Below are 121896 nucleotides of genomic sequence, written 5' to 3' on the forward strand. Positions count from 1 at the left end.
TTGCACCCACCAACTCAGGCTCAGTCTGCTGGGCAGAAGTGATCCCGAGCACAAAGCCAGGAGTAAGCCCTGAGCACCACTAGATGCGGCCCCCAAACAAAAACAAACAAAAAAAAACTAACCACAAAAAAAGGCACCCAGGCTTGAACTTCCTTTTGGTACTGAGTTTGTGGCTCTTCTCAGCCATGAGAACTCACAGAACCTCAACTTCCTTGTCTGCAATTTTTTTTTTTGGTGGGGGGAGGGTCACACCTAGGGATGCTCAGGGCTCATTCCTGGCTCTGCACTCAGGAATTATTCCTGATGGTGCTCCGGGTATCAGACGGGATGCTGGGGATGGAACCCCGAGGATTGAAGCCGCACGCAAGGTAAATGCCCTACCTGCTAGACTATCACTCCAGCTCCTTGTCTCCGTTTTATGCTGCCTGTTTTCTTCACAATATTGCTGTGGCATTCCAGCAGGATCGCGTAGGTAAAGTAATCGGGGAGATCCTCTTGGCAAGTGTCAGGAAAACACGTAGATAATCTGCAACAAAAACCATTAAGTGTCCACTTTCGTCCAACGTGGCTTTTATTCCTTCCTTTTATCTAATTTAATCAAAATAAATGACAGGTATAGGAGTTTTAGGAACCAGAGTTCTTTGTTTTTGTTTTTGCAGGGGAGGAAGGGGAGCTTCTCTCCAGTGCATATTTCTCTTGCCTAGATATAATTAATATCTTGGGGATATAATTAATTTGGCTTTTCTAGGCTTTAGGACTAAAGTTCTTTGTAGAATTCGGAGGGAGTTTTGATCCTTTCCAGCATTTGGATGCTAATGTAGAAAAGTTCAGCAAGGATGAATACTATAATATTCTAAATACATATGACTTTGTTTATAATATATAATATGTATTCATTAATAGTTACAGCTCATCACACGGGACCAGCCCTTTCAAAAGTGAGTAGGCAAGTGACAAACCAGCCCCTGTGATAGCTTGAGGAAAGATTTGGAGACCTAAGTATGTCCACCGAATGGGAGATTTCACAGGGAATGATTGTGGGGTGTGGACAAAGTCATCCTTTCCTCAGTGGCAGCCTCAAGACGGAGACTGTGTGCATGACATTTCAAACGCTCTTGTTCATCAGAACCCTTTCCCAGGTACAGCGACCATGAGGGGTAACACTTTCCCTTGAAACACTCACATTCTCTGGCTCCTGTATAAACCTACAGCTGTTTCAGGCAAGATGCTGAAAGTTGCTTATTGTTCCCGGATCAGTATCAGCTCAGAGCAAAATACATTCGGCTTCCCAGAATCAGTGACGGGACCCTGTATCAGGGAAATTGAAAATATTTCTTCCATTAGGTGCCAGACAACAGAGTCTGTTTTGCATGGGGGAGGGAAAAAGAGCAAGTCAACAGAGTTGCTCTAAAAAATAATTTAAAAAAAGAAAGAAAGAAAGAAAAGCTGTCCTTGAGATGACCAGCTCTGTGTCTGCCTTCTGCGCTCTCTCTGAATCAGAAAACGCGGGCTTGCAGGCACAGAGCCGAGCCCTCCAGGGACAGGAGAAAAGTGAGTGGATTGCTCCGTGTTGTCATCTAAAGGTCAGCATCGAGAAGAAATAAGAGCCTGGCTAACAAGTAGAGCCGATGCTTGCTAGACCGTGAATGCTGGCTGAATAAATCAGTGAATGGGATCATTTCAATGCCATGTTAGCTTCAAGGAGGGATTTCTCTTACAAAGCTCTGCCAGTCTGAGTTCAAGCTTTGCCCTTAGCTAACAGCATATGGTGGGAGGATTGTTGCCCAACCTGGGCTTCCCACGTAGTGGTGGAGAGCGGCCAATGCAGGTCCCAAGTTCTTTCCTATCCTCGCATTCAGGAGCCACCTCTAGAGACTGGCTTAGGGCTGAGCTTCGACTCTTCCGTTTCTCCTTGTTCAAGTCAGCTTGTTCAGGACTGACCACGCTGGAGACAGACCTATTCCAAATCCTTATATCAATATCATAATACGAGACTGACACCCAAGGACTGAAGAGGCAGGGCCAGGAAGATTGCAAGATGGCTCCACAGTTGGAAGCCGGCCTTATGAGCAGGGGGAGAATGCAGCTGCGATGGAGAAGGGATAACTGTGTCAATGATGATTGAGGGATCGCTCGGGATGGGAGATGTGTGCTTCAAAGGACCAAACATAATGGCCACTCAGTATCTGTATTGCAAACCATAATGCCCCCAAATAGAGAGAGAGTACGGGGGAAATTGTCTGCCCTAGAGGTGGGGGTGGGAGGGGAGGATGTACACTGGTGGAGGGATGGGTGTTTGATCATTGTATCACTGAAAGTTAAACACGAAGGCTTTGTAAGTGTAGCTCATGGTGATTCAATTTTAAAAAAGTCAAATCCTTATATCAAGTAACTGTGACTAAGTGGAATACAATGTAGTTGTGTTCTGGAGGAATAACTAGGAAGTAATTATAGAATCAGGAAAAAAAATCATAGAGATGGGGCTGGGCTGGAGTGAGTACAGTGAGTAGGAGACTTGCCTTGTATGCAGCCAACCCAGGTTCAATTCCTGGTACCACATCTGGTTCCCTGAACACCTCCAGGAGTGATCTCTGAGCACAGAGTCAGGAGTAAGCTCTGTGATAGGAGTGGCCCAAAAACAAAAAAGAAAAGAAGAGAAAAAAAAATGGAGATAGGAGGGCTGGAGCAATAGCACCGCGAGTAGGGTGTTGACCTTGCATGAGACCAACCCGGGTTCAATTCCCAGCATTCCATATGGTCCCCTGAGCACTGCCCGGAGTGATTCCTGAGTGCCGAGTCAGGAGTAACCCCTGTGCATTGTCCGGTGTGACCCAAAAAGAAAAAAATAAATAAAAACCAGAGATTCGCATTGGAAAGCAAAAGGAAACACCTTTCACCTTTTCCTCACTAATAGATCCCAATGATTAAATAAAATCTGTGTTTTAGAAAAAATAGAGATAGGGAACTGGAACATAGCTTGCTTGAGGGCTGGAATGTGTGCCTTGAATTGTGTGAGGCCCTGAGTTGTGTTGATCCCTGGCACTGCATGATCCACTGAGCTTGACCAAGTGTGGCCATGATGCTCCATGAGCACGTTCTACCTTCCAGCACTGGTGCCAGGTGCTATCACATCATCAGGCTGAGCACAGAACTAGTTGTCTGAGTATTGCTGTGAGTGGAACCCAGACCTATATGTAGGAAGGAAGGAAGGAAGGAAGGAAGGGAGGGAGGGAGGGAGGGAGGGAGGGAGGAAGGAAGGAAGGAAGGAAGGAAGGAAGGAAGGAAGGAAGGAAGGAAGGAAAGGAAGGCGGGAAGGGAGGGAAGGAGGGAGGGATGGAGGGAAGGAGGGGAGGGAGGGAGGGAGGGAAGGAGGGAGGGAAGGAGGGAAAAGAAGGAAGGAGAAAAGGAGGGAAGGAGGGAAGAGGAGGGAAGGAGAAAGGGAAGCAAAGAGAAAAAGAAGAGGCCAGAGCAACAGCACAGCAGAAAGGCACTTGAGACCTGGGTTGGATCCCAGGCATCCCATGTGGTCCCCCAAGCACCATCAGGAGTAATTCCTGAGTGCAGAGCCAGGAGAAACCCCTGACCATCGCTGAGCATGCCCTCCTCCCCAATAAAAGAGAGAAAGAACTAAAAGAAGGAAGGGAGGTAATGATAGCCCTCATCTTCCATGATCGATTTTAATCTCTCTGTCTTGATTTTGTTTTTATCAAAAAGATCATAGAGGGGCTGGAGCGACAGGGAGGGAAGGAAGTTAGCCGTATATGCAGTCAAACCAGGTTCAATCCCCAGCACCCCATATGGTCTCCTGAGCACTGCCAGGAGTAACTCCTGAGTACCATAAGGTGTGGCACCCAAAACGAATATATATATATATATAATAAATATATATATATAAGATATATATATAAAAGATCATAGAATAGCAACAAAATGTCAGTGTCCTTTCTGTCATTTGTTGTCCTATGCATGTGTTAGGTTTTCTTATCCTAGAGGGGACCCAGGGAGCAGGTGATAACTTCCAGGAAAACACTTTACACAGAACTGAGATGTCCTTAACTGAGAGGACTTTGGGTCTTTGGGCCCAAGGTCAGCCGAGACGGCCTGGCACACAGAACACAGATAACCCCTTCTCTCTTTATCTCCTAGTCCCAAACCTGAGGACCTTTCCTAGAAGAAGGAACCCTAGGATTTGCCATATTATAATGCCTGCAGCAAGTCAGTTGCTGCCCTGACAAAGTCCAACTTGCTGCTTTTTCTTATGAAATACTAGAGAGTATAAGTCTCTGCTCCTTCAGTGCTGAGCGCTTAAACTAGGGTGATAATGAAGATTGAGAGTTCACCGAAGTTTGAATAAAAATCCCAGGAAAATACGTGGGAGTTGGTTTTGTTTTTTTTTGGGTGGGGGGGACGCAGGGGTTGTGGGGGGTGGGAGGCAGGAATCGGATCCAGGTCTCGGGTATGCGAGGCGTGTGCTTTACCATTGAGCCACATCCCTGACCTCCCAAGATCAAATGTCTTAATTCAGAGTGAGACTCCGAAACATCTGCAGTGTCTTCATTTAACCTTTGGCCCAGGAGCTGAAGGGGCTTGCACAGAACAGTCCTTTGTTGTTGTTTCATGGCCGTGAGTGAGGCAGGGGATGAGGCCCAAGCTTCTCCCGTGGGATGCTGGTGGTCCACTGGCCTCTACAGCATAGTCATCTGGCATAAAGGGAATATGATTGGGCTGTTTTTGTTTTCTTGTTGTGTTCTTGCATTGTTTGGGCATCACTCCTGATGATGTTAGGTCCCTAGGGACCCTGAGGGAGATTCCAGAGTTAAAACTCTATAAATTAGTAACTCTCCCTTTCCTGCCCTCCTTATCTGTTACCTCCCTTAAGAACTCTTCCCTTATCCACCTCCGGAATGCAGGGCTGAGAATCAGAGGAAGCAAGGTGATAACCAAATGTCCAAGTTACCTGATGCCCACTAGTCACAATGCCTATGTACGTAAATGCTGATCTTTGAATCTATAGGCTAAGGAGTGATGTACCCTTAATTGGATTGGTTAGGAAAGCATATGTTGTTACAAATCTATTGGCTATGAAATGCGCGGGCTTTGCTGTAACGGCCAGTGAAGGCCTATATAAGATCCCCTTTGAAGAGGTTCGGGGTCTTGCCTCACCTAACTGACCTGCGTGTCTGTGTAGGCGGCTTGACCCTGGCTAGCCAGTCTTACAATAAACCTTGCTTGCTGTTTGCAGTCTCTGGAGTCTCTTTGTCGTTAAAGGGAGATCACGATCTGCGCCCTAACAATGATACTTGTATTGGGGTTGGACTGAGGCAGGAACACAGGGACCCATTAAAATAGGCGAGATTTCTCATGTGCCCTGACTGGCTTGGAAGTAGCTGAACATCTTTTTCCTTTAAGCTGCCGTCAGTAAAAAAAAAAAAAAAAAATCATAATTTTAGGTACATTGAAAGGGGGCGTTTTTCCTTTTCCCACAGATTCCCAGCCTGATCTTTGACATGTAGATTCCAGGCTCTGGCCCAGCCTCGTCTTTGGGATGCAAATTTCAGATGCCTGCTCAGTTTGTCTTTGGGATGTAGATTTCCGGTGCCAGCCCAGCCTTGTCTTTGGGATGCAAACTCAAATACCTGTAGCCCAAGAAAGGTTTCAGTTTCTGTTTTGTATCTCTTTCCTGAGGCCAAAATTCACTGGCCTGCAGATGCAAGGAAACAGCACATTCTTTGCCGGCCTCAATGTTCTTTCTGCAACTTCTTTTGGTGACCTCACTTTACCTTTAGAGCTCTGCACTGTAGCACTGTCCTCCTGTTGTTCATGATTTGCTCAGGCAGGCCCAGTAACATTGTGAGACTTCTTCTTACTGTCCCGTAACATTGTGAGCCTTATTGTTACTGTGTTTGTCATATCGGAATATGTCACGGGTAGCTTGCCAGGCTTTGCTGTGCCGGGGAGATACTCTCCGTAGCTTGCAGGGCTCTCCAAGAGGGGCGGAGGAATTGAACTAGGGTTGACTGGGTCAGCGGCGTGCAAGGCAAACACCCTACCCGCTGTGCTATCGATCCAGCCCTGAGAGATATGATGATCAAAAAAAGGAGACCTCAGGAAACTCTGCCTTTTGTCACAGGATCAGAATGAGTCCAGTGATCCTTCACGAAAATAATTTCTCTCGTGTTCCTTATCTCGATGCCTTTAACTGAACGAACGTTCATGCAACATACTTGGCGGTTACTCCTGGCTCTGCACTCTGGAATCACTCCTGGCGGTGCTCAGGGGACCATATGAGATGCTGGGGATTGAACTCGGGTCTGTCCCGTGCAAGGCAATCGCCCCACCTGCTATACTATGGCTTGGGCCTAGATTGGGGTTCTTTGTAAGGTACTTCGTGAATACAGAAAAGAGGAATGGCAATGGAGAGAAGAAGGTGAACGTCCCCCAGTGACACCTTTCCTTGCAGCCCCCCCAGACTGCATCACTGAGTTCACTATTCACAGTGTCCTCAGCCCGGCTAGGAAGCACAGGTGGCGCAGGCCAGTTCATCATGTTTTGCTGAATTGACGATCTGACCCGGAACCTCTCACCTTTTCTCAGCATCTCTCCCATCCCTGAGCTCCCTTCCAGTGAGATCACTTGCCTGATGGTTCACGCAGAGCCTAACCACAAGATTCTGCTTCTTCCTGCAGTTACTTTTTCTGGCTAACGTTTCGCTCCGAACACAGCTAAGGGAGTGGTGCATACGTGTACATAGGAACTTCGGAGTGTGAAGCCGAGGAAGCAGTAGTGATGTAGGCAGGTAGAAGGGGAAGGGGAAGGTCCCTCCCAAGGCAATGGCAAAAGCCAGCCCCGAAGAAAACAGGAACTAAGGCCTGATAAGAGCCTCACCTGGCTCCAGCGAGACACAAAGAAGCTCCTGCTGGAAGGCCAGGAAAGGAATTTCAAAGAAGACCATAACCATGCCCACCCCCTCTGGTAACCTCCTTAGCAACGGACTTTGACCTAGGTAGAAGCCCCACATGGGGGCAGGCTGGAGAAACCCTATAAAACCAGCTTGAACAAAGGCTGGAGCGACAGCACAGCGGTAGGGCGTTTGCCTTGCACGCAGCCAACATGGCTGACCCGAGTTCGATTCCTCCGCCCCTCTCCGAGAGCCCGACAATACTCGGAGAGAGTATCTCGCCCTCACGGCAGAGCCTGGCAAGCTCCCCGCGACGTATTCGATATGCCAGACACAGTAACAACAAAGTCTCCAATGGAGACGTTACTGGGCCCGCTCGAGCAAATCGATGAACAACGGGAGGACAGTGACAGTGACAGTGAACAAAGGAAGGGCGAGCATATGCTGCCTGAGCCCCATGCACTGCTTGAGCTCATGTGACCGAGCACATGAATCGCCTGAACACGTGTGTCACCCACATCTCCCCTCTCGAGATGTGTACTCTCATGCTTTTGTGTCTAATGCTAGGATGTGTGCGTAGGGGCTCTCTCCACCCTTGGAGAAGCCCATGTTCTTTCTTGAGTATGTTTCTCACTCTCTTCCCCTCCACACCTTTACATTCCTCCAAATAAAATTATTTATTTCACTGCTTGTCTACTCCTGAAATTCCTTTCTGCGAGACGAGACAAGAACCCAGTAATCCTGGGTCCCAGGTGGCAGGGGTGGTTGGGCAAAAAGTGACCGTCTTTCTCCTCCCCACTTAACGTAAGTCACCCGTGGGGCCCACCGACATCAGTAGGACTGCTCTGGTTTTGAATACGCAGCATCAGCTGACCTTTCAGGTGACCAGGACGGGTGGAACTCCGAGTATTTCAGAGTATTTCAACCCCTTCCTCTTGAAACTTGCTCTTCCGGGTTGATGAGGAATCAAGAGACCAAGGTATAGTTTTTAAGGTGGCATTTCCTATTTAGGACTTCCCAGCTCACTCCTGTCTTACCTCGTTTGATAAACTTTGGTTTGCTAAAGTCGTGAACCAAGAGTCCACAGCTAGCTGGGCTGAGCTGTTTCCGAAGCTCTTAAAGCCTTTATGACTCATCCCAAGAGTCCGTTAACTCCCCACCCCTCACCCAAGGCCAGCTACTCCTCTCACTCTGACTCCTGTGAACCCACTTATTTTCAAATTTGCTCAATAACCATGACATTCAAACCCAACCTGCTCCATTGCACAGAGGCTGAGAAAACAGTGAGAGTTGGAGGTTCCCAGGAGAGACAGACCACAGCACCACGGAGAGCTATTTCTTTGGGCAATGGGAGGTAAGAGTCACTAGTGAGAGCACTGTAGCACTGTCCTCCCATTGTTCATCGATTTGCTCGAGCGGGCACCAGTACCATCTCCATTGTGAGACTTGTTGTTACTGTGTTTGGCATATGGAATACGCCACGGGGAGCTTGCCAGGCTTTGCCATGTGGGCGAGATATTCTCCGTAGTTTGCCTGGCTTTCCGAGAGGGGCGGAAGAATGAAACCCAGGGTCGCCCGGGTCGGCCACGTGCAAGGCAAATGCTCTACCACTGTGCTATCGCTATTAAGAGATGACAGTAAATTTTAGGGATTGTGTCATGCTGCCTGATTGAGTTAAGGGAATATAGCCATCCCTAGCTGGCAATTTTTCAGGAAGTCACACCAGATTTTAATTGTATTCAGAGGTTCCCACATGATTAGGGCCACATGACTTCGGTGCCCTGGCTGAACTGTGATGGTAATAATGAGCTTTATGGCTTTCTGCCATACAGTAGTGAGTGATGCACAAGCTTATCCACCCTGTGCCACTTCCAGGCCCTGTTGCCGGAAGTTACAAAAGAAAAGTAAAAGACAAACCAATTTTCAGGAAAGGTTCAGGGCTTTCCTTCCTGGTTCTAATTGCCAGTGCAATTTTTTTTTTAAATGCAGTGAATGCAGCTGGATTTAAGAGAAATGTTTTGGAAAAAAGGACAGAAAGAAATCCTCAGCTAGGTGCAAAATCATATCCTCCTATCTTTCCATCAGGCCCCAGGCATTTCAGTTACACAACCATTTCTGAATTTGCAGCTTACGGACACTTATATCCAGAGTGCAGGCCCACAGAAATTTCCAGTACTTTGCAAATAAGAAACATTTGACAGATTCATTCAGCAAATATTTTTTGAGTGCTTGGAGCTGGAGAGGTAGAACGGGTAAGCAGCTTGCCTTGCGCACAGCTGACCTGGATCTGATCCCCAGCACCCCATATGCTCCCCAGAGCCCACCAGGAGTGATCAGACTCTGAGTAGACTCTGAGCTACTGGGTGTGATCACTGTCACTGTCACTGTCCTCCCGTTGTTCATCAATTTGCTCGAGCGGGCCCAGTAACGTCTCCATTGTGAGACCTGTTACTGTTTTTGGCATATCGTATACATCACAGGTAGCTTTGCCAGGCTCTCCGAGAGGGGCGGAAGAATCGAACCTGGGTCAGCCGCGTGCAAGGCAAGCGCCCTACCTGCTATGCTATCGCTTCAAAATCAATCAATCAATCAATAAGTGATGAAGAACTCAAATGTAGAAACAAATACAAAATACCCCAATAGGGCTGGATTGATAGTACATTGGGCACGGCATTTACTGTGCATGCAGCCAACACAGATTCAATGCTTGGCACTAACTGTGGTTCTCCAAGCCCTGCCAAAAGTGATCCCTGAGCAAAAGAGCCAGCTGAAAGCCCTGAGCAATCAGGTGTGTCTCCCCAAACAAACAAACAACTCTAATAACAACGGTTATAAGTGTTACTTGGAATATGTAAATTTTTGTCTTGAATTTTTTTTTTTGGTTTTAGTTTGGTTTGCGTTTTTGTTTTAGGCCACACCCAATGGTGCTCAAGGTTTACTCTTGGCAGTGCTCAGAGGACCATACTGTTGTTGAGGATGGAACCCGCGTCAGCATCATGCAAGGCTGTACTCTCCCTGCTGTACTATGTCTTCAGCCCTTGTCTTGAAAGTTATATTAACATCTTTATTGAGACATCATCCGTGTTCTTCCAAATCCGCTCTTTCAAAATATTCCTATAATTAAGTGCTTTTAGCATGTTCACAAAGCTGTACAATCATCACTAATTTCAGAATATTTCATCATATCGAAAAGAAATCTTGTATTCATGAGGAGTCTTCAATTACAATTAACATGAATCTTGCCAACTCTGAAATATATCAGCCATCATCAAAGGTACAATCTCTACTAATTTCGCTCACTTTTAAAGTATCAAACCCATAAACATGCTCAAGTTCCCCTTTGATAAACTGATTCCTGGAAATTTATTCCAAAAAACACAAAAAGTTGAAAAGAAGGGAGAAATCAAATGCTTTAGCATGGTTTATAAAACTGAAAAACTGGAAACAACATCTGTCCATTGAGGGAACTGGTTAACTAAATCATTGCATGTTAATGTACTGGAATGATACACATTCATTTTAAAGGACATCAAAGAAATGTCTGGTATATAGACGCAGACTATGAGGCCAGAGAGTATAGTGGGTAAGGCACTTGTCTTGCATATGCTACTGACCTGGTTTAATCCCTGGCACTGTGCTTGGTCCCCTAGCCCTACCAGGAGTGATCCTTGATCTTAGAAAACAAAAAGAGATAAAAGAGTTGGACTGGAGTGGTAGTTTAACTGGTAGGAACTTGCCTTCCTGCCTGGGGGCCGACCAGGGTTTGATCCCCAACATTCCATATCGTCCCCCTAGGAGTAAGCCCTGAAAACCATTGGGAGTGGCCCCCCCAAATTGCAGAATATGGAATGTATCTAGAACTATGCGAAACTTGTACATATGGATAAAGATGGGAAGGAAATGGAGGAAAATAAAAACAGTTGCTTCAACAGGATTTTGGAACTGTGCATTATTTTCATTCTTCTGGGATCCTCTTTAAGTAAAGTAAAGTAAAGGCCCTCCCGTTGACCCTCGATTTGCTCGAGCGGGCCCAGTAACGTCTCCATCGGAGACTTTGTTGTTACTGTGTCTGGCATATCGAATACTCTCGGTAGCTTGCCGGGCTCTCCGAGAGGGGCGGAGGAATCGAACTCGGGTCGGCCATGTTGGCCGCTTGTAAGGCGAACGCCCTACCCGCTGTGCTATCGCTCCAGCCCTGTCAAAACGTGATCCTTGCATTAAATTGGAATAGAAAAGTATGCATAAATCTACTCTTGCCAGTAAAACTTCAATTCATAGGGTGAGGTGGTAGTAGAACATGTGAGTCTTTTGTTTGCAGGGTGGGGTTTGGTTTTTTGACTACCCTCGGTGGTGTTCAGGAATTACTCCTGGCTCTGTGCTCAGGAATCACTCATGGTGATCTAGAGGGGACCATAAGGGGGAGCTGGTGATTGAAACCTACCTCCAGTCCCTAATGTATAATGTTTTTTTTTTTTGCTTTTTGGGCCACACCTGGCAATGCACAGGGGTCACTCCTGGCTCTGCACTCAGGAATTACTCTTGGGGGTGCTCGGGGGACCATATGGGATGCTGGGAATCGAACCCAGGTCGGCCGCGAGCAAGGCAAACGCCCTCCCCGCTGTACTATCACTCCAGCCCCTAATTTTTATCATGAAAGAAAGGCTGAGGAGTCACACCAACTTGGATTTGAATTTTGGCTCTGAAACATCTAAGCTACGATCTTGGGCAGTAACCTAAACTCTCTAAGGCTTATTTCCACAGCTCTTCCCAGGAGCCGAGAGTGACATGAACCTCACAGAGTCATCGTGAGAGTGGGAGGGAGTGTGATGCCACTGGCTCCACGCTATTTTTGCCGCCAAAGGAGTTGTGGTGAGCGATGGTGAAGGGACTGGTAAGCGCACGGCTGCGGTTGTCTACTGGAAGCCTTTAACAGTAATAGGACTTCAACGCTGAATACACAAGTAGACACTTTCCACCAGTTGCCATCTGACCATTGATTCAGCACAACGAGCGCCCCTTCCGCCTTACTATCCCCTCTGAGGTGGAGGGACCCAGGCAGCGGCACCAGCAGCATACTTACTGGTGTTCGAGGTGAAAACTTGATCAAAGAAAACCAAGTGCAGCCGAATCTGTGTGAGTCATGTTATTTATGAGTACAAGGCTACTAATACCCCATTGTGGTAATTGTTGATTTGATCCCGTCCCTAACAAAGAGCTAGTGTGGCACTCAGGGCAAGCCTGCTCTGTCCATTGTCTCATCTTCCCTGCTGGAGGGCTAAGGAGGCTCAGCCATCCTGCCCCTGTGGGCAATACATGCCCAGACTTCCCTTTCTCCTCAGAGCCTCCTGTAGCTCTCTGGACTTTTGCATCTGTTTGAACTCTCTCAACAGCAGCATAAAAACATCTTCCAGCACCATCCACCTTAACAAAACCCTTCGGAAGAGTCATTTGATCCCATACTCCTTCAGCTGTGGTCCATTTCTCTGCTGCTTTTGTAGGAGAATTTGGAAGAGAATAGCAGAACCCTGAGAATGATTGAGGGTGAGTGATGGGTGGATGTCAGATATATCGCTCATGCTGGTTGGGTATTTTAGTGGGGTGGAGGAGAAAGGAAGTGGTGAGGGATAAGCCTCCCAAATGGTGCTCAGAGGATCCAGGGGCCACTCCAGGTGATTCTCCGTTAGACGAGCCAGAGGGATAAACACTAGGATGCAGAGCGTCTACCTCCGCGCCCTCTCTGGGCTAGGTACCTTAAATCAAGGGAGTCTATTGAGCTATACTTGGCACCATTAACTGTATATATTTTTGTATATAATTTAGCCAGGTACAATGGGTTTGTGCATATACTCATGAACATTCAAGATAATGAGCCTCTCATTTATGAGTTCGCTCATAACTCTTTTTCAAAGTTCCTTTTCCATTCTCCCAACCACCGTACTTTCTGTACTAGATACTCATTTGCACTTTGCAGAATTCTCATAAATGTAGTTGTACAATATGTTCTATTTTGTTTTGTCTGACTTCTTCCAACAGCGTAATACTTTGGGGAGTTATCTATGGTTCAGTATGCATGAATAATAATTCATTTTTTTTTGCTGAGTATCATAGTCTATTCAATTGCTGGTGGTTACTTTTAATTCCAGGCAATTATACATAAACTTCTCTGAATATTCCTGTAAAGGACTTTATATAGGCCTATGCTTTTAAGGTAGTTTAAATTTTATTTTATTTTTTGCTTTTTGGGTCACACCTGGCGATGCACAGGGGTTACTCTTGGCTCTGCACTCAGGAATTACCCCTGGTGGTGCTCAGAGGACCATATGGGATGCCGGGAATCGCACCCCAGGTCAGCCGCGTGCAAGGCAAACGCCCTACACGCTGTGCTATCACTCCAGCCCTGGCAGTTTAAATTTTTAAGAGACCACAATATTGGGGTCAGACAGGTAGTTCAGAGGATGGAGTACTTTCCTTGGACACAGGTTTGATCCCCTGGATCCCATATGGTCCTCCAAGCACGGCTAGGAGTAATTCCTGAATGCAGAGCCAGGAGTGACCCCTGAGTATTGCCAGCTGAGGCAAAATCAAAAAACAACCACCCCTCCACAAAAACACATACACAATAATGTTTTCCAATTTCATATTCCCACCAGCATTTTGTAAGTTCAAAGTCTTCCACAAACCTTAGTATATAGTCAGATTTTACAGTTGTATAATTGTAAACTTTGTGGCTCTTCATTGTGGTTTTAATTTGCATTTCTACCCTAATGAAGCCGAGCATCGGTTCACGTGCTTTATTGTCATCCATAAGCTTGTTTGGTGAAGCATCTGTTCAAATATTTGGCCCATTTGAGCTTGAGTTGTTTTCTTATTGCTGAGTTTTAAGAGTGTTACAGATACCACAACTGTGTCATGTCACGGATAGCATGGGTAACATTTCAGGCTGAGTTATTTTCCTGCTGCTCTGAATTGAGAGTCTTTTATAACAGGGAGATGAAACTTTATGAAATACAATTTGCAAATATTTCCTCCCTCATCTCTCTGAGCTCTTCTCAGTGTCTTTTAAAAAGCAGATGTTCCAGAATAATGCTTCGGAGACCCTCTCATACTGTGGAAGGCTTCCTGCCTCCCTCCCACCTCTTTCTAGTCTCTTAATGAAATCTCTTATGAATTAAGAAAAGGCAAAATTTTAACTTTGGAAAATCCAGTTCATTAATAGCTTTTATGTACAATGCTTTGAGTTATCTAAGAAAGTTCTCCCAGATTCATTGTCATAAACGTTTCTATTTTCTACAAGTTTTATAGTTTTTTGTTTTTATGTTTAAGCCTATAATCCATTCCACTTAATCTTTGCTGATTGTGAGAGGTACAAAGAGAGAAAAAAATTTTGCCATGGATATCTGGTTGTTCTAGTACCTTTGGCTGAAAAAACGTTTTTTTTTACCTTTATAAAAAACTAATTGTCTTTATGTATTTAGAAGTATCTCTTTATTCTGTTTTTTTTTTTGTGTGTGATTATTTGTCTACCTATATTTCATTCTCATGATTACTGTACCTTTGAAATAGATCTTGTTGGGCTGAGACAGTACAGGGGTAGGGCACTTGCCATACATGTGGCAGACCTGGGTTCAGTCCCTGGCATCACTTTCTTTTTTTTTTCTTTTTGGGTCACACCCAGCAATGCTCAGGAGTTCCTCCTGGCTCTGCACTCAGGAATTACTCCTGGCGGTGCTCAGGAGACCATATGAGATGCTGGGGATTAAACCCGGGTCGGCCTCGTGCAAGGCACGCCCTACCCGCTGTGTTATCGCTCTGGCCCCCTTGGCATCACTTTCTATCTTCTGAATACCACCAGCAGTGATTTCTGAGTGCAGAACCAGGTAATAAGGCCAGTACCACTGGGTGTAGCCCTCATCCCCTCAGAGCAAATCTTGAATTAGGTGGTATTAACCATCGAACTTCATTAATTTTTAAAAGTTGTTTTTGCTTTTATAGGTCCTTTAATTTACACATGATTTTTTTTTCTTTTTGGATCACACCTGGCGATGCACAGGGGTTACTCCTGGCTCTGCACTCAGGAATCACCCCTGGAGTTGCTCAGGGGACCATATGGGATGCTGGGAATCGAACCCGGGTCAACCGTGTGCAAGGCAAACGCCCTATCCGCTGTGCTATTGTTCCAGCCCTCCACATGAATTTTAAAAATTAATTTTCCAATTACTACTCCCAAAAATCTGTTGAAATTGTAACTAAGGTTGTGTTAAATACAGGAATCAACCAGGAAGACTGGCATCTTAACAAGATTAGTTTATACTTATGTACATCTATTGAGGAAGGCATATATCTTCATTCATTTCTGTCTTTAATTTCTCTCTACAGTTGTCTTTTAGTTTTGTTTTGGGACCATACTTGGTAATGCTTAAGGGTTACTTCCAGTTCTAGGCTCAGTTCCTGACAGACAGTATTCAAGGATCATGCGATTCTGGGGATTGAAACCAGGGTACCTACATGCAAAGCATGCATCCAGTTCAGGTGGCCCCGGTGGCCAGTGCCCTGAGCAGCTCTGCGTGTTGGTGCTGAGCATTCCCTAGGATGGTGCCAGGCCTCACCTCTGCTGAGCACTGCTGTTTAAAAAAAACAGAACCGCATGATCCTTGAATACTGTCTGTCAGGAACTGAGCCTAGAACTGGAAGTAACCCTTAAAAAAACCTGTTAAAAAAAACCCCACTTACTAAAACTAACAATCAGGCAAAAAACAACTTACTTTGGGTTTAATTTTCTTCTTTTTTAAGTTTTTGAAAGTGCAGACAGATTTTTAACTTCAGGTCTTTCTTCTCTTCCAACATGGTCATGGTATCAGCTCCCTCCTGAATACTATTTTAGTATCTTTTCATCTCCTTTCTATAATGTTGTTGCAGGCAGAGAGATAAGGGGATCCCGGCAATGTATTAGGAAAATCATTGTCTGGAACCTAAACCAGCCCAAATAAATCTGAGACATAGGACCCACCTCAAAAACCCAGTTCGGGGCTGGAGCGATAGCACAGCGTGTAGGGTATTTGCCTTGCACGCAGCCGACCCGGGTTCGATTTCCAGCATCCCATATGGTCCCCCGAGCACTGCCAGGAGTAACTCCTGAGTGCATGAGCCAGGAATAACCCCTGTGCATCGCCGGGTGTGACCCAAAAAGCAAAAAAAAAAAAAAAAACCAGCTCTAGGAACACCATTGAGATGCAGAATTCCAGGCCTGGGTCAGCTGGATCCTGGGAGAAGAGGCTCCATTGCTGGAACAAAGGTCACTCCAAGAATATCCAAAGGTCATCAGCAGGTCCCAGCTCTCTCTCTCAGCACCCACCATGACAACAGAGTTGGGGGAGCAGTTTGGGAAAACTGCTTATGAATTAACCTGGAATAGGGGTGCATCGTTCACATCTTCTCCAGAGATGCACACTCACTTTACCCGATGAATGTGTGTGCCCGCATCTCCCCCTAAAATAATGTGAGCTGGGGCTGGAGCGATAGCACAGCAGGTAGGGCGTTTGCCTTGCACGTGGCAACCCAGGTTCAATTCCCAGCATCCCATATGGTCCCCCGAGCAACGCCAGGAGTAATTCCTGAGTGCAGAGCCAGGAGGAACCCCTGTGCATCGCCGGGTGCATCGCAGTGCATTGACCCAAAAAGTGAAAAAAAAGAAAAGAACAAAAAGGAAAAAGAATGTGAGCTATCCTCTCTCTCCCCCTCTCTCTTCTCTCTCTTTCTCTCCTCTCTTTCTCTCTTTCTTTCTCTCTCTCTCTCTCTCTCTCTCTCTCGCCCTCTTTCTCTCCCTTCCCTGAATTATTCTGCATTCTTGAGAAAGAGAGGAGCAAACAGTAATCATTTCATAATCCCATTCGTAGCATTTAGACAAGAAATTATCTTGTATTCTTGAAGAAAGATCTAGGTGACCACCGTTCCCCATCAAAATCTTGCTGTCCTGAGTTGGATGTCACTCAGTTACTTTACAGTCTGTCCTCACCATGTTAAGAGATAACCTTGGATTAAAAAAAAAGAAAAAAAGAACTGCTGAAAGAACCTGCCCTATGTATGGTATGCCTGTCTCTCCCTCCCTTTTATTCCCTATAACAACAGAGCAAAACTGAAATAGGAAAGCAAAAACATGACCGGAAGGTTACAGCTAACTGTCTATTTTGTTCACAATCTGCCCACACCTTAAGTAAACACTAGACATTACAACTGGCTGAAGGCATCCTACAGGAAGTAGGAAGGCCTAGAGAAAAACCTCAAACATCCGGCCTTCATCTTTCCTGAAAACGAACTTCACTCTGTGACTATCAATCTTTCCTCACAAAAAGTTAAAATTAAGACACGCTGACACATAGATAGCTACATGCATATTCTCATTTTCAAAATTGGTCTGTTTTCTCATAAACGCACAATTCACCTAGGAGAAAATAATGAAGTTTTCTCTGAGGAGACCCAAACTGGAAGCTTATTTGTACTGATATGCAAACAAGAAGACAGGAATAGGGCTGGACTTGAGTGTCTAGTTCTTTAGTTCTTTTTAAAAATCCCTTAGTGGGGTGGAGCGATAGTATAGTGGGTAGGGCACTTACCTTGCACCTTGCGTACAGTTGACCTGGGTTCAACCCCTGGCATCCCATACGGTCCCCAGAGCACCACCAGGAGAGATATCTGAGCACAGAGCCAGGAGTAACACCTGAGCACTGTCACCCCCTCAAATCCCTCCCCTAACCTTTAGCTATGTGGGGGAATACAATTATGGTTGGGTTGGGCTACTTAGAAAGCTTAGCTGAACTCTAACACATCATATCTGTGTGGTGTTCAAAAGCGACATCTCGACATCTCAAGAAACAAAAGAGCTCTGGTGAGATTATCATGAGCAAGGAGCGTGATTGCTCTCAAATACCAGCAGGAAGCAATTGAATGGAGCTGACTAGGTTGGCATTTGGAGTCGGAACTAGGCCAACTGAAGCTTTTAAGCGTCAGTTACCTTGTTTTGGGAGGGAGGGGACATAGTAAACCATTTTTCATTGCTTTGAAACAAAATTAAAGACTCCTGCAGGTAAATGTGTTCTACGCCCTGTGTAAAGTCATATTAACATTATTTCAGACTTGAGTTTCTCGGCCTCACAGGCCCTTTGTCATTTATCTTGCGTTGATTTTATTGTTAGTCTACTTCAAGACCTTTAAATTGCAATATTAGGGGCTGGAGCATAGCACAGCGGGTATGGTGTTTGCCTTATACGCGGCCGACCCAGGTTTGATTCCCAGCATCCCATATGGTCTCCCGAGCACCAGCAGGAGTGATTCCTGAGTGCAGGAGCCAGGAGTAACCCTTGTGAGTCACCCCCCAAAAAAGAAAGAAATCGCAATTATTACTAGTTTGCCTCAGAAATTCTTCTTAAATATTACCACGTTAGCACTGAATAATAATACCAAGGTAATACCAAGGACAACAAAAACTCCCCTTAACAAGTGCTCATTCTGTGACAAGGCCTATTCTAGACTGTTATCTAAGTTGACTACAGGGGCTAGAGCAGTAATGGGTGGGTGGTATACAGATGACCTGGGTTCTATTTTTAGCACTTGGTATGGTCCCTTGAGCCAGCCAGAAGTAAGACCTGAGCACCACCAGGTGTGGACTGAAACGCAAACAATAAGTTCACTGTAATAAAAATAACCCTATGCACTAAATATTAATATTGTTTGGAGCCCAGAGATATAAAAACAACTTGCCCCAAACCGCACAATTACAGGAAGAAGGAGAAGTGCACACACATGTGTCTTGGTTGCTTCTTCACTATTTCTTTTACCTCCTATAGGTAAAAATCTAAAATTTCTTTTTTTTGGTTATCTATTATCTTTCCACCCCTTTCCTACCTGTGAGCTCTCGAGGTTATTGCGGAATACTTTAGGATAAACTCATTTATTAATCTTTATTAACTGGCCACTTTAATCAGTCATTAACTTCAATCATGAATTAATGACCTCATTCAGTCATTAATGAAGCTTCTTTTTTTAAAGAATGAATTTTTTTATAATGGTAAAAGGTAAAGGTAAAGGCCCTCCCGTTGATCGTCGATTTGCTCGAGCGGGCCCAGTAACGTCTCCATTGGAGACTTTGTTGTTACTGTGTCTGGCATATCGAATACTCTCGGTAGCTTGCCGGGCTCTCCGAGAGGGGCGGAGGAATCGAACTCGGGTCGGCCATGTTGGCCGCTTGTAAGGCGAACGCCCTACCCGCTGTGCTATCGCTCCAGCGATATAATGAATTATAATGAATTATTTTTATTTATTTGTTTTTGCTTTTTGGGTCACACCTGGCAATGCGCAGGGTTTCTCCTGGCTCTGCACTCAGGAATTACTCCTGGTGGTGCTCAGGGGACCATATGGGATGCTGGGAATTGAACCTGGGTTGGCCTCATGCAAGGCAAATGCCCTACCCGCTGTGCTATTGCTCCAGCCTCATTAATGCAGCTTCTTGACCACCACGGGAGTTAGAGAAAGGCCCAGGTGCTGAGGGTATGGCCATTAGCACAAGTACAATAACCCCAGCCCTTAAAGAGCCTATATTGGAAAAGATGTAAACGCCAGAGACCCAGAACAATAGCACAGTGGGTAGGGCATTTGCCTTCGACACAACCAACCCAGGTTGGACCCCTGGCATCCTATATGGTCTCCCCGCCCCCACAGGCGCACTGCCAGGAGTAATTTCTGAGTACTAGAGCCAGGAGTCACTCCTGAGCATCGCCGGGTACTAAACCTCAATGAGAAGGAAGAAGGTAGTGATGGTTCAAATATAACAAGCGCTAGGAGAAAAAAATTAAGAGGGAGATAGAGCAGAGGGAAGTAAAGGCTGCATGTATAGTGCACCACAATTCCGTGTTAGGAAAGTCATATTTGAGCAAAGATGCAGGGATATGATGATAAGATAGATAGATGATAGTACTATTGTTCATGCAGAAATCTAGGTGTTCCTATGAAGATATATTGCAGATGTCGCAAATATATCTGTTTTCAATAAAGCAGACCACCTGCCATGTATGTGTGGATGGTGGTGGTGGTGGTGACTATGTTCTGGCTGTGTTTCTTGAACAACTTTGGCTGATCCTTAGGATTAAGTGTACTCCCTGTAGAGGGGACACGAGAGGGGACATGTGGTGGAGACTGCTGGACACAGATGAGGCGCCCACTAGCCTGGCATTTGAATGCAAGTGAGGGAACCAGCCCACTGCCCACCTGCCTTCTCTGGGACTCTCAGGCCCTTCCTAGATTCACTTGCTTTACTTCTGGTCATCGGTTCCAAGCCCTAACTGGGGTTCTTGTAATCTGCCCTTTCATCGCACCTTACTATCTATCACCTTTACTATCAGCTCACCTTGGGGGTGACTGTGGCATTTGAAAACTGTTTCCACACTTTATTTTGAATGCCTTCACAGATGCTGTCCTGTGGGCAAGGAAAGGATGAAGTGTCCACCTTACCTTATAGATGAAAAAAATGAAGGTTCGGGGTCAATTAACATTAACGTGCATGGGATCAGAGTTAATAATTCGTAGAGCTTGATCTAGGCCACTAGTGCCTTCTAGATCTCCAACAATTAAATTTTTTTGGTCCCAGGAGACTTTTTTTTTTGTCCCAGGGGTCAGCTTGAAAGGTGGAAACAGATACTCTGGCAGATAGGAGCCTCAACTTCTGATCTGCTCCCTGGGCATAGTCAAGTATGTCACTTCCACCAATTTTTTTAAGAAAAACAGTGATGCATTTAAAATTTTATTTTTCAGTGTCCACACAGAATTAAACCCAGGGTCGCACGTATGTGAGGCAAGTAATTGCTCTCCTGCTTCGCTATATCCCACGCCCCCTGTGCATTTATTAAAAAAGTAATTCATTTTATATATATATATGGGGCTGGAGCGATAGCACAGTGGGTAGGGCATTCGCCTTACAAGCGGCCAACTTGGCCGACCCGAGTTCGATTCCTCCGCCCCTCTCGGAGAGCCCGGCAAGCTACCGAGAGTATTCGATATGCCAGACACAGTAACAACAAAGTCTCCAATGGAGACGTTACTGGGCCCGCTCGAGCAAATCGACGATCAACGGGAGGGCCTTTACCTTTTACCTTACCTATATGGGGCTGGAGTGATAGCACACATATGTATCATATATATTGGGCTGGAGTGATAGCACACATATGTATCATATATATATACGGGGCTGGAGTGATAGCACACATATGTATCATATATATGGGGCTGGAGTGATAGCACACATATGTATCATATATATGGGGCTGGAGTGATAGCACACATATGTATCATATATATGGGGCTGGAGTGATAGCACACATATGTATCATATATATGGGGCTGGAGTGATAGCACACATATGTATCATATATATGGGGCTGGAGTGATAGCACACATATGTATCATATATATGGGGCTGGAGTGATAGCACACATATGTATCATATATATGGGGCTGGAGTGATAGCACACATATGTATCATATATACATGGGGCTGGAGTGATAGCACACATATGTATCATATATATACGGGGCTGGAGTGGTAGCACACATATGTATCATATATAAATATGGGGCTGGAGTGATAGCACACATATGTATCATATATAAATATGGGGCTGGAGTGATAGCACACATATGTCCCGTCGCATCCGTCCAGGGCTCGGCCAAGGGAGGCGACAGACGCGCCCCCTTCCCCGTCCAGAAGGGCGCTCCTTCGAGCTCCGTTTCCAAGAGCACGTGAGCAAACGGAGTGGAAAGGCCCTAAACACAGGGAGACGCGTCCAGGCGGCGAAACCCGGCGCAAAACTCTGAGCTTGGGCGCGATCCGGTTTTGTTTTTGTTCGTGTTTTTCGCGCGACCCTTCCTAAGGCCCCGGCGCTCGCCGCTTCCCAGGGCAGAAGCTGCGATTCGCAGCCGCTCCAGTTCCCTCCTGTCCCACGCAGTGCCCGGAGGAGCGAAGGAGGAGGGTGGGGCTGGGGAAGGGAGACGGAAACGCGTCACTCCCCACGGAACCCGAGCTGGTCAGCCTCGGCCACCCCGCGATGGCCCGCGAAGCCCCGTCCACCCTAAGGCGCTCCTGGACGCGGCCGAGTTGCCGCGAGCCGGAAGCGCCTCTTACGGCCGCGCCCACCACGCCGCCGGAAGTGCGGCCGCGCAGGCGGCCGCCCGCTGCATCCTGGGAGTTGTAGTCCGAGCGGGATGCGCGCAGGCGCGGCCAGGCGGGACGCGGAGGGCAGGCGCAGAGCCTGCTGGGAATTGTAGTTTCTGGCCGCGTCCTCGCTCCTTCCCCCGCCCCCGCCCCTGCCGAGCCCCCTCCTGAGAAATTCGCGGAAAATGGGGACTCTTCCAGGTCCAGAAGGCCCCCTGCGAGGCGCGCCTGCGCTGGTCGGCCCCCGCATCGCCGCCGATCAGGGGGGAGCGTGGGAGTGCAGCGCACACCCGAGTCCGGCTTGCACACCACCGGGGGCCAAACTAGGGGGTCGTGCAGCTGCGCGCGCGGCGGAGGTGCGGGGAACGCGGGCGGGGTCACTGGGGACTTTTCCACGTCCAGACCCAAGGAGGCTCCCGGCGCTGGTGCACGCGGCGACCTCCTGCGCGCAGGCTGGGTGTCCTGTCCAGCGTCGCTGGGAGGTGGACGGAGAGAGCCCCCAAGTGGACAGGACGGGGTGGGGGCCCAGCACCCATCAGCGGGTCCCAGCAGCGGTGCAGAGTCCTGGAGAAGAGGATGCAAAGCCAGCAAGGACCTCTCAGGGGAGCCTCCCACGAAAGCTGGCGGCCTCTTCGGGGAGATGCGACGCCCCTCGGTGTGCGACTTGCATGCGGATGAATTAAATGAGGGCACAGCCTGGAGAAGATGCAACGAAACGAAAACTTGGACTTTCGGGTTCGCACCTGGCGATGCTCACGGTTAACTCCCGACTCCGCACTCAGGCATCGCTCCTGGCGGTGCCAGGGGGACCGTGTGGGGTGCCAGGGGGACCATGTGGGGTGCCAGGGGGACCATGTGGGGTGCCAGGGGGACCATGTGGGGTGCCAGGGGACCATGTGGGGTGCCAGGGGGACCATGTGGGGTGCCAGGGGGACCATGTGGGGTGCCAGGGGTCAAACCCGGATCGCAGCGTGCAAGGCAAACGCCCTACCCGCTGTGCTATCGCTTTGGCCCCCTTAAACTCGTTTTCATTTGAATGAGCAGTTCCTTTTCCCTTTTGCACTGTTAGGTGTTTTCTGCGTCGTTTAACTGAGCTAAATATTCCTACTTGGTACAAAATAACCAAAAATAATTTCGAAACATGATAGCAATTTTTAAAAACACCCTGATAAGCTACTGCAAAGTCTTGTCCTGTGCCTTTTGGCCCTCCTCCCATCCTTTCTCCCTTCTCTTTTCCTCCCCCTTCCTTTCTTCCATTTCTTTCCTTCATTTCTTTTCTCCTTTCTGAATGAAGAACACTATGGGGAGGTGGGGAACTTTTACGAATAAATGTATCCCGTATGCAGCCCTATTTCTAGACACACACACACACACACACACACACACACACACCCCACTTTACAGGATTTTTTTATATCTATGTCTGATCATGTTTACAGGCATGTATGTTTACATGCATTGTATGGTTTTCAGATGTCAGGCATTCTGCATCATTCTATAATGTGCTTTGTACATTGCACCTTTTTTTTTTTTAAGTTTATCAGAAAATATGTGATTCTAAATCATTCCTTGGTGCTTGGGTGTAAAACCTGCCAAGCTGGTGTTCAGGGGACTACCTGGAGCTCCTGCCAATTTGAGTGAGTCCTGCTGTAGGGGACCAATAAACAGTGCTCCCCTCCCTGCCCGACGCATCAGCGCTCAAGGTCTGGCCGAAGTGATAGTACAAATATTGCACATTTGACACTGTCAAAACAAACGAACAAACACTGTCCTCCCTTGCTGTAGCGGGCCAGGAACATCTTCATTTTGAGACTTGTTGTTACTGCGTTGCTTTGCTGTGCAGGCGAGATGGTCTCTCCGAGAGGGGCGGAGGAATCGAACCCGGCTCAGTTGGGCTGGCTGAGCGCAAGGCAAACACACTACAGCTGTGCCATCACCCCAGCCCAACACATTTGACATTTTTAAAAAATTAAAATGTGACTGTTGTAACAGAGGACACATTCAGGAAACTGCTACATGCATCTCCCTCTCGGTGTTTCTATATCTTGCTCACATTCAATTAGTTTTGCCTGTGCTTAAACTTTATAAAAGCATATAATACATACTGTTTTAAGAGCTGCTTCTTCTTACCACCCAGTATTTGTGCTTTTCTTGCAAGTAATTGTATGTAGCTATAATTACTTATTTTTCACTGATGTATATTATTTGTTATACCAATATACAGAATCCATTTAATCATTTCACTCTTGATGGATATTTGGGTTTCTAGCTTTTGTTTATTTTGAATAAAACGATGTGATTCTTTTATTTATCTTCTTTTTTTTTCCTTTTTGGGTCACACCCGGCGATGCTCAGGGGTTACTCCTGGCTCATGCACTCAGTAATCACTCCTGGCGGTGCTCGGGGGACCATATGGGATGCTGGGAATCGAACCTGTATCCCCATGTTGACTGCGCGCAAGGCAAACGCCCTCCCCGCTGTGCTATCGCTCCAGTCCCTTATTTATCTTCTGATAAATATAAGCACTTATTTCTGTTTGTAAATACCCAATAGTGAAATTTCTGAATCATAATCTATAAACCTAATGCAGCTCTACTTGACGTTGTTTTTATATGGAAGTTACTAACCACTGTATCACTGTCCTCCCGTTGTTCATCGATTTGCTCGAGCAGGCCCAGTAACGTTTCCATTTTGAGGCTTGTTGTTACTGTGTTTGGCATATTGAATACGTCACCGGTAGCTTGCCAGGCTTTGCCGTGCGGGTGAAATACTCTCGGTAGCTTGCCGGGCTCTCTGAGAGGGGCAGAGGAATCAAACCCGACTTGGCCGGGGCTGGCTGTGTGCAAGGCAAACGCCCTACTGCTGTGCTATCGCTCCAGCCCAAGGTTACTAATATTTCTGAAAGTAATTTCCATATGCTTTGCACTAAGTGGGAAGTTCTTCACAGAATTTTTTCTTTTTCATGCTGGTTTGTTATATTTTATTTCTAAGGTAACAGAAATTTTTAAAAAATATTCCTATGAATTTCCAATAGACTTGTAATAGGACATTTGGGTAATGGCTAACCGAACCATCTTAAACCAGAAATCACATTTGGTCTTCTTTTGTCTAACCTATACATGTTAATGTCTCCTAATATTTTCTCCATGAATTTCTTCTCTTGTTACTCTTTGTTCGTTCCCTAGACAACCCCAGACACACTTTTGGATTTTGTTAACTATTGACTCCAATGACTCTCACATGGTTTTTGTTTTTCTTATATATCTTTCTGCTTTCAGATCGACTGTTTCTACATTTCTGTAGTTTTAGCAGATTGACATTTTCACACCTGTGTTCCTCTCGGTGATTGGCCCCAGGCATGAAAAGTGGCCATCAAGCCATTAATGTAGGAAACCTTCAAGTTTGTCTTTGAGGGGGAGCTCCTGCTGTGGTGAGACTGGGGGCGGGGTGCAGACTTCATAGCTTGGTGAGCCTCTTGGGACTGCTGTGTTTGGGGCTGGTGGTACTGGCAGTGCCTGTGAGTTTGGGGGTGTCCTAAAATGCCAGGTACCAAACCTGGGTCCTTACGTGTGTGAGCCATGCACTGTTCTCCTTTGAACTATTTCCCCACCCCCTAAGTTTCTGTCTCTCCCTTTTTTGTTTTAGCATAAACCTAAAATAACAAAACAAAACAAAGTCCCAGAAAGATGATGGACAGTGAGCCTGCCAGGTATAAGCTGATGGAGTTGATTCTGTCATCTCTTCTGCTCCCCAGTGGCGTGGGCAGGAATGCTCACACCAGCAGGGGAGTTGGTGAAGGGGGACTATAGTCAGCCGTGACTGTCACTAGGTCTTCAGACACTGCAATATCACCTTTATAGTTGCTAATAAACACCTGTGTACAAACCCTGAAAAAAATAAAAATTTAACCTCCAGCTTCAAGGCTATAGGAAAATGTTTTAAATATACCAAACATGAGGCTAGGGAGATCGTTCAAACCAGTAGTTTTACATGTGGGAGCTCCTGGTTCCAATTCCTGCATCGCAAGCACCCCCAGAGTCTCTGGTTGTAGCCCCAGATCAAACAAAAACAAAAAATATATCAAGTGAAGTAGGCAGAGAGATGTAGAACCTAGCAGTGAGTTCTCAGGAAGTAATAAAATTAAGGTGTGATTTAAAAAAATTTTATTTTATTTTGGGCTGGAGCGATAGCACAGCGGGTAGGGCGTTCGCCTTACAAGCCTTACATGTTGGCCGACCCGAGTTCGATTCCTCCGCCCCTCTCGGAGAGCCCGGCAAGCTACCGAGAGTATTCGATATGCCAGACACAGTAACAACAAAGTCTCCAATGGAGACGTTACTGGGCCTGCTCGAGCAAATCGACAAAGCTTTCATGATTGGATTTTAGTCATACAGTATTCCAACACCTATCTCTCCACCAGTGTCCATTTCCCAACACCAGTGTCCCCAGATTCTTTCTCTCCCATTAACCCTCACCTCTCTCTCTCTCTCTCTCTCTCTCTCTCTCTCTCTCTCTCTCTCTCTCTCTCTTTCCAGCCCTAATGTAGCTCCCCAAAGCACCAAAGCCTTGGTGGACGTAGCAACTGGCTGAGAAGACTAATTGGCACCAGCACTGGCCCACAGAAAGCTGGACCCACTCCACAGGAAGCTCCAGCAGGATCTAGAGGGTTGTGATAAGGACTTGAAGGACGACACCACAAATTCCAAGTTCTTCCACTTGACAACACATTGCAACAGACTCTTATCTGCATAGAACACTCCAAGCAAGTCTTGGAATTTTGGGAAACCTCCACATAACCATCTTTGCAAAGGCAAAGATCATCTGGCATCTGTCGTCTATTTTCTATGGTATACACGTTCTCACTTAGCTCAGTCTGACACCCTCCAATTCCGTCCTAATTGAGGCAACCGGCATGGTTGCATCCTTTCTCCTAGAGGAGAACTATGCCATTGGATACAGGTGCCACAGCTTCATTGTCCTCTCATCTGCTGGGCACTTGGGTTGTTTCTAGATCTTGGTTGTCATAAATAGTGCTGCAGTGAACGTAGGTGTGCATTTGTCCTTTCAGACTAATGTTTTTGAGTTCTTGGATGCGTGACCAGGATTAGAATTGCTGGATAGTCTAGAAATTTTGTTTGTAATTTTTTCAGAAGTCTTATAATCATTTTCCAGACAGGCTATATTAGGCAACATTTGCACCAACAGTGAATGAGAGTTCCTTTATCACGACATCCCTACCAGAATTGACTGTATCAGGACAATTCTGATATCATTGCTGGTGTGAGCTGATGCCTCACTGATGATAAAATATGTTTTTTTGTCTGTTGGACATCTTTAATTCACTTTCGAGGAAGTGTCTGTTTATCTCCTCTCCCCCTCCCTTTTTTTAAATGTATGAGTACTGCTATTTATTCAGCCACTTATTAGCTTATTGAATTGGGCATGAAATCAACCTTACTTTTTAAAAAATTTTTTATAATTTTACTTATTGAATCACTGTGAGAGCAGTTACAAAAATTTCAGGCTTAAGTCTCGCTCATACAATGAAACACCCATACCTTCACCAGTGCCCCTTCTCCACCCCCCAAAACCCCTGTATACCCCCGTCCCACACCCACCCCCTACCAGTGGGGCAGATGAATTCCACATTACTTTCTCTCTACTTTGATTAAATTCAATATTTTGACACCAGATCCACCATTATTAGTAAAGGCCCTCCCGTTGATCATCGATTTGCTTGAGCGGGCCCAGTAACGTCTCCATTGGAGACTTTGTTGTTACTGTGTCTGGCATATCGAATATGTCACGGGTAGCTTGCCAGGCTCTGCCAAGCGGGCGAGATACTCTCGGTAGCTTGCCGGGCTCTCCGAGAGGGGCGGAGGACTCGAACTCGGGTCGGCCATGTTGGCTGCGTGCAAGGCAAATGCCCTACCGCTGTGCTATTGCCACCATTATTATTTGGCATTTTACCCCAACACTCAGATCTGCTGAAAAGGCAACAGTAGACGATTTATTTTCTATTGCTGGTTATGAATAACATATGATGTCATGTAGCTGCAGTAGTGGCCGCGCAATTTTGAAATTCCGAAATTTTAACAATTAAATCTGGAGGAATTTCTGCCCAAATCCTGCTGGGTTCCGAGATTTGTTTCTGAGTCTCTGGGATCATGGCCATTAAGCAGCTTGATCAGGAGCCAGAAAGGCCATTTGTGGGCGGCGACTTGGAGTTTCATTGGGACCGGGGGTGGGGGGAAGGGCTGGCTCCACCTCTATCTCATGAGGCCCTGCGTGTCTTGTCACTGTGGGCCCAAACTTGTCCAGTGGCCTCTGGAGGATGGTGGCCACCAGGTCACCTGAGGGAACAGGCCAAGGCACAAAACCTGTTCCACCTGGGGTGGCCCAGCACCAGTAACCTACTGCAGGGAATGGACGCATGTTCTGTCAAAAGCCGCTGGGTTCTGTGATTTGTTTCTGAGTGTCTGGGATCATGGCCGTTAAATGGCTTGATCAGGAGCCAGACGGGCCATTTGTGGGCAACAACTCAGGGTCTCATTGGGGTGGGGAGGAAAGGGTCAGCTCCACATCCATCCCGTGAGGCCCCATGTGTCTCGTCACTGCAGGCCCAAACCTGACTGTCCAGTGTCCTCTGGCAGATGGCATCCACCGAGCCACCAAGGGGGAGCAGAAGGAGGGACAGCACCCTTTTCCCCCTGGGGTGGCCCGGCGATAGTAATCTACTGCATGGTCTGGATGCATTTCTGCCAAAAGTCGCTGGGTTTCGAGATTTGTTTCTGAGTCTCTGGGTTAATGGCCGTTAAGCAGCTTGATCAGGAGCCAGAGAGGCTATTTGTGGGTGGCGACTTGGGGTCTCATTGAGATGGGGAGGAAAGGGCCTGCTCCACTCCCATCCCATGAAGGCCCCACGTGTCTGGTCACTGCGGACCCAAACCTGAATGTCCAGTGGCCTCTGAAGGATTGCAGCCACAGGGCCGCCAGGGGGAACAGGCCAAGGCACAAAACCTATTCCCACCTGGGGTGGCCCAGCACCTATAACCTACTTCAGGGACTGAACGCATTTTTTCCAAAAGCTGTTGGGTTTCAAGATTTCTTTCTGAGTCTCTGGAATCACGGCTGTTAAGCAGTTCGATCAGAAAACAGAAAGACCATGCCTCCAATGATATAGCTGAGCTGGAGGTGGTTTGTGGGTGTGTCTCCCACATACCTAACTTGTGGCCGTTTACTTTCTTGGTAAACTCTGCCCCAAGATTTTGGGGTCTGGCCAAAGGCACAGCAGCAATTTTGGGGTATCTGGAAGTCTGAAGCCGCCATCAGGCTGCTGAAGCACTCGCCTCACAGGTACAGATTGACCTGCTGGCGGCACCATACCCCCAATCTTCCTCTTTTTTGATGGCCTTATTTACAGTTATTATCTCTTAAGAAAAGGTGAAACTTTGAACGTTTGACTAGGCTTTGCCCCATGTCAAACCCATGTTCATCAACAAAAGGATTCAGGAGCCAGAGGGTTCATCAACAAAAGGATTCAGGTCAGAAGTACAGATACAAAATCACAGGGACCTCTAAGAACATTTTCTATTTTCTCAAAATGAAAAAAAAAATTAATGGAATATCTCATTGCTGTCATTAAAGTCCCTTCCACTACCGAATAGAAAAATTACATTTAATATGAAATGTGTGATCACTTCAGTATTTGATATGACAAGAGCAAGAGTATCTCTAAATATGAGTGTTCAGGATACATCTGTCACTGTCACTGTCACTGTTCTCCTGTTGTTCATCAATTTGCTCAAGCGGGCCCAGTAACGTCTCCATTTTGAGTCTTGTTTTTACTGTGTTTGGCATATTGAATATGTCACCGGTAGCTTGCCAGACTTTGTCGTGCAGGCGAGATACTCTCGGTAGCTTGCTGGGGTCTCCGAGAAGGGCAGAGGAATCGAACCCGGCTCAGCCGGGCTGGCTGCATGCAAGGCAAACGCCCTACCAGCTTCTGAAATCTAAAAGCAAAATAAAATCTCACAAATAACAAGGGAAATGTTGCCTTAACCATAGAGGAACTCCAGCTCAAACAACAGCAAGTTGTTCATCCGAAATCGTGGAAGTCAGCTGGAAGCAGCGCCACAATTTTCAATGATTAAAGGAAAAGACTCCTGCGCAATCTGTGTCCAGGGAAACTAGGAAGTAGAAATAAAAACATTCTCAGATGAAAGCACACTAAGAGCATTTGTCATTAACAGGCCTCCTGTCAAAGAATGATGAAAAGAAGTTCTCCAGGGAGAAAGAAAATAACGGAAGAGCGCTTGGGACTTCAAAGAGAAAGTGAGTCAAAATCGGGTTTAACATCACAGAAAAAACTTCCCATGATTTTCTGAAATCATTGTTGATGGTTGAAGCAAAAGTTGTTAACAGTGTCTGGTACATGTTACAGAGGAAATACTTTGAATAATTATACACATTTATTTGTTTCCTTGTTGGAGGGGGCACACCCAGCTATGCTCAAGGGCTTGCTCAGGGACTGTATGTGGTGTTGGGGATTAAACCTGGCTTTGCCACAAGCAAGACAGGAGCCCAACCCACTATACTATTGTTCCAACCCCCAATGTTAATTTTTTAACTATTTAAAACATTTTTGAACATTTTATATTAAAAGAAGGGTAGGAGGATGTATATGGAATAAGTTTTCAGTGCTTCACTTGAAATAATTAAAGGATACCACTATGCTGTTGTAAATTATGTATGTAGGCTGTAATGTCTCAAACAACCACTGATGGAATAATATGTCAATATACTCAAACAAAAGGAATTGGGACTGAAGAGATAGTCCAGTTCTAGGGTGCTAGTCTCGCCAAGGCCAACCCAGGTACAATCTATGGCACTAAATTATCTCCTGTGCTCTGCCAGGAATGATCCTTGAGTGCAGGGTCAGAAGACCCAAACCAAAGAAATAAATGAATTAGAACAGTAGAAAATCAATAAGATGGAATCCTAATGAGATTACTTGAATATCTTAAAGGCGGAAAGAAACCAAGGAAGAAAATAAACAATGTAAATATAAAATGGCAGACTTAAGTTCCAATATTTAAAGACTGTTTTAAAGTATCGGAAGTACTTGCAATAGCAGTTAGGCAAGAAAAAGATATTAAGGGCATCCAGATAGGAAAGGAAGAAATCAAGCTCTCACTATTTGCAGATGATATGATACTATATTTAGAGAACCCTAAAACTTCTACCAAGAAACTCATAGAAACAATAGACTTGTACAATAAAGTTGCAGGCTATAAAATCAGTACCCAAAAGTCCATGGCTTTCCTAAACGTAAATAATGAGAGAGAAGAAAGTGACATGGAAAAAGCAATCCCATTCACAATCAAGCTTCAGAAAATCAAATATCTTGGAATCAGCTTAACTAAGGAGGTAAAGGACCTGTACAAAGAAAATTATAAAATGCTATTTCATGAAATGAAAGAAAACACGAGGAAATGGAAACATATCCCTGCTCATGGATTGGGAGAATTAACATTGTCAAATGGCAATCTCCCCAAAGCATTACACAGATTAAATGCGATTTCTTTAGGTTACTGTCGCCAGGCCACCCCAGGGGCGAAAGGGTGCTGTCGCTCCACCTGCTACCCCTTGGTGGCTTGGTGGCTGCCATCCTCCAGAGGCCCTTGGACAGTCAGGTTTGGGCCTGCAGTGACGCGACACGCGGGGCCTCATGGGATAGTGTTGGAGTAGGCCCTTTCCACCCCATCCCAACGAGTCCCCAAGTCACCGCCCACGAATGCCCTCTCCCTCCTGATCATGTTGCTTAATGGCCATGATCCCAGAGACTCAGAAACAAATCTTGGAACCCAGTGGCTTTTGGCAGAAATGTGTCCGGATCCCGCAGCAGTTTACTGTTGCCAGGCCATTCCAGGGGGGAAAGGATGCTGTCCCTCCTCCTGCTACCCCTAGGCGGCTTGGTGGACACCATCCCCCAGAGGCCACTGGACAGTCCGGTTTGGGCCCTCAGTGATGAGACACGCCGGGCCTCACAGGATAGAGGTGGAGCCGGCCCTTTCCTCCCCATCCCAATGGGACCCTGAGTCGCCAACCACGAATGGTCTTTCTGGCTCCTGATCAAGCTGCTTACTGGCCATGATCCAAGAGACTCAGGAACAAATCTCGGAACCCAGCAGGTCTTGGTAGAAATCCCTCCAGATTTAATTGTTAAAATTTCGGAATTTCAAAATTGCGCGGCCACTACTGCAGTTACATGACATCATATGTTATTCATAACCAGCAATAGAAAACAAATTGTCTACTGTTGCCTTTTCAGCAGATCTGAGTGTTGGGGTAAAATGCCAAATAATAATGGTGGGTCTGGTGTCAAAATATTGAATGTAATCAAAGTAGAGAGAGAGTAATGTGGAAATCATCTGTCCCACCAGGTAGGGGGAGGGTGTGAGATGGGGGTATACTGGGGTTTTTGGAGGGTGGAGAATGGGCACTGGTGAAGGTACAGGTGTTTCATTGTATGACCAAGACTTAAACCTGAAAGCTTTGTAACTGCTCTCATGGTGATTCAATAAATAAAATTATAAAAAATAAAAAAAAGTAAGGTTGAGTTCATGCCCAATTCAATAAGCTAATCAGTGGCTGAATAAATAGCAGTACTCCTACATAAAAAAAAGGATACCCATGAAATTCTTCAAAGAAATGGATCAAACACTCCTGAAATTCATATGGAACAACAAAACCCCCCTCACAAATAGCTAAGGCAATGCTGGGAGGAAAGATGGGAGGCATTACATTCTACAACCTCAAACTTTAATACCAAGTGGTAATAATGAAAACAGCATGGCATTGGTACAAAGGCAGAGCTGCAGAACAATGGAAAGGGTTGAATATCCTTACAGGCACCCCCAATATATATGATCATCTAATCTTTGATAAGGAAGCAAGAAATGTGAAGCGGAGCAAGGAAATACTCTTTAACAAATGATGCTGGCAAAACTGGATAGCTACCTGCAAAAAAATGGGCCCAGACCTCTACCTAATATTATGCACAAAAGTCAGATCAAAATGGATTAAAGACCTCAGCATAAGATCAGAATCCATAAGGTACGCTGAATACAAGGTCAGCAAAACCCTCCATGACATTGAAGCTTAAAGGTATCTTCAAAGATGACATGCCACTGACCAATCAAGTGGAAACAGAGATAAACAAATGGGACTATCTTAAACTAAGAAGCTTCTGTACCTCTAAAGAAACAGTGACCAGAATACAAAGACAATCTACGGAATGGGAAAGGATATTCGCCCAATACCCATCCGACAAGGGATTGATATCAAGGATATACAAAGCACTGGTTGAACTCCACAAGAAGAAAACATCCAGCCCCATCAAAAAATGGGGCCAACAGAAACTTTCTCCCTGAAGAAATCTGAATGGCCAAAAGGCACATAAAAATGCTGTTTATCACTAATCATCAGGGAGATGTAGAGCAAAACAATAATGAGAAAGCATCTTATACCACAGAGACTGGCTGACATCCAAAAGAACAAAAGCAACCGGTGTTGGCATGGTTGTGGGGAGAAAGGGACTCTCCTTCCACTGCTGGTGGGAATGCTGACCAGTTCAGACCTTTTGGAAAACAGTATGGATGATTCTCAAAAAATTAGAAATTGAGGTCCCATTTGACCCAGCAATATCACTCTTGGGAATATATCCCGGAGACGCAAAAAAGTACAGTAGAAATGACATCTGCATTTCTATGTTCATTGCTGCACTGTTCACAATAGCTAAAATCTGGGAGAAACCCGAGTGCCCGAGAACAGATGACTGGTTAAAGAAACTTTGGTACATCTACACAATGGAATACTATGCAGCTGTTAGAAAAAATGAAACCATGAAATTTGCATATAGGTGAATCAACATGGAGAGTATCATGTTAAGTGAAATGAGTAAAAAAAGAGGGATAGACAAAGGACCGCACTCGTTTGTGGAATATAAAGTAACAGAATGGGAGACTAACACCCAAGGATAGTAGAGATAAGGACCAGGAGGATTGCTCCACGGCTTGGAAGCCAGCTTCACATGCTGGGGGAAAAGGCAGCTCAGATAGAGAAGGGACCACCAAGTGAAGGTTGCTTGGAGGGTCTGCTTGGGATGGGAGATGCGTACTGAAAGTAGACTATTGACTGAGCATGATGGCCACTTAATACCTGCATTGCAAACCACAACATCCTAAAGGAGAAAGAGGGTAAAAGGGAATGTGCCTGCCACAGAAGCGGGGATGGGGGTGGGGATGGGGTGGGGGTGGTGGGAATGATACTGGGAACATTGGTAGTGGAGAATGGGCACTGGTGGAGGGATGGGTACTGATCATTGTATGACTGAAATATAAGCACGAAAGTTTGTAAGTCTGTAACTATATCTCACAGTAGCAATGTAGCACTTGTATCACTGTCCTCCCGGCTGGAGCAGGCCCAGTAACATCTCCATTCGTCCCTGTCCCGTGCTAGTGTAGCCCAATGGCGTCTGCTCGTTCTAGGAACACAAAGAGCCTCAAACTGATCGGTCAGGGTCTTGACAAAGAAATCTGACCATCTTGTAGGTGGGCGGCTATGCAATCTTTTGACATTTCACGGAATCCAGTTGATAACAGTTCTAGTCCAGCGGTCGTCTCCAAATCTCATTACGTGTCCAGCCTATCTGATTTTCGACGCCTTGGCAAATGAGACAGCGTCCCTGATTCATGACCACTGATGGAGGTCAGAACTCCAGACTCTTAAACTCCACAAGAAGAAATCACCCAACCCCATCAAAAAATGGGGTGAGGAAATGAACAGAAACTTTCGCAAAGAAGAAATTCGAATGGCAAAAAGGCACATGAGAAAATGCTCTACATCACTAATCATCAGAGAGATGCAGATCAAAACCACAATGAGATATCATTTCACACCACAGAGACTGGCCGACATCCACAAGAACAAAAGCAACCGATGCTGGCGCGGATGTGGCGAGAAAGGGACCCTCCTTCACTGCTGGTGGGAAGGCAGGCTGGTCCAACCCTTTTGGAAAACAGTATGGACGACTCTCAAAAAATTAGAATTTGATCTGCCATTTGACCCAGCTATAGCACTCCTGGGAATATATCCCAGAGAGGCAAAAAGGTATAGTCGAAGTGACATCTCCAATTGTTTGTTCATTGCAGCACTCTTTACAACAGCCAGAATCTGGAAAAAACCTGAGTGCCCGAGAACAGATGACTGGTTAAAGAAACTTTGGTACATTTACACAATGGAGCACTATGTAGCTGTTAGAAAAGATGAAGTTATGAAATTTACATACAAGTGGTACTACATGGAAAGTATCATGTTAAGCGAAATGAGTCAGAAAGAGCGGGATAGACACAGAAAGATTGCATTCATCTGGGGAACATAAAGCAACAAAACGGGAGACTAACACCCAGGAATGGCTGAGATTAGTACCAGGAATTTTGCTCCATGAACGGAAGGCCAGCCACACGTTCTAGGTGAAAAGAAGCTCAGATAGAGAAGAGATCACCAAATGAAGGGTGTTGTGAGGACCCTCCCAGGGTGGGAGAAGCATGCTAAAAGTAGTCTATAGACCAAACATGATTGCCACTCAATGCCTCTCTTGCAAAACACAGTACCCAAAAGAAGAGAGAGAGAACAAGGGGGAATACCCTGCCACAGTGGCAGGATGGGATGGGGGGGGATGAGGGGGGGGATGCTGGGACCCATGGGGATGGATGACGGGCACTGGTGGAGGGATGGGCACTTGATCATTGTATAACTGAAACCCAAGCACAAAATTTGTAAGCCTATAACTGTACCTCATGGTGTTTCACTAATAAAAAAAGAAAAAAAAAAAAAGAACTCCAGACTCTCTCATTTGAGTGACGCTGGTTACTCCAAGCATAGCTCTTTCGATTCCTCTTTGGAAGACCTGAATAGCGTTCTCATCCTGTTTTCATAGGGCCCAGGTCTCTGAGGCGTATGCTAATGCAGGAAGAACAGTGGAATCGAAGAGATGTGCCCAGAGCCAGAGGTTCTTCATCCTCTTAGCTATTTCTTCGAAGCTCTTGAAGGCGTTCAAAGCCGCTTTCTTCCTCCTGCACAACTCAGGTGCCAGGTCATTTGTCATGTTAACTTCTCAACCCCGGTACACATAACTGTTGCATTTGAAGATGTTCATTCCATTGAGAGCGAATGGAACATCAGCAATGAGACTGTTTCTCATAAACATTGTCTTCATGAGATTCAGCTGTAGTCTGACGTTTCCACACTCACGGTTGAAGTTGGCCAGCATTTGTGCCACTTGGCTAATGTTTGGTGTTATTAGAATGATGTCATCAGCAAAGCGGAGGTGGTGTAGTTGCCGACTGTCTATCTTCACTACCATTCCTTCCCATTCTCGTTGCTGCATGACATTCTCGAGGGTGGCACTGAAGAGTTTTGGTGAAATGGTATCGCCCTGCCCTCTCTTGACATGGATGATCACTTCTTTGTGGAATGGTGAGATCCTGGTAGTGAATCCATAATACAGTTCACGGAGGATCCTGATGTATTGAGTTTGAACACCCTACTTGGCTAGGGCTTTGATGACTGCTTCCATCTCAACAGAATCAAAGGCCTTCTTTAAATCAATGAACATTAGACAGAGCATTATATTTTAAAAAAACTGTTACAAATATTTAAAAAAACTGTTTTAAGATATGTGATATAAAAAGGACAGAGGGACCGGAGCGATAGTATAGTGGGTAGGGCATTTGCCTTGCACGTGGCCGACCTGGGATCTATCACCAGCATCCTATATGGTCCCCCAAGCACTGCCAGGAGTAATTCCTGAGTGCAAAACTAGGAGTAACCCCTGAGCATCGCTGGGACAACAACAACAACAAAAAACAAGGACAGGGATTATCAGCTTTTATTAGCTTTGCCCCCTCTCCCCTTATAGTTTTGTTTGGGGCAACAGCTGGCGATGCTCGGGCACTTAAGCATTACTTCTGGTGGTGCTCATGGGACTGTATGAGGTGCTGGGGATGGAACCAGATCCACCATGTGCGAGTCAAGCGCCATAGCCACTGTACTATCCCCACCCCCCAATTTTTCTTTAAAGGAAGAAAAGGCACTTCAACCACAGATTGTTTACAAGAAACTCACTTCAAACGTGATCTAGGTAAGTCGAAAGAATGAGGCATGGAGAGATAGTGCAGTGGGTAGAGCTCCTGCCTTGCACACAGCTGGTGCAGCTGTGATCCCTAGCACCCTTCTATGGTCCTTAAGCACCTCCAGGAGTTATCCCTCAGAGCAGAGTCAGGAGTAAGCCCTGAGCACTGCAGGGTGTGGCCAAAAACAAAACAACGAAAGAAAGCAAACAAACAAACAAAAATGAACCTGTTCCTCAATCTTCCATCTTTTTTTTTTTGTAATGATTTTTTTTTTTATTGAATGAAACTTGCTTCGGAAAATGTGAGAGGGAGAGAAAGAGAAAATGTGTTCAAGAGAGAACAAGGGGTGAGAGAGCAATAGTTCAGTGAATGAGGCGTTTGCCTTGCACGCAGCTGACTCTGGTTCAATTTCCAGCATCCTATTAGGTCCCCTGAGCACCACCAGGAGTGATTCCTGAGTGTAGAGCCAGGAATAACCTCCTGAGCATCACCAGGTATGACCCAAAAAGCAAAAAAAAAAAAAAGTCAATTAACAGTGCTGTACAGGGACTTCTCTAATGAATTTAAGAGAGAGAGAGAGAGGGAGAGAGAGAGAGAGAGAGAGAGAGAGAGAGAGAGAGAGAGAGAGAGAGAGAGAACGGGGGTCTCCAGAGTATAAATAAGCAAGCAAAGAAATACAAAGCAAGCAAGCAGAATACAAGTTCAAGAGAGAACCCGGACTTGAAGAACAAGCCTCCATCATCTATTTATCTGATCTAAGTGACAGACAGGAGAATGATATGGTATTTTTCTAAATCAATAAAAAAAAAATTCTAGGGGATGAGTGACAGCATAGTGGGTAGGGCGTTTGCCTTGCACGTGGCTGACCCGGGTTCGATTCCCAGCATCCCATATGGTTCCCTGAGCACCGCCAAGAGTAATGCTGAGTGCATGAGCCAGGAGTGACCCCTGTGCATTGCCGGGTGTGACCCAAAAAATGCAAAAAAAAAAAAAGTAAAAAAAAAATTCTAGACCATGGGATTGGTTCTTTAGCATCTTCTTTGTTTTATGCTACATTGGTTTAATTTTCAGATGAGCTTTTTTTTGAGGGGGGGGGGATAGGAGAGGATCACACTCTACTGTACCCAGGGTCTAATCTTGGTATAGTCACTCCCAGCAGTGTTCAAGGAATCACCAAGTTCTGGGATCAAACCTGGGACTTCCTACTGTGAAGCATTCACCTCTCTGAGTCAGGGCATCTCCTTGGCTGGAGATGAGGCCTTAGGCTCCTCATGAAATTGCTTACCTTTGGATCGTCCTGGAACTTCTTTCTACGTCTATTTGTCAATACATCATGTTTACTATTTATTGGAAATCAAGTGAAAACATTCACGATGCACTTTTTTTCGGGTTCATTTTAAGCAACTTGTGATAAGACTCAATAGTTCATGGAAACTTGTACTTCCTTTCCACTGTAACTGGCACCAAGACTAGATGCTGCAAGGGTCAGCTTGGCTTTAAATGTAGCCTACCCTATGATATACACTTGTTTCTCTTTATTTGATTTCATTATTCTTTCGGCTTTTCGGGTCACACTCGGTGATGCACAGGGGTTACTCCTGGCTTTGCACTTAGGAATTATTCCTGGCAGTGCTCAGAGAACAATATGGGATTCTGGGAATCGAACCCCAGTCGGCCATGTGCAAGGCAAACGCCCTACCCACTGTGCTCTAGCTCCAGCTCCTTTGTTTCATTTTTTAATTGGTGCCCAGGATTGAACCCAAAGCCTCACACATACCAGGCAAGGGCTCACCACTGAGCTACACCCCCGGCCCTAAGTGCTGGTTTCTGACACCACAGGTCTGTCAAAGCCTGGCCCACTGGCTTGTCACTTGTACTTTGTTTTCCCATCAAGTGAGAAGGAAGAACGGTGAACTCACATGAAGCCAGTCTAGCTGTCACACTGTGACACTGGGGCGCTTCCTTTCTTCCTGGGCATTTTGTTGTCTGTGGCACACCCCTTGGATTCTCCCTCTGTGGCACAAGAGATTCTACGGTTAGAAGCATGATCGCGTGTTTGTAAATCCAAGTGACAACTCAAGGAACAAATTGCCCATTGTTCAAGTTCAGGCTCAGAAGACAAGACCACAGTGACAGGAGTCACAAGGCCAAAAGAGGGTCGGTCTTGGCGTTTGACCTCTGTCAGGACGGATTAGTCCCACTAGGCAGATCCCACAGAGCGAAGCAGCACAAAAGCCAAATTCACGGTATGTCAGGTGCTGCTGAGAATCCTGGGAGACTACTTGGACACATCAGGGTGCCTCTACTGCTACAAAACTTGCTGGAGAATTGGACCATTAAGTCCTGCGTCAAGGGAGAAAAAGAGATATTGAGAGCAAAAAAGTGTGAAACCCCTGGGAGGGCATCAGGGTGAAGGGACTTGCCCGTCCTTCTGTTATTCTGGCTGGGCTCTTCTGGAATCTGCAAGAAGCAGGCTATCCCCGAATACATCACTGATGTCTTTAGGACGGGCTGGGTGGGGCTTTTGGTGGATGTAATAGGCTTTCCTCTCACTCAAGCATGGTGAGGACTTTGATCTGAAGGGCTCTGTGTCCCAGAGTGTTTTGGGAAGAGAAATGGGTTCTTGGTTTAGGGAAAACAGTGGGACCCTGGGAATGGGGTCTGGGGAAAACGGGGGGACCTTGGGAGTGGGGGCCGAGGGAAGCGGAGTAACCTTGGGAGTAGGGTCTGGGGAAAATGGGGGGACCCTGGTAATGGGGCCCAGGGAAAGCAGCAGGCCATTTAGTACCTGCCTACAGCTGAGCTTTGGTGCAGAGCCGGCTTGGTCCTCTTCCCTCTAAAAGAAAGCGCATTCCCAGGACTGGGACTCAGCCCTGGAGAGAACAAACTTTACGGGCTCCCCGGTGAAAACAGGCAATTGCAGGGGCCCTTGACAGAGAAGCATGTGGGGTGCAGTTAGCTAAGGGGAGCCGCGGCCACTGCTAGGAGCAGCCTCTGGCCACAGAGATGAGTTCAGAGAACCCGGGAAGGGCGGGAAGACTGTCAGGGCCGGACCCCCTGAGAGAGAGAGCAAGAGCGAGAGCAGAGCAGCAGAGCTGTGGCTAAGAGATGCAGCATCCTCGGCCACTGCTTCCAGAGAAAGGCTGCTGGGAACAGCCCCGGGAGCAGCACTCTGGGCTGGAGAGACACAGTAGGTCGGTCACTTGCTCTGCGTGCAGCCAACCTGGGTTTGATCCACGGCACCACCTTGGTCCCCTGAGTCCCACCAGGAGTGATCCCTGAGCACAGAGCCAGGAGTAGGCCCTGAACACAGCTAGCTATGACTCAAAAAGCAACAATAAAAGACATTACATTCCTCCCATGGCTGTTCATCTTTTTCCTGCTTGAGTCCGCTGTGACCCAGAGACTCCAGGGAAGAACCAGGTGGTCTGTAAGTGGTTTAAAAAAAAAAAAGAGTGCAGAGCCCACAAATTCACAGTATAGCCCCTCATAGTCCGGACCCTGAAGCTGAGAATTGTCATAAAATCACCAGAATTTGGTGGGATGAGTCCCATGGTGCCCCACGAGCTGTCTCTATTTACTTTAACGACAACAACAACAACCACAGAACAGGTCAGGGGCACGAGCAATAGCACAGTGGTTAGGGCATTTGCCTTGTACACAGTTGACCCGGGTTCAATCCCTGGCATCCCGTATGGTCCGTGAACATTCCTGAGTGATTCAGCAATGCTTCCTGAGCGTTAAGGAGTGATTCCTGAATACAGAGCCAGAAGTAAGTCCTGAGCATGGCTGGGTGTGACCCCAAACTAAAAACAAACAAAAAAACCCAAACGAACAACTGCCCCCCGCCCCCAGGTCAGCCAGTGTTCCCAAATGACTTTTTAAAAAAGAGGCCACACCTGATAGTGCTGGGGTTGGGGGTTGGGGCTGGAGTGAGGGGATGGAACTCGGGTTTGACCACAGGAACTCTTCAGCTCTTCTGCTTGAGCTGCCAACCGGGCTCTCCTCTCCTTCCTTATGCTCCTGAGTCACCTATCCTTTTGCATTCTTTTTTGACAAGCAAAGAGGCAGAGATCAGGAGACGGGCCAAGTGTCCCCCATGCTAAGGCAGCTCGGGGAATTTTCTTTGCCTCACATTACTCCTAGTGAAAGCAAAGAGCCTCTTATGACGTAGGATCTGTTTGTCGTCTGATTTCTGTAGCTCTCATCTCTGTAGCATGAACACCGAATACAAAACGTGGCAAAGAAATGATATTTGTTGAGTGAAACTTTTAACTTCCCCAGAATTACCTTCAGATTTAGGGCTAAGTCAGCTAACCTGTGCCATCATCCAGGCCCTCTCTAGATCAATGAGCAAAGCGGCTCTCCTGGGTTTAAATGTTGGCTTAAAAATTGGTTTTTGGCACTCCTGGGAATATACCCCAGAGAGGCAAAAATGCATAGTCGAAGTGACATCTGCACTTGTTTGTTCATTGCAGCACTCTTTACAATAGCCAGAAACTGGAAGAAACCTGAATGCCCAAGAACAGATGACTGGTTAAAGAAACTCTGGTACCTCTACACAATGGAGTACTATGTAGCTGTTAGAAAAGATGAAGTCATGAAATTTACATACAAGTGGTACAATATGGAAAGTATCATGCTAAGCGAAATGAGTCAGAAAGAGAGGGATAGACATAGAAAGATTGCATTCATCTGGGGGATATAAAGTAACAAAGTATGAGATTAATACCCAAGAATAGCTGAGATCAGCACCAGGAGGATTACTCCATAACTTAGAGGCCAGCCGGGTATCCTAGAGGAAAGGGCAGTTCAGATAGAGAAGGGAGCACCAAATAAAGGATGTTTGGAGGATCCTCCCAGGAGGGGAGATGCATGTCGAAAGTAGACTATGGACTGAACATGTTTGCCACTCAATGCCTCTTTTGCAGACCACAACACCCAAAAGGAGAGAGAGAACACAGGGGATTGCCCTGCCACAGAGACGGGGGGATGGGGGGATGGGGGTGGGAGGGATATTATCCATGGTGGTGGAAAATGGGCACTGGTGGAGGGATGGGTATCTGATCATTGTATAATTGAAAGCAAAGCACAAAAAATTGTAAATCTACAACTTAAAAAAAAAATAAAATAAAATAAAGGGAAAAAAAATTGGTTTTTGGGGCTGGAGTGATAGCACAGCGGGTAGGGCGTTTGCCTTGCATGCAGCCAACATGGCCGACCCAGGTTCGATTCCCAGCATCCCATATAGTCCCCCGAGCACTGCAAGGAGTGATTCCTGGGTGCATGAGCCAGGAGTGACCCCTGAGTATCGCCGGGTGTGACCCAAAAAGCAAAAAAAAAAAAAAATTGGTTTTTAATATGTGTCATCAACTTTGTTTAAAATTAGTGGCTGATTGTAAGGGCATGAATATGTTTATTATAGTGTTCTTCGTCTACCTGATTTCTCATGGTCCCATTGAATAAATCAAACCACTGTTCTGGTTCAACTGCTTCTGCCTTTAAATTCTGCCTAATGCACCAAGGGTTGGTTGGGTTGCATCCCATTGCATCCCATACTGTCCCCTGAACTCTGCCAGGGGTCTCTCCTGAGCACAGAGGCAGAAATAAACCCTGAGCCCAAGTGAGTGTGGTGCCAAATAAAAATCAGTCAGCAGTGAGATCTGGAGTCACGGTTGTCCAAAATAATGAGGTGTGGACACATGCATTTGCTAGTGTAAATGTATTTGACCCTGATTCTGTTGATCAAAGCTGGCTTCTCAAGTTTTCTATACTTCCTCTATTTCCGTTCACTTTATCACTTTTGTTTTTGTGCCACACCTGGCGGTGCTCAGGGAATCTTATGAGGTGCTGGGGATCGAACCCAGGCCAACTATGTGCTCTACCTGCTGTACTGTTGCTCAAGCCTTTTTTGTGCAGAATGGCCTGGGCCACACAAATCTATGTTCTGAGTTTAATCCTGGCAGGGTCTGAGGGATCACATATTTCTGGGGATACCCTACAATGGTTGCCTGTAAGCAAAGGTCTTATCCATTGTACTCAACTCTCAAGGCACTTTAAAAAATCCTTCTGAGCCATGGAGCAAATGGCTTGGAGGCCAACCACACATGCTAGGGGAAAGGGGAGCTCAGATAGAGAAGAGAACACCAAATAAAGGTGTTGGGAGGATCCTCCCAGGATGGGAGAAGCATGCGGAAAGTAGACTATAGACTAAGCATGATTGTCACCCATCGCCTCTTTTGCAAACCACAACACCCAATAAGAGAGAGAGAACAAAAGGGAATGCCCTGCCACAGAGGCAGAATGGGGTGGGGGGGATGGGGGTGGGAGGGATACTGGGATCCATGGTGGTGGGAAATGGGCACCGGTGGAGGGATGGGTACTTGATCATTGTATAACTGAAACCCAAGCACAAAACTGTGTAAGTCTGTAACTGTACCTCATGATGTCTCACTATTAAAAAATTAAAAAAAAATTCCTTCTGGGGGGTTGTAGCAATAGCACAGCGGGTAGGGCGTTTGCCTTGCACGCGGCCAACCCGGGTTCAATTCCCAGCATCCCATATCATCCCCTGAGCACTGCCAGTGGTGATTTCTGAGTGCAGAGCCAGGAATAACCTCTGTGCATCACTGGGGGGTGACCCAAAAAGAAAAAAAAAATCCATCTGGTATTTCTCTAGGAAAATGTATGTTTAATGTACCCCTGCCCAGTTAGGACAGAGACGGTAATAACAGTTCGAAATGATCAGTCTGAACAAAAGAACTGAATGCTAAAAATAGGTAAAGGAATATACAGAAAATAACATGCTATTTATAGAACTGTTTTAGCCTTTTCCACTTAATCATATACGCTGGAACACCTTACCTCTCAGCTGAGAGCTTCTTTATACAGTGGAGCAGGGGCTGGTTTTCACCCTAAAAATGCTTTTGTGATGAAATATTGTGCACAATCGTGTGGTAGCTCTTAGTAAATAGAGATATTTGCAAATTCTCAGTGCATAGTGTAATAGCAGAAACAACAACAAAAGAGATGAACTTGGTGGTAATTTTTATTTTGAAATTAAAAAAGAATCAGCAATTCTTAAAAAAATGATCTCACAACAACACAGCTCAAGATAATTACATGCCTCGTTTACGTAGAAAATTGAGTCTAAACCAACAACCGTCACTTATAAACACGAGCTTCTATCTGTAAGGAAAAGAAACCCAACACCAGTGACATATGGTGGTGGGGTGACGTGAGGTGACCAAGCAAGACCTCGAGGCAGCTGAGCGCCAACTCTCTGGCCTTCTGCTCCCCGAGCACCAAAGGATGGGGCAGAGCAGATGATCTTCTGATCTGTGTGCTGCAGTTCTTGCACTTGGATAACGTACTGCATTGTAACAGCATCATTTCCTTCGGATTGTAAACTTACAGAGAAGAACTTCACAGGCTCAGCATTGAGAGAACGGGTGCGTCCCGTCTCCGAGCCTCTCTGGGACATGTCCACATCTGAACTTCCTGATTTGGCTGTCGTGGGAGTCCGGCCTGGGGACATCTTCCTCGTACCAGTCCAGATGCAGAAATGTGCGAGCAGATGGTGGTCCCGTCCAAGGATTGTGCAGTGCTGGTGCTCTCACCCTTCCCTCTGCATTACCCGCGTTGTACTTTCATCCCTTCCTATAGAAAGTCTCCAGTTCATGCTGCTATTGGCTCAAATAACAGTGGAGGGGTTGAGGTCCTGACCTAACAGTTCTCTAGATATTGTGCTGGTGTGTAACTCATATGTTGGTGCAGGGGCAAGAGAGGCTCCGTATGCTGGTGGATCGGCTGCATGTTTCAGCACCTTATTGGGGCCACTCTGTCCCTCTCTGTTGAGCTTAGGAACCTCAGGAGATCAACTCAGTTTGCCCACACCGTATCAAGTAAACCAATCGAATTTCTTTTTCAATACTAAACATGATTTTTCACAACAGAGACATGCTCAAGACACATACCATGAAGTCATGGGCTCAGGTAAGTGATCTAAATACATAATTAACATTTCCAAATTCCAAATCTAGTGTCAGTGTCTTTAGGCCATTAGCGGTGCCCATGGATGCCCTAGCTCTAAGAGAAAGCATTCCACATCACTGGTTCTGTGATTTGATAATGACAAGAATGCAAACTCTTTTTTTTTGGGATTTATTTATTTATATTTAAATTAAAAAAAGGAACCATCATGAAACACACAGTTACACAGTTGTTCATGATCAGGTTTCAGCCATAGAGTGTTCCATCACCCATCCCTTCACCAGTGTATGTTTCCTACCATCAAAAGATACTGTATTTTTTTTTAATTTTATTTTTTTTATTATTAGTGAAAAAGCATGAGGTACAGTTGTAGATTTACAAATTTTTGTGCTTGGATTTCGGTCATACCATGATCAAATACCCATCCCTCCTCCAGTGCCCATTTTCCACCACCAGGATAATATCCCTCCCCCCCAGCCACTGTGGCAGGGCATTCCCTTTTGTTCTCTCTCTCCTTTTGGGTATTGTGATCAGCAATAGAGGCAAGAGAATGCAAACTCTTAACCGTCACATCAATGTCTTTGAAATTCATTACTGTAGATGTCAACTTTTTCATAATCACTTGAAAATTCATAGCAAAACCTCCCTAAAATTTGTTAGTTATGAGAACTGCTAATTTCCAATTATTTCATCTCATAGGGATTGTACCATTTTGAATTTCCAATTATTTCATCTCATAGAGATTGTACCATTTTTATTTATTCCTGTGAAAATTCAATTTCAACTACCTGATTTTGAGTTTGAGGTAGTATTACAGTAGTTTTATTGCTATGAAAATTGCATGATTCAAAGTACCATCTGGAGTATTAGATCAGATTTAAATGGGAGAGGAATGAAAATACAGTATCCATCAAACCGTTTTCCTACCTTGGTGTATAGATAAACCCAAAAGCTCTTATTCTTTTCTTCAGTGATAAAAATACAGTTCTTTTGTGAGCATAGACATAATACATGGAATCTGCTTCTTTGCGTGGAAAGTTCTGTCCAAGGAATAGGACTCAAATTCTGTTGCTACCTTTTGGTTGACCCGAGTAAGAATGTGCATGAACTCAAGTTTGTCAGCGTACCGCTTCAATATCTCACAAAGTGACTGAATGAACCAGGATCCATCCTTTGAATTGCGCCAAGAATAGTAACCTATAAGGCAAAAACACAACCGAATACCATGGATACCTATTGTTTTATAAATGAGCGTGTAACTAAATTTCCACAGCATTGTTACCCATAAGAGGAAAAAAAAAAATCAATGACTCATTTGGTTTCTGGGGCAATGAGGCCACAGGGGGACAGTGGGCTATGTAAGCTCTGATGTCACCGAAGAATGAGCCAGAGGCTGGCCTCACCACTGCATTCCTCACAGTCTCCTTTCTGAAGATCCGCTCAACCGGGAAGAGTAAGTACAAAAAAGAGAGCCTCGGGTGACAGCAGGCAGGAGAGACAGTATGGGGGTAAGGAGCAGGCCTTGTACTGAAGATCCGTGGTATGCAAATGGTGCCCCAATGCTGCCAGGGGTCATTTGAGCAGGGTCAAGAACAGCCCCTGAGCACTGCTTATGCGATACCAAACTGTCTCCCTATACCCCAAAAGAGATGCAAGAGCACAGGTAAAGGGGGAAAAAAACGCATCATTAAAAGTGGCTGAGGGTCCAAAGTGATACAGGGGGGAGGGCACTGTCTTGCACACGTGGTCCCCAAAGCAAAAGCAAAAGGGCCAAAAACATCTATCAACGATTCCAGAGGCAGGTAAAGCTCTAATTTGGCCTGAAACTGCAAGACAATATTCTCTTTGGTATTAAGTTCAGGACTGAATGGTACTTTAAGGTTCTGTATATTACATGTAGCCCCGTAGCACTGTCCTCCCATTGTTCATTGGTTTACTCGAGCAGGCACCAGTAACGTCTACAAATTGTGAGACTTGTTGTTACTGTTTTTGGCATATCCATTACATCACGGGCAGCTTGCCAGGCTTTGCCATGCGGGGCAGAGGAATTGAACCCGGGTCGGCCATGTGCAAGGCAAACGCCCTACCGCTCTGCTATCGCTCCAGCCCTATGTAAATAAGCATTATTCTAGCCAAAATAAAGACAACTTTTAGAGACTTCTCTATGGTTAAGGTAGACTAGAATGCAGAAAAATTAACTGCTTTTCAGGGATATCCCAATCTGGAAAATACGCTTCATTGCTTAAAATCTACTAACAATGACAGGTATTTTCTTACCAGGTGCTGTGGAATACGCATACAAGAAGTCAGCTTCCACTGGTATCTTCTGACACGTCATGTCATCCTCAGAACCACTGTCAGTCTCTATTCCACAGTCGAGTTCTGTACCTCGGCAGGCCTAGGGATTAGAAGGTAAATATTTTGAGAAAATATGAGGGCCTGAGAGAGTATAGTTTTGGGGCCACATCCGGTTGTGCTCAGGGACTAACTCCTGGCTCTGCACTCAGAGATCACTCACGGAAGGCGCAGGGCACCATATGGGTGCCAGGGATTGAATGGGAGTCAGCTGCATACAAGGGAAGCACTTAAATACTCCTTTACTATCTCTCTGATGGCACAACTCATATATAGAACTATCTAAGCATTTTGGGCCCCACCCCGCCATGCTCAGGGGTTACTGACTCCTGGCTCTGCATTCAAGAATTACTCCTGGCAGTGCTTGGGGGGACCATGTGGGATGCCGGGGAACAAATCTGGTCAGGATGCAAGGCAAACAGCCTACTGCTGTACTACAACTCCAGCCCAGACTATTGTTTATGTAAGTCTAAAATTAAAATATATTCATCTCTCAAAGTAGTAGCTTAAACGAACAAATAAGCTACGGCTTGGCAGCAGGAAATATACAAAATCCTTTAGATAATCTATAACTGACTAAAATAATTCCTGATTAATTCTCGTTAACAAAAATACTTGTAACTTATTACCTGAATAATGAAAATTTTGGGTTTTCCAGTTAGACTTCTGCAACAATCCCCTTTGAAGAAACCTGCTAAGATCTTCAGCTCAATAGGTTTATCTGTTCCAAAAATGGTTCCTTCTTCACCATGGCTTAGAAACACACAAATAAAACTGCTCCTTTTGCTATGATCTTCTAAAGAAGCTAGAAAGACACACAAGAAAATAAGCACACAAAATCTCCACATTATGTGACAATTTTATATATATGGTTGGGAATAAGTTGAAGAAAAGCGAGTACAATTAAGAGATCATTTAAACCTAACCTCACAATCACAACCATCCTGTTATTCGTCGATTGCCTCGAGCAGGCCCCAGTAACGTCTCCTTTATCTTACCCCTGAGATTTTTTAAAAAAGTGCCATATTCAAGGCTCTTTCAGAGTTAGGAGAATGAGACCCTTCATTGTTACTGGTATTTGGCATATTGGGTACGCTACGGGGAGTTTGCCAGACTCTGCCGTGTGGGCAGGTCACATTCGGTAGCCTGCCAGGTTGTGCAAAGTGAGAATGAGATGATAAGAAAAACCTAACCAAGGCAGACAAATCAATGCAAATTATTTTAGGAACAAACTGTGCAAACATACTGACTTAGACAGCATAACTATGGTCAGTATAGTTCCACAGTTCTCATGCTTTCTTCTTATGTATCAATTATAGTTAGTTCATAATATGGAGTTGGACAATGAAGGCCATTCATTTTGTTCTTTCTTACCACTGTACAGCAATTTCTTAATTTCCTCACAGGTCAGATCATTTTTGATCCTGACTTCGTATTTCAAGTTAGTAAACGTTTCCTTGAGTCTTGCTGCATCTACATCTGTACCGGTCCGAGTCGACATGCCTTGGGACAGAAACATTATTTTTAATGGCAGTTAGAGAAGGAGTAACAGCTCTGAAATGAAATAAACTCTTTAGCGAGTCGCACAACCCACAACAAAGACTTCCTCTCAAATGCAAGATAAGTTTGGATATTGTGATCCTGGGCGACACAAAGTCTCTTTAATTTCTAAGTATAGAAGACATTTCATAACAGAAGCTCTATCAGTGCTTTCAGAGATGCTGAGATGGTGGAAAACAGAAACAAATGCCTAAGAAGGCCCAACAGAATAAATTGCCATTCATTTACTTAATTTTGCTCGAGCGGGCCCAGTAACGTCTCCATTGGAGACTTTGTTGTTACTGTGTCTGGCATATCGAATACTCTCGGTAGCTTGCCGGGCTCTCTGAGAGGGGCGGAGGAATCGAACTCGGGTCGGCCATGTTGGCCGCTTGTAAGGTGAACGCCCTACCCGCTGTGCTATAAGATACTATCATTATTAAAATTTCTGTAAACAAAAATTTTACCTCATGATCATGGCAACTTAAAAAATACGACTAGAACTATACGTTCCTCCTTTAGGAAAAAAAAACCAACATAATACATACTTTTACACATAGAGAAGTACTGCATTTTCCAGCAATTTAAAGACAAATCACTACTTTCATTCTTTTTAATTTTGGGGGGAAGAGGACTCCATTCAACAGTGCTCAGGACTTATTCCTGGCTCTGTGCTCAGGGATCACTCATGGTGGTGCTTGGGGGACTGTGTGCAGTGCTGGGGATCAAACCCAGGATGACGGCATGCCAGACAAGCACCTTACCCACTGGACTCTGGCTCTTTCATACTATCTATTTTCAGGGGGGAAAAAACAAACCCCAAAACATCCCTTTCAGTAAAGCCTCATGCCTGGCTTCACTGCACAGCTGAGGGGCATAGAGCACTGAGGACTCTTGGGTGGCCTTTAACCCCTTAGAGGATCTTCTAATTAATGCGTAGGCCGATTGTATGATGAACTAAGATTTAAAAATGTTAGAACTGTGCACGTTTAATACCTATGGACAGAAAAATGACCAGATGTCTCTCTCTTCTCTCTCTGGAGACTGCAATTACAAGTGATTTAAATCCCCCCCCCGCCCCGCCCAATCTGTAATCTCTGCAATTTCTCTTATGGATGTGTATTATTGTAGGAAATGAAAATAAACTCAAGGCTCTGGGGGGAAGGCTCATGAGAGACAGCAAGCAGCTGGCCGGACACTGCCTGAGAAGCCAAGGGGCGCATAGATGACCAAAGCCAGGTCACTGGTTTGTGTAATTTCCGGGGTCTGAGTGGAATATGCATCCTTAACTGGGGGTGGAAATAAAAAGGTCACAAGTGGAAAATTCTACAGGCATTTATGGCTAGTAATGTGAAGCAGAATAATCTAATGGTTACGGCCATCTGAGTCGACAGAGGAAAAGATCCAGCCACCCATTTTCAACTTCTCTTTCCTTACTCTTTCACTGAAGCAAACCGTGCTTCTGTTTGAGTGTAATCTTGGCTTCTTCTTTCAGCTTTGTTTCTTTCTGTTTGTACGCAGGGCTTATTCTTGCCTCTGTGCTCAGGGATCACTCCAGGCAGAGCTCAGGGGACCATACGGGGTGCTGGGGATGGAACCTGGGTTGGCCATGTGCAAGGCAAACACCCTTCCTGCTGTCTCTAGGACTTCTTTCAGTCACTGGGCCACAGGTGGCAGTGCTCAGGGGTTATTCCTGGCTGTGTTCAGGCGTCACTTTTCAGGGGACCATGAAGCATAGTGATGAAACCTATGCAAACCTCTGCCTTTCCCCTAGACTACTGCTCTGGTCACCCCTAGGCTAGGATTTTAGCCTTTAGAATCTCATAGCCACTTTTCAAGTTTGTTCTCATGATGAAACGAGACAATACATGTATATACCCTGTACAATTCTGAGAAGGGGAAAATCCTACTGTTCATTATTTGTCGAGCACCTCCACCAGAATAAAGGAGGGAGAAAGAGCAAAAGCAAAGGTTACAACAAACTAGTCCCGCGGAGCAGAGGGGGCCCAAACCCACAGAGGGGAAGGGCGAGGGGCGCATGCCACCTCCACCTCACCGCTATTCCCCACTAGAGTGTCAGCAGTAGCACAAATCAAACCGATGATTTTCATATCCTGCCAAGCCTAAGTGATACGAATAGTTGAAAAGCAGTACCGATTACGCAATGATACATACCTTCGCCTTTGAAGTTCTTATTATTAATTATTAAACACACGCCCATTTCAGGATAATTCATTTTGTAACTATTGTCCAACGATATTCCAGAGTCCACTGACTTGCTGCCATGTATGATCTTTCTGTTGGGAAGGCAAAGGTAGAGAAGACTCAGGTGCTTATCATCAGTGCGCTGACCCAACTTCGAAGCAACAGCACACGCCACTGTTTTGGCCTTTTCCTCCCTTCAGAGGCACAGGCTGGGGATGGGACCGGGCCGCTGCTTTCGGCTGAAGGCGGTTGGTCCTTTATCAGGTTGTTTTTTTTTTGCCTTTTTGGGGTCACACCTGGTGATGCACAGGGGTTACTCCTGGCTCTGCACTCAGCAGTCACTCCCGGCGGTGCTCAGGGGACCATATGGGATGCTGGGAATCGAACCTGGGTCGGTCGTGTGCAAGGCAAACGCCTGCCCGCTGTGCTATCTCTCCAGCCTCTTTTTTTCCTTTTTGGGTCACACCCAGAGATGCTCAGGGGCTACTCCTGGCTCTGCAGTCAGAAATTACTCTTGGAGGTGCTATCATACGGGATGCCGGGGATTGAACCTGGGTCAGCCGCGTGCAAGGTGAACGCCCTAACTGCTGTATTATCGCACCGGCCCCCTTTGTCAGGTTCTTAATCTGCATTTTATCCATTCCTCTGAACTTTATTAATACTTTCATCGAATGCATTTTATACTTGTGCAGAAGTACTTTACTAAAACCTAGACAACTAGGTTTCCATCAACTTTTTTTTTCTTTCTCTTTTTGGGTCACACCCAGCGATGCTCGGGGGTTACTCCTGGCTCATGCCCTCAGGAATTACTCCTGGTGGTGCTCCGGGGACCATACAGGATGCTGGGAATGGAACCAGGGTCGGCCATGTTGCCTGCGTGCAAGGCAAACGCCGTATCCTCTGTACGCCCTATGGCTCCAGCCCCTCCATCATCGCCTGGCTATGCTCAGGGATCACTCCTGCTGGGGCTGGGGCACAGACATGTGCTGTATTCAGTCTCTGGCTGAGTGAGGAGAGCTAAGGAGTCAGGTGGAGAGGAGGGGAGACCTGGGTCACTGGTGTAGGTTTGGAGCTGCAGAACCATCTGGAAAGGTGACTCCTGGGGGGGCGGCTTTGTTTTTTTGTTTGGTTTCTGGTGCTCAGGGCTTACTCCTTGCCCAATGCTTTGGGGCCACTCTCAGCAGTGCTTGTTGGACTATATGGGGTGCCGGGGGTCGAAGTGAGTCAGCTCACTCACAAAGCAAGTGTCCTACCTGCTGTACTATGGCTCCAGCCTTAGCAGGATGGATTGTTCGAAACGGGGGTCAGTGCCGCACCAGCCCGTCCCCCGTTTGGAAGACCAGCTGCAGGGAAGGAAGACTAGCAATCAAGCCACACAGCGGAGAAGGCAGGTGTTGACCCCTATCTCTTCTCTGCTCCTCAGTGGACAGAATGACACACGCCTGCCCCCCTCTAATAAATCAGATTCCAATGAAATACTCACTCTTCTGAATTCTTTACGGATTTTGCGTCTACTGAGATTTCAGAGTTCTCCATGGGTACTTTTAACTAGAATATAAAGAGAGGTTGATAAAACAACAACTAAAACAACAACTAAAACAACAACAAAACTCAACCTAATAGCCACAATAAAGCCATAGTGTGTCATTAATTATTCCTATGATTGTGTCGCCAAATTAATAGTTCATACGGGCATTTTCACGGGGGATTGCCACAGCTCCGCACTTCACCCGTGAAAGGCTGTCCAAGGTTTCTGTGGGTCAAACTGAGTACAACAATCCACTGTGAAATTATGTATAATGGAGTTCATCTTTTTCTCTCTTTCTTAAGCTGATCTAGAAGTACAGAAGCAGCACAGTTCGGAGGAAGGGCCTGAGGCTAAGGCGCCCCTTGGCCCACACGGTGCTGACATTCCCTGGGTCATCTGGTGTCCACTGTGCTGCATGCAAGGCAAGTGCCTTAACCTACTATCACTTTGGCCCTGGGATGAAAAAAAAAAATCTTGACTTTCTCCAGCCTCCAGAATCTCTGGCTAGCTCAAAACTCCAATCAAAATACAACCATAAGGGTCAGAGTGCTAATACAGTTGGTAGGGCGCTTGCCTTGCAAGTGGCTGGCCCAGGTTCAAGCCCCGGGACCACATACAATCCCCTCATCACCACCAGGAGTGATCCTTGAGCACTGAGCCAGGAGTGAGCCCCCAGCACCGCCAGATGTAACCCCCCAACCCCCCCACAAAAAAAAAAAAACCCAAAAGTGATTTACAAAATAAGGCTGTTCTATGACCATTAAAGTAGAAGCTCTTTTTGATTGCTCAGTTCATGCTTTCCTGCCTTTTCCTGGTTTCTTTTCTTTTTCGGTTTATTCATACAACACATTAGGCACAGGGAAATGTCAAATGTCCCTGAATCATAAGCATCAGGGACCCTGCCTCCAACTCTACAGGCAGACCGTAAGTCAAGGCATTCAGTCTGTGGCTGCGAAACAAGATGGTGGTTAATTTGACTAAGAAAACCGCATGGTGAACGATCACTGCAGTTGGTGGTCAGGGATGGACACAGAGTGAGCCGGGTGCCAAGAAGTGCCTTATACTGTACTGTCGCTCCAGCTGTATTTGCTAGCTTTTAAACATTCCCCCCCCCAACCATTTAAATCAATTTTAACCCAAAAGTTCCAGATAGGCTATTCTTAATACAAGCAATTATTTATAATTATTAGTGATATCAAACATGAGATAGACAATTTGTTTCGTAAAGAGGTTAAGAAATACCACGAATTCTTTTAGGACAGGATTTAGGCTGTTTTTTTTTTTTTGGGGGGGGGGGGAACGACACATACCTGGTGGTGCTCAAGGGTTACTCCTGGCGGGCTGGAGATGGAACCTGGCTGGCCACGGGCAAGGCAAGCACCCGACCTGCTATACTCTTGGTACCTAGGACAGGGTTTGAAATCAAGGGCCTTATTTGAGAAGGATATTCCAGGAACAAGGACTATGCTTTGTTTCCTTCACTGTTAATATCTGTATTAAAAAAATATATATATATATAATCAAAGTAAATCCCCACGGCATCAGACACATATACACTTGCTAACTGTCTCCATTTGCTCTTTCCTTATGAGAACTCAATTCCACACTCCCGGGAGCAGAGCTCTGGCCATCAAAGGGCTTCCGAGAGTGTTACCTCTACAGCATTACCTCACCCCCATTAGCTAATGCCGGCCCAAGACAAGTCACTCTGGAGAGGGTGAGCTCATCTTGGAAGGAGAAAATGGTTTCTCCCAAAGGAAACTGCCTTATATGATAAAAGGAACATTTTTATTTGACGAAACATCAACCGGAAAAATCAATGCAAAGAAACTGAAATAGCACGACAGGTACTGACTCTAATAGAAAAAAACCTATATATCTGTATATACACATAAATACTTTGAATTACAGAATTTTTATTTTTTTTCTTCTTTTTTAAAAAAATTTTTTTTTATTAGTGAAACACCATGAGGTACAGTTGTAAATTTGCAATTTTTTGTGCTTGGGTTTGATTATACAATGATCAGATACCCATCCCTCCACCAGTGCCCATTTTCCACCACCATGGATAATATCCCTCCCACCCCCATCCCCCCATCCCCCCTGTCTCTGTGGCAGGGCAATCCCCTGTGTTCTCTCTCTCCTTTTGGGTGTTGTGGTCTGCAAAAGAGGCATTGAGTGGCAAACATGTTCAGTCCATAGTCTACTTTCGACATGCATCTCCCCTCCTGGGAGGATCCTCCAAACACCCTTTATTTGGTGCTCCCTTCTCTATCTGAACTGCCCTTTCCTCTAGAATGCCCGACTGACCACTAAGCTATGGAGTAATCCTCCTGGTGCTGATGTCAGCTATTCTTGGGTATTAATCTCATATTTTGTTACTTTATATCCCCCAGATGAATGCAATCTTTCTATGTCTATCCCTCTCTTTCTGATTCATTTCGCTTAACATGATACTTTCCATGTTGTACCACTTGTATGTAAATTTCATGACTTCGTCTTTTCTAACAGCTACATAGTACTCCATTGTGTAGATGTACCAAAGTTTCTTTAACCAGTCATCTGTTCTTGGGCATTCAGGTTTCTTCCAGTTTCTGGCTATTGTAAAGAGTGTTGCAACGAACAAACAAGTGCAGATGTCTCTTCCACTATACATTTTTTAGGCCCCCACTTTTTTCATTTTTAATTTTAATTTTTTTTATTATTATTAGTGAAACACCATGAGGTACAGTTGTAGATTTACAATTTTTTGTGCTTAGGTTTGATTATACAATGATCAGATACCCATCCCTCCACCAGTGCCATTTTCCACCACCATGGATAATATCCCCCCCACTCCCATCCCCCACCCCCCCCGCCTCTGTGGCAGGGCAATCCCCTGTGTTCTCTCTCTCCTTTTGGGTGTTGTGGTCTGCAAAAGAGGCATTGAGTGGCAAACATGTTCAGTCCATAGTCCACTTTCGACATGCATCTCCCCTCCTGGGAGGATCCTCCAAACACCCTTTATTTGGTGCTCCCTTCTCTATCTGAGCTGCCCTTTCCTCTAGAATGCCCGACTGACCACTAAGCTATGGAGTAATCCTCCTGGTGCTGATCTCAGCTATTCTTGGGTATTAATCTCATACTTTGTTACTTTATATCCCCCAGATGAATGCAATCTTTCTATGTCTATCCCTCTCTTTCTGACTCATTTCGCTTAGCATGATACTTTCCATGTTGTACCACTTGTATGTAAATTTCATGACTTCATCTTTTCTAAGAGCTACATAGTACTCCATTGTGTAGATGTACCAAAGTTTCTTTAACCAGTCATCTGTTCTCAGGCACTCAGGTTTCTTCCAGTTTCTGGCTATTGTAAAGAGTGCTGCAATGAACAAACAAGTGCAGATGTCACTTCGACTACACATTTTTGCCTCTCTGGGGTATATTCCCAGGAGTGGTATTGCTGGGTCAAATGGGAGCTCAATTTCTAAAGAATTTTTATTTTTAAAATTAAATTACTGTAAGAGACAATGTACAGCTGTTTGTGATTTTCAGTTGTTCGATATTTGGGCACCCCATCTCTTCAGCAGTGTCTACTTCCCTTCACCAATGTCCACAGTTTCCCTCTCATTCCCTAGCTCGCCTCTATGGCAGATAACTTTTCTTTTTTTCCGCTTAGGCACTGGGTTTTGCAGTACTGTCACAGAGGGGGTATCATGCATGTCACTTTACCTCCTTTCAGGACCCAGTTCTACGACAACTATATTTCTAATGCCACTGAGGGATTTGCTTCTAAATGTGAAATAATTGGTTTGTTGTGAAACATCCATGTGAAGTAGACATTGGTAAGATATTTCTGTTTCTTGGCCTTTTAAAGGAAAGGCAAAGCTTTCCCAGTATTACTCTGGTAATAAAGAACTTGAAAAATATAAAGGCTGTATAGAGAGGTCAAAGTCTCAAATTTCCCATTCCCAGATTTAGAAATTGAAGCTGGAAGAGAATATACTTATCACAGGAATTCAGACATACAGATCATTCCACTGTAGCATACTGAAAGTTTTATTGCAATTGTTTCCCAGCGGGTTGTTCAGTATCTTTGGGGACACATTAAAAAAAAAAAAAAAGACCAGATTGCATACTCTCACTGGGTGTGCTAAAGTCGATCTTTAAACATCTATTTTGTGTTAAGGCGAAGATACATGAACAGCAAGTCAAATTAATCTCTAAGCTCAAGAACAGTTAATTATATAGTCCTCAGCTCTAAGAAACACTGAGGGGGGCTGGAGCGACAGCACAGCGGGTAGGGCGTTTGCCTTGCATGTGACCGACCCGGATGGTCCCCCAAGCACCGCCAGGAGTAATTCCTGAGTGCAGAGCCAGGAGTAACCCCTGAGCATCGCCGGGTGTGACCCAAGAAGAAAAAAAAAACACTAAGAATAAACTAACTTCAGCTGTACAAGGCGAACAAATAAAACCATTCTTTCCTTTGGGCCATGTGACACAGAGTCTAGAGTCCTTACCTATGCCTTAGCCCCAGGCCAGAAAGAAAATAATAGTTACAATGGGGTCTGTCTTCTTCTGTACCTGCAATCCTAATTTGGCTTTTTTTTTTTTTGAGAGACAATAAAGGGAAGTTCTTTCAGATCTAAGTACTCTGCATAAAATAACTGTAGACCAAGGAATTGTGGATACCTCATAAAAATCATGTATAAATCTACTAGGTCTCCTCCTACAAAATCAGATTCAGGTTCCCCATTAAGAAAATCCTGCCATAGGTCTGGAATTGCTGAAGTCAGTAATAGTACTCATTTGTCATGGGCTCCATGGTAATTTTTGGAGCGGGACTGTGTATGGACCTGTACTAGGCGTTAAATGTCTGAAGGAAGACAAGGGACAAAGCGTTGCCCACCCCAGGCTTACTGTTCACTGTCCTAAGGCCAGTCAGTGTAGAATACTTCTCAGGTAACATTGTTACTACACACAGGAGCAGCTGAAGGCAGGAACAAACCAGGAAGAGAAATCACTAACATTAGAACATACTACAGAGATTTTAACTTACAAATTAGACCACAGATCCTTCATTTGATCCTGACAACATCAGGATCCTGTGAAATATGAAAATGATGCCTAATGGATACACGGGTCTCCACGTCTGGTTGTCTGACAAGTTATGTACTCCATTCCAGTACAAAACAGCATCCTAACATTTTAAGAATTCCCCAGTTTTTTCAGTGCCCCTCCCAATCCCAACACCCTTAACCCCCTTGCCCGGTGCTGTTCATCTTAGAGATAAATCTTCGAGAACTACTGATGGAACTCAGGCCAGCTTGTGCAAGGCAGGCATTCTACTCAATGTGCCATGACTCCAGTCCAGTGTTAATTTTTATGGGGGGGGGGGTGAGGAAACCCAAAAACAAAAAAGGAAAAGAAATCCTACTTTGGATATGTAGGGAATCAAGCAGTAGACCAAGTTCAAAACAGTTAAAGGCACCGCCAATAGTCAAATGTGAATCCTTAAACTGCCACACCCAGTGGTACTCAGAGCTTGTTCAGTCTTCCCTCTGAGCCTCTGAGCTCAGGGACTGAGACCACTCCTGGAGGGGTTGGGGAGGGGTATAACTTGGGTGGGCCAAGTGCAAGGCAAGCACCCCATGGGCTGCACATTTCAGACTGTACACTAGGCCTTTTTCTGCATGACAGCAAATTAGGTACAATGCTCCAATTCCTTTAAGGTGAACAGGTTTTATGACCACAATCCAATTGCTCATTCCCAATAATTGAAGCTTTACACTTCATTCTTCCAGAGTGGGACTGCAACACTTTTAAAGTGGCGGAGCCCATCTGAACTTGGGGTGGTCCTCTTGCTTAGAACCCTCTCTCCTTACAGTCTCCCAGTTACACTGTATTTCAATCCCACCATCCCTTTCTCATACTGTGCCCAAAGACAGGTTTTTTTCCCTCCTGCCTATACAGCCCATTATTATTAACAGGTATAATACTGTATGGACTCTTACTTTAGACAGGTCTTGGGTATGGGGGAATACAATTAAGTAATAAGAGAAACAGTTTCTCAAGGAAGATGCTTAGAATAAGAGGGAAGATAGTTAAGAAACTAAGGCAGGGGCTGGAGAGATAGCACAGCGGGTAGGGTGTTTGCCTTGCATGCAGCCAACCGGGGTTCGATTCCCAGCATCCCATATGGTCCCCTGAGCACCGCCAGGAGTAACCCCTGTGCATCGCCAGGTGTGACGCAAAAAGCAAAAAAAACCCCAAAAAACAAAACCCCCCAAAAAACCCAAAAAACAAAAAAACTAAGGCAAAGGATGTGATATGCAAAAGGACACAGGAAGTCTCCATGAAGGCCATGGGACCTGACTGGGGTGTTACTGGCTGGGTATTAAGGTCACAAAGGCAAGAGAAGTAGCAGTAAGGCAAAAGATAGGGCAGAGATAAGCTGGGGTGCCAAGCAAGGAAGTGGAGTCACCTTGTGACCAAGGTGCTTAGCCCGAAGGCAAGGAAAGTGCTTGTTAGACTGAAAATTGTCTTTGGCGTCTGGGCCACACCCTGTGGCGTCCTGGGCTTTGTGTTCCGATCTGCCGCCCTCCCCCACCCCCCAAGGGCTGCTACTGCTGGGGAAAAACCGGGCTCGTGGTAGCAAAGCCTTAACACCAGTCCTCTCAGCCTAGGGTCTTATTTTGTGAAAATGCCCCAAGGGGCAGATGGAAGACCTGGAAGCAAGGCGGATATTCATTCAAGCGGCTGCCTGAGCCCAGGGTTCGAGATCCTGGTTTGGCGTAGAGCAGGCGAGAAGGATGACGTTCTCAGGGTCCAAGGGGGGATGTTGGCATAGGCAGCAGGGCGGCAGCGGGGGGAGAGAGAGACAGAGGTGAGCTGAGCCCGACTTCTGCTTTCTGGGCTGGGCACCCGCCCCTGGATGCGGAACGAGCCCGAGGCAGCTGCTCAGCAGCCAACAGCTATAGCAGGCGAAGGGGCTTCGGGCAGTACCGTGCAGGTCCCCCCGGCTCCCGCCGTCCCCGCTCCCGCTCGCCCCTGCATCCTGGGTGAGGCCTCGGGGCTGCCCCAAGCCGGGGCTCTGCATCCTCGCCCTTCGGCCACGCCGCCGCGGCCAAACAAAGACTCTGCAGGCCGGAGAGGGACCGGGCGCCGAGCTAGGGGGCATGGACGCAGCGGGCCCGGTTTGCGACGCCGCAATCGGAAGGAGGGAGGACGACACTCACCGGACCTGCACGCGGCGGGATGCTCGCACCTGGGCTGCCCGCTCCGAAATGCAGCGGGGGCAGCGGCCTGGCGCGGTGACGCAAACCGCGCTCCCTCGGAGCCCCGCCCCCGCCCTGCGGATTGGCGCGGAGACGCGAGCCACGCCCCCATTAGCCCCGCCTCCGCCCTGCGGATTGGCGCGGAGACGCGAGCCACGCCCCCTCCCAGCCCCGCCTCCGCCCGCGGATTGGCGCGGAGACGCGAGCCACGCCCCCTCCTCCCAGCCCCGCTTCCAAAGGCCTCCGCGGCCCGCGGGGGAAGCCCCGCCCCCACGCCCCCACGCCCCGCCCAGGACACTCCCCTCACCCCGCGGACTTCCGCCTCCGCGTGGCGCTCTAGCCCCCGGCGCGCCCGCTCGCTCCCCGACACCCCGGGCCCGGCGACTTCCGGTCCTCCCGCCCCGGCGCCGGATTCGAAGACGTCGGCCGCGCGGTCCGCGTGGGTAAGGCGGCCCGCGGCTCCCGGGGGTGCGGGGGCGCAGCTGGGGGGACCGGAGCGGACGCCAGCCGCACTGGTGATCACCGCCACCCCCCTGCGACCCGAGACCGGCCGCGTCCCGCAGCTGACCTGGCGCCCGCAGCCGCGCCCAGCCGGCGTTTGCAAGGACGCTGCCCGCGTTGGAGACCACAGCCCCGGGGCCACGTTTCGATGAGGCCCACCCGGGAACCCTTGTCCAGAATCGACACTGACCAGCCCCTCCTGCAGCGCCTTTCGGCCGGCCTTCGCGCAGCTGGTGCAGGGGCTTCGGCCGGCCGGGGAGCAGCGGGCTTGCCCATCAGGCCTGTCCACCCGGCAGATTGGGTCTCGAGAGGCCCCGCGGGGTGCTGGTGACCAGGCATGGGCCTCCTGACTTCAGTCGGGGTTTCTGTGCGTTGCTTCACCTGCTAGATAAGGCCATTTAGTTATCCAGAGGTTTTTCTGTGCTCTTGAGATGTTTTTGCAATGTTTTCGCCCCCCCCCCCCACCCCCCCACCCCGGGGCGGTGGCTTGGGGTTGCTCCTGCCTCTGAGCTCAGGGGTCACTGCAGGCAGGTGGGGCTCGGAGGACCATAAGGGGTGCCTGGTATTAGGGAGAGAGCACATCCAGCACACTTGATGGTCTTTGGAGTCTGGCCAGGAGTCCTCTCTGAGCGCAGAGCCAGCTGTGGCCACCCCCCCCTCCCCACCCCGCCCCAGTTAGTTCTGTATCAAACCTGGTGAAACATTGTGGTACAGTGTGAAATAGCGAATAGGAGTCATCGACCTATTGATTTAAACGTTCTCTTTGGAACTTGGAAACACCACCCAGGAGTTCCTGGTGTCTGCAGGAAAGAAGTTTTGATACACACTGTTATAAAGCTGGATTCCACCCTAGCATTTCTTTCTTTTTTTTTTTTGAAATAAATAGATTTTATTTGGAGGATTTTTGGGTATGGAGGGAGAAAGAGAGTGAGAGACAGTAACGTACTCAAGAGAGAACACGGGCTTCTCCAAGGGCAGAGAGAGAACCCCTACACACATCCTAGCATTAGACAGAAAAGCATGAAAGTACACATCTCAAGAGGGGAGATGCGGGCGACACATGTGCTCAGGCACCACATGTGCTCGGCCACGTGGGCAGAAACAGCACATGGGCTTGGGCAGCATATGCGCCCACCCTAGCATTTCTAATAATTAATGGTGATGTTCTCCCCAGGGGCAGGGATGATGCATCTTACAATTATAAATTAGAATGCCACGTGCTCTCCTCTTCTCCAGTTCTTTGTCATTCGACCCTCCTGCTTTTAGTCAAGCCCCAGCTGTCTTCTTGCTTTCTGCCCAGCTGTTCAGATTTTCCGACCGTGCAAATAACATGAAGGCATAATATGCAAAAGTTCTTTTCCTCTTGACAGTTATTTCCTCTGTCCAGGGAGCCTTAAATTTGTTTCCCGTGGTGACTGACTTTTTTTGTATGGCATCCCACGGTCATTTCAGTCTTTTAAAAAATAAAAAAAATTATTTTGTCAGTGTCACTAGGTATGAACATCTAGTTGATTATTTCTAGTCACTTAATTAGATAATCAGATATGAATTGTGGCTCTAGTATTTTGTGTTTATTGCTTCATCAGATAATTCATGGACTTTATTAAAAGTGAATACATTTCACAGAAGAAGGTCAGTTTCTTGGGATGGAAAGATGGTACAGCCAGTAAGGCACTTGCTGTACATGTGGCTGACCTAAGTTCCATTCCCGGCACCCCAGAAGGTCCCTGGAGCCAGCCAGGAGTCATCCCTGAGTCCATAGCTGGGTGTGACCTAAAACACCAAAAAAGAAAGTTTTTAGCTAAACATAGGGTCTTTTATCTGTGAAGAAGATTAAGGTAAACTTAGAATCTGTCTAGCACTTAGGAGTTTATCTTGTAAAAGATTAAAGCAGGTTTAAAAAAAATGCTCCATCTCTCTAATGAAATTATATTTATTTACTAGGTATTCGTATGTTAAAGTTTATTTGCCATCCCTAGAGTTATATTTGTTTCTTGTTATGCATGTGTTGTGTGTATATATTTTTTCCTTTTCTGGTGGTACTCAGGCCCACGCCCATTTGTTGCTGATGGGGTGCTTTTTGGGTTCTCCATGCTTAGTACTGAAGGTTTATAATTAATTCATGTAAATAACTCATTCTAAGAGAATAATACTTTTTTGAGCTAGTACGGTTGACATCTCTCAATAATAATGACTTTTTTTCTAACACTTTTCACATTTTCATGCTGTTCCTACCCTTTCAGTATTTTAGGATGATTCTAATTTCCTTTCAGGAAATAATGTCATTTACCAATAAGTTTTGTGTTGCAAACTTTTCTGCTGAAACTTAAAAATATCAGTTTTTTGGGTCCAGGTGCTCAAAAGGTGTTGGCAAAGGTGAATAGGAATCTTACCTTAATTGCATATGTAATTTTACTTAAATGATCTGTTTTACTTAAATGATATGAATTTTACTTAAGTGAAATGAATTTTACTTAAATGATATGATTTACTTGATCACTTGACATCCCGTTACTCAAGTAAATTATAATCCCAAATTGGAAAAGTGTTGCTAGAACCTTTGCGTAGCCTGACTCACATGGAAGTACATCATGGACACAAAGACATTTACTAGGTATAAAACTAACAGACATCGGTTAAGATTTTAGCTGTACCTTCTAAAAATTATGTTTATGATTACTGTAAGTGTCCAGAGCAAGCCTTATAGGAGTTCCTATGCATATAACTGTGTTATCTTAGCTATAATTGTGTTGGTAGATAAACTTGCAAAAGGAGGTAAGAGCTGAACATTGGTGCCTAGATGTGAACTTAACACTAAGAAATTGGGGCCGAGGTGATAGTACAGTGAGTAGGGCATTGGCCTTGCGCACAACTGACCTGGCTTCAATCCTCAGCATTTCGTATGGTCCCCTCAAGCACTCCAGGAGTATTTCCTGAGTGTGGAGACAGGAATTACCCCTGAAATCGCTGGGTGTGACCCCAAAAGCCAAAACAAACAAAAAGAAGTAATAGTATGTGACAGTCAAAACAGTGGCAAGCTGGGCCAGGTGGCACTTGATGCAATTAAGTGGTCATTATAAAACTATATTGTACCAAGCACTTACAAAGGAACTTGGTATTTCATAAAACACTTAACATTCATCAAGCTCTATGATAAGATTTAAGATAAATATTTATTATTCCCCTTTGCAGCTCAGTAAGACTTAGGTAGCTCCGTTTCCCTCTCCTCAATCAGAGAGCACTTTTGAGATGCAACAGTCAGAATCTAGAAGGTATGACTGACAGCCCTGTTCTTGTTTAACAGAAAAACTTAGTGTAAAACAAAATGCAAAGCAGAGAAGTTAGCATTAGTAAATGCATTGAAATATAGTTTATGAGACCAGATGTAATGAAAGAAATTGATGTCTTTTTCATTTGTTTCAGGAGGAAAGATAGAAATCTTACAAGATAGGATCTTTTCTTCCCATACTTCTGATCTGTAGCACTGTCCTCCCATTGTTCCTTGATTTGCTCGAGCAGGCCCAGTAACATCTCCATTGTGATACTTACCTGGCAGCGGAGACACCATGATCACTTCTGAACTAATGAAAAGAAAGTGGGAAACAAAACTGAAGCAAATTGAAGAACTGGCATCTCATTATGAGAGGAAACCATTGCCTTCAGTATATAAGCCAAGACTGTCCAGGCCAGAAGAACCACCGAACATTTGGAAACTATTTCATCGACAAACGGAAGCTTTTAAATTTGTTAGAAGCTGTAAAGAGGTACTTTCTCATGTATTTTTCCCCTGGAGCTGTAGTGATAGCACAGCGGGTAGGGCGTTTGCCTTGTATGCGGCTGACTCCAGTTCGAATCCCAGCATCCTCTATGTTCCCCTGAGCACTGCCAAGAGTAATTCCTGAGTGCAGAGCCAGGAGTAACCCCTGTGCATTGCCGAGTGTGACCCAGAAAGCAAAAAAAGAAGAAAACTACCCAGAATATGAGGAAATAAACGAATAGCATATAACATCTTATGGGAAAAATTTGGGAAAGAAGAACTGAATCAAAAAATTAATTTTATTAAAAAATGGGGAAGTGGTCAGAGCAGTAGGACAGCAGGTAGGAAACTTACCTTGCATGACCCGGGTCTGAGCCCTGGCATCCCATAGGGTCCCCTGAATACCACAAGGATTAATTTTGAGTGTAGAGCCTGGAGTAACCTCTGAGCATGGCTGGATGTGGCCAGAAAAACAATTTTTAGAAATTTTAATTTTGTGTTTGGGCCTCATTCAGCTGTGCTCAGGGATCACTTCTGGCAGAACTCAAGGGACCATATGGAGTGTTGGGATCCAACCCAGGTCACCTGTGCAAGGCAGGTGCCTTATCCATTGTATTGTTACTCCAGCCCCTTGAGAACTAAATTTAAACAGTGGCAGTATATGACATAAATGTATTCTGATTCTGTGTTGTGCTGCCATGTGAAAACTCAAAATGCTAGTCTGTATTTTAGGGGGAGGACTCCACTAAAAAGCTCACTCATATCAAAATAGGATACCTAGGAAAATTTTTTACATTTATTTTGTGTAGGCCTTGTTCAGATATTAAAAATTTATTGAGAGCACCTAATCTTGAATTTTAAAAATATTTGAGTGTGATTTCTGTGCTTATGGATCATCGGTCTCAGAATTTTTAGTAGGATCAAGTAACTTTCTACATCTCACTCGTGAAAGTGAAAGTTTAGTTTCTTTGTAGCCTCAACAGCTACCTGTAGCTAATAGATACGAAAACAGAAACCAAAACCAAAACGAAAAAATAAAATTAGTATTCCTTTATTAGAAAAATTAATGGGAACAGACATATCAAGTATAAGATCAGTTCACCATAAAAAATTGTTTTGTTAAAAGAAAAGGCGGTTTGTAATTATTACTAAAGTTAAGTATTTTAAAAACCTAAGCTTTTAATATACAAGTACTTGATAAAAAGTTATTGCCCACCTAAGTTTTTATTTGTGCTAGAGAATTTATTAATTTTAGCACAAATGATTATGATAATCTTTAGGTGCTTTTATTAATTTCATTTTTTGTTTTTTGTTTTTTTGGAACTTAATTTTTTTTTTAAATTTTATTAGTGAAACACCATGAGGTACAGTTGTAGACTTACAAATTTTGTGCTTGGGGGGCTGGAGCAATAGCATAGGGGGTAGGGTGTTTGCTTTGCACATGGCAGACCCGGGTTCAATTCCCAGCATCCCATATGGTCCCCTGAGCACTGCCAGGGGTAATTCCTGAGCACAGAGCCAGGAGTAACCCCTGTGCATTGCCAGGTGTGACCCAAAAAGAAAAAAAAAAATTTCTGCTTGGCTTTCAGTTATACAATGATCAAATACCCATCCCTCCACCAGTGCCCATTTTCCACCACCACGGGTCTCAGTATCCCTCTCACCCCCCTATCCCCCACTCCACCCTGCCTCTGTGGCAGGGCATTCCCCTTTGTCCTCTCTTTCCTTTTGGGTGTTGTGGTTTGCAAAAGAGGCATTGAGTGGCAATCATGTTCGGTCTATAGTCTACTTTCAGCATGCTTCTCCCATCCTGGGAGGATCCTCCCAACACCCTTTACTTGGTGCTCCTTTCTCTATCTGAGCTTCCTTTTCCCCTAGCATGTGTGGCTGGCCTCAAAGCCATGGAGCAAAATTCCTGGTACTAATCTCGGCCATTCTTGGTGTTAGTCTCCTATTTTGTTATTTTATGTTCCCCAGATGAATGCAATCTTTCTATGTCTATTCCTCTCTTTCTGACTCATTTCGCACCTGTTGGTGGTATTCAGGCCTTACTCCTTGGCAGTGCTCTGGGACCATATGAGATGCTGGGATCAAACCTGAAAGGCCGCTTGCAAGGCAAACGCCCTACCTGCCATACTGTCTCTTGGCCCATTTCTTGATAGTTTTAAAGAATAAGTTTAAGTTTATGAATTAGCAAAAGACTAATAGGAAATCAAACGAGAGATATTGAAACGTGATATTCTTTTTTCTCTTTATATCTAGATAGTCTATGTCTGGATCAAGAATTACTTGTGCATGAGTGACTACGAAATGGTTAACTAAAAATGACTGTATTGTTATTAGTCATTAGTCATAGCTTGTGATTGTTTTTCTTGTTTTTGAAACATGTTTAAATTCCAGTTTTTGAAAATTTGATGGCAATATTCTTCATGAGTATTTTATAGTTACAGTTGAATTTAAGTTTGCACTTTAATTATCTCTTTGAATATCTTTTTTTTTTAAATTTTATAAAGGATGTTCATGTATTTGCTTTGGAATACAAAGTGGGTAATGGACAACGTATTTACCTTGTAACAACTTACACTCAACTTTGGTTTTACTATAAATTCAGGTAAGTAGTTAGTAAAGTACAGTGTATTATTAAATTATATTTCCTGTCAAATAATTAAAAATTTTTTTCAGTTCACACCCAGCGATGCTCAGAACTTACTCCTGGCTCTGCACTCAGAAATTACTCCTGGCAGTGCTTGGGGGATCACATGGGATGCTGGGGATCAAACCTGAGTTGGCCGTGTATAAGGCAGACCTGGGCTGTACTATCACTCCAGGCCTTCCTCGCAAATAATTTTTATAAAATTAACTCACACAGAATTGACTGGTGTAATTCTTGATGACACAATTAGTCATCTTACTATTAGAATTTAATTCTGGAGTTCCCTTGTTACAGTAGTAGTGAGTTATCCCTTGGTGCTAGGAGAAAATAACCATGCGTATATGTGCGATGTGAGCTCCTGGTGACTGTACCAATGTGACACGGTTTCCCTTGTCACTTTTTCTGTTCACATTACCTTGATCTTTTGATTGTAGGGGATGCCATCACTTAGTACAAGTTACCATGTTGACTTGTCAAGTCAGCTCTGTTCTGGCCCCGGTTAGTTCTGCTTGTTGATGTCAGTGGTCTGTAACTGCCAGCGTGAGCACTGAAGTTCAATGAAGATAGGGGAGTCAAATATGCCTTTAAGCTGATCCTTCCTAACAAAAAATTTAGAATTGCTATATAATGCATGGACTCCCCAGACTATGTGGTACTGGATGCCAGTTTGGTAAATCAAGTTAGTTTTTCCTCTTATGGTGGCATTAAAAAACAAACATGAAAGTGTTAGAAAGTATCAGAATCATTTGTGAGTAACAGAAGTGGACCATATTTTCTAGTTACGTAATGTTAGAAAATGTGCTTGCAACATCTTATTTGATGGAAATTCTTGTTACTGTAAGCCATAAGGCTATGGTGAGGTTGTTCACTTTATCATTATGTCATAGTTAAATATTTTTTACAGTTAACAGTAATCTTAAGATGTAAGATCGACTTCTGTGGTTTGAATAATATAAGATATAAATCTAACAATCTTGAATCATTCAACTCAGAAAAAATCTCTTACACTGCTATGAAGTAATTCCTGAAAATGCTGTGTGCAAGCTTTATTTTGACTTGGAATTTAACAAACTTGCCAATCCAGAAGCTGATGGAAAAAAGATGGTTGCATTACTCATTGAGGTAAATAAGTCAGGTTTTTCTCCTTATACCTATATTTTCTCTTCACTTATTCCCTAAGTGATACAAGGAGAACCTATACGTTAAATAATGTTTTGACTCTCCTTTTTCTTACTATTCTCTTTGATTTTTACATGTAATTAGCACATTCTCTAAATAAATTTCTCTAAATTGATTTTGCCTCACACCCAAAATAAAATTTTGTGTTATTATAGAACATGTTTACTTTGTAGGTAGAAATTGTTAAGCTTATTTTACATACTATAATGATTATATTAATATTAAAATATACTCTAATTATATTAAAATTAGTTTTATTTATTGGTTAATTGTGTGTGTGTGTGTGTGTGTGTGTGTGTGTGTTTGGGCCATACTTGGTGGTGCTCAGGTCTTATTCCTGGCTCTGCGCTCAGGGGTCGCCTCTTGGGGTGTTGTGGGGACTGCATGGGGTGGGCTAGGTATTGAACCTGGCTTGGCTCTATGCAAGGCAAGTGCCCTGTCTGCTGTACTATCCCTGTGGTGTGCTGTTTATTGGTTACTTTGTATGTAACTTTGTATGTAACAAATGTACAAGTATTTTTCCTTTCGGTTTCTTGTGGGTGGCATAAATTAGTCTGGTTCTTAATATAATAGATAATAAATAACTGATTAATTCATGACTTAACTGATAATTTTACTAAGGCACTTTTGCCAATTAGAATAAATTTTAAAGCACTTTATAAAACTTTACAGGTAACATTGTTTACATTGTTTTAAGCTGCTGGATTTTATAACTTACATATTCAAATAACTTGGGAAGATAATTTAGGGCATTATGATTACTAGCATGTTATCTACAGTAATTAAATTTATTCTGTGTAAGTCCTCTAGTGCCAAACGAAGAACTAGACTTTATTCATTTTTTAATAAATTTTCAGTCTTTGGAAAGATTCTAACCGCTTTGCCTAGGCACAAGCAATACATTGGTTAGATCAAAAGACAAGGTGTTCTGCCTTTATGGAATTTAGAATTTAATAGAAGATAATAAATTATAGCTATTATAATAAAGACCTAAACTTAAAATTGCCTAACCAAGATCACTATAACTATCACCCCGTTGTTCATCGATTTGCTCGAGCAGGCGCCAGTAACGTCTCCATTCAGCCCTTCCCTGTGCTAGTGTAGCCCAGTGGCATATTGGCGGCTCTTTCAGGGTCAGGGGAATGAGGACCATCATTGTCACTGTCTTTGGCATATCGAGTACGCCGCAGATAGCTTGCCAGGCTCTGCAGTGTGGGGCGGGCAGGATACTCTCGGTAGCTTGCCGGGCTCTCCGAGCGGGATGGAGGCTTTTGGAGAGGACTCTGGTCACCTTTACAGATGTTCCCAGTCAGGCCTGTATGCGGGCCAGAAGTCTCTGTAGCCTGCCGGGTTCTCTGAGAGTGGGAACTAGAGAATAAGAGGTCATGCTGCCACGTGCTTCCGGGAGCTTGGTTTTAGCGTCCCTGGATCCTGGCCGTTGATGGGGTTACACGACAGTTGGTGGGTGTACCTGCCTAGCTCCTGGAAGATGGGGGATCTGGTGGAGGAGGCCCAGTCCTGAACCGAGCAGGCTTGGAGATCTCAGCTCCGGATCCCGCACACCTGGGTTCCTCTGCCTGTGCCTTCATGCGTGAGGCTCATCCGAGCATGTGGAGAGTGGTCTCAGCATGGCTGTGGCTGGGTCCTGGAGGTCTCCAGCTGCCGGGGCTCTGCTCGGGGTGGAGAGGGAAACTCAGCCCGCCCTTCTCCAGGGGGTCCCCGTGAGGACTGCCAGGTGCGGGGCAGGAGACTCTGTGTTCTCCTCCGGGAGATAACCAAGATAAAGTTACTATTTCTTTAATGTAATGTCTGAATATACTCCATTTTGTTAGGGGTGAGGCTTGTTACTTTACTACCTAACATGTTGCCTTTATTTATGTTATGAACTCATCAATGAGTCTGCATTCTAGTCAGTAGAAAATGGGGCAAAGGAGAGTATGACCCGTAACTCTTTTTTTTTTTTGCTCTTTGGGTCATACCCAGTGATGCTCAGGGGTTACTCCTGGTTCTGCACTCAGAGATTATCCCTGGCAGTGCTCAGGAGACCATATGGGATGCTGGGAATCAAACCCGGGTCAGCCATGTGCAAGGCAAATGCCCTACCCGCTGTGCTATTACTCCAGCCCCTGCATAACTCTTTTTTTTTAAGTTTTTAATTTTTCATTAAAAATTTTTTATACAGTTGTTCACAGTAATTTATTCTGTCCCAGCACTAATCCCACCACCATTATTTTGAATTTTCCCACCACCACCTAAGCCTGCCCCAAAGGCAGATCCTAAATTTATTTTGTATTACTTGTTATTTGCTCGAGCGGGCCCAGTAACGTCTCCATTGGAGACTTTGTTGTTACTGTGTCTGGCATATCGAATACGTCACGGGGAGCTTGCCAGGCTCTGCCGTGCAGGCGAGATACTCTCGGTAGCTTGCCGGGCTCTCCGAGAAGGGCGGAGGAATCGAATTCGGGTCGGACATGTTGGCTGCGTGCAAGGCAAACGCCCTACCGCTGTGCTATCGCTCCAGCTTGTTATTAATAATCTGCTAAAAAATGATCCCAAAAATTTCCTTGGAGAAAAGTGTAGGATGATCATTGTACCTCACCCTGGAGACATTAAGCTTTTTGCAAAAGAAATTACTAACATGTTGTTACAGGTTGAGCCTTGTGTGCTCATTTCTTTTTTTACTGGGATTGGTTGCCTTCTCCTTTACACCCCATCAAATGTGTGTGCTACTCCTGATACATCAGTGGCTCAGAGAATGAGATGTCACGTGATCACATTTGTGACTGCGTGCTCCAGGACTTCTAAAATTTTATTTATTTTTTTTGCTTTTTGGGTCACACCTGGCGATGCACAGGGGTTACTCCTGGCTCTGCACTCAGGAGTTACTCCTGGCGGTGCTCAGGGGACCATCTGGGATGCTGGGAATCGAACCCGGATCGGCCGCATGCAAGGCAAATGCCCAACCCGCTGTGCTATCTCTCCAGCCCCAATTCCAAGATTTTAAATAGGGTGAGATAGCTGCAGTTAAATTTTTAACTGGATGGTGACTTTGGGGTCTGGAGGCCTCGCTGCAGCTTTTTGCTCTCTTCTGAGATTTATGTGTGAGTCTCTGACCCTGAACTCTTATGTGGCTTCCGCTCGTACCCCATGTGGAAGAACTTAGTTATTCGTCTACATCTCACTGCAGGAGCGTCTGGGACATGTCTTCATTCTTGATTGCCTGGGATATAGAGTGAATGATCAGATTTTTATTTCTGCTGAAAAAGGGGACGGCAAATGGCAAGCAATAGTCTGGATAATATAGAAGAAAGATGTTAAGAGAGAAAACTGTAGCTCTGTAGAAGGTATGATACACAGCGACAGAACATTCAGGAGGACTTTCATATAGCTAGGGTAACTAAGAGACCCTTCCCCCAGAGTGCAATTTGCCCGAGGAGGAGCGGGATCAGAGAGCTGGGGAGGGGCAGCACTGCATGTCAAAGTGACGTTGATACTGTTGCTTCGTGACTCCGAGGTGTCCAAGTGCTTGGCCGTTCACAAACATTTCCTCTCAGGGTAGTCACGCATGCAGTTCCTAGTGACTTGGTTTCGCAAATGAGAAGACAGGCTTTAAGGAGAAATGACTTGTCATTTGAATGGCTAGCGCTTTTAAGCAAGTACATGTTTCGGTTTCTGTGCTAATGACTTTTTTCTTAATTATTCTTTTTTTCTTTTCTTTTTCTTTTTTCTCTTTGGGTCACACCCAGCCTATGCTCAGGGGTTACTCCTGGCTCTGCACTCAGGAATCACTCCTGGCGGTGCTCGGGGGACCATATGGGATGCTGGGGATCGAACCCGGGTCGGCCGCATGCAAGGCAAACGCCCTCCCCGCTGTGCTGTTGCTCCAGCCCCTTATTTATTCTTTGTAAACCCCCGCCCCCATTGTAGGCTCATTTATTATTTCTGTTTTTGAATGCCAGCAATGGAATGTCAGCATTTGGATTTGACCAAAGGTTAGAGCCAACAAATGGCAAAGCAGAATTTAAACCTAGGACGTTTTTTTCCCCTCTCATTCTTTTGGATCCTGGCTCAGGAGTCACTCCTGGCTCTGTTCTCAGGATCTGCTCCTGGCAGGGCTTGGGGAAGCACATGTGATGCCGGGGACCAAACCTGAGTTGGCTCTGTGCCAGGCAGGCGCCTTACCCTTTGTTCTCTCTCTTTGACCCAAACCTGGAACTTTTGGACTCCTAATCTTGTGCTCTGAAGCCTGTGTTTGCATAACTATTTCAATAGCAGTGTCATCTAGCCTTGCAGATTTTCTGGAGGTAGATTTGTGTTTAGTACGCATAAGGAACTTTTAGTAAGTAAAAGTATAAAAAATGGAATCAGTGAATCTTTTAACTCGTAGGTGATACTTGGAAGAGTTTTACAAAAATGTATTGTGATTTTAGAGATTGATTTATAAGGTAAATTGTTTCACTTCCGAGGAGCCTTTATCCTGAGAGCCAATAATGTTTTTTCTTTTTAAAGACAACACGTCCTCATTTAAATGTGATAACCTACTCGATATGTAAGTAATTTGCAGACTTCTTATGTAATCTTATAGCAAATAAAAATAAAAATGATTTAGACTTATACAAAGATATTAAAATTTTTCTCAGGAAAATTTAAAACAAAATTTGTATTTACATTTTACTTGTGTTTTTAGCATGTTTGTAAAGCGCTTCAAGAGTTATACAGAGTTAATTGTTCAGCAGCAGATGTTTGCAATTTGGATTCTAGCACTGATGAAAAATTTAGCCGCCATTTAATATTTCAGCTCCATAATGTGGCATTTAAAGATAATATCCATGTAGGTAAGTACATTACTTTTTAAAAAATTAATGGGAGGGGCTGGAGTGATAGCACAGCGAGTAGGGCGTTTGCCTTGCACACGCTGGACCCGGGTTCAATTCCCAGCATCCCATATGGTCCCCCGAGCACTGCCAGAGGTGACTCCTGAGTGCAGAGCCAGGAGTAACCCCTGTGAGTTGCTGGGTGTGACCCAAAAGGCAAAAAAAAAAAAAAAGTTAATGGACTATATTCTAAGCTTATTTTCCTTTTCTGTAAAAAAATTGCATTTATCAGGTTTTATTTGTATGTAAAGTAAAATAATTTTATTAAAGTAAAATAGTTTTACTTAGAAAAGTGTAAGAGAGATACTACACATTGTCAGTTGTGATGTAGGCAGCAGAGAATACACCAAAGTTATCAGGTTATACCTAAAACTTGTTGTTAATCCAAAACCTAAAAAAAGCATTTTTCACGTTTTCAGGATTTGCTCTTAGCTATAGACCAGTCACCGTCCGTATAGCTTAACCTCCTCAGGTCACCCTTGGGTCAGTGCCTCTTGCGGTGTGTTGGGATGTCCATGGGTGTCGTGAGCATGGTTTCTACTGCAACAGTCCTTTCAGAAGCTCTTGAACTAATTTAGGAAATGCCTGTGTGAGTCTTAACCGTGAAGTCTCAGATCTGGATAGTTTCGCTTTCGGCGCGTGAGGACTGGCACTTGGGTTCCAGACCACATACAAGACTTGTTTATTGTTCTAGGCTGAGCGTCCAGGCCGTGGCGTTTGGGAGTATAAGCTGGAGAGTTCCTCCAGAGTCTTTGTTCTGGGAGTTAAGATGCAGTCTCTTGGAAGGGGAAGCAAGTAGCAGAGTGGAAACCCCCAACCAAGTGCCAAGTAGAAACCCAACTGCTGGTGCTCATCCAAGTGTGGGGAGGGCAAGTATTTCCTCCATCCGAATAGACAAATGTCTGACACTCAGGTCACCCATTTCTGAACCATGGCTGTTGGACAGTTTCAAGGGCACTTCAGGGACATGGTCACTGAAGCACAGGTGAGAAAGTCAGAATCTGGCGCTGAGTGACGGGGGCGCGGGGTTGCACCGGCTTAAACGGCTGGGCGTGTTGACACTCTCACGTCTGCTCTCTGGCTTCATTGGACCTTCCTTCTTCCTGAGTTGCTGGGAATTGTGGGATATATCCTGGCCTCTGTCACCTTGGTGATCACCCACTCGCATGGCTTCAGTTTTCTCTGTCTTGATGACTTTGATTTCCCAGCCCAGACCCATGTAATCACTGCCTAGCAAACATTCCACGATCATTTCGAATTCTGTGACTCATACGCTGTAATTCCTCATCCTCCCTCCAAACCTTCTTCTCTAGTCGTGTGTGTAGATTAGTGGGTGGAATTCCTACCCATTCAGGGAGGTTTTAATGTCATCTTTGACTCTCCCTCCCGGCTTGTGTGGTCTGATTATACCACTGGTACGGACCTCTCAAGGAATGTCCATCGCCTTCAGGAAGAAGTGCAGGTGTCCTAACTTACAAGCAGACCCACTGTGCTCATTCCTCATCATTCATGTCTCAGCCCTTCACATTGGAGACAAGGGCTGGAGAGAGAGGACAGTGGGTAAGGTGCTTGCCTGGCACACAGTGAACCCGACTCGATCCTCGGCATTCCAAATGACCCCCTGCCATTACTGAAGAAATTCCTTAAGTGCAGAGCAAGGAGTAGCCCTTGTGCACTGCATGGTGTGGACCTCCCAAACTCTACTCCCAGCCCCCATTCCCCTCCGCCCCACCCCCAGATACACGTTAGAGACAGTCTCTGGGTCTTTGTACTTTTTGATGCTGCTGCAGGCTGAAGAGAAATATCTGTTTGTCTGATATGCTGAGATAGACTTGGTGTAGCTCATGTTATGTGGGAAATTACTTCTGTTGTGTCACATACAGAACCCTAATGGTTAGGCTAGTGTTTCCCCTGGATTACAAAATGCCCAGGCCTGTGGTCAAATGTTCACCACTTCCGGTACTGATTTCCTGTGTTTTGGTCTTCTCTGTTCCACTCAGTGTTTCTTTGGAGCAGGCCCTGTGTCTTGCTATGGTATTTCCCAAGCTTAGCAGGTAACGCCATCTTTAGCAATAAGACTGTGCAGCGGGAGCAGTAATAGATGCAATCAGGCCTGTAGTAAACACCTACTGACGGAATGGTTATTGAGTGGACGCAGCTGCCGAGATGTGGGGGCAGAGTCCTGGGCAGGCATCACTTTGATTCCTGTGCAGTCCCTTAGTCTTCTCCGCAGCTCTTAGCAACAAGGCCCCCAGTTGAGATTTGTTGCCAAGGAAGAAGAGAGATTTGGCGTTTTCTGCTGTAGACGTCTTTTGAGAGCGGATGGCATTTAATCACGTTCCATCATAAAGATCGGGTGAAAAAGGCATTACGGTTAGAGCAGCATAAAGACGCATTTGGGGACAGTTGGTGAGAGTACAGGAGGCTTGGTGCTGGCCTCGCATGCAGCTGAGCCCTGTTTCTTCTCTAGCTCTGGTACGGTCCCTGCTTCCAAGGGGTCACTCCTGAGCACCGGGAGAGGAGTGGTCCTTGAGCACCACTGGGTGTGGCCCCAAACCTATTTTTTTTGCCCACCCCCCAAAAATAGGGGAGATGAGTTTGTGGCAAGTTTAGTGAGCAGTGCGAAGACTGCCGTGGCCGGGGTGAGTGACATGATCAAACCTGTTACCTGGGCTTGAAAGTTTGAGGCTCCTTTCTCTAAAATCATGGTTATGGTGGACTCAAGGATGCAGGATTAGCAAATAGATCAAATTTCTTTTAGATAGCACAGCGGGTAGGGCGTTCGCCTTACAAGCGGCCAACATGGGCGACCCGAGTTCGATTCCTCCGCCCCTTTCGGAGAGCCCGGCAAGCTACCGAGAGTATTGGATATGCCAGACACAGTAACAACAAAGTCTCCAATGGAGACGTTACTGGGCCCGCTCGAGCAAATCGACGATCAACGGGAGGGCCTTTACTTTTACCTTTCCATCAATGCTTAAATTTCTGTTTTATTAATTTTACTTCTTTTATTGTTGTGAAGTCTGGGGTTTCACATGCTTGGGGTACCTGCACATTTCAGCTGTGATTGTTCAGGACTGTACCCTTTAGTCATGCTAATCACATGTGTGCTCTCAGGGGTCCCCTGCCGTGGCCATGGTGCTTCCACAACCTTCAGAAGTGCTCACCAGGGCCACACGCCTCCGTGTGCTCTTCGTGCATACTGGTTGCAGTATGAAATGGCTTGTAATGCTGGGGTCCCACCAGTGCCAGAACTACACAGTGATGTCGCCAGGGTCATGGTTGGCAGCTCAGGTCGTGCTTGCGACCTTCCTCTGGCAGTGCAGATGTTCTCAACCACTAGGCTATTCCCTCTGCCGCATCACTTGGGAACACATTTGGGACCAGACCTGGCGGAGCTTGGAGCTCTTGACTGTGCTCAGGGGTTCTGAGGATTGGCAGTCATATGCAAAGCAAGCACCCTACTCGTTGGAATTTTCTAGTTCTTATTGTCAGCCTCTCAGTAGGGGGCATTAGAGTGAATTGTATACAGTTACTGAAATGGACACATTTGATCTGTCTCAAAATACTCTCCGGCCAACTTGCCTTACCCACTCCCTAAAATTCCTGTGATTGGTTCTTTTGAGTTATTCCCATCCGATAAAATACTCCTTGTACTCACGAGGAAGTGAGTCCTGAGAGGGGCAGCAAGTGAACAGCAGAATAGTTTGCCGAGCCCTTGAGCTAGTCATCTCCCTGATTATACTGTTTCTCTCCACCAGGCTACTTCCTGCCACAGGTCAGAGGCCTCACGCTTCTAGCTCTGCAGCCATGTGTCACTCTCTTGCTGCTGAGTGCCACAGAGATGCGGTTTCACATTGCCAGTGCACTAACATCTTCAGTTTTTGTTTGTAATGCTTTACTGTCTTTTGATGATTTATCACTTCTTCAGTTCATTATTTACCGTAGCTCCTTCCTTCAGAAGCTAATTGGGTCTGCTTATCATTACAAGAACTTTTGCTTTTACTTTCACTGCGATGTTTAGTGTTTTATAATACAGTGGCTTGCCCTTTGTTTCTTGGGAGGGGAGGGTTCCCCAGTGGTCTGGGCGCCTGGGAGCCACCATTCCTGGTGATTCTTGGCTGTCTGACACTTTGGTGCGTGGACCCTGCCTTCAGGTGCTGCTCAGGCGTGGTGGTGCTGGGGGACCACCAGGGACACATTGAGGTGTCCAGGGATTGAACTCAGGGTGTTGTAGTGGTACTTCTGATGTAAGCCATTCTCACGGGGGTGAGGTGGCATCTCGTGGTCTCAGTTTACGTTTCTGGGGTCATCAGTGGTGCTGAGGATTTCTCATACATCTGTCAGATGTCTGTATGTTCTCTTGGTTTTTATTTATTGTTTTTTAGGACACACCCAAGCTGTTCTCAGGGCTTCCTGCTGGCTCTGTGCAGAGGGGCCCATATGCAGGGCTCGGGATCGAACTGCCGTTGGTTGCAGTCAAGGTGATTGCCTTCACCTGTATACTTTCTCTCTGGCTCCCTGTCTGCTTAAGAGAATTGTATTTTGAAATTTTTCCCTATGTAGCGTTGCTTTTGTTTTTGTTGTTGCGTGATTTTTTTTACATACTATGGGTGTTAACCTCCATTAGATGGTGTACAACTATATTCTCCCACTTAGAAGTCTTTTTATTCTGTTATATATATTTTTTACTGTATAAGATTTTTCAGTTTAGAACTGGAGAGATAGTACAGGGGTTAAGGCATTTGTCTTGTATGTGTCTGATTTAATCAGTTCCCAGCTCTGCATATGGGTCCCTGAGTGCTGAGTACAGTGCCAGGAGTAAACCTGATCATCATTGCTGGGTTTGGCCCAACCCCCCCAAAAAGTTTTTCAGTTTAATGTACTTCTAACAATAGTTCGAAAATAGCACTCATAGTTAATTACACTTGCTCTAACACTTAAATCTTTCAAAACATCTCCTATGCTACTGTCAGGGAATATTTATTTAACCTGTGTGTTCCGTGTGCTTTATAGCTTTGGGTCTTAACTCTAAGTCTTTATCCCATTTTGAATTTATAAACCTTTTGTTTTGTTTTGGGGCCGAGCCCAGGTGTGCTCAGGGGATCATTCCTGCTGGTGCTCCCCAAACCATCACGATGCTGGGGATTGAATGTAGATCCGCTACATGCGAAGAAACTGCTTTACCTCCTCTACTATCTTTCTGGTCCCCATTTGAACTGATTTTTGTAAAACGGGATCATCTTCTATTTTGTTTTGGGCCATAACAGGTGGCTCTCGGATGTCACTCCCTGTAATGCTTGGGAAACTATGTGATGCTGGAAATTGATCCAGGATTTGTATATACAAGGCAAGCACTTGAACCCCTGTCAATCTCTCTGACCCTGTGACTGGAGTTACAGAATACTTGAGTTTTACATTTTTTTGTATGTGGCAACCTGGTTTTCCTAGCACCATGTATTGAAGGAGAGTCTTAGATTCTTTCTTTCTTTTTTTTTTTAAATTTTTATAATCTTTAATATGTTTACATCAGAAGAAAGCCCAAACATTCTACAGATTCAATTCATCTTTCCAATATCTGTGACATTTTTTGAAGACAGATCTAAGTCAGTTAGATTTATTTATTTACTTATTTTTATTAGTGAATCACCGTGGGGTACAGTTACAGACTTACAAACTTTCATGTTTGCATTGCAGTCAAACAGCGATCGTTTCCACCTCCCTTCACCAGTCCCTATTCTCCCCCACCGATGTTCCCAGCATCCCTCCCGCCACCCCCGTCCCCCACCACCCCACCACCCCACCCCGCCACCCCGCCTCAGCGACAGCCCTTTTATTCTCTCTCCTTTTGGGTGTTGTGGTTTACAATAGAGGTATTGAGCGGCTGTCGTGTTTGGTCTAGAGTCTACTTTCGGCATGCATCTTTCAACCCGAACGGGTCCTACCTACATCCTTTGCTTGGTGCTCCCTTCTCTACCTGAGCTGCCTTTTCCCCCAGCATGTGAGGCCGGTTTCCAAGCCCTGGAGCAGACTCCTGGTCCTTCTCTCTACTACTCCTGGGTGTTAAGTTTATATGCTGTTACTTTATATTCCACAGATGAGTGCAGTCTTTCTTTGCCTGGCCCTCTCTGACTCATTTCACTTAACATGATATTTAGATTCTTTGACATAAATTAAATGGTGATTTTTTTCCCCCTGGCTTTTTAATTTTCTGCCATTGGCCCATATGTCTAGTTTTATTCCAATACTGTAGTTTTAATTAGTGTTGTTTTGTAGGATAGTTTGATGTTAGTGATATGATGCCTCCATTCTCCTTCTTATCTCTCAGTATTACCATAGCTATTCATAATTTTTTTGGCGATTTCATGTAAACTTCTGTTCTATTTCTTTTTAAAATTATGTTGGAATTTTCCTTCAAATTGCATAAATCAATATATTCCTTTTAGAAAAAATGGACATTTTGGCTATATTAATTCTCCCATCCATATAATGGATTGTTCTTCTGCCTTTTAAAAAATTCTTCTTTTTTGAGTTTTTTGGGCCACACTGGCAGTGTTCAGGGATTGCACCAGACTCTGTGTCAAGGATCAACCTTGGAGGGGCTGGGGGACCTATGTGCTATGGGAATCGAGGCTTGGTGGACACATGCCACGCAAGCACCCTACCTGCTGTACTCTCTCTGGCCTTGTTTTTTCTACCCTTTAATGTCTTTTTCTGAGTCTTTTAACAGTACTGTGTAATTTTCATTAAAGCTGTCTTTTGCAACCTTCATTAAGCTTATTTGGATAGAATAGAAATGCTTTAGATTACTTTCTTATTTTTTTTCTTTCATTTGCATATGCAAAGGAACCTTTTTAGGATTTTGGCTCACATCACTGTACTCAGGGGTTACTCTTGGCTCTGTACTCACTTCTTATTAGCTTGGGGGACTACACGAGGTGCTGGAGATCGAACCCAAGTTGGCCCCTTGTAAGGCAAGTCCCTATCCACTGTACTATTGCTCCAGCGCCAGAATTTTTTTTTTTTGTAATCAGCCACTTGGCTTTAGGTAAAAAGAATTTTGAATTTAGAGTATATATATCATAAATTTAGGGCTTAATCTGTCTTGTAAATACAGTGAGAAATGTAGACTATAATAGTTTTAGAGATTGAAATTTCTCAGTATTGCATGTCTTAGTATTTTTCTATATGATACAACCTAGCCAAAATATTACTTGATTTCATGGTATAAATAGTTATGAAAGTTTCAAGATGTTCCAGATTGCTTTGACAACTTTTCTTTTTTGGGGAGAGGGGTGGTCCTACAGCTGATGCTGTCCAGGTTTTACTCCTGGCTGTCTGCTCCACTGTCACTTGTGGCAGAACCTGTGTGTGTGTGGGGGGGGGGGGGACCATATGGGGTCCTGGGGCCTGAACCTGGGTCAGCCACATTAGAGGAAAGCTCCTTAGCCATTATACTGTCTCTCCAGTCCATGTTTTAACAACTTTTCTTGGTAAAGATAGAACTTCGAATATTTAGGCACTAGGAAAAATGTTGAAATTCAGTTTGTGTACTTAGTTGCTTCAGTGTGAACCTTAGTTATGAGGCCATAATAATGACTGGTCTGTGATGAGTTATAGAGAGAGGCAGAGGTTGGGCCCAGGAATGGAGGACTGTGACTGTCAAGGTCTTTTGTTTTGTTGAGGGGCCTCGCCTGGCAAGGCTTGTGAACTACGTAGTAGCAGGGATTGATTCCAAGATTCCTGTACGCAAAGCGTGTACCTGACCCTTTGGGCATCTCCCTGATCCCAGATGTTCGGGTTCTTAAGGTACATGGTAGCAAACGAGGGCAAGTTAGCTGTTGAGAAATTTGCCAGCATTGCATGCAGAAGATAGTAGAGCAGATTTTTTTTTTTTTGGTGGTGGTGGTTTTGTGTAGTGACTTTTAATTTATTAGATTTTCTTTTTATAATTTGAAGTAGGGGTTTGGGCCACACCCAGGCATGCTCAGGGATTCATATACAACGCTGGGGATTGATCCTGGGTTGGATGCGTGCAGGGCAAACGCCTTACTCACTATACTATCTCCCTCGCTTTAATGATTGTGGAGAAAGATGCTATTCAGTTTGCATTAATGAAAGTGGTGTTTTTTGGGTGACACATTAGGTTTAGGCCCCTACTGGCAAACTGACATGTTTTCCGAAACTACATTTCCTTCTAAAATTTCCATGTTTACAAGGAATGCGAAGTTCCTGCGGCAATGGAATCGAAAAACGTATAGAATTGCACAGGGGGAGGAAGAAGCAGAGGAGGCATGCTGCAATTTTTAATGAGTTTTCAAACTGGAAATTAAAAACAAAAGTAGCCTTTCTGTGTAGAATTGTCACGTGTAGACTTGTGCCTAGATCTTAGGGAGATCTTCTCATGGAGAAGGAGAATTGGTAAATTATATTTTCTTTCCCTAGGAAATTTCGTGAGAAAAATTTTGCAGCCTGCTTTTCGGTTAATTGCCAGTGAAGATGATGATAGAACTCAAGAGACAGCAGGCCATGGATGTGTCCAGTTTTCTGAGCCACCAGTTAAGCACGGACTTTCTTCCCCAGATCAGGAGAGAGGAAAGGGCTGTACCCTGAATTCAGAGAAGCCGGAGAGGCTGGGGTCGGCAGAGCAAAGCGACCGTGACCTTTCCTTTTTAGTTGTGAAGAGTGACACTGGAGAAAAGCATCTTTTTGTCGATCTGGGTCAGTAGCATTTTCTGCTCTCTACTAGACCATCCTTGTGTGCTGCTGTGACTGATCAGCCAGCACTCTGACTCATCACTGTTGATAGGGTTCTTGCCACCCCCAGTGCTCCCCTGAGTCAGTGAAGTCTCTAACCGAAGGCCATCATGAGCTTCAGAGCCAGGAAATAACCAGGTTTCCCCGCAGAGATCTGGAGAACTCCCTAGATAAGGCTGTCTCCGGGCCCCGCGGAGCCGCGCTTGCGAACTCAGCAGCTCTGAGAGATTTGATAGCTCAAGGGGCAGGGAGTGAGGTTCAAAGTGTAGACCAGGCCAGGAGTCAGGAAGGGATGCTGCTCTCCTGAGTGTCTTTCTAGCATCCTGACAACCCAGTTTTAGAACTTGGAATTAAAATAGATAAGCGAGTATATTGGTTTGAGTATGAACACTTAGGAGAGCTGTGAGTAGCAGGGCATTCTTCAGAAGTTTTTTTTTTTTAATCAGAAGGTTTTTGTAAGCAGAATAGTCTTTCCTAGTTGGAGTGGCATGTAATAAACCAGGGAAGGGGATGGAGAGATAGTACAGTGGGTAGGGCTCGATCCCCGACCCTTTATTTTCCCATGAGCACTGTCAGGTGTAATCCCTGAGCACAGAGCCAGGAGTAAGCCATGGTGGTGATGAGTGAACTAGGGTTTACCCCATGCAAAACTCCTGTACCGAATTTCTGCCTCCCCAGCCCCCTGCTTTTTTTTTTTTCTTCCAACTTTTCTATTTTTTTATTTTTGGTTTTGTTCCATACACGGCAGTGCTCAAGGCTTACTCCTGGCTCTGACTGCAGGGCTCACTCCCTGTAGGGCTCGGGGGACCATGTATGGCACTGGGCATGGCACCCAGGTTGGCTGCATGCAAGACAGGAGCCCTATCCACTGCTATACTATCACCCTGGCCCCTCAACTTTGCTATTGGTTTTGGTGCCAAACTGGCAGTACTCAGGGCTTACTCCTGGCCCTGTGCTCAGTGATCGCTCCTGGCAGGCTCATGGGACCATATGGGGTGCTGAGGATCGAAACCAGGTCCACCACTTGGTAAGGCAAACACCCTGCCTGCTACTATTGCTTTAGTCCCTTCTTAGTGCCGTGTATGGAACTAAACCCACTTCTCTTTATTTTATTTATTTATTTATTGAAATAAATAGATTTTATTTGGAGGTTTTGGAGAGGAAGAGAGTGAGAGAGTAACATACTCAAGAGAGAACACGGGCTTCTCCAAGGGCAGAGAGAGAGCCCCTGCACAGATCCAAGCATTAGACAGAAAAGCTTGAAAGTACACATCTCAAGAGGGGAGATGCGGGCGACACATGTGCTCAGCCCACACGTGCTCAGCCACGTGGGCACAAGCAGCACAAGGGCTCAGGCAGCATATGCGCCCACTTCTCTTTTTAAAGGAAAGTTTGTTTGTTCCAAAATAATTTAGTTTGCTATTTTTGGATATAGCATTCCTCCATGGCAATTTCATTTTACGTGTTGCTTTTATTTATAGCTATATATAGAAAATAATCGTGTATCACATAAGGCAAAAATTTACTATTGGCTTATTATAAGGCTAATCACCAAAAAGATGCACTCATATTTTTATTGGTTTTTGGTGCAGGGGTTTATACAAGAAATAGAAACTTTCGACTCTACAAGTCATCAAAAATAGGAAAACAAGCGGCTTTGGAAATCGCTGAAGATAACAAATTTTTTCCTGGACAACTGAAAAATGTTTCTGATGAAAATCAGTATTTCCTCTCCTCATTGGTCAGCAATGTCAGGTATCAGAATCAAGCCACTGTGCATTCACGCATATTTATGAAGCATTTGAATGACATTGTATTGTTCTAAATGTGAGTGTATAAATCATTCCTTGAGAAAAAGCATATCCTTGGGATGAAGACTTAGTATCGCAGGTAAGGTCCTTGCCATGCATGCCGCCGAGCCCAGTTCAATCTCTGTCATGCATATGGTCCAGCACACCCCAGTATACCCCTGCATATGGTCCAGGGGTATGTTCCAGCAGACCCCTGCATGTGGTCCAGGAGTGACCTCCTGAGCATGGTCATGTGTGGCCTCAACCCCCACACTCCAAAATAAAAAGCATCCTCAAGGTTATAGGTGAACTGTGCTTTCCCTCATGAAAAATATTAAGTTAATTACTTGTTGATTGGGGAGCCACACCCAGCAGTGCACAGGGATTGCTCTTGGTTGTGTTCTTGGCGGGGCTCTGGGATCATACAGGGAAAGGAGCGACCCTGGCTGTGTGCAAGGCAAGTGCCCTGTCTGCTGTAATATCTCCAGCCCCGGTAGAAGTTATTTTCTTTCTTTTGCTTTTTGGGTCACACCTGGCGATGTGCAGGGGTTACTCCTGGCTCTGCACTCAGGAGTTACTCCTGGCGGTGCTCAGGGGGCCATATGGGATGCTGGGAATCGAACCCGGGTCGGCCGCGTGCAAGGCAAATGCCCTACCCGCTGTGCTATCTCTCCAGCCCCTAGAAGTTGTTTTCTAACCATGTCTTTCTTCCTGTCCTTTCATCATCATCATCATCATTTTTCAGTAAGAACTACATGGATGGGAGATTGCTCAGGGGCCCTTCCCAGTGAAACTAGGCTCCCTGGGTTGGACCTGATGGGTCTGGCAAAATGGTTCTGGGTTTCCAGGGCCACTTCCGTGGTGTTTGGGATATCAGATTCAGGTGCTTGAACATGCCAGGCTTGTGCTCCGCTCCTTGGAACCTCCACTTAATATAGTTAACATATTTTCAAACATTTTTATGAGAATGATACATTTTTATATTCCTCTTGGAAATATAATGGACTGGAGCGATAGCACAGTGGGTAAGGCATTTGCCTTGTACACGACCAACCTGGCCGACCCAGGTTCGATTCTTTCGCCCCTCTCGGAGAGCCCAGCAAGCTACCGAGAGTATCTTGCCCGCATGGCAGAGCCTGGCAAGCAACCCATGACGTATTTGATGTGCCAAACACAGTAACAGCAAAGTCTCACAATGGAGACGTTACTAGGCCTGCTCGAGCAAATCGATGAACAATGGGAGGACAGTGACAGTGAAAATATAATTGTTATTGATATCTCATTTCCTTTTATATTTGAAATTTATGTAAACTGCTTCATGCAAAAATATTTTTTGAAATCATAATTTTAGGTTATGTTACCTTTCATCTAACAATATTACATTATTAATATTGCCAAGTCAATTATGTGCCAATTGTTAATTATAGTAAAGTAAGTAAAGGCCCTCCCATTGATCATCGATTTGCTCGAGCGGGCCCAGTAACGTCTCCATTGGAGACTTTGTTGTTACTGTGTCTGGCATATCGAATACTCTCGGTAGCTTGCCGGGCTCTCCGAGAGGGGCGGAGGAATCGAACTTGGGTTGGCCATGTTGGCCGCTTGTAAGGCGAACGCCTTACCGCTGTGCTATCGCTCCAGCCCATGTTAATTATAAAAATTATATATTTAATATAAAGTATATATGATTATATAAATTTGTATACCATATGTAGTGCCTGTCAGATTTCCCATTTTATTGACACACTTTGTTGTCTGTCTGGTGAACATTTAGGAACTTATGTTTCAGTCATTCTTAGAAGAGTGAAAGCTCTCTGTGAACCTCCATTCCTCCTCATCTTTGGCCGGCAATTTTTGGTCAGACTGAGTTATCTTGCTAGGTTACTTCCCTTGCCTTCCCTCTGTACAGTTTAAGAAGAAATTTCACAGAAATCAATTTAATATTTAAAATAATTACTGTAGGGGCTGCAGAGAGAGTACAGTGGGTAGGGCACTTGTCTTGCATACTTGGGTCTCCTGCTTGTTAAAATCAATTTCTTTTGTAGTTTTATTAGTAATTTCATAGTAATAGAGAGTTCTTCCACTAGAAATGGTTACTTTGTTGTCTTCTGTATCGACATATTTTCTTTCTTGAATAAAGACTGAATTCCTAGTGATTAAGAATCTAATTTCCAGTTTATTCTAATCCACTGTTACCTTTGTTTTTACCCTCCGATCCCTTCTTTAATCACAGTTTAAAATCATTTTGTAATATTTCTAATGCAGTGTCTGGGAAATTTAATTAAATTCTACTCTGCAGCATCAGTTCTAAGATCCTCTGTATTTCTCTATAGTTGAGGACAGTGTTTTAGATAGTTATGAGCCTACTTTTTAGTTTTGCTATGATTTTTGGTGCTGGGGACTGAACCAAGGGCTGCCTGTGTGGGAAACCTGTGTTCTACTCTGAGCTATCTCCCCAGCTGGACCTGCTCCCCTTCTCCTTCTTTCTCACGTGGATAGGTTGGTGTTTATATGCAAATAGCGTCTAAATATCTGGCAACAATTAGCTGTTGAATAACCTACTTGGAACTGTTTGAATTTCAGTTTCCTTTCTGTAGCCATGCTTTAATTCTAATACGCTACTTTTTGTGCATGTTCTTTTCAGATTCTCAGATACTTTACGAATTCTTACATGTGAAGCATCATGTCAGAATAAACAAAAAGGAGTGGAGTGTTTTAGTGGTGCCAGCACTTCAGGTAATTTAAAAAAACAATTTCTTAGGAAAATGGAAGGGTGTAAAACCTAATCTGTTTTGCCTTAAGGATCTTTATTTCCTTTTTTTTTTTTTTGTGGGGGCCAACACCCAGCTGTGCTCAGGGCTTGCTCCTGGCTCTGTGCTCAAGCATCATTCCTGGTGGGGCTTGAGGCACCATATGTGGTGCGTGGGATCGAATCCGGGTCAGCTGTGTGAGGGGCAAGCACCCTATCTACTGCATATCTCTCTGGCCCTGTGTAAGAAATGTAATTTTTATTTTATTTTATTCATTTTTAAATTTTTTTATTGAAACACTGTGAGAGCAGTTACAAAGTTTTCGGTTTAAGTTTCGGTCATACAATGATGAAACACCTGACCCTTCACCAGTGCACATTTTCCACCACCAAAAACCCCAATATCCCCCCCACCCCCATTCACTGTCACTGTCTTCCCATTGTTCATCAGTTTGCTCTAGCGGGACCAGTAACTTCTCTATTGTGAGACTTGTTACTGTGTTTGGCATATCAGATATGTCACGGGGAGCTTGCCAGACTTTGCCGTGTGGACAAGATACTCTTAGTAGCTTGCTGGGCTCTCTGAGAGGGGCAGAGGAATTGAACCCTGGTTGGCCCTGTCGGCCACGTGCAACGCGAACGCCCTACCCACTGTGCTATTGCCCCAGCCCACACTAAACATTACTCATAGCCATTAACATAAAAACACTCTTTGGAGATAGTCCATTTTATAAGATTACATATACAAGTAAATTATTTGAAAAACGCTGCAAATTTTTTTTATTGATTTATCATTGCTTTGTAGTCTCAGAGTTCCAGGGCTTTCTTACTTCTTCAGCCTACCCCCCCTTTCTTCTGGTAGCCACCAGAATTTTCAGAGTCTAGTTGTTTCTTGCCTTTTGGTTTGCTTTAGTAATTAATAGTATCTAAGTGAAGCACTCTGGCAACTTTCTTTCACATCCTTGTTTCACTTAGCAGAATTACTTCAAGTTCCATCCATTTTTTCCCAATAGGCATAATTTTATAATTTTTAATAGCAGAGTAGTATTCTATTGAATACTAGATAAACCACAGCTGCTTTATCTAGTTGAAAGTTTACTTTATCTAGTAAATCCCATTTTTGGCTGTTGTGAATAATGCAGCAGTAAACAAAAAGATGGGAATAGTAGACTTTCAAATCAGTGTTTTTATCTTCATTGGACAAATGCCTGACCCTGGTGTTACTGGCTTATATAAAAGTTCCATTTTTATTTTTCCTAAATTTGAATTTTTTTTGGGTCACATCTGGCGATGCACAGGGGTTGCTTCTGGCTCTGCACTCAGGAATTACTCCTGGTGGTGCTCAGGGGACCATATGGGATGCTGGGAATCGAACCCGGGTTGGCCGCATGCAAGGCAAATACCCTACCCGCTGTGCTATAGCTCCAGCCCCAAAATTTGGATTTTTTTACAAGTCCAATATGGAAAGTGCCCAACTTATGTCTAGAGAAAAACTAGACTCAAATTATATGTGCAGTTTGATCACACGTTTATTAAAAGGCATGTATAAGATTTTCTGAAGTTTATTATCTTCTGGTTGAACAGTTATTTTAGGCATCACTTTGTATTTCATTTCTACTTAATGTTTTTTCCAAAACTTCTCTGGTTATAAGTGAATATGTGTTACTGTGAGACTGGATTATCATTAAATATCAAATAACATTAAAATTATTCTAAACTTTTACAAACTCTGGATACCCAATGTCATTGGCTTGTCAGTACTGTCCAGCTGGAGACCCAGGAAGGATATGCTTGTGGGGAGGATGGGTCAGATCTGGGGGCCATTACGGGGTTATGTCCCCCAGGAACCGGGGGGTGCCTCGAAGGCTGTTTGAAGGGACCCCTTAATGGTTTCAGATTTGGGCTGGGGCTTCTGAGGAGTAGCTTAGATTTTTATTTGGGAATAGCCAGGGTCAGTTCTACAGGAGCAGTAGGAAACATCGAGGGCGGCGTTTTTTGGGTTTTGGGTTTTTTCTGTGGTTTGGTGAATAGACAGATTTTGTCTGCGTTCAGATGGGGTTACAGAGTGGTCTTGTTTGGCTCTTGAGCCATGGGGTCAGAGTGGCCTAATCTGACACTGAAGTTTTGAGAAATAGTTTACGATGAACCCAGCACCAGGGCTGAGTTGTGCTGCTGCACCAACATCAAGGCCTTGTTGAGCCAGACCGGATCCTGGATTAAAGTCTGCTTTTCTCTGAGATGGAGATGGAAGGAAACAGAAATGATTGGAAATGCTTTTTATGAAAATCTGTTAACATTTAGCTTCATTGGGGTATGCATTTGATCTGCTTCCCTGTGTGGTAACAAGAATCTAGAGGGCAAATTACCAGAAAAAGAAAAGAAAAGTTGTTGCAGAACCTAGAATTGCACTAAACCAAAATTTAACTCAGGGGCTAGAGTGATAGTACAGTGGGTAGGGGGCTTGTTTGATTTCTGGCACCCTATATCATTCCCTGAACCCTGTCAGGGAGTGATCCCAGAGTGCAGAGCCAGAAGGAAGTCCTGAGCACCGCCAGGTGTGGCGAAAATACAAAACAAAAATTTAAGTCAGAATTTAACTCAGCTTTTAACCTAATTTTCCTCTTTTGCAGTGGAAACTATTGAAGGTTTTCAGTGTTCACCCTACCCTGAAGTTGATCAATTTGTTCTTTCTTTGGTTACTAAAAATGGCATTAAAGGAGGTAAAGATAATCCTTTTCTACTTGTTAGATAATAGATACATTAGGTTAGGTAATAGTACATTGGAAACACTGTTTGCCTTTTAGGAATTCGGCGTTGGAACTACTTCTTCCCAGAAGAATTATTGGTTTATGATATTTGTAAATACCGTTGGTGTGAAAACATTGGCAGAGCCCACAAAAGCAATAATATCATGTAAGTAATGTTTATTAACAAATTTGCATGCTTAACCAACATATTTTAAGTGTTAATAGTTTTTTAAATAAAGTTGAGAATATAAAAATGATTATAATAGGTTTATTTATAATTCAGTTAATACCTAGTTTATTGGTTTTGTTTGAATATATTATTACCTTGCTTCTAGCAGAGGTGGATTTATGTTTTATTTGATAAGGTGATCCCTTGCTAGTATAATCGAGATGAAGTAGGTTTGAAAGGCGCCAGGGAAGTGAGAGTCAGGAGACAGGTGAAGGATGAACAGATTTGTCTGTCCTTCACCTACTGCCATTGGCTCTTAACACTACATGTGATCTGAATAAATCACAAATCACAAATCATCCTGTTATTCGTCGATTGCCTCGAGCAGGCCCCAGTAAGGTCTCTTTCATCCTAGCCCTGAGATTATATTCAAGGCTCTTTAGGAGAATGAGACCCATCATTGTTACTGGTATTTGGCATATTGGGTACCCCACGGGGAGTTTGCCAGACACTGCCATGTGGGCAGGCTACATTCGATAGCCTGCAAGTTTGTCCAAAATAGGAATGAGATAATAAGATGTCATAATAAGATGTCGCGCAGCCGCACAGTTCCGGGAGCTGGTTTTTATAGTCTCTGAGTCTTGGCCGCTGATGGGATTACACGGCACCAGGGGGCCAGTTGGTGGGTGTGACCCCCGCCTACTAGAATTTGGAGGATCTGGATGGAGGATGCTCGGCCCCAATCCGTGTAGGCTTGGAGATCTCGGCCCCGGAACTCGCGTGGCTTTGTCCCTCTGCCAGTACCTTCATGGCCCGGCTCAAAGGTCTGGAGCACATCCTTTGTATGTGGGAATCCTGGGTTTGATCTCCAGTATTTCGTGGTCCTCAGAGCACTATGGGAGTGGCTTTTGAGGCTCCTGATTGGGGGTGGCATGGAGAACTGTCAGGGGTGGCCCCTAACAAGACAGTGATTAAAAAAAGTGCCCCTGGCAAAAGGAAAGGATGAAGTAAAATTGTAAACAGAACTTAAAAAATAAAGGAAAAAAATAAAGGAATAGGAGTTTGAGAGAGTACAGGAAATAAGGCAAATGCTATGACCCTGGTTTGACCAGCTACGACCCTGACACCATGTGCACATACGGTCCCTTGAACACTGGCAGGAATCACCCTGGAGCATGTCCACAACCCCCCTCCGCCCCCCACAGCTCCCCCACTTAAGGGATTTGTTTAGGGTTGAATAGAAACCCAATAGTTACCAGTTATGCTGGAAGTTTTGTTTTGCTTTAGTTGAGTGTCAGACCTAAATTTGAGAGTTCTTAATATTCATCATATTTAGCACATGTGTCAGACATAAAAAAAATTACTGTGTTTTTGCTGTAAAGTGGGGAAACATGTTGGGTGGCTATACTTTTTTTGGTAAAAGAATTCAGTCAAAAAGAACTTCAAAAACTTTATGGTCAGTACACATAACTGTAACAGAAAAACATAAAGGAAAAGATAACGCACAATCCGAGAACCAGTGAAAACTGTGACCTTGGTGCATCATTTAAAAATGTGTATGTACACATAATTTTAATTAAAAAAAATTTTTTTTTTTGGGCCACACTCAGAGGTACTCAGGAGTGATCCTTGAGGGGCTTAGGGGGTACATGTGATGCCAGGGATCAAATTTCAGCTGTGTGCAAGGCAATTGCCTTAGCCACTATCCTATCTCTCCAGCCCTGTGTGTACACATTTTAAAGACTATAAACACTAAAAAGACCACCGTTATGTATGATCTTTCAGGTCAGTAAACTTTAGAAGTTGGGTCTGGGGGCAAGGTGCTTCTCTTGCATGCAGCTGACCCAGGTTCAGTTTCCAGCGCCCCATTTGGTCTGCTGAGCCCTGCCAGGAGCAGTCCTTGAGCACAGCCGGGAGAAAGCCTTCAGCATCTCTTGGGTGTGGCCGAAGAGCAGAAAAACACAAACAAATTTCACAAGTTGACCGAATGGGGGCTGGAGTGATAGCACAGCGGGTAGGACGTTTGCCTTGCACACGGCCAACCCGGGTTTGATTCCCAGCATCCCTTATGGTCCCTCGAGAACCGGCAGGAGTAATTCCTGAGTGCATGAGCCAGGAGTAACCCCTGAGCATCGCCGGGTGTGACCCCCCAACCCCCCCCAAAAAAAAAAAATCAAAAAAAAAAAAAGTTGACTGAATGTTAGAAGTTTCCTGTGGCATAACTCCAGTTCCTTCCTCTCCTCTGGTCCTGGGAAAGCAACTATCGAACTGTCACTGTCACTGTCCTCCCGTTGTTCGTCGATTTGCTCGAGCGGGCCCAGTAACGTCTCCATTGGAGACTTTGTTGTTACTGTGTCTGGCATATCGAATACTCTCGGTAGCTTGCCGGGCTCTCCGAGAGGGGCGGAGGAATCGAACTCGGGTCGGCCATATTGGCTGCGTGCCAGGCAAACGCCCTGCCGCTGTGCTATCGCTCCAGCCCATTGAACTAGATTTCATATTTCTTCTTTCGCCTCCCTCCACATACATTTACACATATTTATATTCCTGAAGCTTTATTTTACATATTTTTTTAAGCTTTTGAGTTACTTTTTTGGTCCACTGTATAGGATTCTTTCATATTACACGTGTAGCTATTTTTAAATTTTACATTGTAATATGCAGTCTTTGCCATTTACCTGTTTGATATTCTACAGTGGACACTGGCTATGATCGAGCTACAATCGTACTTGTACATGATTTCCTAGAGTACAAGAGTTTCTGTGCACTAGGAAATATGTGCTAGCATATTTGTACCTATGTCAAAGAACACGCACCTCTAATTTTACTAGACATTTCTCACATAGGCTAATTATAAAAGTCCCATCAGCAACATTTTGAGACATCTGCTGTTCCATGCACTCCAGAGACAGCATGAGCACTTGGCTGTTGGGAAGTTTTAATCATGTTTTGCTGATCTAGCAGGTACAAAATAATGTTGTGATTTTCACTGGAATCTCCCTGATTATGGATTTATTTGAAGATATGCTTGTCGAAGTATGCAAATGAGAGACTTTCCCAGTGTCAAGCTTGCCAGTCATTTTAGACACAAGGCATACAAAGTTCCATGGAAGCAAGGCCCTTGACACCTGTCACAGCCTTCTGGATCCTTCTTCATCGTTCTCAGGTGCACAGTCACCACGCAGCAGGGTGGCCCAAGCCTGTGAAATCAGCTTCCTGCATAGTTGCTGAGATGTGAGGCACTGCCAGGATGCCAGGCCTCCCTCAGCCAGACAGGTTTAGTTCCACTTGCAGAAACTCGGAGTCTGCAAATCTGAATTCTACAGATGTAGGTGGACCCTCAGTGAATACCACTGTTCAGAAATTCTCAAACCTCCTGAAGCTTTGTGGCTTGTTTTGTTTTGGATTGTTGGGTCCTCGCTGGTGGCACTCAGGGCGACTTGTGTGATGCCAGGGCTCAAACCTGGCCTGGCCATTTGCAAGGCAAGCACTCTATGCTCTGTTCTATCTCTCTGGCTTGTTTGAGAATTTATGTTTTGGTTTCGATGCTGGTGATCAAACCAGGGTCTGATACATCTGAAGCCAAGCACTCTTAACACGGAGCCCAGCCACCAGATTAACTGTTGAGTGTGTGTATCCCTTTTCTACTCACTAGCTTTAAACAGTAAGTGTACGTTCTCAAAGCATAGTACTTTGGATACATGTTGAAGATTAAGTATTTTAATCTCATCCAGTTTTGCATGGGGGCCCCAAGTGGTGCTCACATAGCCTGGGGGCTCCTCTGTCCAGTTGAATGCTGGGCTCAAGGGTGCAGAGCCATGGGCCATGAGGCCACCCGGTGTTCTGGGGGCCTCAAGGGCCACCCTGGCAATGTGGTGCCATGTGGTGCCAGGTATCAAATCCCGGCTGTGCCCTAACTGCTGAAATATCTCCCCACCCCCTTCTGCTTTTTCTTAAATATAATTACTTAAATGGATGTGACCTGAGCTTGCCCAGCCTCTGAAACTTTGGCATCAGGATGGACATGGTCCCGTCATGTCTCATTCACATTGATGTTCCTGGTCCATTTTATCAAAACCACCTAAAACCCAGTTCTGCAAAGATAGGCTGTCACTGAAGCAGATAAAGGGCTACTTAGAATTAAACCATGAACTGTAAGCTAGAGGTCTGTGGGGCGCATGACAAATGTTTAGTACCAGTGTCTCCCTAGAAAGATTCAAACAGCCTACAATTTCTAGAAGCACACGCTACTGTACAGCAAGGGAATTGTAGCAATATTTCTTAGTGTTTATAGGATTGTTAAGGTCTTTTGTACCTTATCTTAATTTTTTTTTGTTTTGGATTTTGGGCCACATCTGGTAGTGCTCAGGGCTTACTCCTGGCTCTACTCTCAGTGGACTGTATGCGGTACCAGGCTCCCTGGGTGGGCCACGTACAAGGCCAGTTGTATAACTGGCGGCACTAGCTCTGGCCCCTTCTATAACTTTTAAAACTTGCCTAATTTGGTACATTCTTATTTAGCACTTTTCTATTTTACTAAAAGTTTGTAATCCTGAATTTTTGGTTAGTGCTATATTTGAAGTTAAATCTTCACTTTGTCTTTAATGACATATAAATAACATTTTTATCTTGCAAGAATTCTTTAGACTTTACATTTTATTTTATTATTATTTTATTAGTGAAACACCATGAGGCACAGTTGTAGAATTACAAACTTTTTGCTTGGTTTTCAGTTATACAATGATCGAGTACCCATCCCTCCACCAGTGCCCATTCTCCACCACCACTGATCCCAGTAGCCCTCCTCTCCCCCCTCACCCCCCAACTCTGTGACAGGGCATTCACTTTTGCTCTCTTTCCTTTAGGGTGTTGTAGTTTGCAATAGAGGTACTGAGTAGCCATCGTGTTCGGTCTGTAGTCTACTTTCACCACGAATCTCACATCCTGAGCAAGTCCTCCAAACATCCTTTACTTGGTATTCCTTTCTCTATCTGAGCTGCGTTTTCCCCCAGCATGTGCTGCCGGCTTCCAAGCCATGGAGCAGACCTCCTGGTACTTATCTCAACTACTCTTGGGTGTTCGACTCCCATTCTGTTACTTTATATTCCCCAGATGAGTGCAGCCTTTCTATGTCTGTCACTCTCTTTCTGACTCATTTCACTTAGCATGATACTTTCCATGTAGAACCACTTGTATGTAAATTTCATGACTTCATTTTTTTCTAACAGCTGCATAGTACTCCATTGTGTAGATGTACCAAAGTTTTTTTAACCAGTCATCTGTTCTCGGGCACTCAGGTTTTTTCAAAATTTTGGCTATTGTAAACAGTGCAGCAAGTGAACATAGAAGTACAGATGTTATTTCGACTGTACTTTTTTGCCTCTCTGGGATATAGTCCCAGGAGTGGTATAGCTGGGTCAAATGGGAGCTCAATTTCTAATTTTTTGAGAATTGTCCATACTGTTTTCCAAAAGGGCTGAACCAGTCAGCATTCCCACCAGCAGTGAAGGAAGTTTCCTTTCTCGCCACATCCATGCCAACACCAGTTACTTTTGTTCTTTTGGATGTGGGCCAGTCTCTGTGGTGTGAGATGATACCTCAGTTTTGTTCTGATCTGCATCTCCCTGATGATTAGTGATGTAGAGCATTTTCTCATGTGCCTTTTTGCCATTCGGATTTCTTCTTTGAGAAAGTTTCTGTTCATTTCATCACCCCATTTTCTTGTGGAACTTCTTTTATTATATTTATTTTTTATTAGTGAAATACCATGAGGTACAGTTATAGACTTACAAATTTTTGTGCTTGGGTTTCAGTTATACAATGATCAAGTACCCATCCCTCCACTAGCGCCCATCCTCCACCACCACGGGTCCTAGCATCCCTCCCACCCCCCATCCCCCCATCCCTCCCTGCCTCTGTGGCTGGGCATTCCCTTTTTTTCCTCTCGCTCTCTCTCCTTTTGGGTCTTGTGGTTTGCAAGAGAGGCATTGAATGGCAGTCATGTTAGGTCTATAGTCTACTTTCAGCATGCTTCTCCCACCCTGGGAGGATCCTCCCAACACCCTTTATTTGGTGCTCCCTTCTCTGTCTGAGCTTCCCTTTCCCCTAGCACGTGTGGCTGGCCTCCAGGTCATGGAGCAAAATTCCTGGTACTAATCTCGGCCGCTCCTGGGTGTTAGTCTCCCATTTTGTTGCTTTATGTTCCCCAGATGAATGCAATCTTTCTGTGTCTATCCCGCTCTTTCTGACTCATTTCGCTTAACATGATACTTTCCATGTAGTACCACTTGTATGTAAATTTCATGACTTCATCTTTTCTAACAGCTACATAGTACTCCATTGTGTAGATGTACCAAAGTTTCTTAAACCAGTCATCAGTTCTTGGGCATTCAGGTTTCTTCCAGTTTCTGGCTACTGTAAAGAGTGCTGCAATGAACAAACAAGTGCAGATGTCACTTCGACTATACATTTTTGCCTCTCTGGGTGGTATTGCTGGGTCAAATGTCATCACACCATTTTTTGATGGATGTTTTCTTCTTGTGGAGTTCAACCAGTGCTTTGTATATCCTTGATATCAACCCCTTATCAGATGATTATTGAGCGAATATCCTTTCCCATTCTGTAGACTGTCTTTGTATTTTGGTTACTTTCTTTTGAGGTGCAGAAGCTTCTTAGTTTAAGATAGTTCCATTTGTCTATCTCTCTTTTTACTTGACCAGTGACATGTCATGTTTGAAGATATTGTTAGCTTCAGTGTCGTGAAGGGTTTTGCCAATCTTGTCTTCAGTGTACCTTATGGATTCCGGTCTGATGTTGAGGTCTTTAATTCATTTTGATCTTACTTTTGTACATGGTGTTAGGTAGAGATCTGAGCCCACTTTTTTGCATGTAGCTGTCCAGTTTTGCCAGCACAATTTCTTAAAAGAGGCTTTCCTTGCTCCACTTCACATTTCTTGCTCCCTTATCAAAGATTAGATGATCATATATTTTGGGGGAGAGGTGTCAGTATATTCAACCCTGTTTCATTGGTCTGCAGCTCTGCCTTTGTTCCAGTACCATGCTGTTTTAATTATTACTGCTTTGTAGTAGAAATTGAGGTTGGGGAGGTTGATTCCTCCCGTTTTCTTTTTTGTAGGGGCTTATTTTTCCATATGAATTTCAGGAGTGTTTGCTTCATTTCTTTGAAGAATGTCATGGGTATTGTTATAGGGATCCCATTGAATTTGTACAGTGCTTTGTGGAGTATTGCCATTTTGACAATGTTAATTCTCCCCATCCATGTGCAGGGGATATCTTTCCATTTCCTCGTGTCCTTTTTTATTTTCTGAAGTAGCATTTTGTAGTTTTCTTTGTACAGGTCTTTTACGTCCTTAGTTAAGCTGATTCCTAGGTACTTGATTTTCTGGGGCACGATTGTGAACGGAATTGTTTTCTTCCTGTCACTTTCTTCTCTCTCATTATTTGCATATAGGAAAGCCATGGACTTTTGCGTATTGATTTTATAGCCTGCAACTTTACTATACAAGTCTATTGTTTCTAGGAGTTTTCTTGGTAGAAGTTTTAAGGTTCTCTAGACTTTACATTTTAAAAGTTTTGTCTCGGGGCTGGAGAGATAGCACAGCGGATAGGGCATTTGCCTTGCATGCGGCCGACCCGGGTTCAATTCCCAGCATCCCATATAGTCCCCTGAACACCGCCAGGAGTAACTCCTGAGTGCAGAGCCAGGAGTAACCCCTGTGCATCGCCAGGTGTGACCCAAAAAGCAAAAATAATAAAAATAAAATAAAATAAAAAAGTTGTCTCTTTTAAGCTTTTGTCCATTACATTCATTAGTTTTTGTTTTCTGAACTTATTTGTTCAGAATTCTTTTGTCAGTTCTTTTATGTTTGTAAGATTCTACCTGTCCCTCTAAAGATCAAGTTAGCTGTTAACATATGTATTAAACATTTTGATATTTAATTTCCATCTTAGTTCTAATTTGTATGGTTTTTCCTTGGTTTCCATTGGTTTAGAAATGTTTGTAATATTGTGATTTGGGTTTCTATTAGCTGTATTTTTATTTTGAAACATTTTATAACCAGTGTGTTGTGTAAATTGTACAGCATAATTATAAACTTGATGATTCACATTAAAGCTTGCAGCTTATGTATTTTATATGTAAAGAGCTGCTTCTAATTATTTCTTACTATACATACCAATTATCAGCTTATAAAACAGCTAATTTCTTTACCAAATTTGTGATCTTTGTCTCGATTATTAAAATGTTTAATAATTTACGATAATTTTTGAAAGTTTGCCAGTTTTGCATGTTTTGAAGCTATCTTGATAGTTACAGATGAAGAATTATGTGTCTTGGAGAAATTTTTGTTAAAATGGTTTTGAACTGCTATGTATATATTTTCCTCCTTTAACTGATTTTTTTTCCATTTCAAACATATTCCTTGTAGATAGCATAATTTTGTTTTCTATCGCCTGGGTATAACAATTTTTTTTTAACATCAGGATTTTGGTTGATCTGAAAAATGAAGTTTGGTATCAAAAATGTCATGACCCTATATGCAAAGCAGAAAACTTCAAATCTAAGTGTGAGTTATTTTTGTATTTATCATAAAGCAAAATATTAGATATTTGTATATTTGTTGTATATTGTATGAAATTGCTTTATTGTGTTTCTGACTCAGGTTTTCCAATTCCTGCTGAAGTTTCTCTCCTGTTTCTTTTCAAAGAGGTCAGTTTTTCTTATTACTGCTTAGTCCTTTAATAGTCCTTTAATAAATGAGCTGTCAGTGATTCCCATGTGTTGCTGAAGACCAATGAGGGCTAGACACCTCCCAGGCATGTGCCTCAGACTTACACCAGGATTCTTCACATATTCCTTCTGTTTGGGGGCCCCATCCAGGGCAAGCGCCTTAATCTCTGCACTCTCTCACCCTTCAGTCATTTATATCTGAAGATTGGCACCTGTCCTGCATACTGGTCCACAGACTGGCCCCAACAGGTTTTAGTCAGTTTGGCCACTTTGTATCCACAAAGAAATCAAAGAAATCTAGTGTAGCTCTATCCTGCTTCAGCACATACCTAATGTTATGTGAATATCTGTTTAACCAAATTCACTTAGACTTTTAAAGAGTCTCAGAGAATTTTTTCTTTGTGTACTAATTTAATGTTTCCTTAAACATCGTTTCTTTAAACAACTCTCTCTGTTGGTAGAACTGTCAAGGGTATACATGCATTTGAAATTTTGTAGGTATTTATCAGACAGCCAAACCACAATTTTTCTTTGTTGCCCAGAAACCCCATCTCCTTTGTCATTCCCCTTAAAACTCATTCTTTCCCTCCGATATTCTTGAACTAGTTGCATATTGGTAATAATGTACAACAGGGAGTTCCAAGAGTGTCTGAACTACATTGGCAACTACATTTGAGTTAAACCATTCCCAGAGAGTCTACTAAAGACTTCGAGCACATTTATGTTAATACCTAATGAACTTGTCTTATAAAACGTTAATCCCACATGAGATTGAGTCGATGATAAAATCATCACATATTCTGAGTATGTGCATTTTCTCCTAAAGGAAGAGGACTTTACCACGGAAGCTGCTGTGAACAATGAAACCAGAAACCTGCATGAACTGTCAAAAGGTGCATCTTCTGATGCTGACTGGGACAATGGTGTGGATGAAGCTTATTTTTTGGAAGCTACTGAAGATGTTGAATTAGCTGAGGCTGTAGAGGTCAGTCTTCTCAGTCATAATAGTGTAGAGGATGAAATTCCTGATGAGCTAATTATGGAAGCTGTCATGAGTAAAGATGAACTATTACAAGAGTAGCTAATTAACTGGAAAAAACCCCATGTAATATTAATTTATTAAACCATATTTATTGAAAATTGACTTTGGCGTAGTCATCACTTCAGCTTAAACATCTGGAGTTAACTGTCATCACAATAACAACTGCACAGTCAAACAGATGCTAAACTTGCTCCTAGCATTTAATTTAAACCATTTTCTATCTCCCCAAGGAACAAAGATACCATTTTAGAATGTAACAGTAGCATGAGACTAATCTTTAGAAGCTTGTCCCTGGTCAAGGAGCGTCTCTAGTTGACGGTTGATACTCTGCAGATGGGTTTCAGCTCTCCAAAGAGTTCTTGCCTTAAATAGCAGAGCAGGAAGGCTGGATGAGTCATACTGTTGAAGGAAAATGCCTATTAATCTAAATATCAGTGCAAATGTTTATAGAGCTTTCCATTAGCTACTCTTCACTTTTCAAACTAGGGTTACTTAAGATAATTGGTAGAGTCCCTTTCCTTAGGACACTGTCAAATCATAGTGTAAGGCTGCTCTCCTCTTATTCCAGAGCAGTGGTTCAGCTGCGGCATCAGAATTGTTTTGAATCAAAAATTATTCCAGGGACAGGTTTGGGGTCTGCTCTCATGTCTTGTTTTAAACATCAAAGAATTCAAGAACAGATAGGCCCCATAAGAAAGGCACGAACCAGAAAAATCTACTTGGGTCCACTGAAAGTGAACAGATCCAGTTCATGATTCTAATTATCAGGCTACACTCCTCATTCCTGGTGGGGGCTAGTGGGGTATCTGCTATGCTGTCGCTTGGCCCCCAATCCATGAATGTTTTAGTGGAGTTTAGTTTTTCAAGGTGATTTTCTTAGTAATAAAATTTGAGCAGAAAACTACCACCGTGTATTGCTAGGGAATTCAATTTAATATTTGAGTGGCTAATGTATTTCAGCTCCTGTGGATATCTGCTTCCAAGGAGAGGAAGAACAAAGGTCTGGGGCTAGGTTTCTGTTAAGAGTACAAAACCCCCAAAGGATGCCAAGCTCAAGATGTCAGTAAGAATATATATTCCAAACAAGGGAGAGTGACCGAATCTCGCTTGAAACAAACTTTAGGAGAGCTGGGTTAACTGTTATATCTAATGCAAACAATTCCTAGGTCAAGAGATTGTAATTTATACGTGTTACATAATTTTCCCATAACGTTTCTAAGTCTGAGCTATTTATAACAATAGCAAGATGCTACAAAAATTATAAACTGTATAAAAATAAAATGTCTAGCATATTCCCTCTAATGTCCTTTTTATATATTCAATTTATAAAAAAAAATTTTTTTCAGATACAAAATATACTATGGATTTGGGGTGAATCCATTTTAAAGAGTTTGGTCTTTAAAATATGTCTGGATCATCAGGAGTTTCAATAAAATAAGCATAGTTCACTTAAAATCTGTTTGAGAGTACATTTCCCTTGAAATTCAGTCTTCTTAGAGAGAGAACCTTAAGTAGTTAAAAAGGGACGATCTAACACATTTTCACTGATTTATTGTCATATCTCCTAGATATATTCTGAAATGCTGCATCTGATTATTCCTCAAAGCTTCTGGTATTCTAGGAAGCAACTCTGCTATCTTCTGAAGCACAGTAAAAAAGCAAAAAATGGAAGTTACCGTTTTCTTCATGTTATTTCTTTTCTCTTGAAAATCCGAATAATCATGAATATGTTTTAAATTAGATAAGAAATATACTGCATTACTAAGGGCGGCTTTTCTCTCCTGAAGTTCATCATATTTTGTTTGTAGTTGTTTCAGCTGTGGTTCTAAACTGAAACAAAAAATAGCATAAGGTAATAGCTTAATAGTGAATGAGCCTGAGTATGCAAATATTCTGAAGGTCAAAGCAGCAGAGCCAGGCTGTGATTTACCCTTTTTACACCTCTCAAGGTTCTACAGTACAATTTAAGAATCAAGTCTTTACTTAACAGCATCCATAGGTTCTTGGAAACTATAACCTTTTTATTATTTTTTTTATCAAATTTTATCAAACCAACAATGAGATATTATCTCACAGCACAGAGACTGGCCCACATCCAAAAGAACAAAAGCAACCGGTGTTGGCGTGGAGGTGGCGAGAAAGGAGCCCTTCTTCACTGCTGGTGGGAATGCTGACTGGTTCAGCCCTTTTGGAAAACAGTATGGACAATTCTCAATAAATTAGAAACTGAGCTCCCATTTGACCCAGCAATACCACTCCTGGGACTATATCCCAGAGAGGCAAAAAAGTACAGTCGAAATGACATCTGCATTTCTATATTCATTGCTGCACTGTTCACAATAGCCAAAATCTAGGGAAAAATCCGAGTACCTGAGAACAGATGATGGGTTAAAAAAACTACCTCTACATAATGGAGTACTATGCAGCTGTTAGAAAAAAATGAAGTCATGAAATTTACATACAAGTGGTTCTACATGGAAAGTATCATGCTAAGTGAAACGAGTCAGAAAGAGAGTGACAGACATAGAAAGGCTGCACTCATCTGGGGAATATAAAGTAACAGAATGGGAGGAACACCCAAGAATAGTTGAGATAAGTACCAGGAGGTCTGCTCCATGGCTTGGGAGCCAGCAGCACATGCCGGGGGAAAAGGCAGCTCAGATAGAGAAGGGAACACCAAGTAAAGGATGTTTGGAGGACTTGCTCGGGATGTGAGATGCATGGTGAAAGTAGACTACAGACCGAACACGATGGCTACTCAGTACCTCTATTGCAAACTACAACACCCTAAAGGAAAGAGAGCAAAAGTGAATGCCCTGTCACAGAGTTGGGGGGTGAGGGGGGGAGAGGAGGGCTACTGGGATCAGTGGTGATGGATAATGGGCACTGGTGGAGGGATGGGTACTCAATCATTGTATAAGTGAAACCCAAGCACAAAAATGCGTAAGTCTACAACTGTACCTCATGGTATTTCACTAATAAAATTTAAAAAAAAATCAACTTTTATTTAAAGATAAAAAACAATTCTCCTTTTGCTTAAAGTTTCTAACTCAGCACCATAACCTGCTTCCACTGAGCAAAGATAACTCGGGTTTTGTTTGTTTGGGGGCTACATTCTGTGTTGCTTAGGGGTAACTCTTGGCTCAGCCCTCAGGAATCATTCCTGATAGTGTTCAGGGGACTATAAAGGACGCCAGAGACCAAACCTGGGTTGGCATATCCTCTATGCTATCGCCCTAGCCCCAAATCTGGCATTTCAGTTCAACACAGCAGCAAGTCTTGTTTTGGGACCACATAAAGCAGGGCCCGGAGGCTACTTCGGGCTCAGGAACTTCGCAGTGTGGGGAACTGAACCTGGGTAAGCTATGTGCAAATCATGTGCCCCACCCCCAGTAGCAAGTTTCCTAAACCTCCATGACACACTGTAATGAGATTCTAGGTAAATTCTCAGAGAGGATTTTGATATCTTACCGAAGCAGTTCATCCTGGACTTCAATCAAACGCTGTCTTTTCTTTTCGATATCTGAAATAATCTAAAGGCAGGATTATTTTCACATTAATTTAGCAAATGTTTGAGGAGTAGCACACTGTATTAAGTATTGGAAATGCAACAGGAAATGAGACAACCAATTCTTATCACAATGCACCCTGGGTTTAATAGGGAAGACAGATTACATTCGGCCAGTACTCATGCTAAATGCTAATGTTGGGGGAAAAGGAAACTGAAAAGTAGCAGAGATGACTCTGAAGAAGTGCAAGTGGAGGCCAGACCTTAACTACCCTTAATTATATAGTAAGGAGTTATGCTTATCTTCCTGCACTAGGAAAATTCCAAAGCTGGAAGTGTCACAGTCCAGTTTTTACTTTAAAAAGGTGTACTTCAATCCTACATATTAGATCTCAGCCATCACTTTTAGTGACTACCTGGTACCACATTGTTGGATGTTCAGACAGTTCCTATGTGTTTACATGTAATGCAAGTGTATAACTGTTTACACGTAATGAAGATATTAAATCAAACCAAAGGCTTGTAAATCCTGGAACGAAAATATGTACATTTAATACATTTCTAGTATAAATATTGTGGGCCAGCTTCCACTTGGATTTATCCAGGGCCAGAGTTAGAACTTCAAAGGCCATTTTTTCCAACCAGATGCAAAATGAAGGCAGGGCTGTGGATTTGCTGATTTCTCCTTTCTGCCTTACATGATTTTTCAAGGTGCTGTAACCCTGTCTAGCAGAAGCGGTAAAGAAATGACCTGGTAATCCAAGGCTGCCTTCTTGAACTGGGCCAATTCTTCTAAGGTTTTGCATTTTGACATCCATAAAAATGATAATATTTTTTAATACTTCCTCATGTGATTATTTAAAACTTGATAAACAATCATAAGCCAATACTGGGATTTTAAAAGGGTGTGCTTGGGGCTGGAGTGATAGCACAGTGGGTAGGGAGTTTGCCTTGTACACGGCCGACCCGGGTTTGATTCCTAGCATTCCATATGATCCCCTGAGCACCTGAGCACCACCGGGGTAATTCCTGAGTGCAGAGCCAGGAGTAACCCCTGAGCATCGCCAGGCGTGAGCCAAAAAAAAAAAAAAAAAAAAAAAAATATATATATATATATAAATAAAAGGGCTTGATTTTATTGTCTTGGATTATAAAAACAAACAGGCAGCTAGTTCCCATCTTTAAGCTGACATTCAACAGCACTAAAAATCTTTCACAAACCCTGATGTGCACAAAACCTAGGCTCTCAGCCCCTACTTAACTCTGCATGCTGAGGTTCTCCAAGACAAGCACACAGTGATTTACCTTAGCATTCTTTCTTTTCAGAGTTTTCCCCTTCTGAGCTTCTTTAAGCTACACAAAACAAAACGAAAGTACTGTTATTTACTAAAATTAAATATTTAATATCACAGTTTAAAAACAGCAAGTGAAACAGGTAGTTCTTATTTATCAAACTGCCAGTAAATGCAAGCTTTTAGTTTCTGGGGCCACACCTGGCAGTGCTTGGGGATTATTCCTGGTGAGCTAGGGGGACCGTGTTGGGTGCCAGGGATCGAACCCTGGTCAGCTACCTACAAAACACGTGCTCTGCCCACTATACATACTATCTCTCTGCCCTAAATGGAAGCTTTTTAAAACTGATGCCTCAAGATTTTTTCTCTCTTTTTCTTTTTTTTGCTTTTGGGTCACACCCGGCATTGCACAGGGGTTACTCCTGGCTCATGCACTCAGGAATTACTCATGGTGGTGCTCGGGGGACCATATGGGATGCTGGGAATCGAACCCGGGTCGGCTCCGTACAAGGCAAATGCTGTACCGGCTGGAGCGACGGAACAGTGGTAGGGCGTTTGCCTTACAAGCAGCCAACATGGCCGACCCAAGTTCGATTCCTCCGCCCCTCTCGGAGAGCCCGGCAAGCTGCCGAGAGTATCTCGCCCGCTCGGCAGAGCCTGGCAAGCTCCCCGTGACGTATTCGATATGCCAAACAGAGTAACAAGTATCATGATGGAGACGTTACTGGGCCCGCTCGAGCTAACTGATGAACAACGGGAGGACCGTGACCGGGACCGGCCTCAAGATTAGTAAAATTTTAGACTAACAAATGCACGTCAATGAACTTACCATTTTGATGAGCTCTTCTTTTACATGTGAATGGAATTTACTGATGGTTTCCTTAAAAATTTTAGATTCTAGATTTTTTCTATTAGGGGAGTAAAAAGAAAAAAAGATTAAGCGAGCTATCCTAGAAAAGATTTGAAAAGGTGTGTTTCATTTGTTTTGCACACCAACGAATCACAATCTGGGATATACCATTTGAACATTTTGCTTTTGCTCTGGGGCCACACGTAGTAATGCTCTGCACTCAGGAATCACTCCTGGCGGTACTCAGGGGACCATATGAGGTGCCGGGGGATCTACCTGGGTTGGCGGTGTGCAAGGCCCGCCCTACTCTGGCCCTTACCATGGGAACTTTTTTTTTTTTTTTGCTTTTTGGGTCATACCTGGCGATGCACAGGGTTTTACTCCTGGCTCTGCACTCAGGAGTTACTCCTGGCGGTGCTCAGGGGACCATTTGGGATGCTGGGAGTCAAACCCGGGTTGGCCATGTGCAAGGCAAACGCCCTACCCGCTGTGCTATCTCTCCAGCCCACCATGGGAACATTTAAGCTGGCAGTGATTAGCTTGTTCTGCTTTCTAGGACTTTAAAAAAAAATGGGAGTGTTTTAATAAAAGAAACATTTCCCCCTAAACGTATGCTGACTTCATTCACCACTGGACAACCCAAGTTTGATCCCCGGCTTCCCATATGGTCCCCAAGCTCTCCAGGAACGATCGATCCCTGAGAGCAGGAGTTACCTCTGAGCACTCCCAGGTGTGTCCCCAAAACAAAACAAACTTTTTGTTCCGTAGTATGATCAATCCTAGAAGAGAGTCTTATACATTGCAAGTTTGTTTTTGGTGGGTGGAGTGTTTGTAACCTCCCAGTGGCTCCACCCTGAGCTTTTTCTAAGGCCCAGCAGTGCCAGGAAGCGGCCCTGTGCCTGTCGGGCCTGTGTGCCCTTGATGTCTCCCCTGGGTGGAGCACCGTGTATGCTTATTGGGGCCAATTCGGCTACTGTGTCACTCGTGTCTTGTTTCCTCATTGCTCTTCTGTCTGGGGAACAAGATTTGCTGATGTCTAGAAAAGCTTGTTACCATTTTTTGATGCGGTCTTGGGGAAAGATCTCTGCTCAGAGTACAAGCTCCCTCTTGGGTTAGCTACACTGGTGAGAATTAGAGCCTGCACCTGGTCCCCTTCACTGGGGGTGGGGTGGGGGCCTCCCTCAGGGATTTGCCCCAACAGAGAGACTCACTTAGGATTCCTTCTAGTTAAAAGGATGCTTTAATTTTGCCCTTTACCTTTGTTGTGATATCTGGGTTACACACTTCTTGGGGTGCTCACATTCACACAACATGGTTGTGGTGCTCACCAGGGGCCACACATTGTGGCTCTGGGAATCACAGGACAGTGCAGTCCCAGGGGTTCAGCTCATGGCCTCCTGAGTCAGCCACTGAGCCATTTCCTGTCTGCTTCCCAAAGAAGTTGTGATTGACATATGGAATGCCAGGATCGAACCCTGGTCGGCCGCGTGTAAGGCGAGCACTTGACCTCTGCTCTGTTATCTCTCCGGCGTCAAAAGTTTTAATGAGGTAAGTCCTATTAAGCGTCTTTTCTGAGCACAATGGAATGAAGCTGAGTTAACAGTAAAAGGGAAAGCTGGAAAATTCACCAGTGTTTGGAAGCTAACACTTCTGAATAAGCAGTGAAATGAAATCATAAGGAAATTATGAATGCTCAAATGATGAAAACAAAACAGTAATGCCAAAAAAACAATGAACGCGGTAAAATCAGCACTGAGATGGACGTTAATAGACAAAGTGTGAGTGCTTAGACAGATAGGTGAAAGGCGCTGCTTATTAACAAGAAGGAGCGGGTGAGTGGAACAGGCGTCTGCCTTGCTGATAGAGGGGCACTGGAGCTTTTGAGGGGGCGCCGTGAGCCCGCTACACCCAGAGGTGTGACAGTACACTCCTGCAACTATAGTGTTATAAAGTGAAAATCATTATATACGTAAGTGTATATATATATATGTACATACACATATACATATATATGTACTGTCTGCACTGTCGTCCTGTTGTTCATCGATTTGCTCGAGCAGGCACCAGTAACGTCTCCATAGTGAGACTTGTTACTGTTTTTGGCATATTGAATATGTCACAGGGAGCTTGCCAGGCTCTGCCGTGCGGGCAGGATACTCTTGGTAGCTTGCTGGGCTCTCCGAGAGGGGTGGAGGAATCAAACCCGGGTCCTTGGATCGGCTGCATGCAAGGCAAACACCCTACCCGTTGTGCTGTCGCTCCAGTCCATACATATATGTACACGCAAAAAAAGTAGATGAAAGGAGAACACTTGAAGTAGTAAGCGATGATGGAGTTTGGTATAGGGGAAAAGGAGGAACTATCAAGAATACCAAGTCATCAGAGTGGAAAGTTTACATGATATCAGACATTGACTCATACATATAAGTGAACTAAATTTAACAGTTGAAACTCAAAGACTGATAGTTTGGAGTTTTAAGATTTTACAAGAAAGATTAAAATTTAAGGTCAGACAAAGTGTACATGTGGAAAGGAAGGCAAAATCTAGCAAATGGTCGCAAGAGAAAGAAAATTACAAACAATATTGGATTTATAGATACAAATCATACATATATATGTATATATATATATGCTGTGTCTGGCCCACACCCAGCTGTATTCAGGGGAACCGTACGCAGTGTCAGGGATTGACCCAGCAACAGCTGCCTGCTAGGCAAGGGCCCTACCTGTTCTCTCTCCAGCCCGCAGATAAAAGAGATTTTTTAATTTTTATTTGCTTTCTGGATCACACCCGGTGATGCACAGGGGTTCCTCCTGGCTCTGCACTCAGGAATCACTCCTGGCGGTGCTCAGGGGATGCTGGGAATCGAACCTGGGTCGGCTGTGTGCAAGGCAAACGCCCTACCCGCTGTGCTATCTCTTCAGCCCCGATAAAAGAGATTTTAAGGCAAAGAGAAAAAGAGTATTTTTAGGAATGGAGAGGGTCATAACATAAAATGTACAAATGATAAAGTGGTAAACGTCTGAGACAAAATGATTTACGGGGGCTCAGGGGGTTGCCTTGCATGCAGACAACTGGGTTTGATCCCCAGCACATGATCCCCTGAGCACCTCCGGGGTGCCCGTGGCACTGCAGATCCAAGCCGTACTGTGTCCTCGGGCCCTGACAAGAAAGTGCGAGCTGTTGGCCAAGAGATACTGAGCCACTCAGAAGGCTCCCCGGTGTCCTCCCACCCCTCAAAACAATTTTAAACACCATTCCCTAATAAAAATAGTTTCTAAATATATTTAGCACAAATTCATAGAACTGCCGGGAAAAAAGAAAAGAACGACCCTGATTTCAAGTACATATAATATTCTTCACAGTTCATGTGTGAGGCCATAAAAATAATTTCCGATTAAAAAAAAAATAAGGTCACCAGGCTCTGCTGCCTGATCTCTGACCAGTGTGCGTACAAAAGTGTAATTTAAAGCCATGTACTTGGAAAATACAAAAACGTGCCGCCAAACAGACCACAGGAGGAAGGAAAAATCCTCATGGAAATAGGAAAAAACAAAACAACTGAAGACAACATCAGCGAAAATACCACATCCCAAAGCTGTGGGCTGACCACAGAAATGGTGCCCTTGGGAAACTAGGAAGAGCCCGGGGCACGGAAGACTTACTTATATTTCAGACAGATGTCCTCAAAGGCAGACAAAATGACACCCAACTCCGTGATGTCACTCCTGCTCTGTCCTTCCAGACACCAAGCGTGTGCATAGTCGGCAGTATCTAGGACATTTAGGTAAGTCACTTCATACCAATTACCAGTAATTTGGCTCAATAAAACACAAACTCTTTCCAGGAAAGTCTCCTGACACAGACACAGGACTGGGACGTCCCCTAAATCAGCAATGCAGGGGCTGCCCTGGGGCTGCCTGCTTGGCCTGGGGTCCTGGGACCACTGCTCAGTAAGCCCCACCTCCCCCAAGTAAAGGGCATATCAAAAAATATCGACACAGTTTATGGCTTTAACAAATGTTTTGAGAAGTGAAATTTCTCCAAGTATAAAACTATTCTGTACCTGAATCCTCATTTTTTGATTTCTTCTTTTTGCTGCGAGACATCTTTTTCCGAACTTCCTACAAAAAAGAAACCAAAAAACCAATGATCTTTCACTAGAGACAAATGCCTTCTTCTGGAAAATAAGGCGCCAGGAAGACTACATAAGGGACTGAAGTGCATGCCTCGAATCTGAGGCCATCAATTTGATCTCAGCATCGTGACTGCTCTGCCCTCCCCAGCACCTGGCCCCGTGGCTTTGGTGGCCCTTAGCACCACTGACCAGGCCTGAGAAGGCCCTCATCACCTGGCCTGAGCACTCGGCCACCCTGCCTAGCTGCTCACCCTAGCAGGGAAGGGCCATCAGCCACTCTGAGACCTGCTCAGGAGGCCAGAGGCAGAACTAAAGGGTTCAGAGGAAGTTTTTTTTTTTTTATAAGACCTCAATTTATACTCTTAGTCCTAAGTTCATAGTAATGACATAAATCAGTTTGTGAATTAACATAAGGAAGTGAGGGACACTCAAAAGGCGAACCCCCTGGGCACCCTCTTCCATGTGGGGGCTGGCTGGCTTCTGGAGCGGCACAGCGAGAAACGGTTTCCCGCTGAAGATGCCGGAAATTGGACATGGACTTGAAATAAGCTGCCCAAGGGGAGCATCACAAGAACATGCCGGGGTTCCCCGAACTCCCTGGCCGAGTACTGCACAGGTGAGACTATTCACATCTTGGGGTTCAGAATAGAATGGGCCACAGGGGACACCTGGTGCAGAGAAGGCAAGGACCACAGAGCTCAGTGAAAAGAAGACCACGGGCTGGTGTAAGATCCACGCCCAGGAGCGCAGTCTCGGGGCGCTGCTACTCCCAAGGTGGCGAGGAACGGCTCTTTGTGAGAGATCACCTAGTCATACTGACCTTGGTCACAGCAAGGGAAAGGAGAGTATAACTTACGAGAGAAGCGCCAGAGTGCCAGCTATCAGCAAGCTCTCAGCAAGAACCTCAGAGGAGGGGATGATAAGATATATTCAAGATGCTGAAATAAGAGTGGAGCCAGTCATGAATATTGAATCCAGCAAAGCTGGATTAGTTTAGTGGGAAGTAAAAAAAAAAAAAATTCATGTTTGTTTGACCGGGAGAAGAAACTGGAAGAGTCGCTAAGAAGCCAGTCCGAGGCCCCCGTGTACCGAGTGTGGAAGGTGCATGGTGGAAGGCAGAGGCAGAGCCCGTTAGTGAATGTTAATTTGCTACACATGAGGATGAAATCTTCATTCAAACATGAGAAATGAGTTTTTGATGAAAAAATAAATTGACAAAATGACATAGTAAGAGCTTAGTATATGCCACAAATCTTGAAAAAGAACACCTATCACCCAGAAATTTTATCACAGTTATTTTTTCCTGCGGAAAGGGTCAGGGGTGTACACAAAGATTCAGCTGCAAAGGAACTCACCAAAGAACGCATAGCTTTACACTGCAACAGTTCATTGGTGCCAGTAAAGTAGGGCACACTCAACAAATGAAATGCTATGCATGCTTGCAATAAAATGGGTGTGATGGAATTAGTAATTATAGCGATAACAGTTAGGCTCAAGAGAGGAAAAGTTCAAAGAACTGAAGAACAGAGACCCCCCCAAAAGGTATACCGGTTCTTTTTGGGTAATGGAACTGCAGGTGGGTTCTATCTTCCTTGCCGTATCTTCTAAAACGAGTAAAGAAAAAAGCAGGACTACTGCTCAGCACCAGGCCGCTGCGCCCACGCAAGGTCGGGCTTCAACCCCTCAAACACAGTGATAACTCCACCCCCCAGCCCTCTGGAGCAGCAGCAGTAAAAACAGTTCATCTTTTCAAAACAATTCAAGAACCAGAGCAAATACTGGACTTTGCTCCTAAGCCGTTTCCAAACCTTTACTCCTCTCCCTGGGGACAGAGCCTCTTACCGCTGGGCTTCCCCCTTCTCGGGCCTCTCGCTCCACAGCTGACCCGCCGCTCAGGGCCCCCTCCTCTGCAGCGGTGGCCGGCTGGGCGGGTGCCCCTGCAAGTCTGGAAGAGGCTCTCGCTGAAGGAGTTTGATGGTGTGTATTGGTTTTCTCCACGGGCTTAACTTGGCTTCGTCCATCGAACTCATCGCTGCTTTCCGATTTATCAATGACTGGCTTGTGTTTTCTTCGTGGCTATGTCAAGAAACCAAGCTTAGGAAAATACAGCGAACGGGGCTTAGAAAAGACATGGTTACACCAAGTTCTTACTGTGTGACAGATAACAAGATCCCCACATCTCATTTTAGAACTTCAAAACTCATGGCTATCTTACAGAAAGCACAGGCCTTGCATGTGTGAGGCCCTGGGTTTGACCGTTTGGCACTGAAGCAGGAGAAAACCCCCCAACGGCCCCCTAACTGTTGGGTAGGATGGGAAACCCAGATAAAGGCGATGTAAACAGACATTCCCAACCAACCCCCAGATCTTCAGAAATCCCGGTTTAAAAACCTATTGCATGGCTGTACTGAAAACCAACAGGATACATGGATTTGTGAACTCTCTGATGAAAAACATCATACGTGATAACGAAGGCCGTTTCTAAAACATTTCCCCTAGGAGAAAGGATGCCACCAAACACTTGGTCTACATCCAATCTAGGTAGGGTTAGAAAACAGCTTAGGTACTTAGAAAAGGGAGCTCCAACGTACCGTTTTCTTTGCACCCACTTTCAGAGACTCATTTTCACTTGCTTCGGTTTCAGAAGTGTTGGAACTGTAGTAAGAAGCGAGTCATCAGTGTCTTGCACAATTTCACTGTTCACTCACAATATACGGCTGCTTTCATTAGGAAATGAGACTCTGCCCTGGTCATGAGCAGGCCTGCCTCTCGGCCCGGATTCCCTGTTCACCCCCCCCTCCGCCTTCCACACGGGTTTCTCCTCGGAGTCCGGGGGGCCTCATGCAGCCCATGTCACCTGGGCACGAGGCCTCCTTCGTTCTCCAGTTTAATAGCAGACAGTAGGTGAGCTAAGACTCTTCCTTGGAGGTTTTATTTTGGGGGGGAATCAGGGGCACTGGCAGCAGCGGGCGGGGGAGGGGGCAGTGGTGTTAGTATAGTTGTGTAGGCCCAAACAGGATTAAACTGTTACCCATAAAAAAAAAAAGGCCCAAACAAAAAACATACAACACTTTCCTTTCCTTTATCCTCCAGAGAGGGAAAAGCCCCAGTGAGATTTCTTTTATTGAATCTAACCAATACTGATTAAATCCCAACCTCAAAACGCAGAGTGCAGTGAATGAGATCACTTGAAAAGTGAGCAGGCATTCTAAAGCAGGCGCTGTTTTGTGGGTGGTCGGCGTGACCGCCCTGCCGGCGCAGGAAGGGCGGCACGGGTCCGACACTGGAGTGCGGAGAGCATTTCCAAAGCAGGCAGTGAGGGGAAGGGGAACGCAGGCGGAAGGAGAGGTCTGTGGAACAGCGTGGCCACCCCGAACAGTCTGGGGAGGGGAGGACGAGGCAGTGATGGGGGGTGGGGGAGAGGCCTGAGAACAGAATCATCGAGACAGAGAGCGACCGCCCTGGAAGGCGGCAGCAAGCATCCCCGGTGAGGATTCTGGACCCTCCGTCTCCCTACCTTCGGGGAAATGTTGCTGATGTGGCCTTAGCTGCCCTCAGCCCGCATCTCCATCTCTGCCTGCCTCCTTTCCTATCCACATATAAACCTGCCAGACTCAGCAGACAGTAGCTCTGCTTTGAGTAACGACACCACCCAACTCAAGATGCTTAGGAACATATATTTGGCTTTTACCATTTATTTTCAGTAGCAAGAGTTTCTAGAAAAACTAGGATAACCAAGTACCTAACACCAACCTACATGCATACAACTTCAGGGAGACTTCTTCATTTTCACTTCTGCCTTAAGGGTTTGTTTCAAGTAGACAGTTTTACCACTTTCGGAATATGTTCAAGAACTTGTGCTGACTTTTCTGTTCAATCGAGGTTAGGGACTTACCCTAGCAAATAACTGACAATTAGTAACAGAGCTACTGAAAAACTCTTCACGGAATCATTTAATCTCAAGTTGTCTCTGGAATTCTGGCCGATTGACATGACCCCTACCTACATAGATTTGTAAAATTCAAACTAATCCTCTGGGACAACACATACGATATATAGAGACATCTTGGTATACTTATATTTATGTGTATTTATATATATATATTTATATCATTTTGATGCATCAGTGTACTACTCCCACACTGTACCAGAAAACATGTCTCATGTGAGAGCTTATAAATTACAAGTCTCAAAAATTGCCTAAAAATTTATGCTCACAAAATCTTTCCTTTTAACCTCGTTGTAAAGAAAAATCTACGCTTGCAGGCATGTTTTCTGGGATAACGAGGTACTGCACTAGTGATTGTAAGTAATATCTATTATTGAATATTTAGGATTTTATCCCGGGACGACCAGGGTTCAATTCCTCCACCCCTCTCGGAGAGCCTGGCAAGCTACCGAGAGCATCCCGCCCGCACAGCAAAGCCTGGAAAACTCCCCATGACGTATTCGATATGCCAGAAACAGTAACAACAAGTCTCACAATGGAGCCGTTACTGGTGCCTGCTCGAGCAAATCGATGAACAACTGGACGACGGTGCGACAGTGCTAGGGTTTCATGTCCCGGTGCTTTTGAGGAACACAAGCTGGTTCGAAAGATCTCCAACAGGTTTAGTTGCGTAAGCTTCTGAACGAGCTCAGCAATCGTTTCCTCAACTCAACAGACAGTTGCTTGGGACAGAACCGTACCTTCTCTTTGCTTCTTTTCCTGCCGGAGAGGAAGGGCCGGATGGGGCAGAGAACACCTCTTCATCAGCATAGATGGCGGTGCTGTGCAAGGGGGGATCTGTAAAAGACGAAGGTCCGCTTGAGAATCTGGCCCTGCGCAGTGCTTCCTTAAAACTGTGTGTGGCAATTTCTGGTTTACACAGTAGCTAACAAGTCACACTTTCTTTTTTTTTTTGGAGGAAGGGTGGTTATCTCGCAAGCAGCACTCAGGAGGACCACTCCTGGCAATGTTCAGTCAGCTGGAGCAGCTAGCTGCCGAGGCCCAGGCTGGGGTGGAAGGGTTATGTGGTGCCAGGGAAGACCCTCGAGTACTTACGCACGTCAGGCATGTGCCCTTGGCCAGAGGCGCTATCTCCCCAATCCTCCGAAATGTTTCTGAGGTCACACCTCAACATTCACGATTTTTAAACCGTCCTGCCAATAAAACCATGGCAACTTCCCAGTTCTAGGTGGCAGGAGCGCGCTGGCACCCACAGGCAATATCCTGGCAGGGGAGGGACAGGGTGACACCCACGCTCAGTAGCTGAGCTGGCTCTCCAGCCCCGCAGGACGGGTTTTTAACTAGATGGACATTCAATGCAGGATGTCTCAGAGTCTCCGCGCGCCCCTCCTGGGAGGCCACCAGCCCATCAGGTCATGGTGAAGGCTGCAGGTGCAGGCCGCTCCCTTCTTTCCAGCCCCCCTGAGTTTCGCCAGCAGGATGGACACCTACTCAGTATCTATGAACGAATGGCCTTTTGGGGAGATGCCAGTCCCCCACCCCTCTTCTCCGCACGTTACTTGCATGGCTTGAGCCAGCAGGGAGTATAAAACACTAGCCGGGATGAAAAATAAGAGCGAAGGAAACTGAATGGCTTGGTGGAAAGGCACGGGAAGGAGAGGCCACCAACTCCCGGAAGGCGGCAGCAGGAGAGACCTACTGGTTACCCCCAAGGGTCTCTGTCCCTGGGAAGTTAAAGGCGGAGGAGACCTCAATGCCTGGGCCTGGAGTCCTGTCCCCGGCATGGTATGGTCCCCTGACCATGGACAGGTGGTGGCTCTCAGGGTCCCCAGCACTGCAAGGTCCAACCATGGAACTGTCGGGTTTACACCGCAGGACCAAGTATCACCGAGAATGGTTCCTGGGTCACCTACCTTGTCCCCTCTGAAAAGAAAAGATCATTCCTCTTCTCCTGCCAAATTTTAAGCCCCTTTACCAAGTGACTGTTGGCAATATGGAGTGAAAAATAGATTTCCTAGTCCTCTTGCTAGGACAGGTGTAATAAAATGACTGGCTTGTGAAATGCTTCTAGAAGCGTTCTGCTCTGCTCATGTTTAATAGGGTTTTAGTTTCAATGTACTTAGAAGTGAGAAAAACTCATTCAAATCATCAAATCCTCCTATCACATTTACATAGAGACAATGGATTTCTCATAACATATTTTTGTTAGTGATTAGTCGAAGTGTTATTGCTTAAATTATGTCAAAACTTTCAGAATAAAGGTTTAAAATTACTAAGTGTTGTTGCTTAAATTATGTCAAAATTTTCAGAATCAAGATTTAAAATCACTCACCAAATGTTTCATAAGGTTCTTCATCTTTCTCAGAAGTGCCAGTAAAATCAAATACATCCATTTTTTGGTGTGTCTGGCCAGCTTTCTAAAAACAAAGTCACTGAATTACAAAACTCATTTGGCAAGAGCATTCGCATGCTCCTCGCTGCCTGAAAACGCATTCTTTACACCTCTTTGGGTGCAGTATGGACTCCTTTAAGGTCGTCGGGGTGAAAGCTTTGCTCGAAAGACCCCCGTCCATGAAGAAAAGGGGTGCTGGCAGAGCACGGTTATGATGGTGCAGAAAGGAGTTAGTGGGTGCACTGCGATCCATGTTATGGACCTCCGATTCTGCAGAATTTCTATAGAGCATAGATCCTTCTTTCGATTCTGTTTTCAAACCATTTCAAGCTGCAAAGTGTGGGATGGAGAGCTACAGTTCCGGGGATAAGGTGCTTGCCTTTGCATCCTGCCAAGCGCAGTGCAAATCCCCGGAATTTCCGGGTACCACCTTTGGTCCCGAGTGCTACCAAAACCAGCTGCGAGCACCACCACTGGCTGTGGCCCCACTACAGCAGAACGTGGACAAGCACCCACAGAGCCGCACAAACAGCCCACGCACTGATTTGGGTTCTGGTCTCTCCCCAGCAAGCCTGGAAGCTGGGAAAGACACAGAGGGGTAAAAACTGACTGGAAGTAGCCCGGCGTCACTGCTCGATCTGCTTCGAAGCACCAAGGAGTTGGCTGGCCAAATGCCACGGGAAGACCCAAAGAGACAGAAAACGAGGGAGACTTTCACAGCAGTCCTGGAAGAGCTAGCAGGCCCCAACAGAAAACTCAGGCTCGGGGAGATGCGAAGGAAGCCTCATAATACTGGCAGACAGGGCAAAAACCTTACTGCTCCTAGACCCCGACTGGACACTATTCAGGGAGGGTTCATGCCCACCGGGGCAGGCCTGACCGCTCCCCCACACCCCCATCCCACCAAGGTTGTGGGGCCTCACGCCTGAGCACGGCAGCTGCAAGAGGCAGAAACCCCTCTGGTGGGCATGTGGCCTTGGGGAACCGGAGCGCTCAGGCTGGCCAAGAGCTCAGAGAAATCCTGCCGGGCTCAGGGGCAGAGAGCTGGGCTGGGCTGGGGGCGCAGAGTGTAAGGAAAACCCTGCAGATAGAGCGAGTGGGCAGCCCCTGGAAAAGAGCAGCCTCTGAACACACTGCGAGCTCCTGAGAAACAGCACTCTCCTCGGTGACCAGTGTTACTCTCCAAGGCCAGCGGGTGGTCACCGGAAAGGAAGCTGAAGCCAGAGCGAGTGTATCACAGAAGGGGCTGGAGCAATCTAGCACAGGAGGCTGGGGGCTTGCCTACACGCTGCAGCCCTGGGGTTAATCCCCGGCACCCGATACGGTTCCCCAGGCATAGCCAGGAGTGATCGGAGTGCAGAGGCTAGAGGCTGGACTAAGGCTTAACTAAGCACCAATGGGTGTGGCCCCAAATCGACAAACAAGTTATGTTTCTGCCTATTGAGATATCCCAAAGCAAGCATAATGCTGGTAAGTGGAGTATTATAAAACTATAAACAATATAAAATTATAAACAATATAAACAAAATTGTTTATAAAAATATAAACAGCAACTGAAAACGCCAACATGCACTTATTCAATGATTACAACAGGGCAAAAAGCAAAATACAGAAAGCTGGGTAGTTTTTGTGTATCATCCATCCAAATGAAAATAAATCTAACCCGGTCCCAGAAAAGAGGTAAGTGGTTAACATCAGTCATTTCCTCTACGAGAAAGCATGGGAAGAAGAACACAGCAGTTTTTTTCCTACAGCAGACCGTAGGAACTCCTCAAGCCAAGTCTGCCCATCACCAAAAAACTTCCACTCAGAAAGAGGTAACTTACATTCTTGCTGGACTGGGTTCTTCCTACAGTGTCCCCGGAATATCTTATACTTCTAAACAGCAAGAATACACAAGAGTTAGCACATATTTATTTATGTTTTGCTTTTTTGGGTCACACCCAGCGATGCACCGGGGTTACTCCTAGTTCATGCACTCAGGAACTACTCCTGGCCGTGCTTGGGGGACCCTATGGGATGCTGGGAATCGAACCCGGGTCGGCCGTGTGCAAGGCAAACGCCCTACCCGCTGTGCTACCACTCCAGCCCCGAGTTAGGACATATTTAAACGAACTGGGGAAAACCATCACCTGCAACCCTTTCATCAGATAACAGAAACAAATCTGCATTCGCTTCTGTGCCAGGCTCAAAGTGAGGGGAACCCTTGGAAATTTCCAAGGGCCCCCTGAAAGACCAAGCCATGAAGGAACAGAAGTCCAGAACTTTCACGGAACTTCCCTCCCTTCAGGAGAGAGAAATGATTCATCCAGCTGAGGTTGGGAATGCTCCACCAACCCAAAGAAGCACGTTTCTTCAGGGCTCTTAGCGCATCTGTAGAGGAGACCCATGCCCCCAGTTAGGGAGACGGATGCTCCACGCTCTGTACCCTCCCCAGACCTCACCCCAGATATTCTCCGTCCTTGGCTGTTCACTGCTACTTGGCACGAAGAACTGTTTGATGGGGTGCCACGTGCGCGGACAGCCTACCTGCAGAGTCAGGGATACATCACTGGACCTTCCCAACCTTTCTCCTTCGTTTCCAGGAGTCTCACGAATAGCATGCATTTGATGAAAGCTAGAGTACGACAAAATCCTTCCAGAAAGCAGAATCCTGGCTTCTGTCCCCGGCACCCGAGCACGCCCCCCTAGCCCTACTAGGAGTGAGTCAGTGTGCCCAGAGCCAGGAGTAAGCATTAAGCAACGCCAGGCGTGACACAATTTATGATCACTAATGGATAAAACAACACACTTCTCTCCTCTAGGGAAGCGGAAAATTCGAATCCGGTTTTTCTTGTCTCTGAGGTGCCAAGATGAACTGTGTCTGCAGAGCTGACCTCATGGGAGGGACGCTGACATTTTAGTTCCCGACACCCTATCTCTGGGCCACCGGAAGGCATTTGTTGCTCACAGTCCCACAGGAGCAAAGGGAATTCCATACTGTGAAGATGGCCTGCCCAACATGCAGCTGGAGAGGAGAGGAGAGGAGAGAGGCCGGCATCAAGGTCCCTCAGCGCCAGCCCAGAGCCTGCTCCTTCCACCCCTTCATGGGGCCTCTACTGGGCTTTGAGGCTAAGAGGGCAAAACCGCCTAACTTCAGGAGGAAACACGATGTGCCAGTAGTGAGCAGGACTGAAAGCCAGCAAGCAAAGAGGCAGGAAATCACTGGCCAGGGACGGTGGGCTGTGCATCCTCTACGCCAGGCACAGCCAGACTCAAAAGACCCCCGGAGAGGGAAGCAGAACAGGGTCAGTTTCTGAACTACTGTGTGACAGCATCTTACATGGATAGAAAAGGAGCAAGAATCGTGCAAGGACCTTTCCTTTCATGGACTCTTTTCAGGTTCACAGGCTGGTCACATTCTGTCTGGTCTGTGGTGTGTGTGTGGGGGGGGGGGTGGGGGGAGGGTGGAGAGGGAAGTGGAAGACACTGTGCCCTTAGCCCTAACATCTGTAGGCATCTTTCCGGAGGAACGGGACACTGTTTTGCATCATCAGAGTACCATTTCCTGGTCAGGAATCCAACACTGACATGATTCTGCACCCCGCGGCCGATATATCCTAAATTCCTCAATGGCCCCGTGAAATTAGCTGAGGTGTTTCCCTCAGCAATTTCTTGAAAGGGAAGGTACAATGAATCTGCACTGCAAGACTGCACTGGACAGAGAGTTACAGAGAGTTTTCAGAAATCTCCATTTACTGTGTGTGCGCAAGTGTACACGTGTGCCAAGACATAAAAACAGTCGTGTGCCACAGTGAAAACAAAGCAAAATGCAACAAAAACAAACACCGGGCAGTTGCGAAGAGCCTGGTTCCCAAGAACCACCCACTAGGTCCACCCCCAGCGGTGAGACTGAGACCCCCTACTGGAGGGTCCATTTCTAACAATTCCCAGGTGGTGTCAATGCTGCTGCTTAGGGAACCAGCTTCATTTTGACTCGCATGCTATGATTTGGGGATCAGAAAAGTTAAAGGATGATCACTGAATGGCCAGGGCCAAGAAGCAAAAAAAGACTAGCAACCAGACTGCATGGCCTTTTTAAAATGAATTTTTAAAATTAATGCTCTGTGATTTGCGGACGTTCCAACACCAATCCCAGCACCAGCGTGAGGGCATGACTTCACCTAAACTTGTCCCGCATCTCCTGCCTTGTCTGTATCTGACAAATGGTCAAAACGGCTCTGTACTTTGGGCTGGGAGGAAGGTGGGGAGTTCAAGGAGTTGCACACTGTCGTGATCTCCTGCGTGAAGATGTTGATGGACGGGACCTGTGCGGAGGCAGGCGAGCACCTCCATGGAGAAACAGAAAAGCAACTGTCACTGTCCCTGTCCTCCCGTTGTGCATGGATTTGCTCGAGCGGGTCCAGCAACGTCTCCACTTCGAGACTCGTTTTTACTGTGTTTGGCATACCGAACACCCCGCGGGTAGTTGCCAGGCTCTGCCACGCGGGCGAGATAGCAAACAAAGGCCAGAAAACACAGGCCAATCAAATAAAGCCTGATTCTTGCCAGCCTTGTCAGTGGCCATCCATTGAAGAGACCCCCGAATTCTTTCCCAATCCTGTCCCCCACTGGGGGTCGAGGGGCCAGGGTGGTGGCTTCAGCTCTTTCCCACTGGCCAGGGGCCTCGAGTTTGGGTTCACTTCCCCTGCACCCGGTCCAGTGACAGCTCTTCCTTTGCACTGCCTGGCTCACCTTCCGCCCTGACACATGACCCACGGATGGCACAGTCCCCGTGTCCCCTCCCCGTCCCCGTCCTTCCATCCCACTAGCCCAGGCCCTGCTAGCCAGCCAGCTGCCAACGAACCCACAACATTCCCGGGAGCACTGTTTGAAAACGCCTGCCACCTCCCGAGGGGAACAAAGCAAAGCTTCTGGCCCCATCCTGGAGTTCCCTTGCAGAGATAAGCAGAGACCTCCTGCCAGGGACCACCCAGGTTCCACCTTCCACCTCGAGTCACGCCCCACAGCTGGGAGCACTCTGCGGGAGGAGCTCCCGGCCGGTCAAGGAGTGCCAACACTGCTGACGGCTATTGCAGGCAAACTGCAGCGTTTCCAAAGAGCTCACGACTCAGCTGCTGGGGACTGCACTCATCCACACGCAGAGCAATGCTCACACTGGCTGTCCTGCTTTTCCCTACCTGCCAGGCACGGTTTCACGAGGGTTCACTTGGGCCTCCTGGGAAGCCCATGAAGTCACGACTCCTGCAGTTCCCGCTTACGACTCCTGCAGTTCCCGCTCACGACTCCTGCAGTTGCCGCTCACGACCCCTGCAGTTCCCGCTTAGGACACCTGCAGTTCCCGCTCACGACTCCTGCAGTTGCCGCTTAGGACTCCTGCAGTTCCCGCTTAGGACTCCTGCAGTTCCCGCTTAGGACTCCTGCAGTTCCCGCTTAGGACTCCTGCAGTTTCCGCGCACGACTCCTGCAGTTCCCGCTCTACGACTCCTGCAGTTCCTGCTTACGACTCCTGCAGTTGCCGCTCACGACTCCTGCAGTTCCCGCTTACGACTCCTGCAGTTCCCGCTCTACGACTCCTGCAGTTCTCGCTCACGACTCCTGCAGTTCTCGCTCACGACTCCTGCAGTTCCCGCTCAGGACCCCTGCAGTTCCCGCTCACGACCCCTGCAGTTCCCGCTTAGGACTCCTGCAGTTCCCGCTCTACGACTCCTGCAGTTGCCGCTCGTGACTCCTGCAGTTCCCGCTCGTGACTCCTGCAGTTCCCGCTCGCGACTCCTGCAGTTGCCGCTTAGGACTCCTGCAGTTCCCGCTTACGACTCCTGCAGTTGCCGCTCACGACTCCTGCAGTTGCCGCTCACGACTCCTGCAGTTGCCGCTCACGACTCCTGCAGTTCCCGCTCAGGACTCCTGTAGTTCCCGCTTAGGACTCCTGCAGTTCCCGCTTAGGACTCCTGCAGTTCCCGCTCGCGACTCCTGCAGTTCCCGCTCGCGACTCCTGCAGTTCCCGCTCGCGACCCCTGCAGTTCCCGCTTTCAACGGGCCCGGAAACCCAGACTCCGAGCCACTCGGACAAACGCCACAACGGCAGGGCCGGAGCTGGGGGCCTTGGACAAGCTCCGGCAGTGACGGGGGCGGCGGAAGTCGGGGGCCCCGCCGGCCGCGCCACTCACCCCGCACCCCGCGCCCGGGCCCGCCGCGGGGCCATCGGCGTCCGCCTCCCCGCGCGCTCCCAACGCACGGGCCTCCCGCCACGCCCAGCGCGCTCGGCGCGGCCAATCCGGACCGAGCCCCGGAGCATGCGCGGAGCCCCCGGCCCGCTCGGGCTCCGCCCCCTCAGGGAGCGAGGTAAAGCCCGGCACGCACTCGGCCCGCGTGGAGCCGGCGCCCGCGCTTTACGGCCGCTGGTGGCTCTCGGCGGCGACCCTGGTGTGTCCGGGTTTTCCCTCCCACTCACTCCCGCGCGGGACCCCGCCTCCGAGGCGGGAAAGGGGCGGGGCTGGCGGCTGGACTCGCACCCGGGCCCCAGGACCTGTCGGGGGCGGCTCCAGATCGCGGCTCCGCCCCTGCGGCTAATGCATGAATGAGTTCCCCACCGGGCCGGGACTTTCCGTCCCTGCCTTTAGTCAACTTGAG

The 121896-nt window shown here is 45.4% G+C and overlaps 3 protein-coding genes across 3 annotated transcripts; 1 reads left to right on the forward strand and 2 right to left on the reverse strand.

Moving 5' to 3' along the window:
- Positions 1-45540: 45540 nt before the first annotated feature.
- On the reverse strand, positions 45541-54314 carry CASP3 (caspase 3). Its single transcript, XM_056114337.1, has 7 exons — positions 54221-54314; positions 52866-52930; positions 51353-51474; positions 49013-49141; positions 48268-48443; positions 47561-47681; positions 45541-46480 (listed from the first exon to the last, which is right to left on the reverse strand). The coding sequence occupies exons 2-7, from the start codon at positions 52916-52918 to the stop codon at positions 46251-46253; spliced, it is 831 nt and encodes a 276-aa protein (XP_055970312.1). The 5' UTR covers positions 52919-52930; positions 54221-54314; the 3' UTR covers positions 45541-46250.
- Positions 54315-64246: 9932 nt separating this feature from the next.
- On the forward strand, positions 64247-99235 carry PRIMPOL (primase and DNA directed polymerase). Its single transcript, XM_056114335.1, has 12 exons — positions 64247-64434; positions 66941-67038; positions 68073-68202; positions 72947-73094; positions 81579-81854; positions 83483-83645; positions 86322-86413; positions 89057-89146; positions 89231-89339; positions 97845-97927; positions 98024-98070; positions 98918-99235. Exons 1-12 carry the CDS (start codon positions 64255-64257, stop codon positions 99170-99172), a joined length of 1671 nt encoding a protein of 556 aa, XP_055970310.1. The 5' UTR covers positions 64247-64254; the 3' UTR covers positions 99173-99235.
- Positions 99204-121466, reverse strand: CENPU (centromere protein U). Its single transcript, XM_056114336.1, has 13 exons — positions 121434-121466; positions 117090-117141; positions 115204-115288; positions 113612-113708; positions 111514-111577; positions 110765-110998; positions 108851-108908; positions 108450-108558; positions 104763-104841; positions 103947-103994; positions 102605-102666; positions 100810-100963; positions 99204-99532 (listed from the first exon to the last, which is right to left on the reverse strand). Exons 3-13 carry the CDS (start codon positions 115262-115264, stop codon positions 99404-99406), a joined length of 1095 nt encoding a protein of 364 aa, XP_055970311.1. The 5' UTR covers positions 115265-115288; positions 117090-117141; positions 121434-121466; the 3' UTR covers positions 99204-99403.
- Between the last annotated feature and the right edge of the window lie 430 nt (positions 121467-121896).

The sequence above is a fragment of the Sorex fumeus genome, unplaced genomic scaffold (assembly GCF_029834395.1).
Source record: "Sorex fumeus unplaced genomic scaffold, SorFum_2.1 ptg000024l, whole genome shotgun sequence".
Lineage (NCBI taxonomy): Eukaryota > Metazoa > Chordata > Mammalia > Eulipotyphla > Soricidae > Sorex > Sorex fumeus.

Coding starts and splice junctions, on each gene's coding strand:
- CENPU (XM_056114336.1), bottom strand. CDS start 115,264: ATGGATGTATTTGATTTTACTGGCACTTCTGAGAAAGATGAAGAACCT. Junction 110,999..111,513: donor AAGTGGGTGCAAAGAAAACG/GTACGTTGGAGC, acceptor TTCTTGACATAG/CCACGAAGAAAACACAAGCC. Junction 102,667..103,946: donor TGAAAAGAAAGAATGCTAAG/GTAAATCACTGT, acceptor TCCTGCCTTTAG/ATTATTTCAGATATCGAAAA.
- PRIMPOL (XM_056114335.1), top strand. CDS start 64,255: ATGAAAAGAAAGTGGGAAACAAAACTGAAGCAAATTGAAGAACTGGCA. Junction 83,646..86,321: donor TCATTGGTCAGCAATGTCAG/GTATCAGAATCA, acceptor TGTTCTTTTCAG/ATTCTCAGATACTTTACGAA. Junction 97,928..98,023: donor AGAAAACTTCAAATCTAAGT/GTGAGTTATTTT, acceptor TTTCTGACTCAG/GTTTTCCAATTCCTGCTGAA.
- CASP3 (XM_056114337.1), bottom strand. CDS start 52,918: ATGGAGAACTCTGAAATCTCAGTAGACGCAAAATCCGTAAAGAATTCA. Junction 49,142..51,352: donor TAAGAACTTCAAAGGCGAAG/GTATGTATCATT, acceptor TTCTGTCCCAAG/GCATGTCGACTCGGACCGGT. Junction 48,444..49,012: donor TAAGAAATTGCTGTACAGTG/GTAAGAAAGAAC, acceptor GTGTCTTTCTAG/CTTCTTTAGAAGATCATAGC.